General features: G+C 38.3%; 3 protein-coding genes across 10 annotated transcripts in view; 2 read left to right on the top strand and 1 right to left on the bottom strand.

Moving 5' to 3' along the window:
- LOC127969029 (brain-specific angiogenesis inhibitor 1-associated protein 2-like protein 1) overlaps positions 1-4981 on the bottom strand; it is an 18558-nt gene extending 13577 nt beyond the window's left edge. For 2 of the 4 annotated variants that reach the window (XM_052570583.1, XM_052570587.1), the window contains exons 1-3: positions 4710-4979; positions 3771-3846; positions 3493-3579 (exon numbers count right to left, since the gene is read on the bottom strand). In XM_052570583.1, coding sequence (XP_052426543.1) covers positions 3493-3579; positions 3771-3846; positions 4710-4760 — 214 coding nt within the window. In that variant the 5' untranslated portion in view covers positions 4761-4979. Of the gene's footprint in view, positions 1-3492; positions 3580-3770; positions 3847-4709 lie in introns of all 4 variants that reach the window. The other 2 variants (XM_052570585.1, XM_052570584.1) reach the window with 2 other exon arrangements.
- A 15837-nt stretch (positions 4982-20818) lies between these two features.
- LOC127968874 (neuronal pentraxin-2-like) lies at positions 20819-27240 on the top strand. Its single transcript, XM_052570259.1, has 5 exons — positions 20819-21398; positions 22112-22331; positions 23809-24053; positions 24881-25060; positions 25296-27240. The coding sequence occupies exons 1-5, from the start codon at positions 20982-20984 to the stop codon at positions 25521-25523; spliced, it is 1290 nt and encodes a 429-aa protein (XP_052426219.1). The 5' UTR covers positions 20819-20981; the 3' UTR covers positions 25524-27240.
- A 2818-nt stretch (positions 27241-30058) lies between these two features.
- Positions 30059-106444, top strand: LOC127968975 (transformation/transcription domain-associated protein). Of its 5 annotated transcripts, XM_052570482.1 has the most exons (72): positions 30059-30115; positions 31107-31287; positions 31380-31429; positions 31513-31623; positions 31722-31826; positions 32351-32434; positions 32537-32593; positions 32677-32802; positions 34444-34521; positions 35111-35199; positions 35324-35420; positions 35511-35649; positions 36010-36088; positions 38757-38991; positions 39124-39454; positions 39611-39708; positions 39907-40101; positions 40205-40396; positions 41404-41569; positions 41833-42089; positions 42173-42373; positions 44580-44731; positions 46070-46269; positions 47679-47896; positions 48000-48197; positions 48283-48543; positions 49208-49369; positions 49475-49571; positions 51307-51428; positions 51830-52000; positions 52750-52818; positions 54855-54974; positions 55426-55545; positions 55671-55835; positions 55941-56122; positions 57762-57960; positions 60064-60192; positions 60505-60771; positions 61536-61742; positions 61892-62050; positions 62157-62291; positions 62424-62534; positions 62675-62821; positions 67789-68002; positions 68356-68481; positions 69264-69410; positions 71308-71510; positions 72132-72253; positions 72653-72866; positions 74380-74559; positions 75127-75273; positions 76355-76474; positions 77351-77638; positions 77912-78049; positions 78429-78532; positions 78860-78995; positions 81716-81907; positions 84645-84840; positions 84935-85200; positions 86069-86169; positions 88715-88916; positions 90564-90725; positions 92889-92979; positions 93063-93262; positions 94101-94362; positions 98805-99030; positions 99401-99618; positions 100670-100854; positions 101110-101313; positions 104865-105059; positions 105157-105445; positions 105811-106444. In XM_052570482.1, the coding sequence occupies exons 2-71, from the start codon at positions 31188-31190 to the stop codon at positions 105439-105441; spliced, it is 11505 nt and encodes a 3834-aa protein (XP_052426442.1). In that variant the 5' UTR covers positions 30059-30115; positions 31107-31187; the 3' UTR covers positions 105442-105445; positions 105811-106444. The 5 variants fall into 5 exon arrangements, with proteins under 5 accessions (XP_052426442.1, XP_052426446.1, XP_052426441.1 ...); XM_052570486.1 differs by having other exon boundaries at positions 39913-40101; positions 105157-106444; XM_052570481.1 differs by having other exon boundaries at positions 105157-106444.
- Positions 106445-144179: the final 37735 nt, after the last annotated feature.

Raw genomic sequence — 144179 nt, 5'->3', positions numbered from 1 at the left:
ATGAATCAGTATCAGTAAAAACAACTTTTGATTGTATAAAAGCCAAATGCAAATTCTATTTTACATAATGCACATTCATCAGTGCACATATTTCCTTTTTACTCTGCTTAATGAATCTCTTTGATTGGATTCGGAAAGAAAAAAAGGTGGTGGTTTCCCATCCTACAGTTTTTCACCTTGAATATCCTTGAAAATATTTGATGTGAATGATTTTGTTGTTTATTTAAGATGGTTAAAAGTAGTCAGTTGGTTACAACGGATCATTAAAAATTAAAGAGTAGCTAAAAAGGCATAGTTTTGTTGTATGTGTTCTGTTCTGTTTTGTTCTTTATGATGTTTGAAATGAACGAAATATCAATGTGCAAATATACCTGCCAGAAACAGAATCAATAATTATGTGTTTGTGTACCATATTATGTTGTTTATATTATCTTTGCCATAAAATATGAGAGAGTGACATCAGGGAGACTCTGTAATTTGGTAATATCATAAACCGCTGAGATGGTTTTATTTTTGGAAGTTAACATTTTTGCAACCTAAATCAGCACACCAAAACAATACAAACATAATGGCAGTGTATCAGATTAATAATTCCGATCACAAGGAAGAAGGTTTCCTGAACATGACAGGCGATGCTTTCAGTGACAAGATAATATTACACAAGAGACCGGAGACCTGATTTCTGACATTAAATCCATGTTACAACAACAATAACGGAAATGACTGTGTGAATCACACTATTCCCATGATATGTCATTCAAGTACACCTACATTTATTTGGATAATAGAAAAAGTACAGTGCACTCTCAGAGAAATGGGTTTTTAAAGTCAAATTAGAATGCCTCAGGTATAAAAGAAGAGGCTTGGGGATTTGCATGTCACTGTGTTCTGTCTACGCCACACGCATGAGAAATCTTACCTCCAAGGGGGAAAGAAATTGCTGAAATATATACAACCTAAAACAGAGGAAATGCTAGCTAGTCAATGCCAACATGAATTGCTGTTTGCCATCCATTTTACTTTAATAATCTAACACTTCTCTAAGTAAAACGGATATTCAGTGAAAAGTCGTGACATTTGACAAGTATGGTTTCCCATACTCGGAATTGGTGATCTGCATTTAACCCATCCAAGTCCACACACACAGCAGTGAGAAGTGAACACACACCCGGAGTAGTGGGCAGCTATATATCCAGTGCACGGGGAGGAACTTGGGGTTCAATGCCTTGCTCAAGGGCACTTCAGCCATGGGTACTGAGGGTGGAAGAGAGCGCTGTTCATTCACTCCCTCCACCTAAAACTCCTGCCAGCACCGAGACTCAAACCAGCGACCTTCTGGTAACTAGTCCGGCTCTCTAACCATTAGACCACAGCTGGCCCCGAAAATCTTTAAATCAGTGATCTAAAATATACCGTAACATTTAAGAATGGACTGAATACAAATTGGCTAAAACATTGTTCAAATGGCTAATTTGTAATAGTTAACATTACCCCAAAACCTACAAAAGTGACATCAGCAGAAAAGAAAAGTTGTTTCAAACTGGAATAGCAAATAATAACATTTTGCTTTGAGACTACAAGTTCAAGGAAATCATCTGCACTGATAATTGGACCACAATAAGAGCAGTTTTATCCATTAATACAATAAATATGGTCAATTTTGATTTTATGTTGCATTTAAATCCAATACACTCTACAAATAAAGTGTTCCTGTAGCTCAATTGGTAGAGCATTGCTTTATAAAGTGCAAGGTTAGGGGTTCGTTTTAAGTCGCTTTGGATAAAAGCGTCTGCTAAATGCATACATTTAATTTAATTTTAAATTAAATTTAATTTAATTTAAAGTGTAACAAATGTTACATTTCAAAAGCATTACCTGGTAATATTTGGGTCTTGTGCTTTTAACACAAGGAAATCCTATCTATTTTCTAAATTTGTGTTATAGATCTTATTGTGAATGATTCATCCATGATTATGTTTCTCTTCTTATTTTTTTATTTTTATTTTTTTATTGTAATTGGTTCAATTAACAACTGGTAGACTGAACCAAGACCATTAGTATGAAAGAAAAGATCTATCACCACATTCCCAGCAAAGGACATTGTTCACTTCATCAAGCACAAAAACCAAACAGTCTCGGAGAAATTTGCCATGTTCCTACCAACCACCTTTTGGCTGCTGTTATGCTTGATATGTCTTTCAAAAGCAATTCCACCGTAAGATTTCAAACACCTTGACAATAAGGAACTTGTTTCGTTAAAATAACAAAAGTACCCGTACATGTGAATGTTCGTGGTCATAATTTTAGAAGAGCGTGTCAGCTAAGGAAAAAGGGTGGTGACTAAACTTCCTACATTCCAGTCATACATCTCCGATTGAATGTTTAAAGTCCCTAGAGAAATCACTGTAAGAACTAAATAGAGAGTTACAATAGTATTCCTTATGTAGTATCATTTGATAAGACATTTGGCCCAGACGCAGTCTGCTCCTCATATTAATTATTACTAAGTTCAAACTGTGTTAGACAAAATGTATTTGTAACCCTACCAGAACTTTCTTTCAGGTGTGTTGATGTTGAAATAATGCTTAATCAAGACCTTGTGTCAATCAAGTGTCACAAGCAGTCATAAGCTGTGCATTCCTTATATATATACGGAATAAGAGGTCATTGTGAACATTTGCAGCATTAGAAAGCTACAGCATAAGATGGTGATATAATGCATGGTCTTATGACTAAACTAAATGCGAATATCGATGGTAAGCACTTTGATTTTGCATGTTCCACTGGAACATTCGAGCTGTGATGCTTTTCTCAATGGGATCAGAGGTGGAGAGGTTTATAGACAAAGTCTCACAGAGTCACTGTTTACTTTGTCTGTTTGCTGGCGGTTTGTGCAAAACATGTGAGAGAATCCACACTGTCTGGCATCATTTGAGCTGTCTGAAAGGGATTCCGGGAAAAACTAGGAACGATAAAGCAAGTGAAGCTCGGTAAATCACAAAAGAACACTTCACTGGAAAGCAAAAGCTCAATTACAGTAAGCAAAATGTATTTGTACGGAGAATGATGTGTACCATTTTTGGGTAAATTAACAGATTAATGTGAAGACAAAGCCATTAATCTTTGTCATTTGCACAAAAAAGGTTTCATTTTCTTTCACCGGATCTGGGGTGGCGAGTATGAAAAGTTGCCATGAGAGGTAACAGATGGTGTTTTATAAATCATAAGTCATTTTTTCCAGGCGATATGAATCAAACTGATGCTGAGTCACAAAAAGTCAACAAGAACCAAACCTGTCTGGGGCTGTAAGCAAACGCAAATGTGGAACTCTATTTGAGAAAATGAGGAAATAACTGGCACCGCATATTCCAAGACATGTTGAGTACAATGAATCATCTGCTGTGAAATGTTAAGCTGTGCTTTGCACACAGCACATCTATGTCAGCGAAGATTAGGACCGCTGGGCAATGGTTTTTAGAGAGTAATACTCACCCAGCTCCCTTGAAACGGGCGATACGGCAGCATTTTCCCCAATCTTTGAGACTGCATCGAAATATGTCTTTCCAGCAAAGGTCATTGCTATGAGAGAGTGAATAACTCATATTGATTAACAGGAACTGGTAGCCAGACTGCATGTATTCCACATATTTTGAGAGAAATATTGTTCTTTTTTGTCAGCGTTTTAGGATTATTGAGCTTTTATGGGACATTTTATGTAAAAATGTAGGGTTATGTATATTTATTCTTTGTAAATGAACTACTTTGATTACCTGTCACTGCTTTCTCATAGCTCTTCCCCAGGTTGACCAGATTCCGCAGTCCCGGGTTAAACTGTTCCATCACATTCTGGAGGAGCAGGAAACAAAGTTCATAGTTCAAAGTTAAAGGGGCTGCTGAATGAAACTAAAGAAACTTCAGAACTGACTTAGATTAATGCGCCTACCCCAGGGAAGATATTTTGTATAATGCTTTAGTTTTTGTCTATACAATCAAATCAGTGGTATTCAAAGTTGTTTTGGACCCCATCGACTTCCACTGAATCATTTATTTTGATTTTTATGGACATCACTTAAATCATTCTTCAAAATATCCTCCAGCTTTGGAAATATGACGACAAGTAAATGATGGCATCATTTTCATTTTTGAACTGTACCCATTTCTACATTTTAAAAGTGCACATATTTTCCCATTATAGGCAAATCACATTTTATTGTCCATCTGAAAAAATTTACAATACACTTTTCTAAAAATAGATCTAGTGTAGCTAAAAATTCCCTTGCTTAATCATTGACTTTTAATTATATTGCCTATGAGATCAAAGTCCTGTTAAGTATATGGCCCTCTGGTCTCTATTGAAATGCCCTTCTGTAATGTAATTCTGGGCAGGTCCTGGCTAATTCCCAGGAACACACCCTTGGCAAAACAATGAACAGTCAGGTATGCAATAACAGAAACAGTTCAGCACAAACTGGTTTCTTAACTCAACCCAGAAACCCAACTGAAGCACTTTAAAATGCACTCCTGCCTCTATTGCACAATTCACACGCACCCTAGAGTGCCATTAAATAACACTTTATTATTAAACAAACCAACACAACTTTCACGAGTATGTATGTACTGGGCTTTTGTCAATGGCAAATTATATACATACACACGCGGTTGCCTTAGTCAATGACCAAGAAGATGAACGCAGTTTAAACCTACGTTACCTTGTATGTGCTCTCGGTGAGTTTGTTCACGTCCTCCGGGGTTCGAGACATTTTTGCAGGTATTCTCCAAACGTCCTTTGGTGACAATTCAACTTTGTCTGTTTAATCTCGTGAAGCTGTATTTTCGTCCCACCTGTTAACGCGTGTGAAGTGTCAAGAGAACCGAGCGCTCTAGCGCTCTCGAGAAGAACACGATACTGCACTGATGCGCTGGAGGAGGAAACCTTTGCGCGCGACCTCATACCACACGTGGAAAGGTGGGATCCGTGACGTCACAGTTTTCCACGGCCAAACAGAAATTAAGTCATTTTTTCTTTCTCTTCTCTTTTATTGTGTTCCCCCTGCACTGTTATTATTTTTTTTTTTTTGCTTCGCTAAATAATGTTCCGATTATTTTGTAATGATGATTAAAAACTATTTTTGTTATTTTGATAAATATATTTGGGTTGAACCTGGTGTATTTTGCACTGTGAATATATGTTTATTGCCCTTACACACATACAAAATATATATATATATATATATATATATATATATATTATATTATGACAGTAAATAAAATAATGGTCTTGAATTTAAGTTATTTTTATTTTATTTGCTAATTCATTGTCAAAAACAAAAAAATAGAAAAGAAAAAAGAAAGTAGCTAAAGAAAAAATACTGTTATTATGTTAATGAAGTCAAATTGTTTAACGAATATTCAGTTTGTTTTCGGCTTGAAAAAATATTGAAAATACTCTACAAATTTAAATATACATTTCTGTCTGAGTACTTAAAGGTCATTTTGTTCACTTATGTACTGAAACTGGTAGCCTAGCATGATTGATATCAAAATCATGAGTTGTCAGATTATTCAGATTATAAACATTTCAGGCTTTATATTAAAGCGCCACTTTGTGGCCGTTTGTTTTGTTGTTTTGTACGGTGAATTCGGGTAATCTGAGGCGATATTTATTATTTATTTATATATTTATTTTTGCAATTTTGACTTCTGCGATTTATTTCGACATCTATAACACATTAGATCAACACATTAGTCTTTCTTCTATATTAACCAACATAAACTCTTTTTATAAAAGCATTATGAGAAGAAAATGACAAGTATAGAAATCTCAATAAGAAAATGTATATTCCAATATCAGAAATAATAATTTCTATCTCTATACAGGATTAATCTAATGTTTTAATTAATAATACAAAAATAAATCTATTAATTAGGCCTTTGCCCTGAAGTTCTGGACAAGGGTGGAGTGACTCGGTTGTCAGGGTGAGGACATTAAATACTGTTTTAACACATGTCTGCATGAATCCTTCCTGCACTGGGAGATGGAACTTTTCCAAGTACCTATTGCTCCGAAAGGAGGAAAAGGTAATTCACCACCACCCCCAGACTTGCATGGGCTGTTCCATCCCCACCTCCATCTAAGTCCAGGATCCTTCAATGATTCCCATGCTCAAGCGGAGGTCAAGGAGGGTAGCAAAGACTCTGGTGGTCCTGGAGGACCTTACTAATACTCCCAGAAGTTACTGAGCAGCCCACTCTACTTGTCTCACTCTTTTTTTGTCTCAAACTCCTTGCCTTGCTGGCCTCACTTAAGTTTCCTGCTTCATTGTCCCAGGAGCCTGTCAGAGAGCCCGCTCCAGTCCGGGAGCCCACTGCAGAGCCTGCTGCCAGCAAAATCATCCCGGCTCTGCCCAAGCTTCTAGCTCTGCCTTCCCCTCCCTGGCCTCATGCCCTGCCATTCCTGCCCTGGCACCCTTGTCTAGCTCTGTTTCCTGGCCCTCTTCTGCTACACAGGCCTGGCCCGCCATTCCTCCCCCTGATCTGCCTCCCTTTCCACCTCCCTCATGAACTTTTGTGTGTTCTTGTTGAGCATCTGGTATCCGCTCCTTAGAGGGGTGGAGTTGGGTTTGGTATTATGGATTGTAGTGTCAAGTGGTGGTGCCCTAGACTGGCCACTGGATGGCACTCTCCCCTTCCACTGTTTCATGTTATGAACACAGTTTCCCTTAGTTCTTTGATCAGTCTTTTGTTACTGAATATAAGCTGTTTGTCATTAACCCATTAACTCGTCACTATATATACACCATGCTCACTTGGACTTGTTGCTGCATTATTAAACTGGTTACGTTTTGTTTGTTTCATTGTTTTCTTGGAGGTTGCTTTGTGGGTTACCTCATGTTTTTTTGCCCTTGTCTTGTTTTTGGATCTTTGTGATGAGAAATAAATTTGCAATTGGATCTATTTTGTATTTGACATTCTGTAATAAATTTAAAGCAACAGCAAGCAACAATTTGATAAACATTCATTCAGTTATTCAAGTTCTCTCTATTAAAATTGGGGCCACTTGGGGAACAAACAGTCTTTGCAGATTATCGATCATCTATGATTCCATTTCTGTAGCATCTCTTTAGCTAGCTGCTAGCTACTCTGAACTTGTGCTAATGTTATTATCTCCAGTAGTTCACATTAACACCCATTTAGCCCTTGTCATTAGACTTGTAAAGTCCCTAAATGCATATTTCCCCCATTTGATGACTGTCCCAGCTGACCCAAAACATACTGTCCCACATACAAATATTTGATCATGTGGGATGACAAAAAATGTTTAGAAATGGATAAAACATATTTTCAACACTTTAATACACATTTTGTTGCTTGAATAGATCATAAACATATACACAATAATTAGGAACATTGCCTTATTTATACCTATATATGTCCTTAACATTAAACTGGCCAGAGTCCTATATCATTGACCTTGTCACACAATTCCCAGGGGAGCTTCTTGGGCCCTGTCCCAAATGGCACCCTAAACCCTCACGGTTTTTCTATGAGTCCACACTTTCATGAAGTAATGCTACATTTACTGTCTGGTAGAAGTCTGCTGTGGAGCTTGCCCCACTGTCATCATACAAAGGATCATTGGAGTCTATCAGTTCTACCCTTTGAAATCCTTCATTCTGAAGGGTCCTTTGAAGTGGCTAGTTTTGAGCATTTCGGTAACCACCCTTCGATATGGTGCCCATGATTGTTTTCACTCCGAAGTACCCTTCGGAGGGTGATGTATCCCATATGGAACGCACCGGAAGTGTTCCATTTGGGACAGGGCCTTGATTGACAAGTGCCCTGCCCCTTTCTGTGGAGTCACCCCCATGAAGTCATGTGAGTTCAGTCACATGACTTCCATGCTAAAATTATAGTAAAAGTCTTGTTGACAAAATTTTGTTTGCTTAGGTGTCCCAGATTACCTGAATTCACCCTACTATTGTTAGAGTTAGCTGGTAAATTCAAACTGTAGCAAAAAAGTTTGACTAGTCCACACATTTTAAAAGCTTGCAAATTATATGTAGACTTTTGCATCCTCTAAAACCTATCCAGAAATCTATCGAGGAGTGAGCTTGTGAATTTAGTCATGTTTCAAGCTTTTGTCCCATTCATTACTGTTATTTGTACCTTTAGCTGTCTCCACTTTCATCGTTTTTCACCTGTCCATATAAACCAGGCTGTCTCATTCTGTTTCATGGAGTCCTTGTTTTCCGTCACCCGACTTTCTCGTGTTCCCTTGTGTTTTTCTTGTTTCTTGTTTCTTGTTTCTTGTTTGGACTGATTTTGTGGTTATGACCTCTTGCCTGTTTTTTGGATTGCGATTTGGATTACACCATTAAAATACTGCGATTGGATCTCTCGTTTCCTGTGTGCATTTGTTACAGAAGGACTCGATCATGCCCAGATCCAGTGGTGTGGGATTTCGTATCCATTCCCCAGCCACCATAGAGGAGCGGATGGGGAGACTTTCGAACTTAACCACCCTCCATCAAAAGGGGAGTGAGGTGGGTGGTTTGGCACAAATATTCTGGACCCTGGCGGTCGGAATGGGATACAATGATGAGGCACTTAAAGACCCTTTTAACGCTTGTCTGGATAACCCTGTGCCTGAGTGGGAGATGAAGGAGCTGGAGGTCCTGGATTTTTGGGGGTTCACCATGTACCTACAACATCGGTCTCAGTGGGATACCCCAGCCACCCCTATCTCTCCAGGTGTGTTGGCCAACTCTAGACCTGTGTTTCCAGACAGGAAAACCGCCAGCCCAGTGCCACTGCACAAGATGGCCGCCAGCCCAGCGCCACAACACCAGGTGACCGCTAGGCCAGAGCCACTGCCCAAGATGGCCGCTGGCCCAGCGCCACTGCACACTGCACTGCACCGTTGACCCCCCAGAGTCGAGTTGAGTCAGGTCCCCGTTGATCTTCCAGAGTTGAGTCGAGTAAGGTCCCCGTGGTCCCTCCAGAGTCAGGTCAAGTCACCATTAACACTCATGAGTCAAGCAAAACCACAGTTAGACCTCATGAGTCAAGTCAAGTCACCAATGATCTTCATGAGCAAAGGCAAGTCACCGTTGATCTCCCTGAGTCAAGTCAAGCCACCGTTGATCTCCCTGAACGAAGTCAAGCCACCGTTGATCTCCCTGAACGAAGTCAAGCCACCGTTGATCTCCCTGAACGAAGTCAAGCCACCGTTGATCTTCCTGAACCCAGTCAAATCACCACGGATCAACACCTCTTTGTTTTTTTTTGTTTTTTCACTTCCTGTCTCTGTTTCCCTCTGTGGACCTGGACCTCCATCCCTCCCCCTTATCCTCCACCAGTCCACCTCCCTCCTGGTCTATGTGCTCCTTGGTATGTTCTTGTTCGGTGGTGCATCTGGTAGCTGCTCCTTAGAGGGGGGTAATGTCACAGTGTCTGGTCTGTGTTTCCCTGGGTGTCCACCAGTGGTCTCACTTGCCCATAGTCACCCCACTGCAGGCACTACATTTCCTACAAGCCTTTGTCCCATTCATCACTGTTAATTGCCCACCTGGTATTGCACTCAGCTGCCTCCACTTTCATTGTTTTTCACCTGTCCATATAAGCCAGCCTGTTTCATTCTGTTTCAAGGAGTCCTTGTCTTCTGTCACCCGGCTTTCTCGTGTTCCCTTGTGTTTTTCTTGTTTGGACTGATTTTGTGGTTATGACCTCTTGCCTGTTTCTTGGATTTTGTTTTATTAAAATACTGCGATTGGATCTCTCGTTTCCTGTGTGTATTCGTTACATCTGGTAAGCTATCTAGTCCACTTTGGTCTTTTGATTTGGTTGGTTACTTGGTGGTAAAAAAAATGTTTATATCACTATAGGAAATGTCAAAGGAAGGATTATTTTCCATCAAATGAGAGAGAATTCAACACACTTGCAGGATATTGGGAAGTGGCATCTTACATACCCACAGTTGTTTAATTTGAGCACTTTGACCTGAGACAAACCCTGCGCTCTGTCACTTTCACAAACACATGGGACTTGTTATGTGAATATATATATATATATATATATATATATATATATATATATATATATATATATATATATCCATTTCAATTAACTAAATGTATATTTATAAAGCTTTTCTTTACAGTTAACATTGTTTTTTAGGGAAGTGCCTAAAAGCCCAGAGTCTTCCCAGCAGGCACAGGATGTAGACTCCAACGTCAGTTAGACGTTGGATTTTGGTTGAAAATGAAAATCGGGTTGACGTCTAAATCCAACGACTGTTTGACGTCAAGCTCCAACGTTGGGCAGATGCTGAATTTTGGCTGGAATAAACACCCCCACAAAAAAATCATAAAAAACATTGAAATGCATGGCAGTACACATATTACCAGCTTCACTTCTTACTTAACAGTTTGACTTTATTTCTGTCAGACGTCTACAGAAGTTATTTTTGAGAATTAACAGAGATTTAGATGTTGATGTTTTATTTGAAAATGTTTGATCACCATTATTGTGATCAGTGTTTGCTTTAGTTGGGTAGTTTGACTCTTGGCTTAGTAAGTTTGTGGTTCTTGTAATAGTGTTTACCAAAGCACATAACTTGTTATAAAAGGGGCCATGAACAAATATAAGGTGATATAGTTATCATGATGAAAAATGATTGAGGATAATTTTTCTTGTAATTGACCCAATTGTTAACGAACAATATTCAAGAAACAATACTTTCCTCCTTCAGATCAGACATTCTGATTTTTTTTTAAATACATTTTGAGAGAAAAATCTTTTGAGACACATAGACATCAATAATCAGTATATGAATCTCAACAATGGTTACATGCTTCATGCAGCAATGCATGCTGGGAGCCACCATAGTATAAAACTCATGGCTCCCAGCATGCATTGCTGCATGAAGCATGTCACCATTGTTGAGATTCATACGCTGATTGTTGATGTCTGTGTGTGTCAGCGTATGTTAAGTTTTTTGAGCTCATGTTTAAAAGATTTTAACTGATTGTTATAATCCCACTGGATCTCATGTGACAGAAACACAGTGTTTGTAATATGAATGTAAAAACATCAGTGAATCAGGTTATTTTATGATTATAAAACCATTAACAGATAACAGCCATCACCTGATCTCATGTCATATTATCTTTCTTTGATGCTGCAAATGTGCTTGACACACAACTGTCACAGCGAAAACAAAAGATATAATAAGTGTTAAGAGCCCAACTAATGGAAACACTAATCACTGTTATGGTGTTTAACTGTTATATGTTATGGAAATTAAACACATTAGAGTTAAACCTCTGTTAATTTTCAATAAGAGCTTTTGTAGACGTCTGACAGAAATAAAGTCAGTCTGGTTAGTAATAAGTGAAGCTGGTAATGCTGTTTGTGGAGTTGTTTAATCCTCCTCTGCTGATATCTTGAGATATTTAATGTGCTGCCATGCATTTCACCCTTTGTTGCAGTGTGGTGCTTATTCCAACCAAAATTCAACGTCTGTCTGATGTCAGAGTTTGACGTCAAACAAAGTTGGGTTTAGACGTCAACCCAACTTTCATTTTCGACCCAAAATATGACGTCTGACTGACGTTGGATTAGTTGGAGTCCAACGTCTTCCTGACGTCACATTGATGTACTGTGCCTGCTGGGTTATGTGAAATGTCACTACACTTCTTTAGGGAACTAGACATTTACTGAGCATTGAAGCCAATACCCCCAAACATTCCAGACTGACTGGCCTGTACTCTGTAGATTTGTACACCTTGCAAAATTACTTCCAATAATCCAGAAAATTTGTTAAGATAAATGTGCCCCCTAAAAGCACAAGTGTTCCTGCTTATGCACAGTAACAGAAATATTACATCAAATTTTAGGCTGTGATATGATTCTGCAGTGCCATTTCCCACTAATCTTTGTTTGCTCTTTTTCCGTGTTATACATTCACTCTCACATGTATATATGCTTTCCCCCTAGCTGTGACTCATCTTCATTTTGCCCTGTGCTGCAATGATAGATGCTACTCTCATATTCATCTCTGTGTCAGTGTGTCATTTGTGGCAGCAATCCCTCATGTCTAAGGCTCTGGCGAGAGATTCAGATCAGAAAAGAGAACAAGAACATTCAATAATGTGAACATGCTTATTATGTATTTAAGCATTTTGTGAAAATGTTTTTAATTAAGAGGAACATACGGATTTGTCCACTAGAGGTTGACATAGACCAGAAAGTAGGCTAATGCAACAACCTTTGTTAGAGGATTATTTTTGTTAATCTGTATTCTCTAAATCATTCATGCAATGAGTCAGTGTTTCTTTCTTTCTTTTGTGGTTGTGTAGTCATATAATTCTTCTCTCGAACATGCTGATGCAGTTATAAAACCATTTCTGTCCCCTATGAAACCATTTTTTTTAAATAAACCAATCTAGTCTTAAAAGATAGATGAAATAGTTTGTAAAAGTGTTTTTATTACCTTATCCTAATTTGCTGAGAAAAAAAGTGTTAAAATATAAAATTTAACAGAATATCAAGCCAAACTGACTTATTTAAACAAATGCATCATTAAGGTGTTTTCAATTTAAACCATATTTTTTTGGACAAAATGCAATTCCATAATAATGTTTCCATCATTATTCCAAAATCCATCTAAATATTGTGTATAGAATGATTTTGGACCTTTTTCTAATAAATGATGCTTGATCTGCAAATCACAATCTTCAAGATCTCTTCTGATTCAGATGAGAGAACTGAGGAAAGCATTATGAATAGAGGACTTGTTTTTTTTTTTTTTTAAAAAACACATCTTAATGATAGATTTGTTTATTAAAAAACAAACTCCTCTATAATTTTGAATGTCTTGAGGGTGAGTCACAGTTTTCGTTTTGGGGTGAACTTCAAGATTGTGGCTATGTTTGTGCTACTATCCATCCTCCTGGAAAAATCACATTTGCACTTTTCATAAAAACTAATTTTCATAAGAATCATATTTTGTTCTCAGTTTATTCCCATGTACTCGTTTTCCAATAAAGGTTTCTGTTTATGAAGAGAATGAACAATGACAGGTCAGCACATCACATCTCTCTTAAAACAGTGGAGTGACAGTTTGAAGTGTAATGTTAATATTACTGTATCAGATTATATATAATCTGATATAAGAGAATATGTATTTGTGTGTCATTGCCAATTATAATAAATGTCTGTTTTCTCTTTTTGTGTGTCTTCAGATGGCAGATATGAATTATCTCTCCTTCACAGAAATCGAGCTGCATGTCACAGATGCATCCGTCACCTTTTACAGGATAAAACAACTGAAGCCCACCCAGAGACGGCACCCAAACCCTGATTGCCCGGTCTACATTAAAATCAATCCTTCATTGAATCCTTTTGTCACATTGTCTATCTATTAACAACTAAAACTAAGAAATAAGGCAGGTTTTGACTCAACACCCTGTGAATCAACACAATACAAGAGCACTGAAAGCTTTTTGCTCATCTGATTCACTCTTCTCTTTCAGTGTGAATTCACTAATGCTCTCTCTGCTTTTTGTTTGTACTTGAGTGGCTTTCAAGGTTTACTTCACAAAGGTTCCATTTGTTAATGCAAACCTCCTTGAGATCCTAATGGATGTTGACACTGGTGATGAATCTTTAAAAGTATTAAAGTACACGAGGTTAGAGCGATTGCATGCAGTTCAACAAGCGTGCCTTGGAATATTGGCCCAAATGTACAAAACGCACCGCTATGCAGAACGATCATATTTCTTTGCGAGTGATTATGAGCGAGAGCTTCATAGAGCTCTTTCTGCTGGAATGAATGAGTCTGACCTGTATTTTCCTGCTGTGATGATCAATGACATTTGCCATCTGCACTGTGAGGTACCAGGAAGACAAGAATTACAGCTCCACAAGGGACTGCAAAATACCTCTCTGGGTTAAAGGCTACAGATGAGCAATGCATCATACGTCTAGTAATAACTGTGCCCTTCAGCTCAAAAGTAGCTGAGGCATTATTCTTGCCCTTGGAAGTGTAGCAGGAGTCATATGTATGTGGAAGGACTTGAATTTGTTTCTTTACAAAAGTTAAGCAAATCATTTTTTCCATGTTTTTTATTTTTTTTTCACACAAGTAAAACGGTCATCCAATTAGTAAAATGTGTAATAACTTATGCTACCTGTTCAAAAGTTGTGGTTTGTGTTCACCAAAGTTGTATTTATTTGATCAAAATATATTACAGTAAAATTATGTAAAAATATTTCAGTTTAAAGTAAGTTTTTTGTTCATTATTTTAAAATGTAATTTATTCCTGTGATGGCAAATCTGTTTATACACACACACACACACACACAAACTACAAAGTATATATATAGCAGTGTTCAGTATCACATAATCCTTTAGAAATCCTTTTAAATAGGTTGATTTCCTGTTCAAGAATCATTTATTATCATTATTATGATCATCATCATCATCATCATCATCATCATCCTCAATATTTTTAAAGACCAGCATTTATCTAACATAAAAAGCTTTTGTGACGTTATACATCATTCCATTCAAAAGCTTGGAGTCAGTATAACCTTTTTTTTTGTGGGTGGTTGGGGTATGGAAACTAAGACTTTTATTTAGCAAGGATGCATTCAGTTGATCAATAGTGATAATGAAGACATTTACAATGTTACAAAAGATTTTAATTTCAGATGTTGTTCTTAAGAATTTTCAATTCATCAAAGAAGCTGTAGAGTTTTCAGTATTATATATAATAATAATATTATATATATATATATATATATATATATATATATATATATATATATATATATATATATATATATATATATATGTAACAATAATAAAGCTTCATATACATCGGGAAGAAGGAGGCGGGAACCGGCGCACAATCAAAACTCATTTTAATATCCAAAATAAATACAAAACGGCGCACCAGCCCCTCGCGGACGACTGGTGCGCGCAAATAAAAAGCAACCACATAAAATAACGTCCCAGGCCTGGTCCTCTCTCGTCCTTCACTATAGTCGCTCCAGTTTTATATCCTTCCATCTCCTACGTGGGACTCAAAACCGGCGGTGGGGCGCAGGTGTAGCTCATCTCCAATCACTACACCCGGCCTCACTCCTCGTTCCCACGCCTCTCGGCCCCGCCCCACTCGCCACACATTCATACTACATTCATTCCATTTGTACAAACACAGTAGTGGTATCAGATGTAATCCTGGTGGAGCTTCAGCAGCCCAGATGGTGAAAGGTTACATTATCATTTCAACAGGCTCTCTGCTGGGCTGGGAGCGTAAAAGAAGGAACAGGTTCCTGTCTCCCACTGATCATGCAAACTGATAAATGTGATTGTTTGACATGAATTAGAAAAAAAAAAAACTGTAAAGTAATGCAATAAATTAATGCAAATAAACCCCTTTCTCTGGGTTTGATAGAAAAAAGAAATGTGTCAAATTTGTTGTCACTCAACTCAGTTGTATAAGAAACACTCCAGGTGAAGAACACACTAGCATTAACCAGTTTTGCTGTAATTAAATGGCAAAGTATTAAAACACAAAGCACAGTGTTATAATGTGGCATTTAATTTAAAACTAAAATATATATTTAAAAAAAATGTAAAATGTCATCATAGTTTGTGAATAGGGTCCATTTCCATTCTTACACACTGTTTAGAAAAAATGGCACCATAGGACTGATTGTTTTCTACACCAGTATAAATATTAAAGTTATGATAGACAGAAGTAGTGATAGATCTTTATTGACGTACATCTGAGTGAAACAGTTTTTCTTTTTTTTACATTGAGACATTTTAATTAAAAATGATGAGGTCAAAACAAATATTTTAAAGATGAAACATGCATTGATTAATCACTCACTCAGAGATATAACTTGCATTAAAAACAAAAACTCACTTTACAAATGACTATGCATCATTACGGTACTTTACTGATGTAAAGAAATAGATTCAAACTACAATTAAAAATGAAATCTAAAGAATATTCGGCTGTGGGGGCACAGAGATGTTCACTGAACACCTGGTGACTCACATTCTGTTGTAAAGAGGGTCACTGGTTCACAACACAAATGTGTTTCTGCTGTAAACAGAGCTCTCATCTTTTCAGTTTAATGAGCTGAAGGTTTCAGGCTCATAGTGTAATATCTGGATAACATTTTCTCTGCAGTGTGCATCAGCTCATTTAGATATTTTTTGTGTTGAGGCTTTGTTTATTCACTGGCTTTCACATTTCTCATAAACACGCTTCTGTAAGACGTTATTAGTCATGCAAGTGAACTATTCATCTGCAGGGACTAATGTGCCACTTCTTTGAAATTTGTATCTTCAGTTGTATTTTTGTACAGTGATATCAGGCTACTTTTGAATAAATCATCTAGAGCATTGGTCCTGTGGACAGCTCTCAGCACTGCATATTTTGGAAGTGTATCTTATTTGATAAGTCCAGTTCAGGTCTGTGCACTCTAATGACCTGATGAGTTGAAATGTATACGACTTTCCAAAGATTTCCAAACCTTTTCACTGATGAATCACCTAGTGAGGTATAAACAATCTTGGGACCCACCAAAAACTTGAAATATGAAAAAAGAAAAGTTATAAAATAACATTAAACAAAAACATGACTGAGAATAGGCCTCACATAAGCCAATTGTTATGTACACATAAAGACAAAATATATTGTATTCTTGGTGGCACAGTTTGCAGCCATGGATATGTTAAAGAAATGATGATAATGGAACAAGAAATGATGATAATGGAAGTTATTGATTGATTTAGTATCTGCTCTGATGCATTCTGAGTTCATTCAGTGAATAACCTATGAAGCTTTTTCAGGGATGTGCTGTTTTTCTTGCAGCTCACGTGTAGCAACGCACAGTGCTGTCTAACACTGCTTTAATCTGTGCCACAGTTGTCGTGCATCATGTCAGAAAAGTCATACCCTAGCTGCAATCAACATATCTTCAGTTTAAAATCAATTGCACTAAAGCCCAAAGAAGGACATATTTATTTTCTATGCATTATGGTATGTGCAGCATCCAGGACCAGTATTTTATGTTGAAAGTCTAACAAAATGTAAGTGTAAGAGGTAAAATAAGGATATTTTATAAATCTCAGCGTAGTATATGTTGTATCAGTTCATAAATTCCTGGAAATAGAACTTGGCATTGCTAGTGTCATGCTTTATACTGTTTGATTAACGTTTGACTAACCATCCCTATAATATGCCACTTAAGAAGGTCTACAATCATAATTGTAAAAGAAATCCATTAATGGGTTAAAAATAAATAAAATACTGTACAGGTTTTGGAATTCAAAAAGCACAAGTAATTTACAGTAAAAAGTAACATAAAATCGAGTATTCTTTGTGACATTTCATATTTAATGGTCTTTCACTGAAATAAATTAGTTTCTTCATAGGCTTTTATTATCAGTTACATTCATATTTTATTTTACATTGGTAACACTTTACAATAAAGTGCCATTGGTTAATGGTATTTAATGCATTAACTAATATAAAAGGGATACTCCACCGTAAAATTAAAATTTTGTCATTAATCACTTACCCCCATGTTATTCCAAACCCGTAAAAGCTTTGCTGTTCTTCGGAACACAATTTAAGATATTTTGGAAGAAAACCTGGAGTCTTGAGAATGTCCCATAGACTGCCAAGTAAGTAACAGTGTCAAGGTCCATAAAGGTAAAAAGGTAAAAAAAAAAAGTTATCGTCAGAATACTCCATCTGCCATCAGAGATGCAATCTGGTTATGCACTGTTTTCTTTCAAATCAAAGCTAAATACACATAGCAACAGTGCATCCTTGTGGCATGGAGGACACATGCAGCACAGTGATGGAGTGACACAGAGGAGATCGTTGACAAAGGAATTATTCAATAAAGTCGTTATTTTTGTTTTATATATATATATATAACCCATATTGTACGTCTGATGGCAGATGGAATATTCTGACAATGACTTTTATGGACCTTCTGCCATGGAATATTCTGACAACATACCTTTTATGGACTTTGACACTGTTATTTACTTGGCAGTCTATGGACATTCTCAAGCCCTCCAGGTTTTCATCCAAAATATGATGCAACTGGTTCTTGAGAACTCGAGAACAAGTTAATGTTTCGTTCGTTATCTGGCTCGGCTCGGTGTTCATCTTCAGTTCTCTCTTCACAGCAGTTCAGTCAGTGTACTGTTTGAGTACATGAATTACTCCAGGATATTGGTTTATCTTAACTCAGAGGGAGTGTCAACCATGTTAAGAAAGTTAACAGTTTAAGTAATTTGTGGATAAATGCTTATTGGAGACGCAAACCGTTTCAAACGATTCAGTTCAATTTGGTGAACTGGTTCACGAATGATTCATTCGCAAACCAGACATCACTACACTGCAGTGCTGTGAACGTGCTCACAACAGACCCGAAAAAGAAGACAATGCCGAATAAAGTAGTTGTTTTTGTTATTTTTGGACCAAAATGTTTTTTCGATTCTTCAATAAACTCTAACTGACCCTCTGATGTCACTACTTTGATGATGTTTTTATTATCATTCGGACATGGACAGTATACCGTACATACATTTTCAGTGGAGGGACATAAATCTCTCTGACTAAATCTAAAATATCTTAAACTGTGTTCCGAAGATGGACGGAGGTCTTACGGGGATTGGAACGACATGTGGGTGAGTCATTAAAGACATAATTTTCATTTTTGGGTGAACTAACCCTTTAAATTGTGTTCCGAAGACGAACAGAAATTTTACGGGTTTGTTTGTTAAAATGTTTAGTTATTATTATTTAATAAAAACACAAATATTAACTGCTAGTTTGTGTCAGCTCAGGTCCATTAATATTAGCAGACACAACTTTTGATTTTAATAATGCATCAGTAATTTTTTGGTGGTTGTCAGTGTATTACAAATGTTGAAAACAGATTTTGGTATTAACAGTATGTCTTTTCTAGTCATATTTAGTAATTTTAATACTTTAGTAGGTTGCTATCAGTTACATGAAATATATTTTACAGTACATTTCTCGCATAACTGACAAATTTCTCTTCTTTTTTTATTTAAGTGTGTTTGTCAAGTAATGAACATTTAGTATCCAGACACATTCTAGTATTAATTGTGCGTTATTCCTTTGACAGTATGTTCTTACCAGCAGCAGGGAGGTGTCAAAGTTCTGCCAGGCTCAGCAATACGCTTATGCTGCTCCCGGCGTCAGTTTTCTCTGCAGTGGCTCTGGTGAATAGCCACATTCTGGTCACGATCCTGTTAAACCTCTGCTCCTCCTTTAAAAAATTGAAGCTATAGAGCATTTTGAATTAAAAGTTAAAAATGGACATGACCACTGACTTTAACCTTGCTTGAAATATCAAAAAAAATATTTTTGACTGCTCACAATAGTGTGAATCTTACTGAGACAAAAATGCGACACAGGCTGTTTTGATAACCATTTTACTGCAGATGACACGTGACCTCTCACAGTGACCTGTAAAACTAATCTCAATCTCATTTAACTTCATCTTGTCAACATACGTAGTTACAGAACAGACGTAAGCTATAGAGTACACCGGTCGCTGTGATTTTGCCAAGTGAAGCATGTTCCAGGATCAACATCATTAGTTGATCCTGGATCAACATTACTGTCCAAAAATATTGACGTAACCCAATCCCTACCCCTAAATATAACCCTAGCCATAATTTATTCCTAAAACCAGAGAGAAATGATTGGTGAATAACAAGGGAGTAGAAGCACCTAGCCCTGATTGTAAGCCTAAAACTGACATTTCTTGAAAACGTATCCCTTGATTCTGATTGGTTGATTAGAGTGTTGTTCCAGGATCAACAAGGATGTTGATCCAGGAACATGTTGTACTTGGTGAAATCACACACCAGAGTACACAAGAGAGTGTTGAGTTTATAATCATTTTAACCATTTAGAACTGAGCAGGCGTGCAATCATAAACCCTCCTGAACAGACACAGTTGTATCTAAAAAAAAAATTATGTATACATATTTACAGTCAAAAAGCTAATTCTGAAGTAAAAATGTCACATTTTATTTGTAATTTGCAACATATATTTTATATAATATCCACAAAAACATTTAATCTAAATATTTAGGCATTTGTGGAGGGTTTGTAACACTACTTTCCTATGTACTTCTACTGTTGAGACTATATTTCTAATGTACTTCACATGTGAAAATGATTAAAAACACACTCAAACTGTCTGTTATGTAGTATAGAGCCTATGTTATATGTATTGCTTTTAGTTTCCAGTGGGGCTGGAAGCTATTTGAGGATGGTAATCATTATGCTAACAATTGTATTACTGCAGTTAATTCACACACACAATTTTTGAATGTCAATTATTATTAGTTTTACCATATGGACTATGTAATTGAAGAACAATTACTTCCTTTTTTTTGTCATTGAAAAAAAAAAATACAGTTTAAGAATAAGTCTTAAAATGTATCTAATTTAGCTAAAGCACATTTATATGAGGATGTTATCTCAATGAATACAGCCAAAGAAACAAAATGTCTGATATAAATAATATCCCATAATCACAGACTCAAAGCAGTAGGTTGAAATACGTGTTGGATTAAGGCTACTTGTTTTTTTGTTTTTTTTTACTTTATTTTATAGTTACTCTCAGGGCCAGTGACGTTAATACTACATCCAATCAGATTCAACCAATCACTGAAGTTCATTTGTTGACTGTGACGCTCATCTTGTAAGCACCACTACTAGCGCGAGAAGCGCAGCGTCAGGTGTTCAAGAGCTGGGTATCATAACTAACATCCACGGATGAAAATGTTTTACTCGGTATGTGTAGTTTAGGATTACTTTTGCCATTCAACACAGTATTACTTTGTCATACATATTATTGAACCTCTCCGTGCGCCTTTATTACATCGCTCCAACATGCTTCATCTGCTCGCCGCACTCATATGCATCTATGCACTGACTTGTGTAAAAGTTGTCTATGGACAGAATGACAAAGGTGAGCGCTTTCTATGTACCGCAGTCCCCATTGACAAGGATACAAGTTGCCCCGTGAAGTCTCTGCCTGTTCAAAGCGCATCGGTCCAGGAGGAGGAACTGAGAAACACCGTCATGCAACTTCGCGAGACCATCTTACAACAGAAGGAGACAATTGTCATTCAGTTGGGAACGATTAAAGAGTTGACGTCTAAATTGTCACGATGTGAGTCTGACTCTGAAGCATTTAGGAAAATGAATAAGGACACAATGGATGATGTGCCTAAAGATCCAAATGACACCATTGACGTTCTTGGAAAAACCATGCAGACTCTGAAAGATCGACTGGAAAATCTAGAGGTAAGATGTTTTATTTGAGCTGCATAGGTTTTGTCATGTTCTACATGAATAAATAGGCAGATTAAACGACTAAGATGACATTCGTGCCGGAAGTTTCTCTGCCACGACTATTTTGGTAATTATGTGGAGGCGTTGAAGATTTAGAGGGATTATCTCATTAGTCAGTACGTCTCTATCCCTTAACCACAAATGCCAAAGTTACTTACGATGCCCCAAGCGACGAAATGTCTGGAATGTGTCAGTCGACTTAAATGTCAGGTGTTAATCTGAATGTGTGAAATGATGGAGCAAACGCTAACTCTAATAAATTATTTATTTATTTTACATGAAGTGGGCTACTTTTTTGGAAACCATGGCTTTTTCTGACCGTATTTATTTATTTAGTTTGTTTCCATTTATTGTTATTCCATTTCTATTAATTATCAACAATTGAATTTCTTAAAAATATTTACTATACCTGTATCATTCAAAAAACATTTAACCTAGAGACCTAGCAATTTATTTTGTCCCTAACATAAATTTATTTATGTATTTCTCAGAATAGAATAAGTCCTATTAGGCAAAAAAACAAATATATATATATATATATATATATATATATATATATATATATATATATATATATATATATATATATATATATACAATTCTGTCAGGAATATATAGGAGTCTTTAAAAAGTAACCTTTTTTCTTGTTGTCTAACCTTTCAAAGCAACAGCAAATGCGAGCCAATATCTCCGGTGCCTCCTTTCCTAACGAACTGAGAAATTTACTTCAGCGTAGACTGGAGGACTTGGAAAATCAACTGCTCAAGAAGGTCAATGAGCTTGAGGAAGAGAAGTCCCAGTTATATAATGAGAGCGTCGCTCATCGCCAGCGCACTGACAGTACTCTCAACTCTCTCATGAACAGGATCTCTGAACTGGAGAAAGGTCGGGACAAAACACTGTTGTTCTCTAGTCATTCTTCTTTGCCAAGTACAGGAGACTACACTCTAAAAAACTCTGGGTTAAAAACAACCCAATTTGGGCTGGGTAAATATAGGACAGAACCCATCTTGGACCCAGCAAATTGGGTAGTTAATTTAACCCAGCATAATGGGATGGTTTAACCCAGCTATGGTTTATTCATTTTTACTATATTGGCCTATAGCTTATTTTTTTTACTTCATACATTAAATAATGTTTACAGATTAATTTAAATCCTCTAAACTTTTCTAAAATAATCCACACAACCACTGGTTTGCATGATAACTTCCTTTATTCTCCTTTATTTATCATTTACAGCATTGTTTATATCGTTTTAATAGGCTATACATATTGCCCATATGTAACCTCGTTAAACAAAAATTTAAAGTAAAAACTAACGTTAAACATAAGTAATTTACATGTTATTAACCAGTCTCTGTTATTATGTTTCCACCTAAACTGTGCTGCATCGAGCTGGTTCTCGACCGCCCTCCTGCGTTTCAGTCATAGCCGAAATATACTGCGACTGCCTTTATAACCTGCCCAAAAACAAACAGGAAACTGCTCTGAGGAAATATTTTAACATCCAAAGTATTTGTATTCTGTATCTTTATGAATAAAATCGTTTATTTTATGCAAAGCATCAGGCTTTTCCATCACGCAAAAAGACCGTGACACTCGTTAAGGTAATTCATACCATGCTCCATGTTGCTCTGCATAAAACTGAACGATTTACAACACAGTAGTGATTTTATAGATAAAATAAAATGTATACAAACCTGTATTTTACCGACAAATACATCAATTATAACTGCTCTCTCCAGAAGAGAAGCAAAATCCCCACGATAAATAACTAAACCGCTGGGTTACGTCTGACCCAAGATCTGAGTAATACAAAAACTACCCAAACATTGGGTTGTTACATTGACCCAGGAGCTGCAGAACAACCCAAACATTGGGTTGTTACATTGACCCAGGAGCTGCAGAACAACCCAAACATTGGGTTGTTACATTGACCAAGGAGCTGCAGAACAACCCAAACACTGGGTTGTTACGTTTGACCCAGGAGCTGGGTAACAGAAAAACTACCCAAAAACTGTAAAAATAACCCCAAAAAAATGACCTAAAAGGCTCATCCCAGCATCTGGGTTAAAAAAATAACCCAGGATTTTTTTTGAGTGTAGGAGGTGTTGTAATACATTTGATTTCCATGTTTGTAACTATTTAGCACTATGTACTTCATGATAGTGTTAGAGTTCACCTCTTGGTTCCCCTACTCTTGATTATAGCTGTCCACATTATTTTTCTTAATGTTTGATTTAACTTCATTACCCTCCAGTGCCGACTGCCGAGGGGTAATCAGGTTGTTTTGTGGTCGGCCAGCATATTTCTGCATTCTTCCAGCGATGGCACAATAATAAATCACCCTTTTTGACTTTAGGAGGAGCTGGATTTAAATCACCAGAGAATTTCAAGATCTCTCTTCCACTTCGCACAAATTACCTTTTCGGACAAGTAAAGAAAAGCCTGCCAGAAATGTACGCCTTCACTATCTGCATGTGGCTCAAGTCAGGTTCGAGCCCCGGCATTGGAACCCCATTTTCCTATGGAGTGCCTGGCCAGGCAAATGAGATTGTACTGATCGAATGGGGCCATAACCCTATAGAACTGCTCATCAATGACAAGGTAACAAACCTGCGTATTACAAAATGCTAATTTTGGCATTCAGTTTTATGAGGACACTGATGATGATTATTATGACTATTATTGCAGATTATCATCATTTAGCTTATACCTTCTACATTGACAAAGATAATATTAAAATGAATGTATAAGAAAACCATTGTTTATTAACAAAGAAATGACTTTCATATTATTTTTTTTGCAATTATATTTGTAAATATAGTACAAAAATATAATGTATAGTGATTCATACTGATAAACTCAAAAAAGAAAAGAAAAAGCAGCATAAAAGTATCAGAGTTGTTAATACCTTCTAGAAACATCATGAAATGATTGATGTCATTGACGCCTTACACCACTGGGTTCATGTGACCTGGAAATGTAACATGGAAAGTTGAAAAAACATGACATCAAATGAGATATGAGAGTGTAAATGAAACTAATCATTGTACAGTGAGTTAAAAGGATACTTCACCCCCAAAAAAATCTTATTCTGTCATCATTCCATCCCTGTATGACTTTCTTATTATTGTTGTTTTTTCCACAAAATAGAAGCCAGTGTTACCATCATTCTTCAAAATTTCTTCTTTTGTGTTTCTGAAGAGATGAAAGTTTTACAGGTTTGGAATGACATGAGGACCGATAAATGATAAGAAAATGAATATTTTTTGGCTGAACTATACTTTATATAGAACAGAGATATTACATATTGGCAGTATAATTCCTGGTAGGAAAAAAACTTAAGATCTCACTTTATGCTTCAAGAAATAAAGAAAATACAAAAATATATATATATTTTAAATATTATAATACCTACTGTTGTCAAATAGGTGGCACAACTACCTCTATCATTGAGCGATGGGAGGTGGCACCATATCTGCATCACTTGGACAACCAGGGATGGGCTTTGGGAAGCCTACCAGGATGGCCAAAGATTGGGATCAGGAGAAAATCTGGCCCCCTGGCATCCTATCAAGCAGGGAGGAGTCCTCATCCTGGGCCAAGAGCAGGTGAGAACATAAGCAGAGCTGATACAGCCGTTTTTGCTGCACAGTCACCCTGTATCTGTAATTTTATGCCATCCCTGCACAATATTGTTACTGACTCATGAACATTACACTTTAAATAAAACATGACCTCAGGCAGTAAACAATGTCGTAGAGTTAGTTTGCACATCCTCTAAGAGAAAATAAAAGGGGTTATTGTTGTTGTCTTAACGAGGCCTGTCGTTTATGGCCTCAACAGGATGTAGTAGGGGGGCGCTTTGATGCAACCCAGGCATTTGTGGGGGAACTGAGCCACTTCAACATCTGGGATCGGGTCCTGCGCTCCACGGATATCATTGCCATGTCAAACTGCTCATCCTACACACCTGGGAATGTGGTGGCTTGGACTGACAGTAACATTGAGGTGTTTGGTGGAGCCTCAAAGTGGCCACTGGAGCTATGTGAAGATCGGCTATTTGACAATTAAAGATGTTTGCAGATATTATTGAATGATATTAAAGGGATAGTTCACCCAAAAATTAAAATTACCCAATGATTTAGTCCCTCTCAAGCCATCATAGGTGTATATGAAGTTCTTCTTTCAGAATACAATCAGAGTTTTTGTCCGAAAGAAGAAGGTTATATACAACTTGGATGATTGAGGATGAGTAAATTACATTTTTGGGTGAACTGTCCCTTTAAATCCTTTTTATCCTCAAAAAAGATTCACCACTTAAAAGAAAAGTAGCAAATAGTTTAGAAAAATCAACATAAATCAACTATATCAGTGAAATATTTAAATATTCTAGGATAGATTACAAAAAGCAGGTAAAAGTAACATTTCAGTTGATATGTTCACTTGACATTTGTGGCTAAAGGAAATTTGCGATTACAAAACACTGTATAAGATGGTACTACCATGGTACTCTGATAAATACCATATTACTGAGTGATTATCAATTATTTACAGTGTATATACACATTATACTCCATGGTGCATTGTCATGTCACCTTTTTGGTCTACACAAAATCACACATGTGTATGATTATCTTGTTAGCTGTGTCCACGCCATGTTGGAATTACCAGAATTATGAGGTTTATAAAAAGCAGTCATGTCCTCATAGAGCTCATAATTGCAACTTGTAAACTTTTTTTTTTAACTCTTCATGTGGAAACACTAAAAATGGCAGCAGCTTGAGAAATAAAAAGTAGTTGAACAGTTATTTCATAATATTTCATCTTAATAATTCTGGGAAAAAAATTAATAATGCAAGAATAATTGGTAAATAAAACTTATTTTAATGTTGCTAGCATCTTTCTACTACCCCACTGAATAAACTATACAATTATTAATAAGGCATTTTCATTATCTTTTTTTTTTATTGTGGATTCATCTATTGATTCCTCAGATTACACAGATGAATTCTGGTGTTAAGTGTTGCTAGAGAAACTCATAATTCCAAATCCGAGGACATGAACAGCTCTAAGTAGGACATCCTGTGTTCTCAACTAAAAATGTTTAGAAATCATTCACAACATCGCGTGAACGCAGCAAAAGTTTTTAGATAAAAAAAGAGTGTACTCATGGCTTTCTGTGTCCTCTTTGTTGCCCTGCGGTCTAATGTAACATGCTAATATTTCATTACAAACGGTTTATATTTAAGAACAAGATCATACATTATATAAGACGAACACCTTTGTATCTTTTGTTGTTAGACAGTCTAAATAAATGTAGACTTTGGTGAGGGAAATCACATTAATGAGTTCATAATATGGTTAAAGCACCATACATTTTTCTTTTTAAAATCTGTAATAGATTCATATAAACAGATATTAATTAAAAAAATATTAAAAATCATCTTTCTTCAGAATCTTAAGCCCATCTCCGTTTACACTGACTGAATTACCCATTGAAGATTATGAATGTTTTAACACTGTCAAATATTTTGCAGACAATTAATGAACTGTGAATTATGTTGCAAGGTCTGTTTCTTGAAATATATTATCATATTTTTATACCCTGTTTTTAAAAATGAAGCATTTTTCAGATGTGTAATCTAGTGTTGTTTTGTTTGCTATGGAATGTCAGGATACCCATGTGTTGTTTAAAAGCCTTTTTTTGTTTACCGTGCCAATTATTCAGGGACTGCTCGACACTGCTAACCTGTGTTTGCCAATGAAAAATAAAGTTTGCTTAGAAGTCTTTTTTGTTTCTACGGCTATATTTTCCTTTGTGGTTTAGTGTGTTTTCTTCACACAAATAAATAAATATATGAATATAAATAAATATATACATAAATGTATAGATAAATGTGGTTGAGGTCAAAAAAATGGAAGGAGAGCATGCAATCACACTGCTCTGACGGACAGGTGGCTCTGAGGGCATTAGCCTGTCTTAAGGGGATGAGATCAGTCCCAAGCCAAAGCTCGTGTCAAAGAGGGACATTTCCCAAGACTGGACAAGCAAACTATTTTTAAAAAGAAAACGACCTTCAGAGAGGTGGAAATGATGATAAAAAGCTCATAGTTGGTGGCACATACAGTATTTAGTTTGGAAACTTGGGAAGGTCTTTACGGTTCTAGAAAGAAAACAGCTGCATCCCTGTGACCTGGACCTTCAGGGGGAGAAAATCTCCAGCTTCCTCACAGCTCACATCCTTGAGATGATTAACACTTTAAAGAATTGTGTTTACTCGTGCTCTGCCAAATACATTTCAGTCACACATCACCATTATGAGCTTTGGAGTGAATTACTGAATGATGTGTGAAGTCCAGAAAGCAGAGTTAATCTGAACAAGGAAGATTATGCTTATTACTAAATCTTAAATGATTATTAATAGTTAGTAAGATATTCAAGTATTGGGATAGAATTAAGGAGTCAGAATCAGAATAATGGATTAATATTAATATGCTTTGTTAGTACTAATAATCAGTCAATGTCCTATTAATATGCATAATAATAAGCAACTAGTGAGAATTGGTCCCTAAACTGTAAGCTAAAAGTGTGATCTCAAAGGAGTGTAATAAAATAATAAAGTATAAACAACAAAAATATATAAAGTACAGTTCAACTGTTTGGGGTCAGTGAGGGTTTAAAAAAAAGTAAAAAAAATTTGAACAGTAAGATTTTTTAGGTTTTTTAAGGCAAGACAAGACAAGGCAAGGCAAGGCAAGTTTATTTATATAGTTTTCGTACACAATGGTAATTCAAAGTGCTTTACATAAAAGAAAGTAAAATAATAATGAAGAAAAATAATAACAAGAATAGAACAAGCAATTTTAAAACTTTGTAAATTATTAAAAAATGTACTTATTTAAAATGAATTTAAACATTAAGAAAATGATAGTACATAAAATAAAATAAATAACAGTGAAAATATAGTGCAATCTGTTCTGACATAGCACAGTGCTCAATCAATAAATGCACAGCTAAACAGATGAGTTTTAAGTCTAGATTTAAATGTGACTAGTGTTTTAGCACATCTGATCTCTTCTGGAAGCTGATTCCAACTGTGGGTGGCATAGTAACTAAAGGAGGACTCCCCTTGTTTTGTGTGAACCCTTGGTATTTCTAACTGACTCGATCCTAATGATCTGAGTGCTCTGTTAGGCTTATATTCAGTTATATTCTAATTAATTCTCTTTTTCTAATTAATGCATTTTTTTTTTATCCAAAATACCTGCTTTCTATATATATTTTAAAATGTAGTTTATTCCTGTTTTAAAGATTAATTATTAAAATCATTACTTCATCCATGCGATCCTTTAGAATCCATTCTAATATTCTGATTTGCTGTAAAATATATTGTGGCGAGTGGGGCGGGGCCGAGAGGCGTGGGAACGAGGAGTGAGGCCGGGTGTAGTGATTGGAGATGAGCTACACCTGCGCCCCACTCCTCGTTCCCACGCCTCTCGGCCCCGCCCCACTCGCCACAGAATGGAAGATGACGTGAAACTTTAAAAAATAAGAATTATAATGTTTTACATTAATCATCTCAAATAATAAATCTGAACAGTCAATGTGATTACATGAGAAAATGGTAAACCAAGTGGCATTTATCAAAATGAGAGCATGATAGCACACTTTTCATACAAAATATTGTTCATTAATATAAAAACAAAACTATTCTGGTTGTCGAATATTACTGGAACATAGTTAATGTGATACATTACACCTGTATAGGACATTTGTGTGAATTTGATTTCATAAATCCACTAAAAGATTTTTAAGAACGGTTGTCAAAATCAAAACTATCACAAACATGGTAAATTAAGATAGAAAAAAATTAAGACAGCTCTGAAATGTAGCATCCATCATGTGCTTGTAGATGCCAAATTGGTTTGATATTTCGTTCTTTCCTCCACGAAATTCTTATGTTTTCATGTGCTGTCCGTTTAGGATTAATACGCCTTGTTTTGTTTTTCTATCACCTACTTCTTACTAAAACTCCCCCAAGTGGTGAGATATGTACGTACATGTTATTTGTAATTTAGACATATTTATTCAGCATCCTTATTATTATTATTATTATATTATTATCACAATGATTAGTGCATCAAATAAAAAGCGCACATTACTGCAGCTGATGAAGCATTTTAAAGCCGTTTTATGCAGTAGTGTACCATATAAACCTGCTTCAACACAAACGTCTCGATAATACATTTTTATAAACAAATTTAGTATTTATGAATAGAGCTGAATTGATTATTAAAATAATATTTTGTATACTGGGGCGTGCTAAAGTTACATTAAACGCGTTATATACTAATTTAAATGAAAACTGGAAAGACCATCGTTTTCGATGGTCTTCGCACGCCTGGGTTCTCTTGGTATCCTTCCGCGTGGAAACTATATTGGTGTCTAAATTAGTAAACCACTTCTTAGGACACAGCTTGGGCACTCAATTCCACTTGAGAAAGAGTAGTACAGATGCATAACATTCCCACGTTACAGTTTACACTGTATGACAATTCAAACAATTATCCACAAAACAACGGCGGATTAATTTCAAGGCTTACACCAAATTTCATACTGTGTAGCGGAAGTTATCTTACAACTCGTTCCGGTCTCCTTGCTGGTAAGTTGTTGCTGTTTTGGGGAGTGAATTTGTAATTTATATGCAGAATGAGTGGAGAAGTTCCTTATTAACTTTGTTTGAAAGACAACTGCCTTAAATATTTGCACAAATTGAGGTAAAAGGCGCTAAACCTGAGTTCTGCATGTGAATAATGACACGGTGTGGGTTAGCAGCCGGCTAACGTTAGTCAGTACCACAATGTTCTCTTTCTTCTGTGATTGGCCTGGTGTGCTGTTATCTTATGCAATATTATTATGAACACACGTAAATCATTTCCAAGAAGCGAAAGTCTCTGTGTTAATGTCAGCTTTGTGTTCGAGGGGTTGATTTAGGTTTTAACATTAGCACTTTAGCTCGTGCGCATCATGTCATGTCAGTGAGCGTGACTGCAGTAGGCGTGTTGTTGCAGTTTGGCGCGCCAACCTCTTCCCTAAACTAGAGGTCAGCTTATAAACTAGTCTGCATAAAACAATTTGTAAGTAATTGTGATGGATGCGATTTTGATTCATTTGCCATTGTTTTTGTTGTGAGCAATTTATATAAATGCAATGGCAAGTACGCAAAACAGATCGCTTTAAAACCAGTCTTACGGTAATGAACAGGGAAACGTCTTTGTTGCAAAATTCTTCAATAATAAACAAATTCAGGTCTATTTCCAAGTTCAGTTATAAAGCAGACAGTATAGTGTCATTATTATTAACCTTAAATTTCTCTGTGTATGTTTATAGTTTTCAGTCAGTTGTGATGTAGACAAGATGTTTACTTGCAAAGTCAAATGGAAATAATGTATCATTGTGTATGTTAAGATGGTACTACTATGGATTTTGACCTTTTAATATCACGTAAATACCATGTTATGTGAACATGGTAATGATTCAGTACCGCTGCATCTGTCAAAATAATATATTAGTATCATCTGATAAGATACTGTAGCTGTTTGTGCAAGGCTGACACTAATATTGACATCGCCCCTATGGTTATTCTCCTACAGATGACATGAATTTCTACTGAGACGAGTGCAGACATTAGTCTGCCCATATTCAGCGTAATCCTGTCTGTCCCGGCCGCCACCATGTCTTTCGTGCCCACCCCGAGCCCCACTGTGGTGGATCAGACCACTCTTATGAAGAAATACCTACAGTTTGTGGCGGCACTCACTGACAACAACACACGTGAGTGTACTCCGTTCAACTAAAAAGTTGCAATGTTAGTTGAAATCATTTTCTCTGCTTACCACGGTGTTTCTCTTTCATTTAAACATCAGCGGATGAGACCAAACTGAAAATGATGCAGGAAGTCAGTGAGAATTTTGAGGTGAGCCCTTGTTATTTTGTTTATAAAAAGCTTGAAATAAAAGACACTTCCTTATTTTAATTCCTATTGCTCATCGTCCACAGAATGTCACGTCCTCACCACAGTATTCTACTTTCTTGGAGCACATCATCCCTCGTTTCCTAACGTTTCTGCAGGATGGAGAAGTGCAGTTCCTTCAAGAGAAACCAACGCAGGTGTGCTTTTTAGTGGAAATCATATCGCATAAAGTCTTTATTGAGGCCTCATTCCTGACCTTTAAGTAAACATGAGGTTTCTTTGACTCTTGTTTTAGCAATTAAGGAAACTTGTCCTGGAGATCATCCACCGAATCCCAACTAATGAACATCTGCGGACTCATGCCAAGAACATCCTTTCTGTCATGTTCCGCTTCCTTGAGGTCAGCTTTCTTTACCTGAATGCCAAGCTTATTCTAATTTAAAGAGCCTATAAAATTAAAGCTGTCGAGCATTTTTGGACAAATATTTGTAGATGTAGCTGCATGCAAGAGGGACAGCAGAAACACAATGATGAGAGCGATGTACTTTAGTCCAGGGAATGGTACTCTGTGTGTGTGTGTGTATGAGAACTGTAAATTACCAATGGACCTGGGTGCTGAAAGCTCAAAACTGATAATATCTCAGTGTCCAAATGCTGATCTGTATGAATTCTGACTTGATTGTTTTGTCTTAAGGCAAATTATATATATTGGGAATAAATCACAACATTTTAAACTACGTGAAAAAAATCCCAGTTCTCTTAAAAAGGAATATTAAATATAATTTATTTTACAAATGTAATGCATCACCTTGTGTATGTGTGCTCGTGCATAAGTGTGTGTGTGTGTGTGTGTGTGCTCGTGTGTGTATGTTTTATATAAAAAATGGCTCTGATAAATTCTTGCCTCTGTGTTTCATCATTTAGATTGAAAGTGAGGAGAATGTGCTCATTTGTTTACGCATCATCATTGAATTGCACAAACAGTTTCGCCCGCCGGTCTCTCAAGAGGTAAGATACAGCCTTCTGGCACTCTGTGATGTTAACGAGCATTTGCATTTCCTGCGTTTCAGTAACGGTTATTAAATAACATCTTCCTGCCAACTCTTACAGATTCATCATTTCTTGGACTTTGTGAAGCAAATTTACAAAGAACTGCCAAAAGTAGTGGTAAGGTCTTTTAACCAAAAAGGTTTTAAGTGTGTTGAGGTTTTTAAGTATGTGTTTTCTGAACTTGTGTATCTGTCTGTCAGACGAGGTACTTTGAGAATCCTCAGGTTATTGCAGAAAACACAGTGCCTTCTCCAGAAATGGTGGGCATGATCACTTCAGTATTAGTGAAGACCGCACCGGAGCGTGAGGACAGCGAGACCCGAACGGTCAGTACAAACTCCAGCAGACCTGTACAAAATCCTCATTAGCTGAATAGTTTTGACAGACATGATCAGCAGAACACAATGATGAGAGCGATGTGCTTTAGTCCAGAGAATGGTACTGTGTGTAAGATTGTGTGTCTGCATGTGTGTTTGTGTGTGAGTGAACTGTAACGTACCAATAAGCCTGGACGCTGAAAGTAAAACTGATAAGATCTGAGTGTTCAAATGCTGATCTGTTTTCGTCTTTATGAACAAAGTCTGGCAGTATTCTAGTAGTAGTAACCTAATGTTATTATGGTGTAATTGTTTTGATCATGTTAACACATCTGTGCAGTAACGCCTGTATTGCGTGATCTGATCTTGGATGCATCAAGATGGTTAGTTAAAGGGATAGTTCACCCAAAAATTAAAAAATGTGATGTTTATATGGTTACCCCCAGGGCATCCAAGATGTAGATGTCTTTGTTTCTTCAGTAGAACACAAACAAAGATTTTTAACACAAACTGTTGCAGTCTCTCAGTCATATAATTGAAGTGGATGGAAATCACGGCTTTGAGAGTCAAAAAAACATACACGAAAAAAAAACTCTGCGGCTCGTGACGATACATTGATGTGTAAAGGCACAAAACGATCAGTCTGTGCAAGAAACTGAACAGTATTTATATTGTTTTTTTACCTCTGATTTTTCACCGCGTTCTCAACAGCCTCCGTGTGACGTGTCTTTTTCTTGCTTTAAGGTGGATTGGAGACTTATATAAGTGCATTACCTCCACCTATCTCTCAAGTGGACCATTGACACTCATATTTGAGATTGTAGATAGGGTGTCAATAGTCCATTTGAGAGATAGGTGGCGCTAATGCGATTAAGTCTGCGATCCATCATAAAGCAAGAAGACGCCTCAGGGCCGGCTGTTGCGAATGCGCTCAGGACAATTCGTACATTGCGGTGAAAGTCCCAATCTAAATACTGTACAGTTCCTTGCACAGACCGATCAGTTTGTGTCTTTACACATCAATGTATCATCATGAGTCGCAGGGTTTAATTTGGTTTTGTTTGTGCATGTTTTTTGACTCTCAAAGCTGTGATACCCATCCACTTCCATTATACGACTGACAGACTGCAACGGTTTGAGTTAAAAATCTTGGTTTGTGTTCTACTGAAGAAACAGTCACTTACATCTTGAATGATCTGGGGGTAAGCAGATAAACATCAAATTTTCGTTTTGGGTGAACTATCCTTTTAATACTACAAAAACAATTCTATCTCATGCATTTGTGATCTCCACAATATGTGCAATCAGTCACAAAATGTTTTGAATCCTGATTACACATGTATATTGTGCTTACCGCTTGGCATCAGATCAGCGACACATGTGTAAACAGGGTCTTTGTGGACTGTTTAGTTTGTGCAGAGTATTCCAACGCAAATAATATTTACTATATGTAGACACTAGAGGGCACCGGATTCCTGCTTATGATTTTTCTGCTTAAGAGGTGCTGGAATGCAGTTTCTTTTTTTCTTTCTTTTTTTTTAATTCTCTTTATACAAAAAGCAAATCAGTATTAGTACTAAAAAATAAGTTTTATGGTGACAACTGGTTCAGTCTCTCAGTGGCCTCATCCATCTCCTCTTTGTCCTCCAGCATACCATAATCCCCCGGGGATCGCTGTCACTCAAAGTGTTGGCAGAGCTGCCCATCATCGTAGTCCTCATGTATCAGGTGAGAGCCCATAAAAACACTCATTCAGTATTGACTTTATGCCAGCCACCCTCTTTTTAAAAAGACATGTCTCTCATTAAGACACTTGGCTTGTTTATAAAAGGTGCTGCCAATCATCTGAAATCCATACTTCATAGCTAAATCCATTGTTTTCTCCAACCTGCCACTCTTATCAAAATGACTGCTGTGATTAGATGTTTTTACCTCTGTTGTTACGAGCTTTAAATGTAAAGGAAATAGGTTTTGATGTTTTGAGACAGAAAATGACAGTCCACAGCTGTTAGGAGGCTACGATCAATCAAAGCATGGGTTTTATTTCCCCTTCTCTGCATGTTATCATTATACATTTGGCCAGCAGGTGTACTTCTGTTTTCTGCTTAAAATGCAGTACCCACAAAAATCACAGATACTGCTTTCAGAAATATAAAAATTTTTAAATGCTTTGATGCCGACTCGAAATTTCTATTTTGAATGTATGAATCTTATAAATGGTGTAACATTTTATGCAACAAGCTCGAGTCTGCTTTCTGTCTTATCGGCCTGCTGTTATTTAATGCAGTAATTGCATTTTCCGTGTGCTTTTTCCTAGCTGTACAAACTGAACATTCACAACGTTGTGTCGGAGTTTGTGCCTCTTATCATGAACACCATCATGCTGCAGGTGTCTCCGCAGGCTCGGTCAGTGACCTCTTGCGTCTTGAGCGTGTGGTGTTACATCACCACTAATGCACAGAAAAGGATTTCATAGGTGCAGTTTAACACGTAGTGACGTTGAAGTTTTCCTGGTTTCTGTCCGTGACAGGCAACACAAGCTGTTCAACAAGGAGCTTTATGCAGATTTTATTGCCGCACAGATCAAGACCCTGTCATTCCTGGCTTACATTATCCGGATCTACCAGGTAGAAACGTAGCCAACCACCTGTTTATTCAACTTTTCTAAACTTGTCTTAATACTCAAGCAGTGACGATGTGAAACGTTTGTGTGGCAGGACTTGGTTGGGAAGTACTCCCAGCAGATGGTGAAGGGGATGTTGCAGCTGCTGACTAACTGCCCCCCTGAGACGGCTCACCTGCGGAAAGAGCTGCTGATCGCTGCCAAGCACATCCTCACCACAGATCTACGCAGCCGTGAGTCATCCACCGCCAAACACTTTGCAGATTGTTGGCAGATATTCCCAAATAAGATATGCAAACCCTCGCTATTGTAGGAGCGCTCGCATCTGGTGTTAATTACACCGCTGAGCTTCATGGGGTCCCGCTTTGATATGTAACGGCTGCGTTCTCTGAGCTTCACCTCTCAATCAATAGCATTTGAGAGAGGAATCTGATACACTCTTCTAAATCATTAATCCTGTAGAGAAGGTTAAATGAATCGATGAGAAACTCTGAGTGTTGAGATCTGGCATTGATGTGTTCATGGGCCCCTGAGCTGTTTCGGTGGGCTTCAGAGCCTGCGATGGCATCTGATGAAGTCTGTTTGTGTTGCAGAATTCATTCCATGCATGGACAAGCTTTTCGATGAGTCAATACTCATTGGCTCAGGATACACTGCGAGAGAGACGCTAAGGTAAGAATGCAGATTAACCCCCTCTAAACCAGTATTATTTTTCATGTATAAGCAGTTACACACATTTAACTTCCAAAGCCTAGTTAGGCAGCGCTGCAAAAGGCATCGCAGATCCACTCAAAGGCCCCAATATACTTTGAACGAAATCGAAGTATGAACTGATATGACGTAATAAAGTTCGTTTAGGAATTTTGAAACCGCTCACCAAAGCAAAGTTTCTGGTTGAGTTCGTTTTGGTTCCTGAACATCTTTGAGCTACCTTTGGTCCGTGGCGATAATGCAGTTGTTGAATGTGTTCTGGAACTCTACCCTCTTTGATATGCACATTTATTTTTATTTGTGTATTTATTTTTCCCAGTTCGTTTCTCATTCAGCGGCGGTCAGGCAGGAGAAAAACATCACTAACATAAATACACTGTGTTGAATAGCTGAGCTGCCACACGTATATCCGCACCTGTACGATTGCTTGCAGAGAGACTTTAAAGATTCAGAGAAAGCATTTAATTCCTAGAAAGTAATTGCAAGGAAGCTTGGTGTCGATGACCTGGAGTTATGCAAAAAGCGACGTAGAGAAACATCAGATGCAATGTTTTCTAAAGCCATTAAAATAATGAAAGGAAAGAGTAAAGATATAAGGTAGCTAGTACCAAATACATGTGCTTCAAATAAATGTAACACCATACTGCTGCTGTTGTTGTTGTAAGTTTATTAGAAATGTTTGCAAAAGAAAGATTAGATGACATCTAAATGTAACAACAGAGAGTATGAGCATACACAAATCCAATTTCCATTATCGTCCAATATAACTAAAAATAAACCAATAACACTTGGTAATCAATGGTGATACGGACACATCTTGCATTAGTTCGGATGATTTTACTGACTCTGTTTTAATATCCAAGTTAATATCCAAATTCCTCAACACATTTACATACATTGATCAAATGTTGAATAAGTCAAAATTATAACGTAGCAAGACCAAATTCTATGTAACAGAAATGATTTATTTCAGTGCTTAGCTGGGTCTGCAGGCTACGCAGTCTGTTAGTTCCCCTCACCTGCTGAGCCAGAGTCGTTTGTTCTTATGTCTTATGTCTCATCCCCATAGGTTAATGCTATGTAGTCTGTACAGGAAACAGAATTAATTAGTTTGAGTCTTTTGTTCACGATGTGACGTCACGTGAAACAGCAATGAAGCCTCGGGAGATAAGCTAATAATTTCTGTTTCCTGTATTTAACCTATACGATGTTGCGCATTCACAGTCAACATAGAATGAATAAATCACTCTGAGTTATATTAAAGATTTATTCAAAAGAAATGAACCATGTCTATCTATGTAAACAGCAAGGTAAATGACTAGATTTTGGATTGGAGCCATAATAATAATAAATGTTCATTTTATTGTCATTTCTTGAGTGTGGCTAGAGGCCACAATCCTTTTCCTCCCAAGTTTCTTTGGGGAAAGAAAAGTTATATTTCATTAAGTGCAGCATATCAGAATTGATTGTTAATGGCGCGTGACTGAGCTGAGTTGCCCCACTGGGCAGAACAGATCCAGGTGCCCATCTTCATGTGCCAGGCTGTCCTGGCATTGCTCACTGTCTGTCTCCCTGCCCCAGATGTCATATGCCTGCCAACGCCACCCCTCTTTCATCCACGGCTTCCATCAGCCTTCAGCAGGCAAATTTGGCAGGACTCAAAATCTGTCAAAGCCATTAGTGTCGTTTATTCTGAAACCTTGCCTGAAATCCCCCAAGTATCGACCCAAGATAGTATTAGCCAAGTTAAGAGCTATTTGTTCTTTGAGGGTTGATTTTTGATCAATTTCAGGCTGGAGGTTCCACGCCACAGGAGTAGACGTATCTGTAACAAGTCAATAGAATTATCAAATTAAAATAAAATGTAGCTACACTGCTGTTTAAAAGTTTGGGGTCAGTAAGATTTTTATTTTTTTAAACTAATACTTTTATTAAGCAAGGATGCATTAAATTGATAAAGTGTTAGTAAAGACATTTGTTATAGAAGGTTTCTATTTCAAATAAATGTTCTTTTGAACTTTGTTGGTTACACTTTATTTTATTTAACATTGTCTTTGTTACAGTTTAATTATATTTAAAAGCTAAATAATATTAATTAACTACATGTACTTAACTATATGATTAGGATTAGGTTCTGACTTTGGGTTACTTGCATGTAATTATGCATAATAGTTATTATAATAGTAAGTACATGTAATGTGTAACAAGGACACCTTAAAATGTTACCACTTTGTTCATAAAAATTATTCTGAAAGAATTTTCAGCTGTGATGATATGAAATTATCTTTTCTGGAGTAATGGCTGCTGAAAATGCAGATTTGCCATCACAGGAATAAATTACTTTTTTTAATTATTTTAAAATATTATTGTTTTTACTGTATTATTGGTCATATAGATGCAGCCTTAGAGACCATCAGAGACTTAAAATCTTGTGGATGACATTTGTACATGAGCAAATGCAGTTAAATATGGTAAAGGGTTAAATACAGTCACTTGTGTCTCATGGAAACACACTGGGCAATAGTCAACATTGCCATGTTATCGAAATTGCTACTGAGAAGTTGTAGTTTTGCCACAACCCTAACAGAAATCCTCTATAAAGCTCAGATTCTGTATCTTGATGTTTCAGGCCCTTGGCATACAGCACGCTAGCAGACCTGGTGCACCATGTTAGACAGAACCTCCCATTGACGGACCTCTCTCTGGCTGTGCAACTGTTTGCTAAGAATATTGACGACGAGTCCTTACCCAGCAGCATCCAAACCATGTCCTGTAAGCTGTTGCTTAACCTCGTAGACTGTATCCGATCAAAGAGCGAACAGGAGAATGGAAATGGAAGAGACATTCTCATGAGAATGCTGGAGGTGAGAGAGACTGGCACATTAGCCTGTGTAAACTACACTGTGATTGTGATTACAATAGGATACAAGACTGGCCACATGTAAATGCATTTATAAATGCCCCAAAAATACGGATATGACTTCTTCTATTCTCAGGTTTTTGTGTTGAAGTTCCACACCATTGCACGGTACCAGCTGGTATCTATCTTTAAGAAGTGCAAGCCCCAATCAGAGATGGGTGTGGTGGACACAGGGGTGTTACCAGGAGTCCCAGCCACCCCTACTGTAACTACACCCGCCTTACCTCCACCTGCACCCCCAACACCCGTCACCCCAGCACCACCTCCAGCCACATCTTTTGATCGACCTGGGGACAAGGAGGACAAACAGACCTTCCAGGTGTCCGACTGTCGCAGTCTGGTGAAGACTCTTGTATGTGGAGTGAAAACTATCACATGGGGCATCACTTCTTGTAAAGCTCCTGGAGGTGAGACAGATTAACTTTTACATGGCTTTAGATTGTGCAAAGTCATTAAATATCGGTTCTGTTTAACATTTTCTTTGTCTGGACTATTGAAGTTTGTGGAGTTTCTCAAAGTCATTGGAGGGCTAATATTCTCCCCTTGGTATTGATGTATTACAGAGGCACAGTTCATTCCCAACAAGCAACTCCAGCCCAAAGAAACACAGATCTACATCAAGCTGGTCAAATATGCCATGCAGGCTTTGGACATCTACCAGGTACGACCGTCCACTGATTAATGCACAACCAAAATCATTACACAAAATAGCTTAAAACCTTCTGGTAGAATAGCTGAGGTGTTTAAATCTGAATGTCACATTATGTTGAGAACATAATAAAGTTGGTTTATTCGAGCACACTTGGAACCAAGAGCTGAAGTTGACATCTTATGACAAAGCCAACCCCCTTTTGGCTAGGTACAGATTGCCGGCAATGGGCAGACGTACATTCGTGTGGCCAACTGTCAGACGGTGCGGATGAAGGAGGAGAAGGAGGTTCTAGAGCACTTCGCTGGAGTCTTCACTATGATGAACCCTCTCACCTTTAAAGAGATCTTCCAGACCACTGTCCCATACATGGTGGAACGCATATCCAAAAACTATGCCCTACAGGTACTGGCAGTTTTAGTTCATACAAGAAATGGCTTGACACTTATAAATTTTTTTACAAAATGATTGACTGTTGATATAACATGGCTGTTCAATCCTTTAACAGATTGTTGCAAATTCCTTCCTGGCCAACCTGAGCACCTCTGCACTGTTTGCCACCATTTTGGTGGAGTATCTGTTGGAGCGTCTGCCTGAAATGGGCTCCAATGTAGAGTTGTCAAACCTCTATCTCAAACTCTTCAAACTGGTCTTTGGTTCAGTGTCTCTCTTCGCTGCTGAAAACGAGCAGATGCTCAAGGTGAGTGTTGTGTCTTATGCACATGCAGGTTTATGAAGCTTTTTTTGTCTTTTAGTTGGCTAAGGTGATTATTTAGAGAGTTGAGTAGGTAATTTGCAATTTTTTCAGAGTGATTGGATGGAGGGATTGCTCACACCCTCAAAGCTCTGATGACACTGTGCTGTCTAACGCCTCAGTGCCAGTAACTGTGCTGCATTAATTTTAATGCATTCTGTCAGCTCCTCTGATGAGAAATGACACTTGTGCCTCAGATTGACAGGAAAGACCAAACTGAAGGTCACTGTTGAAATAGTGGAGAGGAAGAGGTTTCTGTATCTCACTTCCCATCGATCCTGTTGCCCGCTGAAATAATCCTCTTATATTCAGTGTCAACTTTTTGAAATAATCTTTTTTTTTTTTTTGTTAATGGTTGCAGTTTACTTCTAGTTTCACACACACATAAACTATAATTCAGAAGTTTAAAATTGATACTTTTTGCTTAAACTTATTTAGCAAGGATGCATTAAATTGATCAAAAGTGACAAAGACTTTAAATTTTTTTTTATAAAGGATTTATATTGTAAATAAATGCTGTTCTTTTGAACAATTTATTCATCAAAGATTCCTGAATTTTTTTTATTTATTATGGTATCCACAAAAAATATTGGTTGAACGCTAAATCAGCACATTAAAATGGTTTCTGAAGGATCTCATCACACTGGATTCAGATTTTTTTTATTTTTTATTTTTTTGATCAAATAAATGTAGCCTTGATTAACATAAGAGACTTATTTCAAAAACGAAAAAAAAAAAAATTGCAATGACTCCGAACTTTTGAACGGTAGTGTAAGTGTTCGTCATATCAATGTATACTAATAAATATATTGTCTGAATATATGCCAATCAAGCAGCATGGCTTATATATTAGTATTTAGCTTTTGCTCAATTATTCAGTTGTTGTTACTTTACAGTGAAGAATTAAAGTTTGTATTTTTCTTCTCAAGGATGTATTGAATCTCTTTTTTTAGCCTCACCTTCATAAAATAGTGAACAGTTCCATGGAGCTGGCTCAGTCTGCTAAGGAGCCCTATAACTACTTCCTGTTGCTGAGAGCCCTGTTCCGCTCAATAGGGGGAGGCAGCCATGACCTCTTGTACCAGGAGTTTCTGCCTTTGCTGCCTAATTTGCTGCAAGGTGAGTGAGATCATTAAAGAGTTAGTTTAGTGAACAAACTCTTTAACTTTAGCAGTTCCTCAGAACAGAACACAAAGGGGCTTTTAGGTAAATTCTAAAAGCGTCATAGCGTAGGTAAATATAATCACAAATAGGGATCAAAAAACCATTTGATCCATTGTGGGGGTAGCAAAATAAATGAGTATCAACTCTACTCATATTTTCTGTTGTTAATGCCATGTCTGTCACCTCCTTGAGTTTTGACCCTTTGTGTCATCTCTTAGGTTTGAACATGCTGCAGAGCGGCCTCCATAAGCAGCACATGAAGGATCTGTTTGTGGAGCTGTGTCTCACTGTCCCTGTGCGGCTGAGCTCTCTCTTGCCCTACCTGCCCATGCTCATGGACCCACTGGTGTCTGCACTCAACGGTTCCCAGACTCTGGTCAGCCAGGGCCTGCGCACACTGGAGCTCTGTGTGGACAACCTACAGCCTGACTTCCTCTATGACCACATCCAGCCAGTCCGAGCTGAACTGATGCAGGTAAAAGCTTGGACCTCTAATCTTAGACCTGACTGAGGCCTGGTGGATGATTCAAATGTTTTCTGAAATGCATTTATAAACAGGCGTTGTGGCGAACACTTCGTAACCCTGCGGAGACCATCTCCCACGTCGCTTACCGGGTACTGGGCAAGTTTGGAGGAAGTAACCGGAAAATGTTGAAGGAGTCGCAGAAGCTGCAGTATGTGGTGACCGAGGTTCAAGGCCCCAGCATCAAGGCAGAGTTCACAGACTGCAAAGCCTCCGTTCAGCTTCCCATGGAAAAGGTAATGCTTAGATCATCCTCATACAAGCAGCATCTTATTGTGTTGTCAGTGCATGATACCTTTTAGGACTGCACAACATATTGGAATAAAACCAATGCTGCAGTATAATCAAACATATTCTCTGCAGGTTTCAGAATGAATAATAGTGGCACTGTTCATTTATGTGTGTAAATTACATTACATTTGCAGCGTATAAGTGAACACAGTGCCATCCTTCACTCTGAGACCAGGGTTTATTTGATTAAAAAAATGGAATGGGTCGAAGATGTTTGTCACATAAAAAATTATTTTAGTTTTCTCTGCAGATGCACAATCACCTCAACCTGTATATTTTTCATATTGCTGTATACCTTGTCAGCTTTAAAGGAGTAGTTGTCATATACTCATTTTCATGTTCCAATGTAGAGTTGCTAACTCTATTTATATTTAATACTGTTTTTCTCAGTGCTGTTAGAGGTTGATTTGAGATGAATCTTGCGTTTGTTGTCTTTTAAGGACTCTCGGAGAGCCATCAGAGTTTGTGTCATGCTTTTAAAAACACTACGGAAACACCGCTTACTAGATTGCATGAGAGCAATCTCAATAAACCGTAATGACTTCCTTCAGTATGTCAATTTGCCCTCTATATGTGTGTGTGAAGGGGGAGGGGAGGTTGAGGGGTTAGAAGAGGGGTTCTCGTCATGTAATGAATCCTTGTCAAAGTGTAGAGTGTGCAGAAAGACATCGTCTTCCCCAGGTAATTAAATAGATGATCAGGCTGTAAGCTGTGCTCATCTCTTCCCTCCTTCTCCACCCCCCCTCCTCTAATCAATCTCTCCCTGCTGTGCAGACGGGATTATTTACTCCAGCTAATGGCCCTTCCTGCTGCTCATCGCTGCTTGGGAAAACGCAAACTGTCATTTCTGTAATTGTGTTCACTCCACAAAGATGGATGCTACCGCCATTGCCCCATCACTGCTTAATTTCATTTGCATGCGCCCCGTGGTTGCCGCAGGCGGCAGCTGCTGTTTGCAGGCGCCCGGAGCCCAGTGATGTGTTTGGTTTGAGACAGACAACCACTCATTCTGTCCCCCATAGGACCGGCCTTCACTCTCAAAGCATGCACACTTGTTTCAATATGTGTCGAGATTTCCAAGCACGGTTTGATTTGGACACCAGCCGAACTGAACTGTCTTCTCATTTAATATGAAGCCTGTCTTCGTTCCTTCTCTCCAGGAACCCAGACGGTTGTAAATGAGAGCTAATGCAGCGTAGTTCAAGAAAGTTCTCTGTCAGAGCTGATGGTCTCTCTTGCTTGATTAATGTGGCCCATATTTGTCAGATTTACAAGCATCATGGTATTAAACGAAGTTGAAACATTCAGACGGTGTCAGATTCCTAGATTCATTTTCAATATGAATCAATTTAACATGAGAGAAGAGCTCCCAAGGAGTTTTAAAGAAAAACTCAGGCTTTTATATTGGAAGAGACACATTTTTAGGGGCCAGGCCTCCATTGTAAAGGCCTTGAGCTTTTGAAAAATGACATAGTTTGTGTGGAGGGACCTCTTGGGAATAGAACATGTGTACAAGGTTATGTGACATTTATAATAATGTCTCAACAAGGCAGGAACAGCTCAGGACCCTGAGGAATTGTAAAACAGTGCTGTACTGCCAGGTACGACCCTCTTTTTCTCAGCCCGTGTGCCATTTATTTCACCTTTTCCAAGAGCACATAAGTATTAAGAGCCAGTTTTGGGTTCTCTCTCTTGAAATGACCTGCGTGGCTGTCAGTGGTCACGCTGTCTTCGGCGATAATTCATTCAGACAGCCCTTTCTGTGGCGAGCTGCCTTCTCTATCCTTGAATATTGCTAATTAGCTCATCTTCTCCCTCGACGTGTCTTGCCACTTTAGCTTGTCTCTTTATAATTTAAGGTTTAAGAGGCATCTAATCACTGCAGAATGTTTTAATGTATGACGGGTCTTTAAGTGTCATCACCGAAAATTTCAGTCAAGCGGGGGGAGATTAGTGTCGTGTAAATGTGCAACATAACTTGAATAAAAATTATGTTTGAGGCATGCAATCATATGCAGTTTTGTGATGAGGTTTTTATCCCGTTAACCAATTTTTGGGTTGTTAATGTGAGGCATTAAGCAGTTTAAATTTATTTTTTTGTGTGTTCATCTGGTCAAGTAATGTTTAACGTTGTCTTTGTTATGTATCTAGGCTATTGAGACTGCACTGGATTGCCTGAAGAGTGCCAATACTGAGCCTTATTACAGACGACAGGCCTGGGAGGTGATCAAATGCTTCTTGGTTGCCATGACCAGCCTGGAGGACAACAAGCACGCCCTTTACCAGCTCCTCGCCCATCCGAAGTAAGACATCCACTTCATGTGTCATGCACTGGGACTTAAATGTAAATAGCTCAATATGAAACCGTATTTGTCCACCAATAAACCAATTGTTTACATTCAGTGTGAAAGGCATGGATGGCACTGACAGCTCAAGTTCTTGAGTAGGGTGCAAAATGCAAAATCTTTAATAATCTGAAAAAAAAATCAACAAATCTGATTTTAGATCAGTGGCAATTCATGCACATTGTACACAGAAAAGTCTGAAATATAGCAGAGGACAGTCTGAGCTGCAGTGGGAAAAGTTTTTGAAAGCGATCTAAAACAGGAGAATGTTAAAAACTACGTAGTTTTCCTGTTTTGTGATTTTATTTGCATGCACACATAGCTTACATAGATGCATCCACAGTGTATTATAAAAGACACTAAGACTTAATTTATACGTATTAAGAATAAAAACATTTGGATTTTTAAAAATCATATTAATAGGGGAAGTAATTCACAGTTTATTTGTTTATCAAAATAGCTATTAGTTGCAGCCCTGTTCCTGTGCGTTGTGAGGCTGTAACCTGCCTCTGCATTTTCACTGTTTTTGCTATATCCTCTGGGCCTCATCCAGCCTGGCCGCCACTGTCTGCAGTGTTCAGAGGGCTAATTACTCGGAGCCGTTTCTACTGGCTAGGGTCACATAACAGAGTCATTGATCTCCACGCTGAGGCTAATTGACTGTACTTTATCTGTTTACCCCAAAAGCCAGTCATACGGGCCCCTTCTGAAATAACTGAGTGTCGGTTATATGGGAGGAGAGCTGCTGCCACTGTCAGATGTCTTGATTCATGACATCCTCTCTCCCTCTGTCAGTGTGGCACACTGCGCTGGTCATCATGAAAGGGGCCTTTTTCAGAAGGCGGAATGCCCTCTTAATATCACAAATGCCAGGCCGGATAATTGAGTTCCATTCAAGTGGCAGCGTTATGAATTTGAATTGATCTGACCGCTCTCTTCGGCTCAGTCCTCTCCCTAAGCCAAGCCTTTTAAATAGCGATAATGAAATGGAGCGATCCATCACCACTGCTACCGGCTTTGGCATTATAGAACACAGGCTTGAGGAAGGATAAAACACTCACTCCATCACTGTGCTGCTATCAGCTGGGATAAATAACCAAACATGAGACAAAATGTCAGCCAGACACAAAGCCAGACTCCCATGGGGCTCAGCTGTCCAAACACAAAAAGCCTTTTATACATGGTAATCAAATCAAATCGCCTGATTGGGTTATTCAACCTCAGGCGCATGTAATGGAGCGAGTTTATGGATGCGATGCGAATTATGAGCTAAATCCCTTTGCTGGTTTTCAACAGCTTTACAGAGAAGTGGATCCCTAACGTGATCATCTCCCACCGGTACAAAGCCCAGGACACCCCGGCACGCAGGACGTTCGAGCAGGCCCTGACGGGGGCGTTCATGTCCGCGGTCATCAAGGATCTCAGGCCCAGCGCTCTGCCTTTTGTTGCAAGCTTGATCCGCCATTACACTATGGTGGCAGTGGCTCAGCAGTGTGGTGAGGAATCGTTCTGCCTTTTGGCAAATGTCATCTATATTGAAGTTCAGTCTTAACATAACTTAGTGTTTACAGATGCAGTGTTTGGAGACTGATTTGGGTTAAAGGGATAGTTCACCCAAAAGTGAAAATTCTGTCATTAATTGCTCACCCTCATGTCGTTCCAAATCTGTAAAACCATTGTTCATCTTCAAAAAAAAAAACAAATTAAGTTATTTTTGATGAAATGCAATAGCTTTTTGACCCTGCATAGACAGCAATGGATCTACCAAATGCAAAGCCCAGAAAGGTAGTGGGGACATCAATAAAATAGTCCATGTGACATCAGTGGTTCAACTGCAATTATGAATCTACGAAAACACTATTTGTGTTTCAACCACAAGAGTACCACAACATGGGTGAACTAACCCTTTAATTGTGCTAAGATTGGTAGCCATTTAATATTAGTAAGGTATCTAGAAGCACTTCATTACTGATATTTTTTCACTCATTTTCTTAAATTAATATAATGAATATAATTGATGACCTTGTGGAAAGAAATGTTTGGCGTCTGGATCGTGGAAAATGGTTATTAATATTCCTCCTAGACTAAGAACTCGGTGTCCAACCTTGTCCCTGTATGAAATCAAGATCTGATTTCTGAGTTGGACAGAAATGAATGGATGTGAGGATTGATTTTACCTATGACTCAAGAAAATCTTTCTTCTACATTTGAGCCTGCATAAGGATGCAAAATTCATAAAAAAAATAAATAAAAAGGGATATTTTTTTGTACCATAAAACAAAGTATTATTATTTTAGCTAGTGAAATATACCTAAGTGTCCCAACATCTCTAAAGGGTTAGTTCACCCAAATATTAAAATTATTTAATTTAATGGCTCACCCTCATGTCGTTCCAAACCCGTAAGATTTAGTCTGAGAGCTTTCTGCCCCTCCATTGAAAATATATGTACGGTATACTGTCCATGTACAGAAAGGTAATAAAAACATCATCAAAGTATGTGACGTCAGAGGATCAGTTAGAATTTGTTGAAGCATTAAAAATACATTTTGGTCCAAAAATGATGACTTTATTCAGCATTGTCTTCTCTTCCGGGTCTGTTTTGAGTGCATTTACGATGTTGCTGACGTACAACGCTGCTGACGTGTTTTCTGGTGCGCCCAATAACACAGATAACACGTCAGCAGCGTCACTGCAGTGTTGTGAACGTGCTCACAACAGACCCGGAAGAGAAGACAATTAATGATAACTTTCTATTGGTAGCAGAGACATTGCTTAGCTTTTAGCACATCCTATTTTCAAATAACTTCATTATTTCACAACAATGTAAGCTTTTATTTTCTATCTGTGTATGAGAAACATCCGAAGAGACCTCAAATCATCACATAACTCAATTTTCTGCCCTAGGTCCTTTCTTGCTGCCATGCTACCAGTCAGGCAGCCAGCCCAGCACGGCTATGTTTCACAGTGAAGAGAACGGCTCCAAAGGCATGGACCCCCTCGTGCTGATCGACGCCATCGCCATCTGCATGGCCTATGAGGAGAAGGAGCTGTGTAAGATTGGGGAAGTGGCACTTGCTGTCATCTTTGATGTCGCCAGCATTATCCTGGGCTCCAAGGAAAGGGTGAGGACTTCTCTTGAAATGTATCTTCCTATAAAGCTTTTTCTTTTAATGGATAGATTCCACGAGAAAGGTCTTCTGAAACTCAATCTGGTTCTTTGTTCAGGCGTGCCAGCTGCCATTGTTCTCATACATTGTGGAGCGGTTATGTGCATGCTGCTATGAGCAGGCCTGGTATGCTAAACTGGGTGGAGTGGTGTCCATTAAGTTCCTGATGGAGAGGCTTCCTCTGATCTGGGTGTTGCAAAACCAGCTGACTTTCCTCAAAGCTCTGCTCTTCGTCATGATGGACCTCACAGGAGAGGTACAAACATTTTGCAATGTCCTTAGAAATCATTGATGTTTGGGTTCCCTGCATGAACTTCTGTATCCCATGATGGCTCTCACAGGTGTCTAATGGCGCAGTTGCAATGGCAAAGACCACGCTGGAACAGTTGTTGATACGCTGTGCCACTCCTCTTAAGGATGAGGAGAAGACTGAGGAGCTTCTGTCTGCCCAGGATAAATCTTTCCATCTGGTGACTCATGACCTGGTACGGGAGGTCACCTCGCCCAATTCCACTGTCCGCAAACAGGCCATGCACTCCTTGCAGGTGCTGGCCCAAGTCACAGGCAAGAGCGTCACCATCATCATGGAGCCTCATAAAGAAGTGAGTGTGGTGTTTTTGATGTGTTAATAAAGACTGTGGCAGGACTTCTTTGCTGACCCCTTTCTTTTACCCTGCAAAAAATTTTCCTGGCCGCACTATTTAAAATTATACTTTTATATTTTAAAAAACATGTTATTGCTAGAAAAATGTGATAAGTGTACTTTTTTTGTAAATATATTTCATTTGTGTTTTATTTTCTAATGAAGAAAGCATTTACAACTAAAATTAATATTACATTTATTTAAGTTTTCTTTGCTCTTAACTGATTTTAAGGTATTTAAAGGGTTAGGTAGGTTATGTATGTTTTACATTTTACAGTTTTTCATTTTTAAATAACTAGTTTTTGCAAGAATAAATATACCACTTCAATTTGACAAGCATTTTTTTTTGCCAATTATAATCTGTCAATTTAATATTATGTTGATTTAAATCAGCACAATTCCAGGCCACAATATTTCACAGAAAACAATTGTTTACAACACACTTGTATTTTGTAAGTTTAGGTAATGCTACACTGGCCAAGTGACCGTTCCATCAACTCTGTCAACACGAGCCCAGGGCTATCACACAATTCTTTTTGTTAACTCTTTTAAGGAAGGAACTAAGCCAGTCAGCTTCCTTCCTCTAGTCAGGGAAAGTTTAAAACTCTCCTTTTTTCACCCAGGTGCTGCAGGACATGGTTCCTCCAAAGAAACACCTTCTGCGACACCAGCCCGCCAATGCTCAGATCGGCCTTATGGAGGGCAACACCTTCTGCACCACCCTACAGCCCCGCCTCTTCACCATGGACCTCAACGTGGTGGAGCACAAAGTCTTTTACACAGAGGTCAGTCTGAAACTCTCTGCCTTTAAGTGGGTAATATGAAATCACAAATGTGTTGATGCTCTGTGTGCTTCCTCTCTGAGCTCCAGTATCTCTGATTTGACACAGTTGCTGAACCTGTGTGAAGCTGAGGATGCTGCTTTGATGAAGCTGCCCTGTTATAAAAGCCTTCCTTCACTGGTGCCGCTGCGCATTGCTGCTCTCAGTATGTGCTACTTTTTTATTCATACATATACAAGAAACTATATATAGGCTCTCTTCTAAAACCTAGTGAGCTGCCTGGCTGATTTTTGCCTACACAGGCAGGCACCTTTCTTCTAAGGCAGCACGCCAACTGAAATGGATCCTGAGAAGCGATTGATTTGGACGAATTTACATAGGCAGCAGCTCTGTATGTATACAAATAAACCTCCACACAAAGTTTGTTGTTAGCATGGTACTAAGGTAAAGTAGTCCTTGTTTAATTAGATTTAACTTCACCAAGGCTGCATTCGTTTGACTCAAAAGATGCAGTAAAAACAGCAATCTTGAGAAATATTATATAAAATTTCTTATATACCATTTCTTATTTTAATACATTTAAAAAAATTGTACCTGTGATGGCAAAGCTGAATTTACAGCACTTAACTCCATATTATCTTTCCGAAATTATACCAATATGCTGATTCGGTGCTCAAGAAACATTCTTACTGATGGAAAAAGTTCATATTGTAATGGACATTGCATTTTCTGCAGAGGATATATTCAGTGCTGCCTTCAAGGTTTGATATTTTAGAATGCAAAAATATCATACTTTTCTTTTTGTAATGTGCCTGAGATGCCTTAACATGCTGACTACATAGGCAGCTCCCTAAGTTTTAGAACAGTGACCTGTTGTTTGACACTTTCACATACTGATAAATGATAAATGTCAATTTTTGGGGGGTCTGCCACATACCTGGTAGAAAATTGAAAATGTCTCCATCTTTATAATTTCAGTCCCTCCAGAAATATGCGAAAATCGCCTGATTTAATGCATAATCAGCCAAAGGCTGCATATTTATGCGGGGTCGCATTTTTCCAAATACGCTGCTCTTTTGCCGCATAAATTGCTTATTTCAGGAAGCAAAATATGCGGGGCTAGCATGATTTCATTTTTTTTTTTGCTGTTTTTCAGCAAAAAACACATATATTAGCAGAAAGTTTAAAAATGTTTCGTTTACTTCACACAAGTAAAGCGCCATTTCCCCCTTTTGCCATGGGAATGACGTAAACATCATCTGCAAACCCCGCGGTGAAACCAGGGTGAAACTTGAAGCGCGCAAATCATTCTTATTTGCCAACAAAAATAAGCACAAAAGAGCGCTCGAAGCAGTTTCCCAATTTGTTACATGACAGTAGAGCCAAATTATATTGTGAGAAAATGCGAAAACTGCAGTTTGATGAAATAGAGAAAAAAAGGTGATTCCCCCAACACCCCCTTCTCACTAGGCTACTAAAACTGTTGTAGTTTCATTCAGAAGTTGATGCAACTTTACAGTTGTAAGATTGCACTTTTTTGTTACAGAACAGTACCAAAAACTTACAGTTGTAATTATATAAGTAGTATGTAAAATAATTTACGTTGAGAGATTGCAGCTTAAATATTCTGTGATGTATTATGCTCGCTTATCATAGGAAGTAATAAGAAATTACTCTTTACATTAAGGTAGTAGCCTAGTGAGAAAAAGGTGTTGGGGGAATCACCTTTTTTTTCTCTTTTTCATCAAACCACAGTTTTTGCAAGTTCACGCATTTTCATCGCATAAAATTGCAAAAATATCCCGCATATTCCATCGCATTTTTTAAGAAAATGTGCCGCAAAATCAAGGATTTTTGCCCGCGACAATCACAAAAAAAATCTGCGTTTTTCTGGAGGGACTGTAATTTTTTTTGTTTAACCCTTCCGTGTGTCTGTTCAGACGCCCTGGCGGCCTGTAACTACCTTCCCCAATCCCGAGAGAAGATCATCGCTGCCCTCTTCAAGGCCCTCAACTCCACTAACAGTGAGCTGCAGGAGGCCGGAGAGGCCTGCATGAGAAAGGTTAGCCCTCTTCCTCCACAAGCCTCATTTCCTTTCTCCTATCTCTCAGTCTTTTCCGCACACTCTTCCTCTGCCCTTGCTGCCTCTAATGAGTCCTGCCTGAAAAGATCAATACAGGATGGAGTGAAACAAGCTGAGAGGAAAATGAATTTGGCCGTGATGCATCGTCTCATTGCGGAAGGCTGGAGTTGCCTTTCTTTTTGCACTGGGTTTAGAGTTTTTCTGCTCCTGTGAATTGACAGGACCGTAGCGAAAAACAGGGTTTTAAGATGCTATTATCTTGTCCTCTTCCTTGTAGGCCATGTAAAAGCGGCTGTCTCTATTAAGCTCTCATGGACTGTTTAATGGCTGTATATACGGTTTGAAGTCTGATTGTGTATTCATGTTCAAATGTTTCTCAGTTCTTAGAGGGGGCTACTATCGAGGTGGATCAGATCCATACACACATGCGGCCCCTGCTGATGATGCTCGGAGACTATCGCAGTCTGACTCTCAATGTGGTCAACAGACTGACATCGGTCACTCGTCTCTTCCCCAACTCCTTCAATGACAAATTCTGTGACCAAATGATGGTACGCACAAGTCAACATTGATAATATATATATATTTTTTTTAAACCAAATCAGATTATTAGAATGATTCATGAAGAATCATGCAAACACAGAAGACTGGATTAATGGCTGCTATGTATTTAAGTTACAGAATATTAAATATAAAAAAAAAAATAATAATAATTTTTTATGTATACACTACCAGTCAAATGTTTTTGAACAGTACACTTTAATTTTTTTTTTTTTTTTTAAAGAAATCTCTTCTGCTCCCCAAGTCGTCATTTATTTGATCCTAAGTGCAGCAAAAATATGTACAAATTTTGAAATATTTTTTACTATTCAAAATAACTTTTCTATTTGATTTAGGTTTTAAAATGTAATTTATTCCTGTGATTACAAAGCTGAATTTTTATTATCATTACTCCAGTCACATTTTACTTCAGAAATCATTCTAATATTTTGATTTGCCGCTCAAAAACATTTTTTTTTTATTATTATGTTGTATACAGCGGAGTAGAATTTTCAGGTTTTTTGATGAATAGAAAGTTCAGAAGAACAGCATCTGTCTGAAATGGAAATCTTTTGTAACATTGTAAATATCTTTATCACCACTTTTGATTAAATTAAAGCATCCTTGCTAAATAGAAGTATTCATTTCTTTGACCCCCCCTCCACACTTTAAAAAAAAAATATATATATATATAATATATACCCAGGCATAAATTCTGTGACCAAGAGCACAGACTCAATGTTTCTTCTGCTCTTTGCAGCAACATCTGCGTAAATGGATGGAGGTGGTGGTGATCACGCATAAAGGAGGCCAGCGTAGTGATGGGAGTGTGAGTATAAGCTTGTTTTAATATCTCTGTTGAATTATTTGTTGTACTTCTTCACAAGGGCCGCAGCCTCGTTATATATCAATGTGCAGAAGGGTTCTCTTGATACAGAGAGCTGAGATGAGCTCTCTGGACTGGACTCCCTCCTCCAGCCCAGATCGCCCAGTCACTCAGACTGTGAGTGGCCAAATTACAATCAATGATTAATTAGGCGCCATCCACCCCCAGGCCGCCTAAGTAAGGAGCCTCCGAGTTCTGGATCCTCGTTATCTTGTTGGACAGATAACCTTGTAGAGTAATAAAAGGTGATAAGTGGAGAAAGCCTTTCTGTTTCCATGCTTCAAAACGAGCTGCCATTCTTTCTGTCTTGTTCACACCCTGCCTTTCTCTAAAATGTATTATAATTACATGCAAATTGGCCCTCTGTTCCTGCAGTTCTTAATATTCTTACAACAATGGCAGAATGACCGGCCATACATGACAATGAGGCCGGGTCAGTAGGGTTCAGGGTTGGAAGGGTGGGGGGCATTCAGAATGCTAGTTCCAGAAGATTAGTTTAGTCATACAGAGGAAAAAGAAGGTCAGTTCAGGGAGAGCGTACAGCTTTATCCTTCATGAGAGCATATACTCAGATAAGCCTATGCTGGCATGCTGCTTCTGTACTGGGTTTGTTCTTCAGTGCTTGAATTTCAATGTTTTCTCAGTATAAAAATATCTTGAAAGTGTCCCAAATATAGTGCGAAAGATGCAGTCAGCGATTATGAAGACCGTGCCTTGTTTTCTGTGCCGTTCTGTACAAAGGGATTATACAAAAAAAGTATATTTATCACAAAAATGAGTCATGTTCATGTTTTACCCTCGGAAAAACACATCTTACAAATATATGCTTTTAGGACTAGTAAAATGTTGGATTTGATGTAATGTTAACTTAATTATTAAAATTAATGCAAGTTTTGATGTAGTAAGGGATGCACCGTTATTGATACTGGCATCGTTTTTGGGCCCAATATTGTACTCATTCTCATTAAAATGCTCTGATAAAAACAAAAACAAGTCAAATCGGCTGAATTGTTCTGAAAATCTCAATGCAAAACATTTGATTCTAATAGTATATTAGGCTTTCTTTATGCAAAATATTTTTATACAATACAAAGCATGTGCATATGTATGTTATATGTAAAATATTAATATTAAATATAAAAAAAGATTAAAATATTATTGCAAGTATTTAGGATACCTTTGAACATTATTCAGTTGTGTGCATTACTTGTTTGTCAAGATAGTTATTAAAATATTGCATTTAAAAGTTTAGTAACGATCATCGGTTTTGCAGTTATACATCATTTAGCGCTATGGACCTAACACCCATACTTTTGTATGCCTTTCATGCTAATTAATCAGTACTGTGTATTACCACACACGATTTCTCTCACCTTCAGTTTGCATGCTGAAAATCAATGGATCTTTGGATAGAGTCCAGCTGAAATACTGCCCATTTCAATTCAAACATTTTTTTTTTTTTTGTGGACTTTGCAGCAAGTGCGCAACCTAGAAGGATTGCTTTGCACAGAATCACACACGCACACACACCACCTTTCACATGAGCCCATCTCCTCAATCCATACAGCACCCATTACCCACACTGCTTTGCTGATTGTTTGTTGTCTCCTGTTCTGGCGCAGCCTGCCATGGAGGGTGTAGAGGTGAGATGGCGGCTTGCTGTGGGGTCTTCACTGGCTCCGCTCTCATTGTGCTCGTGGTTACTTTGTGCTAGTTGAGTCTTTGTAACCGTATCTCTGTATCTGTGGTGTTGTGTTTGACCTCTACATTACACATTTCTGAGGTGGTCCCTCTCAATCCTGCAACCGAGTGATGTCCCGCGGATCTATGATGTTTTCAGGAACCAACCTCCCACTTTGACTTTCCCACAGATGTTCCTCAAATTGTCACTGTTGATTATGTATTACAGGAGGTACACTTTTCCAATGCTGGTTATCACTAACAGTTCCTGTGATCCATTCCTTCATGCCCTTTTGCAGGAAATGACGATCTGTTCAGCCATTATAAACCTCTTCCACCTGATACCAGCTGCTCCACAGACACTGGTGAAACCTCTGCTGGAAGTGGTCATGAAAACAGAGAGGGCGATGCTCATTGAGGTACAAGATTGGCATGCAAAACTACATAGAGGTGTATAATGAAATGGAATATAAATACCTATTAGTATTTATTTCAGCCGCATTGAAATCAAGATAATTAGTTAAAAAGTTTGGGATCAGTATGTATGAAATTCATACTTTTGTTCAGCAAGGTTGCATTAAATGATCAAAAAGACAAATTTTCACCAAAACAAAAATCACCATTTTCCATAGAAATATTCCGTTTTTTCAACATTGTCGATAACACAAATTGTTTCTTGAGAACTAAATAAGCCAATTAGAATGATTTCTGAAGGAGCATGTGAAAATGAAGACTTGAGTAATGGCTGGTAAAAATTTGACTGCACGGGAATCAGTTACATTTAAAAAATGTATTAAAAGCATTACATATGAAATAGTTTTTACAATACAAATATTGTGGTTTTAAACAATTTGCATGTTTACTCCACAGGCCGGCAGTCCCTTTAGAGAGCCACTGATCAAGTTCCTGACGCGTCATCCATCTCAAACAGTGGAGCTTTTCATGATGGAGGCCACTCTTAATGACCCACAGTGGAGCCGCATGTTCATGGTTTGTTAGTTTTTTTTCTTGTCCATACCTCACACTGTATCGTGTGTCTTTTAAAAATTCCTTACCATTTTATTTTATGAATGTTGCTTTTTTCTTCAACCTTTTATCGTTTTTCTCATTTGCAGAGTTTCCTTAAGCACAAAGATGCCAAGCCACTTCGAGATGTCTTGGCTTCTAACCCAAATCGATTTGTCCCTCTGCTGGTTCCAGCTGGGTCTGCACCAACTGTGAGACCTGGGTCTCCTTCCACCAGCACTGCCCGCCTTGACCTGCAGTTCCAGTCCATCAAGGTGGGCCAAACACTCCCTGAACTGAACCATTTACTCTTAGATTTTTTTTGTAATGTGCTTGTTTGTAGAGCCTGAATATTAATGAGCATTAATAAACTCCCTCAGATCATAAGCATCATTGTGAAAAATGATGAAAGCTGGTTGGCGGGTCAGCACTCTTTAGTGAGTCAGCTCAGGCGCGTGTGGGTCAGCGAGGCTTTCCAGGAACGCCATCGCAAAGACAACATGGCTGCAACCAACTGGAAAGAGCCTAAACTACTAGCATACTGTCTGCTTAGCTACTGCAAGTAAGTGTTTTCTGTTTGGTGGTGCAGACATTACACGATTCAAGTTTAAAGTGCCCCTATTATGGGTAATGAAAGGTTCATACAGGGTTCCCAGGAGTCCTTGAAATCCTTGAATCAATGTTCAAAATCTTGAATTTTTTTTTGAAAGTTTTTGAAAATAAACATAAATTGATGCAGGTCCTTGAAAGTGCTCGAATTTATTTTGTGCAAGAAGTTTTCTGGAAAAAAAATTACCATATTTTCCTGACTATAAGTCACACTTTTTTTTACATATTTTGGCTGATCCTGCGACTTATAGTCAGGTGCGACTTATTTATCAAAATTAATTTGACATAAACTGAGAGAAATGAACCAAGAGAAAGCATTACCGTCTACAGTCGAGAGAGGGCGCTCTATGCTTCTCAGGGCTCCTGTAGTCTACCACTGAGCACCATATAGCGCCCTCTCACGGCTGTAGACGGTAATGTTTTCTCTTGGTTCTTGGTTCTAAATAAATGCAACTTATAGTCCAGTGCGACTTATATATGTTTTTTTCCTCGTCATGACGTATTTTTGGACTGATGCAACTTATACTTAGGTGCGACTTATAGTCCGAAAAATACGGTAATATTATTCCCTTTGGTCCACTAATGTGTTATTTCACCAACAATTGTGGTCTGTGTATAGAAGCTAGCTTGATTTACATTAGTTACGCGCATTTACGCGTTATGTTAAGTGTTTCAGGCGTGAGGTACTTTGTGTTATACTTTGCCATGATGTTAGAGTGACCATATTTCCTCTTTTTCCCAGACATGTCCTCTTTTTGGACATAAAAAAATGTGTCTGGCCGGGATTTCTGAATCGCACAAAATGTCGGGAATTCAGATTTTACTTTCTACAAGTGCCAGTGCTTTTTTTGTATTAGAGCACTGCGAGGGACTGTTTTCTTAATCCCGCTCCCACTGAATTTCTGACCATAATTGCCCGCTCCCGTGCTATCAACACGCAGAGTGTTTAAATCTCTTTTGAACCAGCCATCTCTCTCTCCAATATTGGGGAAAGTCACTTTTAAAAGTAATGCATTACAAAATTGCATTACTTCCTAAAAAAGTAACTAATTATGTTACTTTTTATTAAAAGTAATGTATTGTTACTTTTGTGTTACTTTTTAAATCTCAGCTGGGCTTGCTTGTTTGCTTTTAATATAAAACGTTCTATTTTTGTCAAAGGTAAAAGCCCTTTCACACCTAAAGCCTCAGGCTGAAGGAAATGTAAATTCACATCTGTACAATAGAAGAAAGTTCAGCACTCTTCAGCAATTAATAAATTTTGTGTATTTTTTGCTTATTAGTATGATTGAATTGGATCTTCGAAGCTCAGCAGCAAATTGATTAATAAAATGGGATTAAATACATAATTTCAATCATTCAGAGTCAGCTCTTTCTTTTGAGAGACAATAGCTTTATATATGGTACACTTTCAGATTTAATACTTAGCAGGATGTTTTTATTCACTTAGAGCTGTGTTACACACTGCATGAAAGGGTAATTTTCAAAAATCCATAATAGGGGCACTTTAAATGTTGTAAATAGCTTGGAAAATGGAAATGCAATGTTTTTAGCTTGATTCTTTTTCACAAAAGTTGCACATTTTCTTTCAGACGCAACTACTCTGAGATTGAGCTACTCTTTCAGCTTCTGAGAGCCTTCACTGGTCGCTTCCTGTGCAACATGACCTTCCTGAAGGAATACATGGAGGAGGAGATCCCAAAGAACTACAGCATCACACACAAGCGAGCGCTCTTCTTCCGCTTCGTGGAGTTCAATGACCCACACTTCAATGATGAGCTCAAGGCAAAGGTGAGGTTATACATGTTAAGAAGAAACTCCCATGTAGTATGCCTTTGTCGTGACCGCTCATTTTTGATTAAGAGCTACCTCGAGTGTAACAGAAGCCATGACATCGGCCTCCATGGTCAGTATTATAAATTCCACCTTTGCGGTACATTTCTGTTGAGAGTGGCACAGCGTCATGCTCTCTTAACGCTGACCATCTAATGTGGCTAACAGCCACCCGCTGCTGAATATGTATGCTCAGGAGGAGAGGGCGACAGGGACTGGTCGTGCAAGACACACTCGGTTCTCAAAGGCACGTCTTCACAGTCAACCGAAGTCTTTGAAGAACGCTAATGAATATTTATCTGCAGATTACTCTAATAGCCATTGCTCATACGCTGAGGGTTTGCCTTTAATCATGCTTGGAGAAGATGGGTAACTTAGATGATGGAGCAGGGCTCAACACAAAGAATGTTTTCTGCTAGCTCGGATGCGTCAGTAGTTTAGCACTACCTGGGGTACATGGACCCAACGGTAAACAGGTCAGTCGGATATTCAAGGCTGTGTTTCTTATTCCCGCCTAGGGTTGCAAAGGGGTGGAAAATTTATGGTAAATTTCCATAAACTTTCCAAAAATCCCTGGAATATATATATAAAAAAAAAATCTGGAGTAATTCGGAAATTTACTGGAAATGTTCCACCTTTTCGCAAACCCTATTCCTGCTTCATTTGCATTCATGTGAAATAATTCCATCAAGTTTGAATAAAAGATCAAATGCCAGTTTATTAAAATGAACTGGAGGTACTCCTCAAATTGCCACCCTCTACGAAGACTTTGAGAAACGTTAGCCATGTATCGGCAGGTAGTCTTCACAGCTTTGATGGCTGAGGCTGCTCTTGCTCTGCTAAATCACTCTTCACAGCCAAACAGACGTTGCATCCCAAACATTCCCTAGGAGAGCTCAGCAGCTGCGCACTCTTAACAGAATACATGTTTAAGGTGATGTTTTCAGGCAGCTGGAGCCGCAGCGGTTTGGGCTGTGATGGATCGTGTAGAAAAGGATTTGTTGTGATCCATCACTCATGTGAACGGTAGAGGGGCTCATTAGGACGAGGGATAATGAAGGAACACCTGCAGCCCCATGGCCCCCATGTTTGAATAAATCCACATGCTGATGCACACTTCAGCTAGCAAACAACACAACCATGTCTGACTAGACAAAGTATTGTCTTGTGCAAAGCTAGTATTATCCCATATCTTAAATTACCAATTGGTTCGTGGTTGACATGCTTGTTAATCTCTGATATTTCTTTCAAATTAATAATGTCGAGCAGAAACAAAGCCATTAGTGTTCAAAGATTCGAATTATGTAACACATAAGCGTTAACATATGGGAAGTCAGGGCTTGAAGGAATTAGGGGTTTTGAGCATCTAAAAACATGGCCACAATTTATCAGTGACAGTAATATAATGATGTTCAGGGTGATTAATATCAGTTAACTTACAAATGAACCAAATCTGAGGCTCTACGTCGTGTTTTTCGCTCTCTTCTGTCATCATCACACTTTTTAATGGCTTTATCTATGCCAGTGCTGCCGAAGCAGCCACGCTTTTGATCGTTTAAGCAAATTCAATCAATTCAGTAAATTACATCATGCTTAAAAACTATAAAGATTTACTCACCATGAACCTTTTTCATTAATGTTAACACAAAGCATTAAGTAGAATAGTTGGCATATGATTAAATACACGCTCATATGAAGACTCCAGTGGCCCTTAGTTCTTGTTATACATGAAGCAGGTTACCCATCATAGGGGGCAGCTATTTTAAGATGTCTTTCTATTATTATAATAATAAATGATGATGATGATGATAAACAATACAATTTTAGTTTTTTATATTTATACAATTTATTTATGTAGGCTATAACAGCATCATATATCTATGCCATTGGGTCAGTTTGGAGTCCAAGACCTATGGGATGAATAACAGGCAACAAAATTAATTTTCTAAAACAATCGTAATGCTGCTCATTTGATTAACAGTTCCCAGCTTCCCAGTTCTTTTATATCCTCAATGTAAATACATAAATGTAACTTACATGTTATCTGTGTCCACTTTCCAGGTGTTGCAGCACATCCTGAACCCAGCCTTCCTATACAGCTTTGAGAAAGGAGAGGGCGAGCAACTTTTGGGGCCGCCCAATCCAGAGGGTGACAACCCTGAGAGCATCACTAGTGTCTTCATTACCAAGGTAACCCTCTCCATTTCACTCTGTCTTTTATCAAATCACCAGTTCGTCTAGGATGACCTCCGGCTGTTATTTCTTCTGCAGAAATGTCAAGGCCATAAATAAAGGTCATAGTGTTTGTTTCCAAGCAATGAAGGTTAATAGCATTCATTTATTTCACGCTTAAATTGATTGTCTCTCCCCTGCTGGTAATCATAGCAAAGAGCAAACCAAAAAGCCTGTTTGTTCCTCAGGTTTGTTTTGAACACCTCCAGCAGGAAAGGAAGCCGTTCAAGTTAAAACAGACTTTTAAGACATTTTTTTCCGTTATTGTAGGTTCTTGATCCTGAGAAGCAGGCAGATCTGGCCGACTCATTGAGGATCTACTTGCTTCAGTTCTCAACCCTGCTGGTAGAGCATGCTCCTCATCACATCCATGACAACAACAAGAGCAGGAACAGCAAGCTGAGGCGTCTCATGACCTTCGCTTGGCCTTGCCTGCTCCCCAAAACCTGCGTGGATCCGGCCTGCAAGTACAGCGGCCACCTCTTGCTGGCGCACATTATTGCCAAGTTCGCCATTCACAAAAAAATAGTGTTACAGGTAGGCATGCAACAAAATTTCCGCTGCCAAAAAATACTATGAAATTATTATTTCTTTTTGATTTAGTTTGGACTGATTTTGTTTTTGTTCCTGTAATGGCAACATTTTCAGCAGCCATTACTTCAGTCTTCAGTGCCACATGATCACAAAGCAATCATTGTAATGCTGATTTATTTCTCAGTTATTGATAATTATAATTGGTGTTCAATTAATAATGGTTCTTATTATTACTAATGTTGAAAAAAGTTTGCCTGCATAATATTTTTGTGGGAATCTTTATACTTGTTTTCAGTATTCTTTGAATAGCAAGTTTAAAAGAACAGCATTTATTTGTAATAGAACACTTTATATATTTCTTTAATCTAGAAATTATATGTCTCTACAGATATCAGTTTGATAAATTTAACACAGCCTGGCTGAATAAAAGTATTAATTTCTTTACTAAATATTTTGTATTACACTGGTGAAGTAATAATTATTTTTCTATATTTTCTAATTTTATCTAAGCCATTTAAAAATCATTAGAGCCTATACTGTGATTAAAAAAAGACTACAATTAGGGGATTCATTTTCTGCTTTTTTTTTTCTAGAATGTTTTTGGTTTGGGCCATGATGGAATTAAAATGTATTAAACAGACCAAATCTTTAGTGGCCATTTCTTTTTAATTAATTAAGGAAATAACATGACACATTTATTATAAATATGATATCAGCCTTTTGGCAGATACAGTGGTGTTAAAAGTCTCTTTATCGATTCTCTGCAGGTCTTCCACAGTCTGCTAAAGGCTCATACTATGGAAGCACGTGCCATTGTTCGGCAAGCCATGGCAATTCTCACACCTGCAGTTCCTGCTCGGATGGAGGACGGTCATCAGATGCTCACACACTGGACCCGCAAGATTATTGTGGAGGAGGGCCACACAGTTCCTCAGCTCGTCCACATACTTCACCTCATTGTACAGCACTTCAGAGTATGTCAATTCACCTAACTCTCACTAGTTATCCTGCAGATACTTTTATAATCCAGTATTCACAGCCTTAGGTATCAGTTTGTTTGGTAGGTCATATAACATTTAGTTTTTTGTAGAGTTAGCTTGAGTGTATGTTTCTCTGCCTACAGGTGTATTATCCAGTGAGACATCACCTGGTTCAGCACATGATCAGTGCTATGCAGCGATTGGGCTTCACCCCTAGTGTGACTATCGAGCAGAGGAAGCTGGCAGTGGACTTAGCAGAGGTGGTCATCAAATGGGAGCTCCAGAGAATCAAAGACCAACAGGTTTGTCAGAAGGAGATAACATAGCAAAATCAGATTTTTAAGTTTTCGTACATTCCCTACAGTTAATTGTGTACGATTTTTTTTTTTTTTTTTTTACTGTACTCAGCCTGAATCGGAAGCTGATCCAGGAAGTGTGGGCGAGGGTACGAGTGGAGCCTCTGGTGCTATGAAGAGAGGAATGTCCATCGACTCGGCACAAGATGTAAAGAGATTTCGCACTGCAGCTGGTGCTGTCGGCACGGTGAGGAAACCTTAAACCGCTCGCCGCAGCCTGAGTGTGACCACTGTAATCAGTCTCTCACGCTCTGTACCCTGATGGACAGTGCCATGTTTGAGTACATTGGCTGTATTGTGTTTGTGTTTTTATGTGCAGGTCTTTGGCCGCAGTCAGTCGATGCCAGGCACAGAGGCTCTACTTACCAAACCTGTGGAGAAACAGCACATAGATACTGTGGTCAACTTCCTTATCCGCATTGCCTGCCAGGTAGTTATCCATGCAAGCCACAGAAGCTGGCATGGTGTTAAACACAAACAAACAAGCAAACATTCTCATACCTGCTTAGTCATTCTTACTGGAGTGTCCACTAATACGAACACAAGCCAAATCCCGCTCTGTGCCTGCAGGTTAATGATAGCACTAATGTGGCAGGCTCCCCTGGTGAACTGTTGTCCCGTCGCTGTGTGAACCTCATGAAGACTGCCCTTAGACCCGACATGTGGCCCCGTGCCGAACTTAAACTGCAGTGGTTTGACAAACTCCTCATGACTGTGGTAAGTCTGAACACTTGTGGGTTTTGGTCTGTTTTCTTTTATTCATTTACATTTGCATTTTATTATTTGGCAGACGTTTTTATCCTAAAATAAATTGTATCAATTTGTGGCTGGATGGGAGATTTGTGAGTACTTGGCCCTATTGTCAAAAAGGAAATGAAGAAATATCTAGACTAATGTGTAAAAACAACAACAACAACAACAACAAAAATTGCTTATGGGATGCATGAAAATACAAATTCACTCTCTGACAGTAGCAGGCATTTTTATAAAAGCAGAAATATACCCTGGATACTCTGACACAAAGTGTGCCTTAAATTTCTGTTTTTGACACCCATTTGTCCCAGAGAACAAAGGAAATCTTCACAGAGAAGAAAGGAAGACGAACAGTGTTTGCATGTTTTCAAACAGCTGTTTAGATTTTTTTGTTCATTATGGTGTTAATCTAATAACACCAAATAAAAGTGTGCAGAAATGAGCCAGTTCTGGGATTCTTCCTCTGCTATTCACTCACTCTAAATAAAGTACTTTGTGAGTGCTACCAAGTTGTTATTTTATGTAACTGTAGTGGCTCTGGCCATGTGATGAACAGCAAGAAATGGTAAGCCAGTTTTTTTTCACAGTTCAGTCAATGGAAAAAAATATCTACATGTAAATGTTTGTGTGAGTCTGAACAGACACATTAACAACCGTTCATTCAGTTTAATATTCAGACTTTTTTTCTTTTTTTTGTCTTTGTGTGAACAGGAGATCTTGAAGATCTTCATATCCTGTTCATCTCACTTCCCTCTTCATTATTTCCAGTGCCTTTCCGAGTAGTTTTTTCCCCAGCCAAATCGATATCCTGACTCTTATGAATGATTTTTCTTTCTTTGGAGTTCAGTGGTGTGACTAACTCAGCTGTCATCTTAGAGAACGGCTCTCAGTTAGTGAGCATCCACCACCTGCACTATAATCACTGCAACCTCCCATCCCTCTCTCACTTCCTCTCTCATTCCACCTGTTATCAGGCAGTGGGCTTCCTGTCGTTCGGACACACCACTCTATCGATTCTTTTCAGGGCCTGACAGTTATGCAGCTCCCTCTGCTCATGTAGCCCTGTGATTGAAATGCTCTGATATGGCAGAGAGGAGGCTGTCTGTACCTTGGAGACTTTTAGACAAAGGACTTGGAGACAAAGGACTTTTAATTTGTCCTTTGCTCATCCAAAGGTTCCTCCTAGGAAGTATTCAGAAAAATTTATGCTTTGGGAAAATAGATTTTCTGTGCATATGATGAGTCCCACATGATACATGCAGTCTCTCTTGTGTCCTCTTTTCAAACAGCCAGAAAAGCTGACGATTACCACTCTACCATATCTTACGTCTTTATTTTCAGTGTGGGTTTGACAAACAGGTCACTCATCGTCTGTTGAGGAAGTATGGTGCTCTTTTCTGCTCTCTTATACAAACTAATGGCCAATGCTGCAAATCCAAGAGGCTTTTATCATCTTGTTGTGTCTGCTTGTCAGTGATTAAAGGACAAGCTGCAGGGACGAGCTTAGCTTTGTGCAAATCTGTCCTCAGGGTCAGACCTTAGTTGTCAATATTCAGTGGCCCCTGAAATCTAATCAGCACTGGTTTTTACTCATTGTGCCAAGCCTGTGCGTTACTTGACCTAAATGAGAGAAAGAAGGGACTTTTTTCAATTATATGAGCATTTTGTGTGGCATGAGAAGTTTCAGTAGTCCAGTAAAATGTCATGATTATCGATACCACAGCATAAACATGCCAGTATGCTATGGGACATGCTGCTTTATTTAAAAGTGTTTAATGAAATTATGTAAGCATTGCTTCAGGTAATCAATCAAGTAAACAGTTGGTTAATCAAAAACAATAAATCAACCATACAAATTAAGTAAACTGTGCTTGAGGTACTCAAATTTAATGGCAAAAGAAACTAAAAAAGCACTTTATCTGGCCTTCCAAAAGTAGATGCATTTATGAATCTTTAGGATCATTTACAACAGAACAGCAACGCATTTTATGGATCACTGTTTCGTGAACCTATGAGAGGAGATAATTCTGACTTGGTGCTTCTGAATCAGCTTCTGTAAGTATGTTTTTTAATTAGTTTAAGTATTTGCTATTGGGTATTGACTGTTAAATTCTGAGTTTTGTGCATCGTGTGTGTGTGAGAGAGCGAGAGAGAGAGCGAGAAACAGAGTGACCTCAAAGTCAGCTGTTTTAACCATCTGTGGCCTGTGTACTGCAAACACATACAAGCTTCATCACTGTGTCTGTCACGTGACTGTTCCCCTTTCGATCTTGAACTGATTGTAAAACTATTGACATTATTAACTATCTTTACATTTACTTTGAAAGTGGAAGCTTGCGATTATGGAAAGGGGTGTTGCATTTCCGATGAGTGCTTGTGGTGTTTGGCCAATCAGAATAAACTGAGTGAGTGGGCCAATTAGAGAAGACTGCACTTGTCGGAAGGAGGGAATTTTTAGAAAACTACACGTTTAAGAGAGGTGGGTCATAGAGGACCTACAATAAAGATTTTTGAATATTAAAGCATGTCAACATTTGTCCCTTTAAATGCAAATGTGCTGATGCTCCCTGCCCCCTTTTCAGAAAATGGTGGCGCTTTAGGAGCTCATGATCTGTCATACCAGCAACAACAAACACTCTGCAAACAAATCTCACACACTGAAAATATCAGAAAATCTCAAGTGGTTGACTTGATGACAAAGATCCCACCCCCTCCCTATATATACAGCTGTGATTCCCAAAACAGCATTCTTGTTCTCTTGCCAGTGAAGACTTTTTTTTTTCAGCACCAAGGCTGTGCTGCTTTCAGTCCATAGACATACCGTTAAGGTTGACGTTGACGTTTGCTGTTATGAGTATTTCCTATCCTATCTAATGCGTTAAGGTGAGCGAAGTTTAGGGGAAATTTGACTCACCATGTCAATGTCAATGGTCACCGTAGAGAAAGGGAAGGACGCCCGTTCATGCTTATGTCCGGCAGCATGTGGATTCATTATCTCAGGTAAGGATTCGCATCCGATGTGTATAGCATGCATGGGTGTCAAGCATTCCCAGGCTGCGCTGGCAATTGCCGAAAGTTGCTTGTACTGTCATCTAATGCCTTCCAGGATTCGAGAGCAAAGGCTAAGTGACGTCATCTTCCAAAGACAATCCAGTTCTCACCGCTGTCCCTCCTTTGGCAAAGGGGCCCTAACCATCTCCCGCGAATGATCTTTCTTTGTGGGAAGATATTATGGAATCAGGTGCCCATGAGTTTACACCACTTTTGACCTGCAGTCGAGGGAGATGAGGAGATGATAGCTTGCCTCCTCCGATATAAGCCAGATGATGAGGAGGATGATGCTATCCTGTCTGCAGCCCAAGCATCCAGGCCGGTGATCTTTCAGAGTGGCGATGTGGTGTTGACGGTGGTGGATTGCAACCTAGTCAAGGCCTGTAAATGCACTGCAGCTAAGCTTGGCATCGCTTGGCCTGTTACACCCGGGCATCTGGTAGTTAAACGGGATATCTATTATGGGAAAAGTCACCCTTCCCACCTTCCCCCGGCGAAACAACAGCTTTCTGCTGTGCCTGTGTGTATAGCAGAGATAAAGCAGTCATGAGATAAACCCTTTTTTCATCGTGTTACCGTCAAGGGTTACTCGTGTAGTCAGTTAGTGGCAACTCGAACCTTCAGTTCCCTTCACAGTTTTTCTGTGGGATTAAAGTCTGGAGACTGGCTAGGCCACTACAGGACCTTAATGTCCTTCTTCTTTAGCCACTACTTTGTTGCCTTGGCCGTGTGTTTTGGTTCATTGTCATGCTGGAAAACCCATACACGATCTATTTTCAGTGCCCTGGCTGAGGGAAGGAAGTTCTCACCCAAGATTGGATGGTACATGGCCACATCCATCGACTCTTTGATACAATGCAGTTTTCCTGTCCCCTTAGCAGAAAACACCCCCAAAGCATGTTTTCACCTACATGTTTGATGGTGTTCTTGGGGTCATAGGCAGCAATTCTTCCTCCTCCTAAAACGGTGAGTTCAGTTGATGCCAAAGAGCTCGAATTTGGTCTCATTTGACCACAACTCTTTCACTTAGTTCTTCTCCGAATTATTCAGATATTCATTTGCAAACTTCAGATAGGCCTGTACATGTGCTTTCTTGAAAAGCCATTCATGGCGTAGTGTGTTACCAATTGTTTTCTTGGTGACTGGTCCCAGCTGCAATGAGATCATTGGCAAGATCCTCACTTGTAGTTCTGGTCTGATTCCTCACCTTTCTCATGATCATTGAAACTACAAAATGTGAGATCTTGCATGGAGCCTGAGACCAAGGGAGATTGACCGTTATTTTGTGTTTCTTCTATTTACGGATACTCAAGCCAACTGTTGTCACCTTCTCAACAAGCTGCTTGGCGATGGTCTTGTAACCCATTCCAGATTTGTGGAAGTCTACAATCTTGTCCTTGACATGCTTGGACAGCTCTTTGGTCTTGGCCATGCAGGAGAGCTTGGAATGATTGATTGATTTATTACTTCTGTGAACAGGTAAAAAGATCAGATTAGGATCTTAAAAGAGTGCTCCTAATCTCACTTTTTTACCTGTATAAAAGACTCTTGGGAGCCAGAAATCTTGCTGATTGATACAGGATCAAATACGTATTTAAATCATTAAAATGCAAATCAATTTTTTTCTTTTTTTTAAATTAATTTTTCTGGATTTTTTTTTTTTTTTTTTGTTATTCTGTCTCTCACTGTTAAAATAAACAGACCATAAAATGTTTATACTGATAATTTCTTTGCCAATGGGCAATTTTACAAAATCAAATTCAGCAGGGGATCAAAACATTTTTATTTCCTTTATTGTACATCTTACCAACCTCAAAGTTTTGAATTAGTTTGTGCTCCTCTGTACCTCATCCTTCAGCATATCCTTCTCTGTTTTTCAGGAGCAGCCAAACCAGGCAAACTTCTCCAACATCTGCACAGGGCTGGAGATTCTTTGCTTCCTTCTCTCAGTACTGCAGCCTCCAGGCATCCTTGCACATTTCAAGCCTCTGCAGCGTGGCATTGCAGCTTGCATGACCTGTGGAAACACCAAAGTGTTGAGGGCAGTCCACTCCCTCCTATCCAGACTCACGAGCACCTTCCCCACAGAACCTAGTGAGTAGATGAAGCTGTGATTGATGATATCTTCACCTAGAGACCTCATTTGGGCAATGCTACAGATATATATGGCGAACAATAATTGCATCATTTGATTTTCTTCAGTGAAAGATGCAGTCTAAAGGCCAGTATTATGGTCAGCAGCTGTTAACAAACACATAAATTTTTTGAATCTCCACAGAGGTTGCGAAATAATAACTTTATACACCAGCGATTATATGTTAAAGCAATATTTCTGTTATCTGTAACCTCTTTATAAGATTGTCCAGGTTGTGCTAGTTTTTCAATTAAACTGTGATATTTATTTACGTTAAAACTTTTTTTCACTAATATTTTGTTTTTTTCTTTAGGCACATCCTCAGTGGCTTCCAAGTATGAGGAGCTGGAGTGTTTGTATGCTGCCGTAGGGAAGGTCATTTATGAAGGCCTCACAAACTATGAGAAAGCCAGCAGCGCTAACCCAACTCAATTGTTCGGTGAGAAAATGTAATAGCTCTACGACATGACCAATGGGAGTTTCTCTGGAAAATCTTTCCCAAGACAAAATAGATGTTATGGTTTTCAAAAGGGTCTTTTACTTCAGTTATATGCAGCAAGCATGCATTACATTTCACAAGATGAATTTTTTTTTTTTTTACTGTATTTTTGATCAAATAAACGCAGTCTTGTTGAGCATTTTTCTAAAACGTGTTCAAAAAAATATCTTGGGTAGTGTGGATCCATTTAAAAAAATACAATTTTATATATATATATATATATATATATATATATATATATATATATATATATATATATATATATATATAATGAAATATCTTTAATTATATTTCATTATTCAAAACAAAAAGTGATAAAACTCTATTGGATAACATTCTAAAGTTACCAGTGTTTCATTTCAGCCCAAAATGGCACCATTGGTCAATAAATGCCTCCTGATTCCGCTCTGGCAGTGCTCTAGAGTTACATTTACCACTGATGTACTCTATGTGTCTCCATCGAGGGTGACTTTTTACATTTATCTTTCCTCCCCAGAGCTGTGATCTAAGAAATGCATTACTCATTTTTTTTTTTTTTTTTTGTCTCCATCCTTACCCGTTAACTCGGTTAGATTTCTTCAGAAACGTCCTTGTAATACAACAACAGGGACAAAGGAGCTGAACCCAAAGTCATTAGCAGGCGCATGTCGCTTGCTGTCCCTGACAGTGTTGTGAGGGCAGCGGGGCGTCATGTTACCAGCTTTTCTCCTCTTTGCTTCCAGGAACGCTGATGATCCTAAAGTCGGCCTGCAGCAACAACTCCAGCTACATCGACCGCCTCATTTCCGTCTTTATGCGCTCCCTGCAGAAGATGGTGAGAGAGCACCTGAACCCACAACCCAACCCTGGAGCTGCTGAAACCAGCACAGGTGACCATACTTTAGACTCTTGGGCCAAGAACGTTTTTCCACCAAAGATACATTAAAAATTGATTTCTCAAGTAGTTGGAATAGTAAAATTTTTTTTTATTATTATAAGGGGCAAAGCACTGTTAGTCTTATTTTTCTTTCTCTGCTCTTGTGTCTAAGGCAGCCCATAGAACTGCTTGCAGGAAAGGCACACAGATAAAGAATAGTCTGAGCAGTAATAACATAACAAATTTGAATTCTCTACTCTGACATCATTTTCTGTCATGAAAATCTTGCCTTTATTATTTTTTTGTAAAAATTTACTTTCAAACCTTTGCTCAGATTAAAAAATAAATTAAAATTATTTGATCATCTTCAGATCATGGCAACAAAAATTTAGGAAATTCAGGTTGATAAATTTAACTGTCAAATTTGTTAGCGCATTATTTGAGAACAATCACACCAAAATGAATGTGAGGCTTTATCTCTACAATGCGTTGTTTTTTTTGTTTTTTTTTTGTGGCAACTGTGAACTGAGGCTTTTTTTTTTGCCTATAAATTCTGAGAAGTTTGGCCATAATCGGCCAAACATCCTGTCCCTCATTTTAGATTAGACTTTTTTTCACCTAACTTAACTCTTTTTCTTCAGACCATGTTGCCAATAGGCAAAACCATTTTCATTTTCCACATCAGCGAATTTGATGGCATGATGCCAGACTGCATCTGAGGCTGTATCTCTGCAAAGCTTTGACACATTGATTCCAAAGTTTGTGGCATTGTCACCCAATACTGACCACACCACATTTGTGGTGAGACCAAATCTGGTGTCAGCGCCAACTATTGATCTAAAGTAATAAGCAAATATCACATTGCAAGTGATGGAATTCAGAGGTTTTCAACCACTTTGCTTCAAGTTGTCTCTAAATGTCTTAAATCATTTTTGTAGTTAGAATGATGGGTCCTCTTCCTCTTGGCCCCGAACTTACAGTCGTTCTTAAATTAAGGCTCTTGACAGTATGATGGAAAAATATGCACTCTTACTGGGACAGCTTTAATCCTGTTGTCTGCAGTCATCTGGAGGAGTTTAAAAAGTGGGCAGAAAGACAAAAAGACACGTTGTCAACTTGGAGCAGAGTGTGAGAGAGAACCGTTTGACTTCAGCATGTGCTGTCCATATTTGACCACTGGGTGCTGCAGGAGGGCCAATCAAATGTTCGGAGACCGGCCCACAAATCCATCCATACTGAGAAACATCTTTTCTGTGATTGAAGTCAAAAAGCTCCCACTGTGTCCACCGGAATATAAAATCCAGACAATCCCATCTGCTCAGTGGCTGCTAGATGCTATTATGGTTTTTAAATGGTAAATGGAGATGGGACTGATCAGACACACACACACACACATATTCGCACACTTTCGGTCCTGTCTGTCCTGTGCTGTCTGAAGGCCTCATGCTGCAATGTCACCCTGACAGCATCGCCCAAGACCCCCTCACAGCGTGAGTCAGCGGCGAACTAGAAATCAGCCTCTAACATATTCTCCCTCAAGGGTTTGACTCATCAGAACAATCACATTTTACCTTGAGCAAATCAAGCAGAAAATACATTCAGAGGCCTGACTAAACTCATAACCCGTCTCCTTTCTGCTACAGCTCTCCATGCTAAAACTCAATCACGTTTCCCCCGTTTTCAGCAGGCAGAATTTTGTATTTTATGGTTCATATCCTCAGCTGTCTTTTACAATTTGTGATGTATGTACGATGGTAGCCTTTGAGATTTATGTAACATATTGCTGTGTGTGTGTGAGCCTGTGTAGTTTTTTCTCTTTTAAGTTTGGAAAATCACAGAAGGCCTGTGAACGAAAGAAATGGAAATAGTATTGCTGCCATGTAATCATGTTCTTCTATGTTTGACTGTAGTGACGAGTGAGTTGGTCATGCTTAGTTTGGATCTGGTAAAGGAGAGGCTGTCGGTCATGAACATGGAAATGAGGAAGAACTTCATCCAGGTCATCCTCACCTCCCTCATCGAGAAATCTCCTGACCCAAAGATTCTTCGAGCTGTGGTGAAGATTGTGGAGGAATGGGTCAAGAACTCAGGCAACACCATGGCTACCAACCAGGTAAAATCTCACAGGCTGCTGCCTCACAAGGAAAATTCTGTTAACACCTGGTGACATATGATGAGGAATTTTCTTTAGGTCTTAACATACTTAAGTGTTCCAAAATGTATGCAGAGATGACATTTACATGTCAACAATTCATGGCTGATTAAAAAAGCAATAAATTATCATAAAAACAAACTAACTCAAGTGCAAGTTCAGTTTAATGTTGTACATGTTTTTTTGTTGAAATTTTAGTTACGATTATTAAGATAGTAACTAAATTTAAATAACTAAGACTTGTTGGGCTACCCCAGAATTGTGCTTCTCCTCCTCCTTGTGCCTGATCCTCTGGCTGAATACTCTGAATACAGCAGTGTTAAACATTTGAGCTCAAAGCCTATCCTGCTGTAAATGAGGCATTGTGTATTCAGTGCGCCGTGGCCCGGACAGCTGAACCCAGGTGTCTGTTCTGTTAGCCTGAGGCGAGAGAGCAGACAGGGAGAAAAAGGAGCCGAGCAAAGGTGCTGCACAGCTCTCCTGATAGATGAAAGATAAATGGACTGTATCAATCCCTTACCCCCTTCTCCTCCTCCTTTTCTATAGTCTTAGGCTCTGTTTGTCTTCGTTTCTCTTCCCTAGGTGCCTAATCCAAGAGAGAAGTCCATTCTGCTGGTGAAAATGATGACCTATATTGAGAAGCGCTTTCCTGACGACCTTGAATTGAATGCCCAGTTCCTGGACCTCGTTAATTACGTCTACAGGTAATTACGCCGATTAATCACAGGGTCCGCTGTCCGCGCTGGCCTTCCATCTATTGCCATTAGCAACAAGACTATGGCCGGTGGGAGGTAGGCCCCATTTTGATTGCTAAAGTTGGGGCTGGTGGTGTTTGAGGGACAGGAGTCATTAGGGGTTACAGTCACCCTGGGCAAGAGAGCATTTCTCCAGCGTCAGGAGTAATTCATCCTGGTGAGAACCCATAGGCTTAAATCAACAGCTCTACTCTGGAACACATGCAGTCCGTAATAGCTGTTGTTTGCTAAAGACCTGCCATGTTGTTTATTGGCACACTGCATTTCACACTGTATCAGAAGGTAAACACAAGCACAATCTCGCAGCTTTTGTCTAAAGCACTTTGGTACTTGTTTTTTTTTTTCCAGAGATGAGAGCCTCTCAGGGAGTGACATCACATCCAAGCTAGAGCCAGCGTTCTTGTCAGGGCTCCGCTGCACCCAGCCGCTGATCAGAGCAAAGTTTTTTGATGTGTTTGATTTATCAATGAAGCGGCGAGTCTACGAGAGGCTTCTGTATATTTGCTGCTCGCAGAATTGGGAGGCCATGGGCAGCCACTTCTGGATCAAGCAGTGCATTGAGGTACAGACACACATTTTATTGAAAAAATAAGAGGAAAACCACACAAAAAATTGACATGAATTCAGTTAAGTCATAGTTAGAGATGCACAAATAGAGGCATTTCTGGAGAAGCGCAATTTATGTTTAGACTTAAAAAAAAGAAAATGTAATATTCAATAAAATAAAGAAAACATTAAATGTTGATTGATTTAAGTAAGCAAATAAATGTATAATATTTAAATGGGAATATAATTGCATTTAAAGCAGTGGTTTGATTTATAATTTCTATTAGGGCTGCACGATTAATCGAATGCGATTTTCATGCACATTTTGTTAGTAAAGCCGGTTCCTTAATCAGCAGTAAATCATCATGACGTGCTTTCAGATGGAGCAGCATTTACCACACAGAAACGTAGTTCACTGACAAGTTATGCAAAAAAATCGCAGACGATTTTATTGCGCGATTATGATATCGTTTGCGTTAATCAGGGGGGTTTGCATAGCTTCTCAGTGAACCGCAGCTCTTTGTAGTAAATGCTGCTCCATCTGCAAGCATGTGAAAATACCACATTTAATAACAAATTTTTACTTCAAACTGGCTTTATAACGTCAGTGGAGTGTTTGAAATAAATCCTTCTGTGAGATGATGTGACTTTTTACAGAGAATAAGGCACGCAACATATTTCATAATATTCTAAGTAGTGTTAAATGCATTCATTGCATTATAAATATATTTAATTTTAATAATCATGACTCCGATAAACTATATATTGTCATCCTCGTGTGTTTATTAGTCACGGTGAATCAATAAAAACAGTTAAATCTAAGAGATTTCAATTTAATTTTGATTTATCGTACAGCCCTAATTACTATAATATAACATTGCATGTCACACAGCAGGATATGTGTACAGATTTTTTTTTAATAAAAATAAATAAATGCCAATGTATTATTCATCTTCAGTCATGTTGTAAACTTTGTGCAGAGTGGATAATACTTCATAATTATGCACATGCTTAAATTACATAGAAGCTAATTGCACCTTGCATAGCAGTTGTTTTCCTCTTGATGATTTTATCAAAACTTCAGCTGGAATTTTAGAGAATTCTTCTTCTGTTGTTAATACATTCACCATGATGTTACAGCTCTGGTATTTGGCCGCTCGGGTCACAATCCATCCATCTCAGCCACAATCAATGCTACTCCGGCTCTTGAATTATTAACGCTGTCCTACACATGGCGCAGCTGTGCCCGCGAATCAACCTGCCGTGATAGACTAGAAGAATGTTCACTGTTGGAGCTCTGTAGACAGTGTCAAGCATTAATATATATATATTTATTTATTTATTAATATGTTCGAAAGTTAAAAATGGCAGTTGTTAAACAATGCTGGCTCATGCAGGTGTCATTTATGTGTGAATGTTAGCTGCTTTCTTCTGAGTGTTGTGATGTTCACAGAAGGAGCAGCTGTTTGCGTGCGTGTTTTAGGAATCAAGGCAGTTCAGAGTTTGATTCTGTCGTCTCTGCTCTACAGCTGCTGCTGGCGGTCTGTGAGAGGAACACCACCATTGGCACCAGCTGCCAGGGCTCCATGCTCCCCTCCATCACCAACGTCATCAACCTGGCTGACAGCCATGACCGTGCAGCCTTCGCCATGGCAACGCATATCAAACAGGAACCTCGTGAGAGAGAAAACAGCGAGACCAAGGAGGAGGTCAGCTGTGCCATTCAGTGTATACAAACATCTGTGCAAAAAGCTTGTTTGTGCCATTTATTGCCTAATTTAGCTGACTCTATTATCACTTTCGGATATATAGAGAAAGTTCTGATTACATTATGACAAAATTTATGTATATGTGTTTAACAAATATCTTAAAATATATATATTACATATTAGACTTAAAATGTGTTATTTTTTTCCTTATTTTTAAGTAAAATAGTAAAATGTATACTGCATATTAAATATATACTTAATAATCATCTGAAATACTGAATACCTAGAAATGCATATTGATGTCTTCTAATGTTTCTAAAAAATAATCATGTTTGTCAACATGTTTATAATCTCATGTCAACATGTCATTAAGTCTTAGTCATAGTATTTCTGTTCAAAATCTACTTCCTTAAATTCAAATATCCTGTATCCTATATCTGACCTCAATTCAAAATCAGGAAATCAAAGGTATTTTCAAATGTGTTCATAGAAGCCTGTTGTAAATGTTGCAAGTTAACATTTTTTCCCCTCCATATTTTGCGTTTTTGTGACCTTTTCCATCTGTAGGATGTGGAGATAGACATTGAACTGGCACCTGGAGACCAGACCAGCCTCCCTAAGACCAAGGAGCAGGCAGAGCGAGACGCAGGCAACCAGCTGCACATGCTCACCAACCGCCATGACAAGTTCCTGGACTCCCTGAGAGAGGTCAAGGTGAGCCATCACCTCAACATATGCCACCCTCATGAGTTCAACCTCAAGCATTAAAAAAAAAACTGTTACATAAAGGACATATGTAGGAATGAGTCACATGCAGAAGTCATACAGTCTTTTGAACTGTGTAGTTTAATATGCGCTTTTGGTTCTGGCTTCTTTCATCTCTAACCTGCTCTTCTTCGTTTGACTGCTCCCTCATAAGCGTCTCCGTTAAAGAGAGTTTGATCAGGCCAACATGGGATTCTGTCTCCAAGCACTTTGAGGTCACAGCGTCATTGATTTCTATTTAATCCTAGACACGGTGCTGCTTTATATGCACCTCTCAAGCTGGCTTTAGATAAATGATGAAGTGAGGAGTTCAAAGCCCTGACCTGGCTGCGTTGCCCACCGGAGCTGCTGTCAGGAACCACAGCACACATTCGAGTTCTGGCTTATGCTAACATCTCCATTCCTCTTGTGGTCAGAGGTCCAAACCTTAACTGCAGTTGTGCCCTAAGAATTATTCAGTGGCAAGAGGTGATGACCAGTCATGCATATGAACATACAGTGATCCTTTATGAAAAGGAATTTTTGAAAAGGGATAGATGGACTCTTTTGTCCTTGAACATCTGGTGTCATGAGTGAAGATGAAATCTTTTTTTTTTTTTTTTTTTTGCTGCAAACGAGACATGATACATATAGGAAACAAGTATAAAGAATAGAGTGTGTTAAGCAGGGTTTTATAGATAAACCAAAACCGTAACATTTTGTTACTTGAAATAAATGTTATATTATATATGCAAAGCATATTTTATTTTCTATTTCATTTTCATTTCGGTTAGCTTTATTTAGTAAAATAACAAACTAAAACAAATGCAAAAACAAAGTATGTATACACAGTTAAGAATAAAAACTAATAGACGTTCATTAACGGATGTTTCCTGGTAGACTTTGGAACTGAGACAAGGCGCACTTCTGTAAATCGCCTGAGCTGGCACGGTTATCAGCCAATGCGATAATCTCAAGTGGCTAAATGTCGGTTGATTAATGGACGATATATTGCTTATCTTTTAAATGAGTCTCTTGTGTGTGTAATCAGACGGGAGCACTGCTGAATGCACTGGTTCAGTTGTGCCACATCTCCACCCCATTGGCTGAGAAGACCTGGGTCCAGCTCTTCCCCCGGCTGTGGAAGATTCTGTCGGACCGCCAGCAGCATGTGAGTCCTTCACTTCTCCAAACAGTTGGACATTTTCCATGTAGATGCAGATTATGACTGCTGCTCATTTTAACTTGACCTTTGTTGTTGTTTAAGTGTAGACTGCCTGTTTTACTACTAATAATGCATATCACTGCAGAATCAGCATGCAAAATGTGTGTTAATGGTGTCAGAGGTTGTGCCTATCCGCTCATCTTGGAGACCTTTGCATGGGTGGGGGGTCTGGCGGGCTGTCTTTCTGCCCCTGCCGATGAACTTAAACAGGCAGCATTTGCTAATGAGCAGAAATTAAACCTTTTATGCAAATATCTGAGTTTAATGGACCAGATGTCTTAAGTATAAGAATTCTCATTAAAGGGGTTTAATTTAGAATGACTGAGGCTATAGACTATTACAGCAATTTGTTTGTAGTAGGTATAAAATACTAGAACGCATTTACTGCATCATTACTACAGTCTTTTTCTGTAATAATAATCAGACTGTTTTTATTATCATTAATTATTTATTTATTTCGATGTATATATTTAGGCTGATTACATTAAACTATTTTGTCTGTCTGTCAATCAGTCCGTCAATAAATAAATCATTTTTAAAAATAAAGTAATTAACTTAAATAGATTTGCTGATTATTTTTACTTTTACAAATTTATAGTATGAGTATTCATTTTGAAATTTGCTGAAGATTACATGTGATGGCATTTTTGCTTTTTTATGTGATTAGGTGTTGGCAAAGGTAAACCAAATATAAAAATAATGGAAATCAACATTAATTATTAAAAATCCGATACTGAAAGTTTTCTCACATCAGCCAATGACTAATATTGTACCAATTTTTCATGCATCTCTAATTCTGCTCTTATGTATCCCTTTTTGCAGGCACTCTCGGGTGAGATGGGTCCGTTCCTGTGTAGCGGTAGTCATCAAGCTCAGAGAGATTGCCAGCCCAGTGCTCTAAACTGCTTTGTGGAGGCCATGTCCCAGTGCGTGCCACCCATACCCATCAGGCCCTGCGTGCTGAAGTACTTAGGAAAGACCCATAATCTATGGTTACGCTCCACCCTGATGCTGGAGCAGCAAGCTTTTGAGAAAGGCCTTAGCTTGCACATCAAACCCAAACAGAGCACAGAGTTCTACGAGCAGGAAAGCATCACTCCTCCACAGCAGGTACAGTGATGCATGAGCCCTTCTTTTGTCTTTTTTGCCATTGATATTCTTGGCAGAGGAAGTTTTGTGTTCTGAAGGCTCCCCAGTGTCACTCAAAATGACCTTGTGTGCTGAATTTCCAATTGGCTTTGTTTTGACCTGTCACTGAGTTCAGTTTGAAGTATCCCAGCATTCAAGCTGCTTATGCTAAGCAGTCGTCTCATTGGGACACCTCTGAATATGGATGTGTTTGTCCCCTATATTCTTTGAAGATGTGTTCTTGTGTTCCCTCAGGAGATCCTCGACTCGCTGGCGGAGCTCTATTCCCTACTGCAGGAAGAGGACATGTGGGCGGGGCTTTGGCAGAAGAGATGCAAGTTCCCTGAGACGAGCACAGCCATTGCGTACGAGCAGCATGGCTTCTTTGAACAGGTGAGAGACTGAAAATGTTGTGTCGCCCTGCATGTATTTGGAAAAATTTGAATGAATAAATCAAAAAGAAGGGCTTCTCACTTATTTAAATCATGATATGGACTAGGGTCTGTAAATATTAAACTGCAAAAAGGCGGTTCAAATTTCATGTGATTGCACTTTTTACATTTTTTTTCATATTTTTAATTTATATTTTAATTACATTATTAAATTCTTCATTAGACATTATACCTCAGTAAAATGTAATCAAACCTTTAAAAAAGCAACAAAAACAAAAAACAAAAAAAAACATTAATTTGGGAAGCACAGAATTTGGGAAGCCATCAAAAATTTCTCAGGGCCCTGTGTATAATAATAATACTACGTCCATCATCATTAGGCTCAAGAAACCTACGAGAAGGCAATGGAGAAAGCTCGCAAAGAGCACAATGTCTCACCAGCCATCTTTCCAGAGTACCAGCTGTGGGAGGATCACTGGATACGGTACGTTGAATGTCCACAGCTCTGATTCAACACTTGAGACTTACACTGATAAGTGAGTTTGCCAAGCAGTACTACTAAGAATATACTGCACCAGGGCAACAAAATCACTGCCAATAAAACACCAATATTTTTAAGATACAGCTGTGTGGATTAACCAAGAACCAAATTGACTAATAGAGGTTGACCAAAATTACACTCTCAAAGTTTTGTTTTGCATTGCTAAGTACAAAAATGGTAGTGTAAGTTAAATGTGTCACACATGGAAGTGGTCGGCTGCTCCCATCACCACCCCACACACATTTAATGAAATATTATGTTGACTTCCAGTTGTTCTAAAGAGCTGAACCAGTGGGAGCCTTTGACAGAATATGGGCAATCTAAAGGCCATAACAACCCGTATCTGGTGCTGGAGTGTGCCTGGAGAGTGTCCAACTGGGCTGCAATGAAAGAGGCTCTAGTGCAGGTAAACTCCGTACCACACTCCATTCAGCAAAGGCTCATAAGTAATTGGACATGTTTTATTTGAGGAACTGTGTGCTTGATCTGAATACTCTCAACCAGTCTATAGATATATGCACTACCATTAAATGTTTGGAGGCAGTAATTATTTTAATGTTTAAAGAAATCTTCAATGCTTACCAAGGCAATTAATTGATCAGAAATACAGTAAAAGTTGAAACATTTAATATTGTGAAGCTTTAGAAGCAATTTAAAAAACTGTTTTCTAGTTATACATTTTAAATGTATTTTATGTGATGCAAAGCTGAATTTTCAGCAGCCATTTCTCTTCAGTGTCACATGATCATTCAAAAATCATTCTAATATGCTTATTTGCTCAAACTTTTCTTATCAATTTAAACAAAAAAATTGCAGTCTGCTCTGTTGCTCCACTTAGGTGCGCTGCATCCTGATTGGTTCAGATAATATAATGCGGGGAAAATCTTGCTATAAAGCGATTTAGAAATCGTGCACACTCAAATCGCGATTTTATTTAGATTCTGATTAATTGCACAGCCCTTATATATATATATATATATATATATATATATATATATATATATATATATATATATATATATATATATATATATATATATATAATTATTAAAAATGTGTATGGATACTGGATTTTATTGGAGTAATTTGCACATATTTCCAGCCCAGTCAGATAACCTAAAACTATAGTTATGAGTTTACTGTAGCACCTCAAATGATTATTGGAGTTTCACCATATTGCAGAATGTGAACGCGAACCACTTTCATTATGCAGAAAGTCACACTCTAACTGTGCTTGCCGAATTGTTTATGACTGTTCAGAATTGTAGCCTTGTCGTCGCTGGGTAATTTATGGGCTTCACTTCTAAAACAAAGTAGAAAATGTGTGTGATAGGGGCTGGACACATTATAAATACTCTTGGCTCTTGTTCAAGGAGACTTGGAACGAATCCATTCAGGTTTCTGTCCTAAGGTGACACCTAATTAAATTGTCCAGCCCAGCACCCCTCCCACTCCTCTTCCCCCTCTTCCCTCTCCGTTCGCTTTGCATCTAATATTTACGGATACGTGCTTGAATAATTGCTCAAACATCTGCTGGGAAGTGATTTGTTTTCTCCGTTCCAGGGCAGGCTGCTTGGCAGCAGCAGTTGCTCTCAGGAAGTTTAAATGTCCCCTCTTTCAATTAAAGGCGGGTGGATAAGGCCAGCCCTGACGCAGGGTTATTTATCAAATGACGGTCGTGATAAGTGTGCACTGACCAAAGAGAGTAAATCCCTTCACATCATCATACTGTACAATGCCTGCAACCTATAACGACATATTATTCTCCCTACGACCACCTATTTAGCTTGAATTGCAGTGTGCAGCACTCACTATGAAATAAGATGACCAGATGACCATGAGCAAAAACTGAGGCACACATGCTGTTCAAATCATAGAGATTTTAGTTTAAAATAAATATTTATAGCAATTAAACCAGAGCTAAGATTAGTTTCCCAGTACAGTTCAAGTGTTGGGGTCAGCGTCTGTATATACAGTATTTATTTCAAATAAATTCTGTTCTTTTGAGCTACCTGTTAACCAAGGAATCCTGAAAAAGTGTTAAGGTTTCCACTAGGGATGGGCGATATGACCAGAATCTTATGTCGTGATATGAGTAATTTTATTTCAGGGTGATGGTATGTCACAATTACTTTTGCTTAAAATAAGGTCTTTGATTTCAAAATTTTTGATACCATAGAAATATCGTAATTCTTGTCACCACTGTCAGCATATCACACACACGCACGCACGTTTGTTTTTGTGAAAAGTGGGGAGATCCCATAGGCATAATGGTTTTTATAATGCAGAAACTGCATATTCTATCGCCCTTCATCAACCCTACCCCTAACCCTCACAGGAAACTTTGTGCATTTTTACTTTCTCAAAAAAAATACTCATTCTGTATGATTTATAAGCGTTTTGAAAAATGGGGACATGGGTTATGTCCTCATAAGTCACCCTCTCCTCGTAATACCTGTGTCATACCCATGTCATTATACAAAGTTGTGTCCTGATATGTCACAAAAACATGCCCACACACACACACACACACAAAAGAATACTAGCCTAAACTAAAAAGACTCAAGCTCACTGAAGTCAAGTAAACCATCAGTGATTAAATAAGAATAAGAAACGAATTACAAGTAATGGAACAAAAAAACTACAGTAGAAAAACTAAGAAATTATATATACATTAAACAAATCAGATGAATAAAAACACTACATATTCTTTACTGAGTAAATTAAATATTCTGTATATTTCTGCTTATTAAAGTTACAAAAGTGATTAACATGAATGACAGAAAGCAGGAATTTTAGACTGCTATCACTTTAAGAGCTGTCCGGATTCAATATACTGTTACATGTGTTTTCCTTCTCAATTAATTTCGTAATGATCATGTGACACTAAAGACTAAAGTAATGGTTGTTTAAACTTCTGCTTTGCCATCACAGAACTAAATTAGATTTTTAAATATAGTAAAATAGCAAACGGTTGTTATAAATTATACAATTATTTCTCAGTATTTCTGTTTTTGATTAAATAAATGCAACCTTGGTGAGCTTAAAATACTTATTTTTAAAAACAAGAACGTAACCAAGTGAGTGTAGTGTATGCTGATGTAGCTGTGTTTATGTGTGCATTAGGTGGAGCTGAGCTGTCCAAAGGAGATGGCCTGGAAGGTGAATATGCATCGTGGTTACCTGGCCATCTGTCACCCCGAGGAGCAGCAGCTGAACTTCATTGAGCGGCTAGTGGAGATGGCCAGCAGTCTGGCCATCAGAGAATGGAGGAGACTGCCACACATCGTCTCTCACGTGCACACACCTCTGCTGCAGGTGAGGACCGTCAGCATGTGAGCTGACAAACAGCCTTTAACTGGACATTCCCCATCTGTAATTCAACATTCTTGAGGGTGTTTTTCACTTTTTCAAGCAGGGCAACTCAATCAGAGCACCACTAGCGACCCAATCTAAATTGATTGTCAGTTTTAAGTAATGATATCTCAAAAGCAGATCCTCCGTTTAGATACCTAGGCTGACAAGCATAAGACTCGGGCAACCTCATTTCATTTGCGAGTGTGTGACTTCATACAAACCCTTCTTGCAGAGAGAACGAGTGGTTAAAGCTGACACTTTGCTTATAATTGCCTTTTTCGCTATGCATTTCTGCACAATATCACTTCTTTCTTTATCAGACCAGGTCCCTTCTTCCCCTCTCCCTCTTTTTAGCCCTTTAGCCCTTTCTAAAATGGCTGAGATAGTGTTGACTGCACCATTGTGGTGCTCAATAGGCAGCTTGTATTAATATTCAGCGGAAAGAACAGCCTCCTGACTGCCACACGCATAATCAGGCAGAGCACACAATGGGAAGGAGCGGAGGTGATGTGTGCCTGTAGATTAGGGTAATGTGTGAGAGCTGTCCACGCACCACATCCTCTGGGGACTGTTAGAGACTCTTGAGCTCGGCTTTGGTGCGATGGCAAATATGACCGCCAAACTGAGGAAATGAGACGTTGTAGTTGGAGATTGTGATTACACCACGCAGTATGTTATGGGGAATGGCTGATGGTTCTGTGGCCACAAACTAGGTCTGCACAATAAATCGAGTTTCTAATTGCGATTACAATTACGGATGCCACAATTTCGTAATCGTTCAAAGCAGCAATTAATCGTTCAAAGTCCACTTGTGTTATTCTGCATGTTTAAGATTTTTTTCTTTCTACATGTTATCTTAAGGGTTTTTCAATTGTTTTAATTTAGTTTTAGTACAACATTATTATACAATCATATGAACCAAGAAACCAATCCAATGAATAGTTGACATTTGAGGCTTATTACTATAGCTTTGAGTTACCGTTTTCAGCTTGTTTATTTTCATATGAAAATACGGCATGCAGTTGCATCCAACAATGGTATGAACTTAATTTGATGTAAATTGTGATAATCATAATTAATAATCGCAATTACAATTACAAGGGAATAATCAACAATTATGATTACTGTCATAAACATGTAGACCATCCACAAACACAAAAAAGTGTTAAAATATAAGCTCCAAAGGAGAAGTGTGCAAGCGGTTTACTACAAATATCCAGAAATCAAACTTGAATGTGTGCTGAAAGATGATCTTACATTATATCCAGCAGTTTTACATTAAAATGAAATAAAAAATACTTATAAATTAATTATCTACATTTCAATGTAAAAACATACAAAAGATGTAAGAAGATATGCTCACACTCACTATTTTTTTTCTCTGCTTGTGATATGGTAAATATGATTCAAAATAAAATACTATAGAATACTAATCACAATTCAGTATCCAAATGTAATGTCGTCACTGAAAGTTATGTTTGGTCTTTCAAAATTGTAGAGTTTATTAAGTTATATATAACAACAAAGTGAATTAAATTGATTCATTTAACCAGTCAGAGAAGTTAAATAGTGTAGGTAAAGAACCAGCTCCTCTTAAAATTCATTTTTGGCCAGACTTTGTCGGCTGTTTTAGCCGTGCCTTCAGAAATTCAGTCATTGCCCCAAAGCCATTGACTTCATAATTTAATTTGCTGATAATTGAATCTGTTTACACCTGCACTCCTTAATGCAACAATACCGGAAAACCAAGTCCAATAAGAGTGATTGGAAGGGACGTGAGAGGCAGACAGGAGCAGTGAGACAGAGAGTGAGAACGCCACCAAGTTTAAAACAGCTAGTAATTACTTTTCCCCATCAGATAGTGTTTGATTAAATACCTGCAAGAAAATTAAATTTACATGATGAATGGGCACTCAGACTGAAGGTTATAATGTGCCATCAGCTGATATTACCAGATAATTGTGAAAAATATTGTATTACTTAATTTATTTTGTTTTGGGGGGGATTTGATTTGGCAAGTCCATAGACTGATTTGAGGCATTTATCTTGTAAAGCAGGCATTACTATTGAACGGATTGTTTTTGGATGCGTGTATGGCATAATTCATTATCACAGCTCAAGCTTCTCATGGTAAACCCTCATGAATCACCTTGTAAGTGCCAGACTCCCTCCCTCACGTCTTTCTTTTCCAATTCGCACAGGAGATTAAAGATTCATGTGGCATTTTGGTTGGAGTTTGGTGTGTGTTTACTGGCTGATATGTTATGTTCATGCATCGGTAGTTTGTGAGGAATGGGTAGTGTTTTTTGGGTCACTGTGGCTGGGGTCCTCTCCTGGTTTGGTCTAAGTGTCGTATAAGAGCTTGATTAGGCATAGGGAATAGACACTTCACTTGTGCACTTCCCTCTCTCTGCCCGTTCTCTGAGTGAATGGCTTTTAAGATACTTTGATCCATCCATTCGTTCAGCCACCTCGAGACTTCGTTTCTCTATTTCTTTTTCTTTCTCAATAGGAATCATAAGCCTCTAATACAGTCTCAGTAATGGATTTCGGAGAGCTCGGTGTGTGTGATATATGGATTCTTGGAAAACTGTAGCCCTTAGAATTAAACTGAGCAGGCGCTTTAAAGAGAGCTTGTGGATGTTTACTAACTACATTCAGATTCTCATCTGTTTATTCCCTGGTTATTGTTATTCAGGCAGCACAACAGATTATTGAGCTACAAGAAGCCGCTCAGATTAATGCAGGCCTTCAGCCCGCCAACCTGGGCCGCAACACCAGCCTCCACGACATGAAGACCGTGGTGAAAACCTGGAGAAACAGGCTCCCGATTGTCTCCGATGACCTCTCCCATTGGAGCAGCATCTTTATGTGGCGGCAGCACCACTATCAGGGTATGCCAGGATATGGAAATAAATTCCAGTGACAAAATAATGATTATATTAGCACTTTTGATCCAATTTAATTTTTTTTTTCCTTTTCTTGCAGCCATTGTGACCGCTTATGAAACCAACACGCAACATGATCCAAACACTAACAACGCCATGCTTGGAGTGCATGCCTCCGCATCCGCCATTATTCAGTATGGGAAGATCGCCCGGAAGCAAGGTCTGGTCAACGTTGCTTTGGACATCCTGAGTCGCATCCACACCATCCCCACCGTGCCTATTGTAGACTGCTTCCAGAAGATCCGTCAGCAGGTTAAATGCTACTTGCAGTTGGCAGGAGTAATGGGCAAGAATGAATGCATGCAGGTGAGTGAACTATAGCATGACTGCATCGTTTCAGAATCAATTAGTCATTAGTTTTCTTGAATGACTAGTCATCTAATCTTTCTTAAGGATAACCTGTGTAATTACTGTGGCTTTGGGGTCAGACACAGATCTGAAGCATCTCTTAGAGCATTCTGTATTCTAATGAAGCTGGATAGGGGGATTTCATGGGTAAAATTCATTGTCATAAAAGGACAGGACTAGATTTGTAACTACATCATTTTTGCGTTCGATTGCTACATGTGTGCAGTCTGTGCACATGTCATCAGAGAAGAGATGATCCTGTGAGGGGGAGGGAAGTTCAATACCAAATCTAGTTTGCTTTGCCGACACACCTGCTGATTTTGCTGTTAGCCGGACTCTCTTAATCCAAATAACGCTGCTCTCATTACGGAGAGAATGACTGCGGTGCTGTCACAGTAAGGAATGCATTCCAAACAGTGTAAGGAATGGGCTGCTAGCTGCAGCATTCGCTTAAGCCTGATTAATGGAGCTGCCTCAACTGAGCTCAAGTCATTAAAGTACCATTGGATTTAATAAGTCTCTCTCTCTCTCTCAGCTATCACTTGGACCTGTTCTGTTCCCTTTATAATTTCTCTGGCACACTCTAAGCCACTGGCTCTCACCTGGGAGTCTTAGATTGAGCTACAGAGATGTCTACAACAGATATACTCTGTTGTCAGTGGTGTTGACTTTTGATGTATAGGAATTCTAGTTCAGAAAACTACTCATTGGCTGAGTCTGGCCCATCCATTTTGAAGGATGTAGTATCATTCTTTATGAGAAAATGGAAAAATATGAAATGTACTTTGAGGGATTTTAAATGTAATCATTGTTATTGTGTTAACAGGGTCTGGAGGTGATTGAGTCCACTAACCTGAAGTACTTCACCAAGGAGATGACCGCTGAGTTCTACGCTCTCAAGGGCATGTTCTTAGCCCAGATCAATAAGTAAGAGTTGATCCCTGGCTTTGTTCATCTTTTCTTCTTTTCTACCTGTCACTTTGAGTCTTCTCCTTATCGCCCTCATTCGCTCTCTCTTTGTCTTTAATTGACGCCACCTTCGTTATCTTTTATTTTGTGCACAAGTCTTTTCACTGACACGAACAATCGGAAACAGAGACCATTAAGAGCTCACTTTTTAAAATGAACAATTTCATTTTCATGGCAAAGAGTCATTATGGAGAGGAAAGGTAAACATCTGTGTGTGCCTGTGTGTTTGTGCCTCTAATCATCAGTTCTAAAACTTTAGGCCAATAATGAGGTCAGAACAGTCGTTAACAGTCAATATGAGAGTATGATGAGTAATTAACCTTATATAGCATGAGTGCAGCAGAGGATAATGACACTGAACTCATGATGAGTGATTATCTCCTGTCATACTTCTATTGACTGGCATTTTCACGAGTCAATCAGCGTTTCCTGGTGAGAATCTGTCATGTAATTGGTATACATCTCAGAATACTGTAGATTAATTTGTAGTGCAATCGGGTCAGGTGTTTTAACCGCCTACAAGAAATAACAAACAGATAAGGGTCATTGAATATAAAGAGCTGCCAAGATAATGCACAGGTGAAATCTAGTTTAAAATGCATTCACTTAGTTCGAAAAAAATGTATTTTTTTTTACAGTTATTATTGGGAAATTATATGACAAAACTGCTCGTTTTGAAATTGGATAGAATTGGATATCAAAGTGAATTTTAATTTGCAAATTGAAAGGCTAAAGGATAGGAGGCGAATTCGAGTGATTGTTGTCAGTATGAATTGCATTTTATTAAAGATGCAAAATTTACTTTTGTTGTTGTTTGAAGATAAATGCATGTTGAAATTGTGTGAAAACATCCATTCTATAATGATAAAAATCCACCCAGTGTTTTTTTTTTTTAAATCCTGTTTTATAATCCCCTTCTCAAATCAGGCTGTTCTGAGATTCCTGTCAGAATGACGTAGTTCTGCACAGGCCCCTCCCAAAATAATTGATTGACAATGCAGTCTTAACTTAGACCTGCCCTTTGTGAGCTGTGAGTTGTCTGCCATTGTGTCGAAGACGTAGAGGATTAACATTACTTTTGTTTAGAAGGGAATGTAAAATGCCTAAACGTGATTTAACTTCATCTACAGAAGTGAGCATAAGGCTTTTTTATGAATCTTTGCAAATCACCTTTCCTAATTTGTGCTAGTAAGCAAGTTTCACGGCTAAAGTAAACCGTACTGTTTGTCACCCAATTGAAGAGAGGGGTTGGGTCAGTAAAGCTCATTAGCATTTAAAGCAACATGGTCTAGAATGACTTGCTAAAAACAGAGTTCATTTTGATGGTAAAAAAATTTTTTTTTACACTACCATGGAGAAAATTTTATCAAAGTATGTTATATACTTATCATTAAGACCCTAAAGAATCATATCTACTTATATCAAATGGGCATCCGATGATGACCCCTTTAAAATATTAACATATCCAGAACAAAACAGAGAATCATGTCTTTCAAAAATAAACAGATAACTACCTCCTTTTGCAACACCATAGCTCTATATAGGCCTTCCTCTTTTTCTCATCTTGGTTGAATTGATGGCGAACCCAGAACCCAGTGCTGGATTGCAATAGCTTATTAAATACACATGCTGAATAATTAACTCAATGGCAATTTGTGAAATCTCTGTGATCAGCAGAAGTTTCCCCCAGCCTCAGCAGGGCCTAATGTAATCATTACATTTCCACTCTCTATGAATATTAATGTAGGGATTTGATAAAGCAGTAGAGCTGTCGGAGGAAGATGTTTGACACTCGACTGGGCGTGGGGATTTTGCCCGACGCTCAGCAAAGGCCACGAGCAGAAACATTATACATGTCCATGACTGACTTGACGCTTCAGTGGATTTGGGCTCCCCAGACTCCCATTGCAATCAAGTGTAATTTTGTTGCTTGCCACATACTCATTAAAAGTTTCCATTATATGTGAATGTGATTGGTTAAGTAGGTGTGTCATAGTAGCATTTAGAGATGGTGATGGTAAGGGCAGGGGTTTCAGTCTTAGATTATGAGTCCCATCCAGTGCTTTCAGTCCCTTATAAAGCCCTTTATGAGCCTTTCTCAACTTCTATTCTTAAACTGCTTCTTCTATAAAGGGCCCTAGAAAAAAAACTCTCAGGGGACAAATTCTCAAAGCTCTAAAACGGCTGATGAAACAAAATATTGGACCCGGTCAGCTAATTTCTGTTAGGTGCTGAAATACTGGATAGCTTTTAGAATAGTGTTTGCCATCAAGTTTTTTTTTTCTTTTTGTTCTGTCAGATGCTTCTCAGATTTATAGTGAAATGTCAGTAAGAAGCAGATATATAATTATGATCTTATTTACCAGTGCACCACTGGCAGAAATTTTACTGACTCATGCTCAATCCACCAAATTGCTCATATTCTTAGCATTTTTGAGATTTCAAGATTGTAACGGTCAGAAGTGACAAATTCCCTTCTCATTTGAATTGTCTCTTCTTCCAGGTCAGAGGAGGCAAATAAGGCATTCTCTGCTGCAGTGCAGATGCATGATGTTCTGGTGAAAGCCTGGGCTATGTGGGGCGACTACTTGGAGAACATCTTTGTCAAAGACCGCCAGCCCCACCTTGGTGTCTCCGCCATTACCTGTTACCTACACGCCTGCCGCCATCAGAACGAGAGCAAGTCACGGAAATACCTTGCCAAGGTACGACCTCTTCTCTCTTCTCTCTCCAGCTGACCTCACTGAGTGAATGAGCCAAATGGTCGAATTTAGAAATGTGCCTAAAAATGGCCAGTCTAGTGTTGAGCCATTTTTTATATTGAATGTTTTATGCATTTATGATGTAAAAATATAAGCCTCCAAATTAATATAATTTACAATATTGTTCATTTTCTACACTTATGTTCTGTTATTTACTTACTTTGTTGTCTTATGCCATTAAGTTAATGGTTTATTTCAGATAATTAAAAGTAAAAGATCATTTTACTTTGTTAATGATGATAACACTAATGGCCTGACCTTTGTAACACTGAGACTGCCATGGCTTGTGATTAGTGAAAGTATGGATGCAAGAACCGCTGATCAGTTGTACTGTGTAATCTAGAGGGCAGAATGTAGGCCTTATTAGTGTTTTTCTCTGTCAATAACAGGAAAAATGGTTGGCAGAGATGCACAGAGCATGTCATAATGGGATAGCATCTTTTTTGACAGCCCTGTAATTAGTTATACCATTAAACCCATTTACCATAACACACAAGCAAACTCGGTTCTCATTTGTGGTCCAGTAAACCCATTCTGCTCTGATGGCTTTGTTAAATGGGGGCATATCTGTCACCGTGTGCCATTTCTGAATTAATGCAGCTGCGGCAGGGGGGACGCACTGCATTCAGACTGATGAACCTCCAATGATGGATGTAATTATATTATTAGACCTGATGATGGGTTTTGTATGGATACTATATAAATGGCAGTCTGCTCTCTGTTGAGTACTGTACACTAGATCAAACAGCTCCATTTGGCTTTTTTCTTTTTTTTCCCAGCATGGGATTGACTGTGAGGAGCACTTTAGATTGTATCTGGACTGCTGCTGGCCACTGAAGCTTTAGAGACGGTGGCGTAGTTTACACGTGATTAATGAGAGTAGCTGCTCACTGATTATCAGTAATTATCCGTAAGCCGTGTAGCCCAGGCTGTCCAGAGCTTAATGTCTCCATCAGGCCCCAGCAGAGATGAAGGTTCCTCTTTTACCAGCCCACCATAGCAGAGCCCCACCAACAATAGCAAAAGACGACAGCAGCTGACTGGTGGGAGTGAGGTGGCCGAGAGGATTTTACAAGCCATTAAGCCCTGGAGTAGCTATTTCATGGAGCTGATGGCCTCATCTTCAATCGCTGACATATAGGTTTAGTTTCAAATGAAAACGATACCTGGTCATTCACATAGGTTGAGGAACATTACATCCAAGCTGGTTATTTATGAATGTTGACTTGATGAAAACTTGACTTTCCAAATTAAGAGATTTGTAAACAACTGTATGTGCATGAAGAGATATGCACAATAACACAAGGGAAAAGGGAGATCAATTCAGCATTTGCAGCTAGTAGGCCATTTTTTTAAATATATAAATTATCACTTTGTAGGGACTTGGCTGTGTAATAAATAATTTAAAATGTCAAATTTTTTTGCATTAAACATAAAATGATTTTAGCTCTAAATAAAACGCCAATGTCATATTTCTTCTTCCATTGTTCTGGCTATTTCAAAGAAAATTTGTAGATGAAATTTTGTCCTGCAGCTGGGTTTATAAAATCTGAACTGTTGTCACAAAAGGCTGTCTCTGTTGTTCTTCAGGTGCTGTGGCTGTTGAGTTTTGATGATAAGAACACATTGGCAGACGCTGTGGACAAATACTGCATTGGAGTGCCGCCCATCCAATGGCTGGCCTGGATCCCTCAGCTTCTCACGTGTCTGGTTGGCTCAGAGGGGAAACCTCTCCTCAACCTCATCAGCCAGGTTGGATTGCTCACAACATTACCTTTTTATAGCAGCGCGTTCATGCTTCCATCTAATCAAGATTAATTTCATCTGCGAGAGACAGTCTGCAGTCAAGACCCTCTTTGTCAAATTCATCGTTTTTCCGGTTCCCTTTTTATTTATTTATGCAAAGCATTGCTATTGGGTTCATATCAAACACTCTCCAACTGTGGGAACAGAACCGCTAATTAAACGAGAGACTAATTTGCCCTCCTTGATGGAGTATTATTTCCAAGCCATTTAAAAAGCTCCTGAACTTCAAAGAAAAAAGCAACTGCTCCAGGGGCCCAAAGAGAGAGGGAGAAAAGAGGAGACAGAGAGAGAGTTCTGTGTACTTAACCCACGTTAAAAGACGGCAAAATCCCCCTCTTATTCACCGACTTGTTCCAAAGGGGTTTTGCATGCAGCTCGACCACCTCTTTTCTCACGTATGCTTGCCAGACCAGCGACTTCTAATCTCCCCATTTCAGCACCGACGCACCCGTGCGGTGGAAATGCTTCACTTCGAGATTAAGTACACTTGAGTCCCTGATAAGCACCCAATGAAATAGATATGTTTGCACACCGTAATCTCAATTAATGGAGTTGTCAAGGCTGTTTTAGGGATGACGGGTCTCCTTGTTGAAGGATCTTTTGGGTGTGATGTAAGGCAGCGATGACGAGTGAAAGGTAGTCGTTTTGTAAACCTCTTGATTTTTAAGTGAAATCTCCAGCGGGTGGAGCACCTTTATCCCAGGCTCTGAATTATTTAGCTGTGCTCCAGTTGGCGGCATGTTTTAAAAACGTTTTGTGAAATATTGATGAAGGTGAGCTGCGGGGTGCCTTGAGATGAAACCGAGGCGAGAAAAACTCAACACCTTTATACACACAGACACCCATCACATGCACGCGCACACACTCGCACACACCCTAAAATATGATGAGACTTCTAGCCAATTTTAGGGATGATCTGTCCCCAGTTGCCTCGTTCATTATTTATGCGATACTTAACAAGCTCTTAACAGAAGGTCTTGGCCATTGCTGCTTTTCATGTAAAAGCCCATCTGGACTCCGAGGTGTCTCTTTACACCTAAAGCCCATCCTGCTTTCTGCCGTCTGTTTGACGAAGATCGTGTTTCCACTCTAATGGACTGCTCGAGCCGGGTGCTGTGAGACCTGAGAGGGGCTGCGGGCGGTTTGAGAAGGAGCGCTGTCTGCCGCCTCCATATTTGTCTTCATCCCCTCTCCACACACTGATGCGGACAACATTCACACCCCTCACGGATATCGCAGTGCCAGGGGAGAAAGAGGAGAGGAACAAGTTTTGATGAGCATGTTTTTGGGACTATTACATAACAATAAGAGGATTCAGAGATTGGGTTATGAGTCAGAATTTGCTGTCTGTTAGATTTAAACTATAAAGACTGGGGGCATTTTTCTTCAAAAGATGTGAAATAGACCTCACAAATTGGTTCTTTGACTGCAGCTTAAATAAGAGGTGTGCGATATCTGCTGCATTAAATTGAATCGCAAAAATAAGTGCTGTTTTTAAACGGTTTATCTGCTAGTATAAATCTAGTGAAATGGTGTAATTATCTGCCATGAAAATAAAGCAGCCGTTTCATACCGTTATGCAGACATGTGACCATGGTAATACCATTACATCCCTAAATTTTAATATGTGAATATTGAATGACATGGTTATGTAATACAAAAAATGGGTTTTGTATTCTGGCAAAAATGTGTCAAATATCAATATGCTGTTACTTGTAATCATACAACCTTACCCTACTGTTAATTAAAAAAGACATTTGTCTATAGTGCCAGTGCATAAATGCCGTTTTGATAAATACGCTAGTTTATAAATCATTAAACAGCCTGAACCTTCTCTTTGTGAGGTTGTTCAAGGACACAGCAGATCTCTGAACGGGAGAAAGTGTACACTAGGGCTTGACAAGCTTTTAGCGGGTGTCATATTGAGCCATGGTTTTAATCTGCCCTTGATGTTTGTCCATCTCATTGCTTTTCCCCCTACGGTTTCATTTTCAAAAGCCTGCACTATCACAGAGAAGTTTCAAAACATGTCAGCGCTACGTTTCTCTCTCGCTCTGACCCAAACCCACAGGGACGATCTGAAATGTAATCTGCGACTGTTTCTCTTAGGTGGGACGTGTCTACCCTCAAGCGGTGTACTTTCCGATCCGAACCCTGTACCTGACGCTGAAAATTGAGCAGAGGGAGCGCTACAAGAGCGGTATGACTGGAGTTTTTTTTTCACACAAAGCCCTACGAAAGTCAACTGTTTCCTTCATGTGCTGTGATTTCTGTTTCCCCCAGATTCGGGCCAGCAGCAGCCCAGTTCAGCGGCGGCCCAGACCCACTCTGCGTCCGACCCGGGTCCCATCCGTGCCACTGCTCCCATGTGGCGCTGCAGCCGGATCATGCACATGCAGCGTGAGCTCCACCCCACCCTGCTCTCCTCTCTGGAGGGAATCGTGGACCAGATGGTCTGGTTCAGAGAGAACTGGCACGAGGAGGTGAGCGGTTTTATGTGTTAAAGCCAGTGTTTTTGTATTCCAGAAGCGAGTGGCTACCTCTTAAAGCACATCAGCCTTTAGCGCAAGTTAAACATGACATGAATGCGTTTTCTGTCCGGTTTGCTTACATTCTTTAGTCTAACGCCACATGCTCTCGTACACGTAGCTGTTTTCAGAGGGCCGGCTGAGCAGATGAAAGCTGACAGAGGGGAACGATTGGGGCTCAGTGAGGCTGAAAAGTGGTTTTGCAGTGCAGGTGGACATTGGTGCTCCAGTGCTAATCGGGCTTTGGCGAGGGGCTCTCCGTGATTGATGGATGGGGGGAGTGTAGACTGAACGTAGGGAGATTGGATTGCCATGACAGGGTTGATGCGGTGATGCGTCGAGTCTGGACAGGGAAGGCAGAACCCCATTCCTGTGGGACACTCGGTGAGAAACCGCAGAAGATGAGGACGGGAAAGGGCGAGGAAAGAAAGTTTAGCAACGAGAACTGGAGGATGAAAGAAACTGGCGTTGAGAGAGCTCAGTGAAGTAAAACTTGGGTTTAATTTTCCAGACACTGATGAAGTGTAGTCCCAGTCTAAATTAGTCTGATAATGGCAATCTTCTTCTCCTGAAGTCTAAGCTTAATCTCTGTGGCAGAGACCGGTAGAGGCGGGCTTTTACAGATCTCTCTGGTGAAAATCTTCGCCTCTGAAGGATTTTTATTATCATCAAAATGGCAAATTGGATTGAATATGTGGGAATGGTGTTATCCTTCATGGTAAATTGATAAAGACTCATTAACCATTCATCCTTGTCTCTTGGTTTCTCATTTTTCCCTCATTTCCTTCCACAGGTTCTGCGGCAGCTCCAGCAAGGGCTGGCAAAATGCTACTCTGTGGCATTCGAAAAGAGCGGAGCTGTGTCTGATGCTAAAATCACTCCACATACGCTCAACTTTGTAAAAAAGCTGGTCAGCACATTCGGCGTGGGCCTGGAGAATGTGTCCAATGTGTCTACTATGTTCTCAAGCGCTGCCTCCGAGTCCCTGGCCCGGCGAGCTCAAGCCACCGCTCAAGACCCTGTGTTCCAGAAGATGAAGGGCCAGTTCACCACAGGTCAGAACAATCCCAATTCCTGTGCACATTGTTATACGTTTTAAAATGTCTTTCAGTTAAATGATATTTTTTGCACCTGTAATTTATTGAAATGCAGCTTTCTCCACATATGAAGCTAACATATTAAGATGAAATTATCTTCACACAAAACCTAGAATTATCAGGGAAATTTTTTTTTATATAAAAAGTGGAGATTTCTATAGGAAATAATTAAAATATTACAATAGAATAAATTTTTTAATTAGTGTTTAAGCATTTTCATTTTATTTTAACTTGTGCTTTTAATTTTAATATTTGTATATAGCTTTTATTATTTCTTTTTTTTTTTCAAAATGTTTTTTTTAGCAGAATATAAAAGAAAACTATTTTTTTAATTACTTTTTTGTTTTTTAGTTGTATAACATTAGTCTATATGTTTCTTTCGTCATTCTGGTCTCTGAAATTATATTTAAAAAAAATTATCTTATGAAAAATCATGGAAATAATAGGTTAAATTATGGGAATTGTCATCATAGCTGGATTTTCATGGTCCAATGAAATCTTAAAATCAAACTCTACACTTCTTGTTTTACTCTGAAATGTCACATTATAAAAGTTTAGTTAATTTTGAATGCTTTCCTGTTGTCTTCAAATGTAGTTGAAATGTATTTAACACAAAAGCACAGCTAAAATAATTCAAGTGAACTGAGAATGAGCTGTCACACGTGGACTTCTCTCAGAAGTGTCAACAGAAGTCTAACTTGCAGGCAGCACACTTAAAGGTTCACATCCCCGTCCACAATTACACATGCTCTCTCGCTCGTCTCTGTTCTGCATAACCACTTCTGCTCAGAGTTAACCACAGGCCTCTCCACCAGACCGACTCAGAGAATAATTGGCTCGGTGAACCATGTGATTAGATTTAATGGGAAGATGACTATGGGCAGAACCATGTGTGCGTGTATCAAGGTGCTGTTGACTGTAAAGAAATTGCACAGTTTTAGGTAAACATGTTTACCAAAAACACTACATATATGTGTAGATTGGTTTAAAAAAAAAAAACAAAGTTTTGTATTTAATTTATTATTATTAGTTTAATCAGGTAAAGTGGGAAGTGTATAATTTCATTTACTTCTGGTGCCAGACGAAATTGAAGACGAAACATATTTGTGCCCAAATGCTCCACCTGTCTTCCTGTATTCCAAACTATTTTTCCACTGTTGTTTTTTTTGTTGTTTTCTGTTGTTTACATTTTTATGTATTTGCCTTTAAATCATAGTCATTCGTTTTTTTTAAAGAAGGGAACCGTATGCTGTTTTTTATTATTTCTGTGACTTTTCCTTTAAATCCCAAATGTCCTTCACCACTAGATGTTTGTTTAAATCCCTCTGAGTCGGGGAGAACTTGGCACGGATGTTTCCTGAGGCCAGTTTTGTACACATTGCCCGACAATAACCTTCCAGTACCCCCGGTGTAGACCTGGCTCTCAGAAAGCGGAGCATGTGTGAGTCGAGGCGTATGTTAAAACAAACTCCCCCTTAGCTGTCCTCTGCCCAGGAGAGCAGAATATGTTTATACTTCACTTCCCTGTGCACCTACAGTCTCCACACCTCAGTAAACTTTGAATCCTGGAGCTAGTGCTCTCGTTTGCTTCATATGAAGCTCTATCCCGAGGCCTGTGTGTGTGTGTTCATGGCCTTAGAGAACTGTTAAGGTTGTAAGGGTGTAAAACAGATGTTGTGGTGCCAGCTGTCTCTGGGCAGTGACTCATGGCCAATGCGCCCTGAGCCTTCTCTGCCCGTCTGACATAGTGTGCTACTGGGAATGAGTTTTGGAGGGGAACCAGCAGAGCACAAGCCCGATTCGTTCCCGGTATCATTCTTTCCCCTTCCTTAGGGGTTTCTTTTCCAAAGCTCTCCATTCCAACGCACATGTCCAAACAAACACATTGGCACCATTGGTCAAGAATCCTTTAATCCAATCACAATCAAGCCATGAGCAAATGTTATTGTTTAAATAAAGGTTATTTGACCACTTTAAGATTCATTTAAAGGCACAATATGTAAGTTTTGGTCGCTAGAGGTTGTTCAAAACAGTAACAAAGGTGAAGCTTGATGATGCTATGAAGGAGGTATGATCATGGATGAGGTCATTATTATTATTTTTTACCTGTACTTTCCACAGTTATTCAAACGGTGAATAAATTCTACAAAGAAAGCAAGCAAAAAAACATTTACTTTGTCAAAGAACATTATTTCTGACTTAGCAGTAAGAGTCAGTCTAGCACGAGTTTAAGCACTCTCAAAAAACTCTCCTTGTTATCAGTAAAGCTGTCTATACACCGTTTGATGAATGAATCTCTTGCATCATACATACATCTGCACTTTGTTGTTTATGAGGAGAGTATTCGCGTGAGAGCTGAATTCAGTTAGCAAGTGTGTAGTAAACAAAAAAAAAACTCATCTGAATGTCTCTGATTGGCCGTTGCATTCATAAGCTCAACAGACTCGTGTGTGATTGCTTGTAATGCTCAACACTGTAAAAACACACATAAAAAAAAAATATATATATATATATATATTTAAAATTGGAATTTCTCTGGAATTACAAATCCTTGGGAACTTTTGGGATAATAAAAGTACACAACTGCATGAAATATATTACACTGTGAAAGTAATCCCTTCCACGAGTTGGGATTCGAACTCTGGATGCCCACAGCGCAAAAGCGCTACATGTCAGTGTGCTGTCCACAGGGCTATCAGTGCCGGCATCAGACATCAACAATTTTCGATTCAAAACACTGATCCCATTTAGATTGATTTTTTTTTTTTTTTTCTTAAGTATGTTATGAAAACAAAAGGGATACATTTGCTCATTGTCTACGTTTTTTGTTTATGTGGAATATAGTACTGGGAAATAATACTAGTAATAGTATTGTGAGATAGTACTAGTGGTGTTAATATTTCTGAAACGTGTGTTTTAGCATCGCATGGTTATGCTATTCTCGAGCATTGCTGTCTGCATTGATCTAAAGCGGCTGTTTCAGGGCTCCTGTTGTGCTGTACAATGTGTTCACTCAGGCATTTCAGTGATGGAATTTAAAGTAGAGAATTCACCGGAGACTGCTACACAGCGAGCGGCGCAGGCAGACGGCCGATGGGGGGATGTATTTTTAGCGCTTGGCCACCTCCACCGCCCAAGCATTATTAGGTGCAGAAAACTTCTGCCGTCGGTGTATCTCATTCACAGGTCAGAGAGCAGAGACTTTGTTTTCCACAGCAGCGGGGAGCTCAAATCTCTCTAGAGTTGAGCTGATCCTGGGTCAGTGAGACAGCTGAAACGGAGCGCACCGTACCAACCATACATATTCAAACCGACAAAGGTGTTACATTTATCAGAGATACAACAACCATGTTGCCCTGGAGGCACCGTTATCTGAAAAACCCCTCGCTTCAGGGCACCGCTGCTACAGGGGATCGTCGGTTCATTTTTTTTTTTTCTAAATTGATTACACCAAGTCGACCGCTGTGCATAGCCATGCTTTTCAAGTGAAATCACTTTTTTTAATACTCACTGGTCATTAAACACCTAAACAGTCTTAAAGTCTTTCAGAGAGAGTCGGATTGGTTGAGATTACAGAGCGTGTCTGATTTTAGAAGACATCGTCTAATTCAGGGCAAGGAAATGGGTGGGAGCTGCGTCGCTCAGGGCAGTTCACTGCTAATCAAAACGTCATACGGGACATTGATGATATTGTAAGTGTCATGCATGCAGCGAGACTTCCTTAAATGGCCTTTCATTATGTGTGGCGGCCACATCTTACTGGCTTTGGCATGAGTGGCAGCTCATTGCAAGATGCTTTTGAATTAAAGCCTCTTCTGCCAAAGCCTTAATTATACAAAGCGAGTTTTTTTCTTGAGGGTGGTTTTCCTCTTAAATGTATAAAATTAAATGCCAAGCCATTTCCGTATCTGCGGCATGTGGTATTATTAATGTAGCACAACAGAAGAATGAAAGTGGAGCAGCTTTTACCCTATTTGATAAAGACGTTCTGGCCCGGAGGTTGTCTCTAAAATTGGGAACGTGGCTTGCATTCCGACCATACCTTTTGTGTCTGCTCTCTAACTTAATGCACAATGTCATTTAGAAGTTGCATTGAGCAGTTAATCCCTTTTTTTTTTTCCTCCTTATGAACCTTGATGTTATCAGCACCTCCATGTCGCAAGGGAGACCTGGGAGGAAGTGCAGCACTTCTGTTTCCCTGATTCAAAGATAACGTCTCCTCTCTCAGTCTCTTTCACACTATCTCTGTCTGTTTAACGCCACGTCTACCTCTTTCTCACATCCGGAGTCTTTTCCACTTGTTCTTTTGCAGTGTTGTTTTTTTTTTTGTTTTTTTTTTTGTCTCAGCTGCCTATGTGTTCCTCTGGTTTACCTTTCCCTGTCACTCTTTCCGTTCGCAGATTTTGACTTCAGCGTTCCCGGCTCCATGAAGCTGCACAATCTCATTTCAAAGCTGAAGAAGTGGATTAAGATTCTGGAAGCGAAGACGAAGCAAATGCCAAAGTTCTTCCTGATCGAGGAGAAATGCCGTTTTCTTAGCAACTTCTCGGCCCAGACTGCGGAAGTTGAGATCCCGGGGGAATTCCTCATGCCTAAGCCCACACACTATTACATCAAGATTGCCAGGTAACAATCAATACACACTAGGGATGAGTTGCTCTGGTCGACAGATCATCTAGTGATCTAGTAAACGACTAGTCAGTCGGTCTCACAGAAGGAATGAATAATTAATTTTGGTTAAACTTGACACATTTGCGGCTAAAATCGAATAAAAATATTTGTTATTCTTTTGGTTCAAAACCAAAACAAATTGTATTAATGAGGATTTCCTTTAAACTGTGAACACAAAGGTCGTTTATAATTGAACTTTTTTTTCTTTTTTATTCTCCCCTTGGAGTTCTAAGCTAGACTGCAGCTGAGACCTTAATTCTCAGTGATTACTTCATCACTTACCCATCATTCTCTCTCTCACCCCCCTCTTACTCTACCTCCTAAGGTTCATGCCCAGGGTGGAGATTGTTCAAAAGCACAACACAGCTGCTCGACGCCTCTACATCCGCGGGCACAATGGCAAGATATATCCGTATTTGGTGATGAATGACGCATGTCTAACAGAGTCCCGCAGAGAGGAGCGAGTGTTGCAGCTCTTGCGGCTACTCAACCCCTGCTTGGAGAAGAGGAAAGAGACCACCAAGAGACACCTCTTTTTCACAGGTAGTGCAGCAACCCCTGATCACACAGAACATTTCACATCTCCCTGTAATAGCACTGGCTACCTCTATTTATGTCAGTCTGTTGGACAAGACCTTCCATTTTCATGACCAATATATTTTTAAGTCTTGTTTCTAAAAAAAGTTCAATCATTAAAATACATCATATTATAAAGTCTTACCATTCTCTAGTTAAGTCTATTTTTAATTGTGGCATGCTGCGTTCCGAGCTGCCCCGTTTGAATGCTGTCCATTTGCTCTGAGTGCTGGATTCGATGGCCTAGTTGCTCTCAGACAGATTGGGGGAGATGGAGAATTGAGGAGAAGAAAAAGAGGCAAGATTGAGGTGAAAAGTACCAGAAAAGCTGTGTAGTGGTAACAGAAGAAGAAAGAGAGGGGACTGGAGCAGAATGAATAAAAATGAGGTTGCTCTTCTCCCTGTGGAGACTGAGGGAGGAAGATCTAAATTGTCTTTCTTGTGATAGATGCATTAAAGATGAAACCCTATCAGTTCAGAGGTCAAGGGTGCCACATTTTAGCTTTTGCTAAAACGTTTTGTCTGTTCTCTTTTTGATTTTTTTTTTTACTGCAAAGAAAAGAGGCTGATTTTATGCTGCAGTGCAATTAATAATCATTAAGTAGCATTAGCGATGTTTGTGTGCGTATTCTATTTTTATCATTCATTAATGCCTTCCACTGAAGTTATTTATTAGATGTGTATGAAAGGCTCCCAGTGGTCGTGTGACATGCTTTTCTTTTTACTCCCTCACTGGTGTTTTAGGCCCTCTCTCAGCTGTAATGTGTCTTGTTTAAAAATGACTTTGTAAATCAAATGATTGTATAAACAGGGATAAAATGTTTAGAAGAATTTTAGGTGATGATGAGGTTGTATTTCAGGTTAACAGTCCTTTATCCAAATCCATCTTAAGCCAAATAGAATATATAAGATGCTTTTCAAAAATGATTTTTAGAATTGCAGTTGAAATAGCCAGTGGGATTTGAATTGCTTTATATGCCAGTAGAGTACAAACTCTCTAAATCTGTTCTCTTCTCAGTCCCAAGGGTGGTGGCGGTGTCTCCTCAAATGCGGTTAGTGGAGGACAATCCGTCGTCTCTGTCTCTGGTGGAAATCTACAAGCAGCGTTGTGCTAAGAAGGGCATTGAGCATGACAACCCTATTTCCCGCTATTATGACCGACTTGCAACTGTTCAGGCTAGAGGAACCCAAGCCAGCCATCAGGTATGCTGGAAATAATATGAGAAAGCAAATCAAGAAACAATTATTTTACAAAAATTGAATCTCATGAAATAATCAAGGTGACATTTTTATAAGTATAAATACACTTGTTATAATTTTTTTTTTGCCGTGTTTAAATTTATATATTATTTTTGCTTTTAATTTTGGCATTTACCCTAATATTCAGTACAGTAAATTAACCAATAAAATAGCTTTTCTTTCATTTAAACTATAATATATTTTTGTCCATGCTTTAAGGTCCTGCGAGACATTCTGAAGGAAGTTCAGGGCAACATGGTTCCTCGTAGCATGTTGAAAGAGTGGGCACTGCACACCTTCCCCAACGCCACAGACTACTGGACCTTCCGCAAAATGTTCACCATCCAGCTTGCTCTGATCGGCCTGGCTGAGTTCATGCTACACCTGAACCGTCTCAACCCGGAGATGCTGCAGATCGCACAGGTACCTGAATGACTTGACGTCATGGAATTAATGTCATTCCCCCTCTTTCGTCAAATATACATGTATCCAAGTCCAAAGCAGTTTGTTTGGTTATCACACGTTTCAGTTTTTGATGGCCACTTTCCAGCTGTCTTTGATTTTTTGTCCTCTAATACAGTACTGGATGAGTGCAGGTCCATAGAGTCTTTTATTAGAGATGATTTTTCAAACGAGATTCTCGTCCTGTTATTCTAATCAGCAGTTTTCTGACAGGCAGAGGAATGGGCAGCTAAGTGGGTATAGTAAGCCTCCTTGCTGCCGGTTCCACTCTACAGATCTCATTAGGCACTAGGAGATTACTACGGCAGGCAGAGCGGACGAGCAGATATGTGCTGTCTTTGTCTCTCTCTCTCTCTCTCTCTCTCTCTCTCTCTCTCTCTCTCTCTCAATAACGCAGTCAGTCTCAAACCATCATGCATTTCCCTGGTTTATCACTTCCAGAACGTTTGACTTCAGATATCGAGTTTGGTCCTGTGCAGGCTCTAAATATTGAGAAATATTGAGCTTGAATCACGTTTTAACACTTTTATATTGTGCTTGGAGGTGCTTAACAATATTGGAGTGACATTTCATCATTATTAAACTAATAAAAACCCTGTAGATAACTACAGAATCCCTGATCTCATCCAAAACTATAGAAATTAGGGTTGTAACAGTTACACACATGAGTACTAGGGCTGTGTGATATGGACAAAAAAAACCTATCACGGTTTTTTGATCAATTTTGGGATTTCGATTTTAATCACGATTTTGACACACACAGGCATGCTTTACAGTCATAAATGCCTTCAGTATAAATTAAATAAATAAAAAAAAAACTATGAGAGCTTTATCAAAAAGTTGTAACAAGTCTCTAGAACAGACTTGAGTCAAAATAATCACTAATTAAAGATGTCAAACAAAATCTAGACATATGGCCAAAAATAATAATTAAAAATAAAATCCGTGTTCAGGGATGGTGTATTTTTTATTTTTTTGCCATGCATCGGTCATAAAGCTCACTGTAGTGGTGCCTCAGATGTTATATGTTTTGCCCGATATATTTATTGCCCAAGGTTCACACGTACTCCGTCTGCAGTGCGTATAGAGTTAGTTACGTGTACGCAGTTCAGAAGCAGCAATGAGAGCACATTATTGTAACGCGAAAGCACTTTAAAATAATGCATGAGCGCGAATCTATCTGCTCGCACGCAGATTTCCTTTGCTTTGTTAACAAAACCAGATGGGCATGCTCAGATCACTGACTGTATAAGGCTCAGAAACACGCTGCCTTACAACGTGTCTCCTCTCGCTCAACCTGTGTCTTGTGCACTCACAACTCTCTCTGTGCTCATGCGCAAGATATTAAATCTTTTTGCACCTTTCTATTTATAACCTTTTCTGTTCTCATCTTTTACTGTGTGCAGTGTGAACAATCTGTTCCGTTAACATGGGCTCAAAAAAAAAGAGGCTACACATCACATACAGATTGTGTGAACCTGGAGTTAGGCAAATGCCCAGTCTGCTCTGTTCTCGCGCTCCACTTAAACACGCTGCATCCTGATTGGTTCAGATAACATACAGCGGGAGGTCGGGGCTGCAGAAAATCGTGGTATAAAGTGATTTAGAAATTGCGCACACTCAAATCGAGATTTATATTTCGATTTCGATTAATCGCACAGCCCTAATTCATACCAAAGATTTGCAGCACGGGTTTGGTACGTATGTAACAAGTACAATATACAGTAGCATTGTTTCAACCACTGTATGAGTGAAATTTCTTGGAAACTTCCAGTTTTATATATTGTTACTTTTGATAATGATCTTTACAATTATTTTTCAAACAAAGACTACGTCTACACTTATCCGGATAAATTTGAAAACAGCGTTTTCGGTCCCACTTTATATTAAGTGGCCTTAACTACTATGTACTTACATCAAAAAATAAATACAATGTACTTATTGTGTTCATATTGTATTGCAACTTTTTTTTCTTGCTGCTATTGAGGTGGGAAACAGGTAGGGTTAGGGACAGATTTGGTGGTATGGGTAAGTTTAAGGGTGTGTTAAGGTGTAAGGGATGGGTCAACGTGTAATTATACATGTAATTACAGAAATTAATTCCAGATGTAATTATGTGCAGATATTTTTCAAATATAAGTACAATGTAAAAACATGTATGTACACAATAAGTGCATTGTGCCAAATTAATAATTAAAATTTAACTACATAGTAGTTAAGGCCACTTAATATAAAGTGCGTCCGCGTTTTCATTTTTCATTCTAAAAATGCTCCAGGTCTACACTATCGTTTTCCAAAAGTTCCCAAAAGGCTTTCATCCCTGTACTGCTTTGACCTGCATCATTTCCATCTTGTTTCCAGTTATTTACTTTCTGGCTCTTTGAAACTTCGAGGAAAAGCACCAAGTTTTTTAAATGGGCCGACAGTGAGGTGGTGTTTTTGCGGCGAGTAACACAGGAATATAAAAGTTGCAAAAGTGAGCGAGAATTTAGACTAGAAGTGCCAAAAAAATTTTTTTGGACTGCTTCAAAGGACAGTAACAGAGAGCATCCAAAACAACTGCTTAACCGAGAGCTATACAATGTCGTCCACCATTTTAGATTAATTGGTTACATGACTAAAAATGCACAATTGTTTTCGAAAGCCTCCACTTTGACAGTCCACACTGCGATGCGAAAAAGCAGTTTTCAAATGTATCCACTTTTGTTTTCAAAAAGATTCTTTTGTTGCCTAAAAACACCGTCTCCGTGTGGATGGAAGACAAAAACAGAGAGAAAAATTAGCATTTTTTAAACAAAAAACATTAGTGTGGACATGCAGTTTCAACCACGGAAAGACTTCAAAACAAAATGTCATGTAGCATTTCATTTACCTCAGGCCATCAGTGTCTGCAGCTTGTAACTTCGCTAGAGAAAAGTAGTCTAGAGAAGAACATTTGGCGAAATATTAGGCTATATACACACATTTTACTTAACCTGTTAGTGATGTCTTAGTCATTTCATTAATGTTTAAAAAAAAAAAAAACATTATGAAATCATGTTTGAGCACCGTTACACCCCTACTGGAAATGGCGATCTTGAAAAAAATTATTGTTATTTGAAATACTTCATAGGTTAAAAAAAAAACGACGCTCTACATCAAGGGCATCAGAAGGCAAATGGAAGATTATATGTGTTCAAATGCTTAAATGCTGACACAGACCACAGTGAGTGTACGATCAATACATCCTCACATTTTTGTGGTCTGATGTCTACAATGCGATCCAGTTTTCCCAGAGTGCTATAGATTAGCTGTTGTCTGATGTTGGTCCCACTTGTGTGCCACATGAGCAAACAGGCTCCTTTCCCAAATTTGAATTTGCTTCGTTTCTCTGAATGGAAACTAACAACTTGGCGCCACATGATACTCTCAGAGTTTGATACGTCTGCATACTGTAGTTTCTGGATGACAAGGTCAGATTTTTATAAAGTTGAATTAGTTAACACCATCCTGATGTGTTGTTCTCCCAACAGGACACTGGAAAACTCAATGTGTCTTACTTCCGCTTTGATATTAATGATGCCACTGGTGATTTGGATGCCAACCGGCCCGTCCCGTTCAGGCTGACTCCCAACATCTCAGAGTTCCTTACCACAATCGGCGTATCTGGACCCCTCACGGCTTCTATGATAGCGGTAGCACGCTGCTTTGCTCAGCCTAACTTCAAGGTATGCTTTATGAGGAATGAGAATGACAAACCAGACTCTGCACTTTCAGTCTACAGGGCTCTTGACCCACTCTCAAACTGTGTGTCCTCTCAATCAGGTCGATGGCATCTTGAAAGCTGTTCTTAGGGATGAGATCATCGCATGGCATAAGAAGACCCAGGAGGACACGTCCATGCCTCTGTCCCCAGCTGGACAACCTGAGAACATGGACAGCCAACAGCTGGTGTCTCTGGTCCAGAAAGCTGTGACCGCCATCATGACCCGCCTCCACAACTTGGCCCAGTTCGAGGGTGGCGAGAGTAAAGTAAACACACTAGTGGCAGCTGCCAACAGCTTGGACAACCTGTGCCGCATGGACCCGGCCTGGCACCCTTGGTTGTAGACAGGCATGTATAGAAACGAAATCTGGCAGATCGCTGAGAAATGCAATACTGTGAAAGTGAATGTCAGAGTTGATGAATTCGTCCCATGAGTTTAAGAAAACATAATGTGTCGAGTTAACAATTGGAGGGGCTTATTCGATAATGCACAAAATGTAATTTAAAAAAGAACAGGATAATACTTAAGCTCTTTAGTATCCACTGTTATTCATTGGTAAGAGATACATGCAGCAATTAAAAGCAGCTTTGTTTGGTTGGAAAGGGACTATTGTTAAACTGATGAGCTTAGTTAAGTGCTATTGTCGAGACTGTCGTGTTTGCTAAAGTGTGAATGGTACAAGACAGAATTTAAGAAAATACTGTTTCCGCAGCCTTTGTTTGGCTCCACACTGGAAGAGGGCGCCGCAGCTATTCCAGCAGATTTTATGCAACTCCCATCAAGCTCTCCTTTTTCGCCTCCGCCATTCTCTCTGACTGACGGCAGCCTTTTAAATTTAATAATCGAATTTACATGAATCAACCCTCGGCAATGTTCAGCATGTTGTTACGTGTCAGTATGTCATTATTTAAAGTTATATGTGGGCATATTTTTTTTTCCCTCTTGTACATCATGTAAAAATGACATTGCATCTCTTAATTGCTGTGTACTACAGGTTTGTGCAATTGAAATGTTACTGTCAACCACAGATTTTTTTTTGTTTTTTGTTTTGTTTTTTTAAATACTCTGGAAAGGCAAAGACATGTGAGCCTTAAGACAGGGGTAGCTCTATATTAAGCTCATTTTTAGTTAATCATAGCACATACAGTTGTTAAGGTCAGTTTTTCAAATTTGCCTTTTTAGGAGTGTCCCAAAGCATTTGTATCTCACTGATACACCTAAAAGCATTTTTGTATACATTCCCCTCTTTTGTAAAGGTACATAATATTTTGCCAACCTATGAATAGTTACCTCTGCAATGTCAATATGCATTTTGTTTTAATAAAATGCTCTTTTTCAAGAAAAAATTGTGTTGTTTTCATTGGAATGGTAGCCATTGCATGGTTAAATGTGATGCGTCTCCTTGTGGGTGTTTGATTGGAGATCTCTTTCAGAAAGAATAACATTGTCTCTTGCTGATTGTCTGAAGTACAATAGAGGACCTAAGTGAGAGGATGTCGTGGAGCCGTTTGGGCAGGTCAGATCTCAGTCTGCTTTTCTTTCTTTATTACACCCCGTCAGTATATCTCACCGAGCTCCGTCTTCTCTGAGTTATACATGCTGTCAGCACTGGCTTCAATCCCATAAACCATCGCTTCACCCTGTATGCTTGCACAGCACAGGTGCTTAGCCTCCTTTCTCTGATCTCTCTCCAGCCCCTTTCTACCATCAGTCAGGGACCGTACGCTACCACCTTTGTCCTTCTTTTGAGGTCCTTTGCCACCAAACAGTCCTGGGGGCTGATGTACAACTGCACTGTCTGAACATGAAAGAGCTGCGATATTTAACTCTGAATGTGAGAGATGTGTCAGCTTCTTGCTGTTGCTCGGAAGCCCCCGCCCCCTGCCGCATTGCCCGTTGATGTCTAGACTGATAGCAGGAGGATGTGGGCAAACTGATTGATGGAAACCCTCAGGGAGCGCTGTGATTGGCAGACACATGGAGGACAAACAAACCACCGTTTCTCCTGCCAGCACATTGATGGGAGTGAAGAAAGTCTTCTTTGATGACCTCATCTATCTGCTAAAATTATGAGTGATGTTCATCAAGAGTCAAATGAATGAGTTATATTATTAACCTTAAAGCTACAGTATTTAGATGTTGTTTTTGTTCAATTTGCAGTTACTATAAGTAACTCTTTCTGAAGATGATTTTAATGTAACTGGTGGCGTTTTTAAACTTTAAGCTGTTTTAGTGGCTTGACATTGGCAGCTTTTAAAAAGTGTATATTCTTGAAGATAGAATTGGCAACAAATCTTTTCTTCTGTATTGTGACGTACATTCGAAAGAAACCGTTTATCGAAAAAAATGCAGTGCAGAGACTTTCATTCCATCGGCTGTTCATTAGATTGAGACAGGATGTGGTTTAAACATACTAAGTAATTGGACAAGTTCAGCATACTTCACCAGAGAGAAGTTTGTTTTAGTGAAAAAATGTAGTTGTAATTTTCATAAGAAAATAAATTGTGTAAAAAAAAATAAAGTTTAATTCCAACTTTATAATATAATTCCAGCAAAAACCAGTTGGAGTTGATTTTACCCAAGGTTACTTGGCAAGTCCAATTATTTTTTAATTCAACCAGACAGTTACAGATCCCTTTCAGTCATTGGTGTGAAATCACGATATCCAAATAAATGAATTTTGAAGGGTCTTAGAGATAGTGACCTTGCCTTTCTATTATACACTGACAGCTGCAGGCTTACGATAAAATATATGAGTACTAAACACTAAGCTGACATGAGCAAATGTGTCCGGAGGATGTGTCACCTATAAACCACAAACATTACCTCTTTTTTTTCACACCCTAGACAAATTACAGCGTCCTGTGAGAGTCTTATCCTCGATCTAAACGAGTGTGCCTTGAACCGAAGAAAATGTCATTTAACGCCTCTACACGGGATTTGAATTGGGATTGTTTTTGCTGAATAGCAGAATTCTCATACAGTTGAGCAACCGCTATATTCTGCGGTTGCAAATTAATGGCAAAAGTTTTCAAGGTGATGCTCTGTGGTGCATTACCAGGTAAAAGTCATTTGAAGGAGCGCCACGTGCTAATACCGGGAACAGTTCAGCTTATCGAGAATGGGATACAGTCCTGCGATGCCCTTGGGCACCAACCCATCTGGAGGACCCTTCTTGAAAGAAAAATAAGACAAAGAGTTGTAAATACAAGGGGATCTGTCAGGTTAATTTCTTGTGTATTATATATTTTACATCTTAATTAGCTTGTTTCCAGATATCGGAGGACCTGGGCATTTTGCCCCGTTAGTATGGTCCATAGTCTGTCCTGAGAGCTTATGTAGAGTTAAGATGTTAGTATTTGAGATTCAAGAATATTGCAGTAACATTCATTCTTTTTGAACCAAGAACCACAATTTGGTTTCGCTGACCAGTTGCTTGGAGAGGTACATAAGCACTGCAAAGCTCTAAAATGAACCTCTGCTGAAGTATTAGCTTCATTACCTGAACTTTCCCAGAGCTCCTCCTGAGATCATTCTCTGCAGTTCCTCTGTCTTTGGGTGCTTGTCAGAAACACTTCACGTCCTAAACCAATTAACCAAGCTCTTCTCCGAGTGCCCTGATCTCCTGGCAGGCTGGGAGGAGAGACTGTTGTGCGTCTGACAGGATCTCCCCCCGCTTCTCCTCCCAGTTCACTGATTTAATTTGTTTGGTAATATGAGGATTGGCGTGTTCAGCCCAGATTCACTGCAAAGTGAAATTGGACGAGGGCATTGGAGCTTTAACATGTAAAACTGTCTCACCTTGACAGCTGGCTGAGTGGACCGGGGATTGCCTGCAGAGATATCTGAAAGGACCACACACCAGTCATTCCGCCTTCATTGTAAGGATTCATGAGACAACATCATGAAGTAGTAAACCTATGTAGAGGGGAATATAAAGACACTTTGTAAATCTCTAGATCAATTTGGTGGTTGAGCAGTGAACTTTGCCTAAATTGTCCAATGCATACCTTCTTCTTGTCCATCTGTCCATTGGTAATTTAGTGTTTACTTATTTATCTCACTTTCTGCTCCATAAATATGTTTAGATGGAGGAATGCTGACACTACAGCTCAAGAAGATAATCAACTTACTCTGTCCAAATTTTTGTGAACATTACTTGAGTTGATTCAAGCCCGTCAGGTCCTCTAAGCTTCATCATAGATCATGCAACTTTGACTGATGTTAATGGATTCTTGTGGGAATTTTCATAATGGTGAGTATTTAGAGTTAATGTGTTTATGCTTAAAATGTAGTCATAATAATAACCATAAATGATCCATTGGAAGTTTTATTTCCCCAGAAAGTGTAAACTGGTGCTGATTGTTTGAGCATCCTGGCCAGCAGCAACCAGATAGATTGACCAATAGCAAAAGAGAGTATTCAGCTACTTTTTGAAAATAATAATTCTCTTAAATGTTGTATGGAGTTACTAAAAGCACAAATGATACACAGTTTCTTTTTTTGTGTGTTTTTCCTATTTTTTAAAAAAGCTAATAGGCTTAAGTTACATCACAGCTATGAAACATGATTTTCTACTTGCTAGCCATGGTATTAGGAAAGTGACATTCTCATTCTAGAGAGCATTTGATTGGATGAAAATATGTGTAGTGCAAGATGAGTCATCAGTATTCATGGTTCATTTTCATGGAGACTAAATATTTAGGACTAGCATATAAAGCATACTGTATATAACACAAGGACAAAGCAACACAGTAAACCGATAGGGTAACAAGAATTAGTTTTTTTTTTTTTTAATATATATATACTATTGTCATATTCCATGCAAATGAAACTGTGAAATGACTGAATAAAATGATAAAATCCAGCTGGTGGCCTAATTAGTTAAAGTACATTAAACCGTGCACTAGCATGTTTTTTTGTGCAGCAGTACTGCAGACATTATTCCCAGACTCTCAGCCTAGTTGTCCTGAGAGACCGACACCAGGAGCATCTTAAGTCCGGCTCATTTCCACCTCCAGTGAAGGGAGACGGCTCCTTAAGGTGTGTGTATGAGGTGTAGCCCTCAGGGAAGATAGCTGATCTCAGCCAATCACAGCGCTCTGCAGACAGACATGATCCTTTTAGAGACTTGCTGTATTTTTGAAATGGTTTTCAGACAATGCAGCTAATGGTTGTTCAGTATCTGGCTTTCTTTATTACCTTTATTCAGTCTTTTCCATTATATTTCACATTCTTTTATTCATAATAAAATCATAATATAGCTATTTTGTGACCACTCTGTATTAATTTCTATAATTGGAATGCATGTTATTACTGTCAATTTATATTGTAGAGTAAATTTGATTTTAGCTACTAAGTAGTGTAGTTTTCTCTAGCCATCTTGGCCTGCTTTATATTTTTGCTATATGAATTTAGTTTGATGCTCATCTTCAGTTCTTCTATTGTTCAGAATGGCCGATCTTTTGTATGTTGTTTCCAAACAAGTGATTTAATTTGGTTAAGATATGATGAAATCCTGGTGTATTTTCTCTTAATGTTTTATGCTAAACACTGGAGCAGCTCTGGATGGGGCCAAATGGCTCTTTTCTGACATCCTGCTGTATCAGCAGCACAGCAGCGTGTCTTCACCCGACCGACTGACGCTTCTGTATCCTGGGATTACAGTCTTAATGAAACATTCCCTGCACCATTTCTCTTTATGGCCTATAATGATTATTAAACAGGGCTGTGGCACTATCAGGAAAGCACAATAAAAGCTAATGATGTAGCCAATGCTTTAGCCAAGCTTCATCAAAATACCTGATATTTCCGCATTGGGAATCCCTGATTAAATATTTAATTACAGATTTCATACTTCAATGCACCGAGGACCATTCATCTAGATTTGTTTTTCTTTGGGTGTTTGTACAAATGCTCTGGTGAGGTTATTTATAGTATTCCAGATTTGCATTGGGTCAGTGTGGAATGAATGGCTACCTTCAGTGTTCAGATCGGGTATAGATTTTTCTATGTACAGTATTGTTCAAAATAATAGCAGTACAATGTGACTAACCAGAATAATCAAGGTTTTTCGTATATTTTTTTATTGCTACGTGGCAAACAAGTTACCAGTAGGTTCAGTAGATTCTCAGAAAACAAATGAGACCCAGCATTCATGATATGCACGCTCTTAAGGCTGTGCAATTGGGCAATTAGTTGAATTAGTTGAAAGGGGTGTGTTCAAAAAAATAGCAGTGTGGCATTCAATCACTGAGGTCATCAATTTTGTGAAGAAACAGGTGTGAATCAGGTGGCCCCTATTTAAGGATGAAGCCAACACTTGTTGAACATGCATTTGAAAGCTGAGGAAAATGGGTCGTTCAAGACATTGTTCAGAAGAACAGCGTACTTTGATTAAAAAGTTGATTAGAGAGGGGAAAACCTATAAAGAGGTGCAAAAAATGATAGGCTGTTCAGCTAAAATGATCTCCAATGCCTTAAAATGGAGAGCAAAACCAGAGAGACGTGGAAGAAAACGGAAGACAACCATCAAAATGGATAGAAGAATAACCAGAATGGCAAAGGCTCAGCCAATGATCACCTCCAGGATGATCAAAGACAGTCTGGAGTTACCTGTAAGTACTGTGACAGTTAGAAGACGTCTGTGTGAAGCTAATCTATTTTCAAGAATCCCCCGCAAAGTCCCTCTGTTAAAAAAAAGGCATGTGCAGAAGAGGTTACAATTTGCCAAAGAACACATCAACTGGCCTAAAGAGAAATGGAGGAACATTTTGTGGACTGATGAGAGTAAAATTGTTCTTTTTGGGTCCAAGGGCCACAGGCAGTTTGTGAGACGACCCCCAAACTCTGAATTCAAGCCACAGTACACAGTGAAGACAGTGAAGCATGGAGGTGCAAGCATCATGATATGGGCATGTTTTTCCTACTATGGTGTTGGGCCTATTTATCGCATACCAGGGATCATGGATCAGTTTGCATATGTTAAAATACTTGAAGAGGTCATGTTGCCCTATGCTGAAGAGGACATGCCCTTGAAATGGTTGTTTCAACAAGACAATGACCCAAAACACACTAGTAAACGGGCAAAGTCTTGGTTCCAAACCAACAAAATTAATGTTATGGAGTGGCCAGCCCAATCTCCAGACCTTAATCCAATTGAGAACTTGTGGGGTGATATCAAAAATGCTGTTTCTGAAGCAAAACCAAGAAATGTGAATGAATTGTGGAATGTTGTTAAAGAATCATGGAGTGGAATAACAGCTGAGAGGTGCCACAAGTTGGTTGACTCCATGCCACACAGATGTCAAGCAGTTTTAAAAAACTGTGGTCATACAACTAAATATTAGTTTAGTGATTCACAGGATTGCTAAATCCCAGAAAAAAAAATGTTTGTACAAAATAGTTTTGAGTTTGTACAGTCAAAGGTAGACACTGCTATTTTTTTGAACACACCCCTTTCAACTAATTGCCCAATTGCACAGCCTTAAGAGCGTGCATATCATGAATGCTGGGTCTTGTTTGTTTTCTGACAATCTACTGAACCTACTGGTAACTTGTTTGCCACGTAGCAATAAAAAATATACTAAAAACCTTGATTATTCTGGTTAGTCACATTGTACTGCTATTATTTTGAACAATACTGTATATAATTAAGTAAACTATTTCAAAGGCCTCCCTAGTTTTATCTGGATATACAATTTTGTCATGCAGAGAAACGATTCAAATGATACAACAATGCACAGCTGTATTGTGTACTCTTGAATGTTGGTGTCTATGCATGAAGACTTGGATTTATCTTACTATTTGATTTCCATAAAACAAACATCACACTATATCACAGCAGCACTTGCTGATTTCTCCATATGCATAAACCATCAGCTTCCATTACAAGCAAAGTATTCAAGCTAATGAGCAAAGCATCTCTCCCCAGAGAGAAAAACAAACAACAGGAAAATCAACTAAATCTAGTTTACAAAGCAAATCCTCCTCTTCACATAGACTGGCTGCTTTTTACAAACTAGCAGACGCGTCTCTAGATTACCAACGTTTGTATGCAATGGGATCATGCGTTCAGCAGTCTCAGATATGTTTTAGAGGCTGTTACATCTAAAAAATATATAGTTTAACCTAAAGCTTACTGTACTATATTTGATACATGCATTTCTAAGGCCACCATGGTGTGTATGTTTTATATTATTCTGTGTACAATAAGTATTGGGTAGTACATGTTATTAGATAATCAGATTCCTTAAATTACATAGTTGTAATTAGATTATATTACATTTAAAAATACATTTCAGAATACAGTTACTTTTTTTTTTTTTTTTACCGATTATTCATAATTTATTCATTCTCCCTAATTCTTCTTTTTCATGTTTTAAATTTTCCTTTTTCATCTAGTATTTTTACTTGAAGTCTCCCTGTGTCTTTGAGGTGATAAATTAATATTAAGTAATACATTTGCATATTCACATTTCTCTGACGTTAATCAAGGACCACATGATTATGCAGGTAAACAAAGAATCTTTTTTAGTAAGTTCTTTAATTTGATTGTTGTTATTTTAAAATGATTGATTTTAGTTGTATATTTTAATGATTTAATTAAATATCCCCCCGCAGTTCTTTCACGAAACCCCAGTTTGAAATGCACTTGTTTTTATGCACTTTATGTTGTTAATAACAATGAACTGAATACCTTTTCTTTGTTTTGTATTTTTATTTCACTTTGGTACAAGATTATCCTATTTAAATCAATGTGATAAATAAGTTAGATGAAAAATTATATAAAAGTAGTCAGATTATATTTCCTTCAGTGTGTAATGTAATGGATTACATTACTGATTACAATTTTGTCATGTATCTTGGAATACGTTACAGACTAAAAAATTTTCTACAAGTATTCTACCCACCACTGCCCAAAAAAAAAAAAAAAAAAAAAAAAAACTACAGAGCTTTGACCCTAAAACTAATTTACAGCATGTAAATATCTTCTTACTAAGACATATTATTGGCAGATATACAGTAGAGTGAAAACTGTTCTTAACTTTGTTACAGAATAATTATTTTTGCTTTTTGAATTGAAGTGTGCTGAGAACAGTTAAAATTGTAAGCCTTGTCATGTCCTCCTGTCACTGCTTTTCTTTCTTTTATTCTGAAGTAAACGAGTTTTCTACATGACCTTCATCTAAGCATCTCAATTCCTCTAACTTTCACAAAAAAATTTGGTGCCGAAACCTGGGACAGTGTCACGGAATAGTCGCAAAATAAGAATCTGGGAGTTAGATGGAAAGTGAATTGAATGAAGATGGCGGAACAGTTAGAGAGGAGACTGGTAAAAAATCACCACACTGTGATAAATTGCGTAAGTTGCTTTTAATGTTATTGACGAAGGAGGACAGTTTAGTGGATCTTGATCGATACATCGGGAGATTTGGAGAGGGAAATAGCTAGTACGCTGGATTACCAGGTCTGCATTATTATGTGGAAATCCCATGCAATGAGACTGATAGAGAGACCAAGATCAAGAGAGTGAACGGGTAAGAAATGTCAATGCAAAACACGAAAGATTGCCAGAAACCCAGTCTGTCAAGTTTCCCAGATTAGTTATTGAGAAGTTTTCTGGAGAAATAAGCAAATGTCAAATTTAGGGCAAGGCACGTCTCTGAAAACCATATTTACACCCTGCTTGCATTTCTTTTTCTTGTTTTAATGGTGACTGGTTGACGCCTGGCATTTTTCATTTGCATAAAGTTGAGGAATGCCCAAAATTTTTAACGCTCTTGGCCACTTTCAACGCTTTCTCAGCGCTGCTTTCTATCCCATTATGGGATAGAAACACCGTCATAGTAGTAGGAAGTCATTCACTTTAAATATAAGCCGGCAACTCAGGCGAGCAGATACGCAGCGCATCTTGGACAGTGTGGGTGTTGAGGAAAGTTGAAGTCAAGGGGTGGTCACACTGCACTTTTCATTCCATTGACTTCCATTCATACGCATGCGAATGCATCAGACTGGAAACGCAAGCTTTTTGCTGCGTTCCAAAGTTCATGTTTGGTGAAGTCTGACCTGCCAAATTCGCATTACGTGAAGATGTGGACCAGTAGAAGATTGATACTTCACGACGTGACCTCTCTGTACAGGAATTAAAAAATGGAGGAAGCGCTAATTTTAAACGTAGCGCATTTCGTTAGCAAACATGTAACTATAATTCTTAAGTTCTTTCTTTCCATCAATATTTTAATAACATTTAAAATATTTCATGAGGTTAACTTATATGTTACTTGTGGTAAGTCTGCACAAGTTCAACATGCTTGTTTCCTTTGCGGCTCCTTTAAATACAAGACCAAGCGTTTGATCGTCAGATTGCCCACAAATTTTTCTACATCGTTGTTGGCAGGGTGGCCAGAGCGACACTAATGACGATGCAGCCATTGAGCTGTTACATAATAGATTTGCAAGGAAGGAAATTGTCATCAGTGCACACGTCAGAATTGCTTAACTTGACTCCTGTAAAGAGATTGTTAGACATAAAGGCCCTGAGAAGTTTATATGATGAATGTGAAATTTAAATTCGGAGTATGGATCTCTGGGTGTTCCATGTGACACTTATGGTGCTTTTCCACTGCATGGTATGGCACGGTACGGTTAACTTTTGGGGGGTTTTCCACTGCATGGTACGGTACCTGGTACCATTTTTAGTACCACTTCGGTTAAGGTACCATTACCAAAACGTGACATGTAAACTCTGCTGATCATGGATTGGCCAGAGAGAATCGTCACTACCTGCGTCACTGAACTTGCAACACAAACAAAAAAGAACCACTAGATTTAAATCACCACAGCCAGCGAAGGAGCGAACGCAACTGTTTTTAACGAGCACACCTTTCTTAACAACCCAAAAATGGCTGTTTCATTTTCTGTTGAGGAAGTACAGACGTTCCTCTTGTTGATGGAAGAGGAGCGGATCCAGTGAAAGCTTGATGGGGCAAAGTTTTTCAGTCACGGCAGTAGAGGCGACACAACAATAATGACATGTGAATAATCCTTCCCACTTTAAAGCGGTACTTAACTGCAGTGGTAACTAGTGTTATTCCAATTAATGCCAGAGGACATTGCTTAAACCTATAGTCACCAGTTGGACTCTAATGGTGAATGGAAAGTGCCTGAGCTTATTTAATTTCTACAATAGGAAGTGCAAAGCAGAGAGAGAGCACTGCAACTTTCTAAATCAGAAAGCTCAAAAAAGGACAGGCCATTAACCAATAGATCCTTCACCAATTCTGATATGACTCATGAACCAAGGCTCAAATAAATGGACAATGTCTTCTGCAGCTGCCCTGCACACAACTAGTCATGTTCCCAAAGGTTGTGTAAAATGTGAGAATCTGAATCATAAGCCTGAAAACTGCTCTGAATACTCGGTGTCAGCTCAAAGTGACAAGCTTACAAAATTGGGAAAATGTTTTGCTTGTTTAGGACCCAAACACATAGCAAAATTCTGTAGGGTAAAGGGAATTTCCTGCACTAAATGTGGACATTTGAATAATGTGTCCATCTGTGAGCAAAATGACAAGCAGTCTGATGTCTACCAGTGAATTACAAGTGCTACATAGAGAGAAAGCTGAATCTTCACACTTTCAGAGCAGAATGTCCTGTAATTGCAGAACGTAACATTGTGAAGTTGATGCTTGAAAGTGTATGGAATACAAATCAAAGAAGAGCAATCACAGCAACTAGAACTCCCCAAGTCCCGTGCTGTCATGAAAGTTCCCGGAGAACATGTACAAAAGAAGCTTGATCCTAAGGGTCTGCAACTTGCAGATTTTTTCTTCCTCAGACACTAATGATTCTGAGCTTTCAGTGTTAATAGGAGCAGGTTATTACTGGCAAGTAGCAAGTAGTGTCAGGAAAAGATGAGAGAGATTAACCGAATCTCATGTAGACCTGGAAAGTATTTTTGGATGGGCATTTAAAAGGACCAATTCCCATGTCTAGTGTAACAGACACAACATGCATGATTTGTTTATAAGAAGATTCTGTTCCAAAACAGTTGCATGCCTTTTGGGAAGTAGATTATTTGGGCATACTGAACAAGTCAACTGAAAGTCCAGAAGAAATGGAAGCTGTACAACATTTTAACCAGACAGTAACCTTTAAGGATGGATGTTATAAAGTTGAGTAACCCTGGAAACCAGATAAACCAGAACTACCAAACATCTGGGTGGCTAAGAAAAGGTTTGAAAAGTTGCAGAAAAGACTAAAGACAAACGTAACTTTTCATGAATACAGAGATGTAATACAAGACTATTTACAGCAAGGCATTTGTGATGTTCCAGTAACTGACTTGAAAAAAACAGATACTCTTGAATACTATTTGCCACACCATGCTGTGCTTATACAAGACAAAACAACAACTAAATTAAAGGGTAGTATTTTTATGCATCCTCACACAAGGAGGGTTGGCCATCACTAAACGACTGTTTGTTCGCTGGACCTGAGAACTGAGAGCAAGATGGGCAGGAAGTGAAATGGAGCAAAACCTTGTATTGGATAGCAGTGGAAATGTGCTAAACGTATTATGTTTAGAATGGAGACCAGCGAGTGATGACTTTGTGTTTGATTTCAAGCAACTGTTGAGTGTTTTGGAGGGGAAGGGCAACACAAAGAAAAATGTGTTGCAGACATCATCCGACATTTTTGATCCTATTAGATTCTTGACCAACATTTAAACATACAAATTGCATGTGTTTTGTGTTGCTAATGAAAGGCGTACAGTGCAGTTCCATACTTGCTGGGAAAAATGAAAGTGGAGAATCATGGTCACATTGTAACAGAAAAAAAAAACAATCCAGCTGCTGTGGAAAGAGTGCATATTTAACAGAGGCCAGCGGGTAGTGCTATGTAGGTAAACCTCACTCTCCGATGTCAAGAGATGCACTAGCGACAGGCCGTTTAGCCGCCTTGTTAGTGCGTCCGCCTCCCATGCCCAGAGCGAGTGCGAGGAGTGGGAGAGAGGACTCGGGAGAGAGGGGTTCTATTGGTGCCGTGACCCGGATGGGAGTAAGGTTTAGGGGGGAGATTGTAACGGAAGCACATCGGGTAGTGCTGTACAGGTAAACCTCTCTCCCCGATCTCAATAGATGCACTAGCAACAGACTCTAGTGGCTGTAGACATTTAGCCTCCTTGTTAGTGTGTCCGCCTCCAATGCCGGAGACCCGGGTTCGAGCCCCCTCGGAGCGAGTGCGAGGAGCGTCAGAGAGGACCCAGGAGAGAGGGGTTACACAGAGGACTCTGGTGGCATGGCTCAGCATCGTTTGTTCCTGGTCCTTTGGAAGAGCCTGAAGAAAGTTGCGTTGCTGAAATGAACACTGAGATAAGATCCAAACTTCGGGTCATCTGTGCAGTTATGCAGCATTGCACTAACAGAACTTCTTTTGGATTTAATGAAATATAGTAGACTGAACACAGTGCAGTGAATAACAGCATGGATAAAGAGGTTCATAATCAATGCTCAATCCAGAAGCACAATCGAAGGTGAATTCACAACAGAAGAGCTACTTGCAGCTGAAAAATTCTGGATAAGGATAACTCAGGTGCAGAGTTTCAGCAAGGAAATAAATTTGCTCAGACTAGGTCAGTCCGAGTTCAATTTCTGTTTGCTAGTTAAAAGTTGTCATGAAACAGTGATGCATTCAGGGGTAAGATACACACTGATTCAGGTGGGAGAGAAATATTGGATTTTACGTGGTTGACAGATTGTGAAACAAATTGTAGGACACTGTCATGTTTGTAAAAGATTAACCGTAAAGCCAGCTCAACAAACTATTGCGCTTCTGCCAAGGGATAGAGTTACTGAAGCACCACCCTTTGAAATTACTGGCGTGGATCTTGCTGGCCCCTTATATGTCAAATCAAACGAGACATCAAAAAAGGCATACATTGCACTTTTTACATGTGCTGTTACTCGGGCGGTGCATTTAGAATTAGTGTCAGATCAGACCACAAAGAAATTCCTCCTCGCTCTGAAAAGATTTATAGCAAGAAGAGGTCTGTGCAGAGTAATATACTCGGACAACGCAAAAACATTCAAAAGCGCAGACCAAGATTTGACAGAACTGTGGAAGTCCTTTAAAATCTTACAGATTTCTTTTCTTTAAGGTTTATTACTTGGAAATTTATTGTGGAGCGTGCTGCTTGGTGGAGGTTTTTGGGAGAGACTTGTTAGATCAGTAAATAATGGTCTGAAAAAGGTCCTAGGAAAAGCCTCACTAAATTTTGAAGAGATGTCTGCTATACTGACAGAAGTGGAAGCAGTTTTGAATTCTAGACCACTTTCATACATACACAGTGATGCATCTCAGCCACCCAAAACTGTGGTCTCAGATTCTACTTCCTCAAATCTAAGCAAAGACCATGCTGTTCTCTGATGGAAGTATAGACAGAGACTCCTGAATACCTTTCGGAACTGTTGGCGTAGGGACTATTGCTGGATTTAAAGTCAGCACATAAAGGTGATTTCATAAAATAAGGAAGGAGATCTTGTCCTAATTGGAATATTTGAAATTTGAAAATTTTCTGTGCATTTTATGTAAGTAGTCTGCTAAACTGTAATAAAAATTTTATTTACTGTATTTGCATATACGATTTACCAGATTTTAATCTTAGTCAATACAAATAACAAAATTTGCACCAAACTGCATATTTTGATCAGTTTGGGCCTCTGAATAAAGCACAAATTTGAGCTCTAGATTGTCAATTTATCATATAATAAGCCTGATGTATCAAATATGATAAATGCCATAAAACAGATTTAGTTTCTTCTAGTATATTTTGCATAAGTGTTCAATAAACTGTACCATTAAAAAAAAGGGGGTAACAATTTAGGCATCTTAAAATAATGTTTATACATTCTTAAACTGAAATTGATAATGAAAAAGTCCTCTGTTGTTACAGAACACAGTCATATCAAATTCTGTATTATTTTTGTAACCATTTGCCTTGTAATTGATTAGCGCATATGATTATTACGTTCAGTAGTGCAGAGGGGACAATAGAGTATTCATGAATGCATAAAAAATTTGGCGAATCTCGTTCCTGTGCTCTGTTTGAATGGGAAAGTACGTCTGCTTCTATTTTCATCAGCAGGCTAATGTAATGTCATGACTAATATTATCCCCATTGACATGACAGACACAATTTATTTCTTAATACTCTCAGAGGGAAGCTAGCTCAGCGGTGCTTTTCCATCTCACTGATAGCCATCAAACTGCGGCCCTCATTTCAAACAGGGCTCAGCCGTCGCACTGCTATGAGAAAAGGAGGCCTTTCATTCACACTATTTCTCCCTTCTGTCTGTCCACCCAATCGCCTGGAGAAAAGTCAAACAACGCAATTTAACTTTGTTGTCCATTACAGCAGCATGACATCTATTAACAAGAAGGTGGATGCATCCCAATGACAAATTCCAAATGTAATAGGATTCTGACTGATCACAATCTTGAATTATCTCTTTGGCCAAGTGATTACGGCAAATGTTCCAACACCTTGAGCCATACAGCTCATACAGCAATGAGATTTTTGAGATTCACATTGATTCCAGTGAGAAGAAAAGGGAAAAAATAAAAGACTTTAGTTTGGGAAATATTAACATCAACTTTTGGTTCAATAAACGCATAATTTGCTAGTTATTAGTTAGGAAGCTAGTTGTTAAAGGGGGGGGTGAAATGCTATTTCATGCATACTGAGTTTTTTTACACTGTTAAAGAGTTGGATTCCTATGCTAAACATGGACAAAGTTTCAAAAATTAAGTTGTACGTTTGAAGGAGTATTTTTGTTCTTTTTTTGAGGCTGAGCACAGACATTTTACTGATCAGAGCGATTCATTGATCAGAGCGAGAGCGTCGCGAAAAGTCACAAAAGAAGTGTGTTTTTGGTTGCCAGGGCAAGACAACCCTGCACAGATTACAAAAAAAAAAAAAAAAAAACAGCATTAAAGGACCAGTGGATGGAGTTTATTTTTACAGAGCATCAACGGAGTTGTGCAAGTGTTTTTGTTTGTTCCCTGCATTTCGAAGATGCTTGTTTTATTTCTTAAGGATGATGCAATCCCAACGAAAAAGGGTCACGATCGTGTGTTGGAACCGCAGGCGGTGAGTAAAACTGCTTAAAATATCTCTGCCTCCTTGTTAGTGCGTCCCCTCCCATGCCGGAGACCCGGGTTCGAGCCCCGCTCGGAGCGAGTCGTTGCTGCTGCTGCAACGTTTAGTTTCTGTTCAGTTTCAGCCTCGGCATCTGATTCTGGATCATAAATAAACGGCTGAATCTGACTGTAAGCCATGGTTTGTTTTGGATGATGGTTTTTCCCTCACGGTAATGTCACAGTTTCCACATGCTCTTAACGCAAAAGCCTACTGGCGCTCATGATTCTTTAGCTCCGCCCACACGTCACGCCTTCAGCCGGTCGTGTTTTTCCGGGAAAAATCGGTACAGACTATCTTTCTCTTATGAATATAATAAAACTAAAGACTTTTTGGAGTTATGAAGGATGCAGTACTACTCTATAGGTACTCAAGATTAACAGGATATTGAGTGAAAACGAGCATTTCACCCCCCCCCCCCCCCCCCCCTTTAAGTTTAGTTATGAGGTAGGATCAGGGATGGGCACTATTTCAAATACATGTATTTTAAATACAAAAAAAAAACTTTTTTTTTTTTTTAAATACCTTTGAAAAACATATCTAATGCATTTGGGATTTAAACATTTTATCTGATTATTTTTTTAATTTTCAAAATAAGGTATCAACATCCTTATTCCTGCAGGAAAAAGCAGTATGTAAAATATATGTATTTGAAATACTATTTTGTATTTAAATACCTTTGGAAAAATCAAATGTATTTTGTATTTAAATACATTTAATCTTAGTATTTTTTTGTTTGTTTTTAGCATTTTTGTGTGCTTGTTGATACAGGAAATCAGCAGTCTAACAAAGAGGTTGATTGGCAAAAATATGGAATATTTATATATGGAAAATTTAATATGCAACTAATGAATGGTGAGAATTGGTCCCTAGTATAGTAGAGTAGTATGGAGCCAAATAAAATAATACAATGGTGGAAGATATCGTTTTATTTTATATCATTTCCCTTTCTTATCCAATCATTTCCATGGAGGAATTTACATCATACAGGTTTGGAATGACCTTAGAGTGAATAAATGATGACAAATTTCATTTTTGCTGAACGATCCCTTTAACATCAACAATAAAAGCAAACTCAGTCCCACACTGCTTTTCAATGCTGAGGTAGACACTTTGAAGAATGGTAGAACTAAATGCTTAAGAGATAAAGAAGCCCCATCAAGAATGCTGTGTTCTTACACAGGCGTTTTTCTGAAACTTCATTCCTTTAAGTTTGCTCTTCTAAAACTTTTCAATCAGCTGTGATTACCATAATCTGAGTTGTGTTCTGATTGATTTGTCTCAGTCTGACCAGACAAAAGATTATGCCTGAAATTTGCCATTCAGTTTTCATCAACATCCAAGTAATTCAAGTCTGTTCTCTATTATTTTTTCATAGGAATGAAAATAAAAACCTGTCAGTTGTTACCAGGAACAGAAAGTAATTCTCGTCTAAGGATACTTGTCAATGCTTCCTTCAGTCTGGAGTTTTTTCATAGATGGCCAACAGCATGTAAATATCTGCAGCGTCATGATTAATGGACTAAATGGCCCTTACTGGATCCTTCACTGTGGCTACTGTACCCTCACCAGTCCTGTTCCCTGTGGAGACAACATCCTATAATTTACACACTGATTGGAAAGCACATGGTGCCGGACCGTACAGCACAGGAAAATCAGATGCAAAGTGATGAATAATGCTAAATCCCAATTGTACATTTAAACAAAAATGCATGTGAAGAATCTGAAGCCTATTTGAGCATAATCCATTAATATTCATTACGTTCCAGATATGCACTTTCTCAGCAAATACCACAATTTGTTCATATAAAATGTACATTTGTACATAAAATAAGAGGTGTAATGGAATCCACAAACTATTATATAAGTTAAACTGAAAGCTAACCTAGTTACACTATCTTAGTACATCTACACTACAATTTTTCTCCAAATGAGATCTATTAAAAATGTATAATCATTACGTAGTATACTAAAATATATAGTAATATAGTAAGCGGTACTTATTAAAAAGAAAATCTCCAAAAGATATAAACAAAATGGGACAGTAAAAAAAGAACAGGCCTTAAAGCTGCGGTAGGTAACTTTTGACGCTCTAGCGGTTAATAAACAGAACTGCTTGCATCTTGCGGAAGAACATCGTAGCTGGAACTACTTCTCTCTGTTTATGTCTATGAAGAATCACAAAGGTACTGGGTTACTCTGCCGCGGTATCCCTGAAGCAATCTAAAATAGTCCGAATAAAAACACTTATTATAGGTGCACCCTAGTGATTCAGGACAAGCTAAAAACACGGTTTGGAAAATGCATTTTTCTACATTTTGAACACAAACAAAGTTACGGACTGCAGCTCTGATTGGTTGTTTCTTACCGGGAGCGGATGAATTTCTGAAAATGGCAATAGGACCACTGGGAGGAGCCAGAGGAGCTTGATTTTTTCACAGATTATCTGTCTCATATTCTACTGTCAGGACATAATGACAGGTTTAACAAATATGTAAAAAATATATATTTACAAAAGTTACCTACTGCATCTTTAATGGCTGTGTAAATCCATTAGGCAAGAGGCAAGATACAAAATAATTGGCAAAACACATTCATCAAGAAAGATATCAAAGCACATTTGTCTAATATTCTAGATGTTTTATGTCAAACTGTGATCATACCTGCCCATATATCCTCCAGGATGTGCTCTTCACATACTTCACAAAGGTCGGGCGCTCCGTTTGTCTTATTGCGACAAGGAGTGAAGATTAAGAGAAGAAAAGAGATTGAAGCTCTTAATATGTACAGTATGCTCTTGCCTCAAAGGGTCAGAGCCATATAATCATCCGCAATAACATTCTTATCTACCCAGAACTGTAGTTACACTAGACACTAGGAACAATTGTCAAATTAATCAAGGTGTCAGGTTATGGTAGAACAAATAACCTCATTCTCTGTGTCTGTGATTGGTAGATGGTACCTGGACTCTCTACTGTAGCTATAATTAAAAGCAGTAATACAGTTGTCAATGTCAGTAAATCAATTCTCCTTCTCTGCGGGATACGAGAGGAATGGCCTTGTCCTTGACTTTTAGTAGTAAACATATCTTTCCATCCAGTCCTCATAGAAGATCTGCCCTTAGCTGAAATAGCTGGAAAAACCTTACTAATTGCTAAATATGCAGTTTGTTTTCGGTCATGCCAGCACATGTTTTGGCTGACCTTAGTTTAGCCTTGATGTTTGTGGCTAAAAACTCTCTCGCACGGTTGCTTTTTATGCTCGATTTACTATACCGCAAAAGTTTAGCGTACATAGAGGCTGGTCTGTTTGCTGTATAATCTCATTTAGAGCAAAAACAGAGATATTATCCAAAACTCTTCTCTTAGCATCATTTTTGGATGCCTGAAACTGTCGAGGTAAGCCATAAATTTTCCATCTGCTTCTGCTGTTGCAGCGTCTCACCTAAATGAACATACTTGACACACCCAGGCAATTGAGACAAATGAACAGCACAACTGTTGAAAGTATGCAAGTGTGTTTGTGAAATGCAAGTACTGCGAAGTACAGACAGAGAGAGTTTCAGTACTGCTCTGCCCAGGTCCTCCGCGAGTGGGTGGTAAATCGACAGCCAGTAGTAATTACTGATCATGGCAGTGATAGCCCTGTAGATTAAATCCCAGATTGTCTTCAATCAGCTATTTGCAAATACGCCTTGTCTCATCAGATCTGGAAGGATGCCAGATAATTGGAAGTAGAGCTTCGGAGGTGTGCTGCGCCATTAAATGGCAGAATCAATCATTGGGATTGGGACACTCGACTCCCACTTCAATTGTTCACATGAGTCATGTTTCATGGATTATAAATGAGAGAGGCTTTCATAACATCGTAGGGCAAGAAAAAATATGCGCGATTGTCTGCTGTGCGTGGAAATGACTTCTTTACAGTGTTTTATATTGTCTGCTCGTTATCTCTTTATTACACGGCTTGCTCATTATCTTTATCCTATTTTATCACACAGCTTCATTACAGTCAGAAACCTCAGCTGGAAAGGTGCTGAGCAGAGGCACTCTGTTTGCTCGTGCTGTCTTGGCCCCAGACATAAAGTTATATCAGGTTAGTGTTAAACAGGAAGAGTGATGAGGTTTTGCTGAGAGACAGCATCTCTATCACGCCAAGAAAGTGTCATGGGCTCCCAGTCTAGATCAGTGTCAGCGAGAAAAGGAGCACACTGTCAGGGAAACGGGATGCCTGACGGATGAGCCCTGCTACACCTAGCTCACATTAATGGGTCTGTACTGTTAATTGATGTGAAGAAATCATTTTAATGTGTTAATGGTATTCAGTGTGCATACATTATGAAGGGGAAGAAACTCAAGAAGAGGTTTTATTTATTTTGCATAAATTTGCATAAATTACAACCACTCTGATCAAATTAATAGGAAACGATGCAAACCTTTAAGATTTGATTTATTTCTTTGTCCGTTTGTTTGTCATTCATTCATCCATTCCCTAGTGAAAAATAAATATACTAAAATATTTTTCAAATACATTTCTTTCATGCTAAATATATTACAAATACATTGAGATATTTACTTAATAACTTAATAAAAATATTTAATGCACTTTTTTTGTACTAAAGTAGTGCTGAAGTCCAACTAAAGATATACCGAAGCATATTTGATATTGCTAAAGTGGAACTATTACAAGTATACTTCAGGTACACTTTAAATATATATATATTTTTTTTAAAGACTATTATTATTTAAAGATCATACTGTCCTCATTAATGTAAAAATAAAACATTTTAGGCCTAATATTTGGAGATGTGCAAAGGGTTGTAAATTTCGTCTAACAGTTGAGGGGGAACATAAACATAAAATTCCTCAAGAGCGATTTTTTTAAGGAGACACAAATAATACAGTTAAAATTGTACTTGTAAGGATATGTATACACAGAGGAAAGCCTTACTGCTATTAGTGCAGCAGGGAATTAGAGAACTTCAAGCTGTTGTGGTCGCGCCAAGACAGCGCATCACAGTTTTCCTGTGGAATTGGGCTACTTTATCAGAATCAGCTTTATTGCCAGGTATGTTTACACATACGAGGAGTTTGTTTTAGTGACAGAAGCTCCACAGTTCAACAGAAGGACATTGACAAGACAGGACCCAGATGATAAAAATAACAATATAAAAATATACAAAATAGACAATGTACAAAATAGCAAAAACACAATATATATTAAAGCTGCAAGCAGCGATGAACGGGCCCTCGCACCCGGGCTCACCGCCATCGTGTGGTTTTAGTAAAAAGGTGAACGTTGAGAAATATGCATTTAATGTCCTAAATATCAGTTGAATATATCAATGTATATCCCATATATGTGCTAATCTTACCATTGCCAGCAGGTGGCGCTATCATTATAATGGAATATTGGCCTTCAGATGTGTTCAGGCCAGGACTCTTATCAAACATGTGAAGTTTGGGGAAAATTGAACATTTTATGCTTGAGTTACAACAACTTCTCTTGCTGTGGCAAGACATCAAATTTTGTCATGGCGCCATGGAAACACACTTTAACAAAAACTCAAGATCTCCAAAAGTTAACATTGCACAGGCCTTTAGATTAGACTGACCACAAAATATATGTCAATCTCAAAAAAATTATAGGAGTAGTTTGTCGCAGCGTAAAACATGTCACTTCCTGTTGCCAATAGGTGGCGCTATGACTATAACTGAATGTGGGCATGTAGATCTGTTAAGGGCAGAAGTTTTATCTAACATGTGAAGTTTGGGGCAGATTGGACATTGTATGTCTGAGTTACAGCAACTTCCTTTTTCATGGCGAAACATCGAAATTTGTCAGGCCGCCATGGACACGCCCTTTAACAAAATCTAAAGATCTTCGCAATTTAACATCGCAAAGGGCTTAAGATTACACTGACCAGGTTTGGTGTTGATCTGAATAAATCTCTAGGAGGAGTTTGTTAAAGTACAACCCCTGAAAATGGCAAAAACAACGCCAATTTTGCAGAGAAAATTCTAAATAACCGACTTCCTGTTGGGATTCGGATTTCGTACCAAGAGACTTTTTTGTAGGTATTGGTGTGTTACATGTGTGTACCAATTTTTGTACATGTACGTGAAACATAGCTCGAGGCGCATTCCATTGAATGTGTATAGGTGGCGCTATCGAGCCATTTTGCCACACCCGATGGAATATTGGCCTACAGATGTGTTCAGGCCAGGATTCTTATCACACATATGAAGTTTGGGGAAGATCGGACATTTTATGCCTGAGTTACAAATTTTATTCCCATGGCGAGACATCAAACTTTGTCACATCGCCAAGGACACGCCCTTCATCGAAAACTCAAGATATTCACAATTCACTATCGCAAAGGCCTTTAGATTAAACTGACCATAACACAATTTTGATTTTATTAGTTTTCTAGGAGTACTTCATTGCAGCGTAAAGCATTCACTTCCTGTTGCCAGCAGGTGGCGCTATGACTATAACTAAATTTGGGAATGTTGATCTGTTCAGGTCAGGAGTCTTATCAAACATGTGAAGTTTGTTGCAGATTGGACATTTTATGTCTGAGTTATAGCAACTTCATTTTTCATGGCGAATCATCGAAATTCGCCAGGCCGCCACGGGCACGCCCTTAAACGAAAACTCTAGATCTTCGCAATTTAACATCGCAAAGGCCTTTAGATTACACTGACAAACTTTGGTGTTGATCTGAATAAATCTCTAGGAGGAGTTCGTTAAAGTACAACCCCCGAAAATGGCAAAAACGACAAAATTTTTGATGAGAAAAAAAATACTAACTGACTTCCTGTTGGGATTTGGATTTCATACCAATAGACTTTTTTGTAGATATTGATGTGTTACATGTGTGTACCGATTTTCGTACAAGTACGTGAAACGTAGCTCAAGATGCACTTCGTTGAAAATTTATAGGTGGCGCTGTCGAGCCATTTTGCCACACCCACCTTAGCAAACCATTGCATACCTAATCTTTTGCCATTTCTGACGTGTGTGCGAAGTTTCATGACTTTTCGAGAAAGTTTCAGAAAAAAAATAATAATAATAAATATAGCTGCAAGCAGCGATGGCGGGCTCAAGCCACCAATGCCATGGCCACCCCGGTGGCATCAGGTAAACTGTGCCCAGCGGGCACATGCATTCACAATATCCCTCTGGCAGTGAGGTTTTAAAGGATACGGCAGTTAAAGGGTTAATCCGAATCATCTAGACTTTAAAATCACATTCACAGAACAATATATATATTAGTAACACTGTACAATAAGATTTCATTTATAAACATTATGTTAACATGAACAATATTTATATAGCATTCATTCATGTCAGTTAATATTCCAAACTTAAACATGAAAACATTGTTTTATTGTGATTTTTTTCCAAGCACATTTTACCAATTCCAAACCATATAAATCTTAATAACTACCATTATTTTTTATTTAATCATTTATGAGTGCTATACAATAGTCCAGGAAAGCTGGAAGAGAAAAACTCCTTATATTCATGTGTGCAGAATTATTGGGCATGTTTTCTTTTACAGATGAAATGCGCTAAAATAGACTTTTAACTCAAACTGTAAGGTCGAAAATTATGAAATACCCATGAGAAATATCAAACACAAATGCAATACAGAAATGGATAAGTTAAGACTTGACCATTGTACAAAAAATACTGACTGGGTCATGAGGTCAGAAAAGAAGAAGAAAAAAGCAGGTCAAGAAGAACTGACAAAAAGAATTGCAAAATAATTAGTAATTAATGTGAAGATTAATTTTTAGTCAATTCTGCAAGACAGACTTTTCAGGAAAGGAGGTGGAATAAAAATGAGCTCCTAAATCTTAATCCTGGATTCTGGAAGATATATTCCTCAAACCATCGGACAAGAGGAGGTGGTGCTGGTCCTTCACGAGTCACTCTAATCTGTGCATAAAGCCTATATATAAAGTCTTAATATATAGTATTTCACAATACTTCATGGTATTCTAATTAAATCATTTTTTGGAATCTTAAGTCTCTCAGAGTCCGACACCGAGTAATTCTGGAGACTCCAGGAAAGTGGCAGTTCTGTAAAATGTTGGCGCTGGAGACTAAATGCACCCTGATAGTTTCACACCTAATTCACTTAACACACACACACACACACACACATTACCCACAGTGACAGTGGGACTGAGTGACATCAGATGTATGATAGTTTTTTTTAATTTTCTATCATCCATACAGTGTTGTATAGTCATGAAACTATGGTCATGAGACCAGTCATTCTGAGGAAATATGCCTCAGAATGACTGGTCTTCTATGTGTACATTTTTTTTTTTTTAAAGTGTTTAGAAGCTGCACTTTAAAAAAATAAAAAGACATTTACTGGTTCCTTTTTTACTATTATTTCAAAAAACATCACGGCAAAACCATTCAAGCTATCCAAAATTCATTCGCACCTGTTCTGTAAGATAAATTCTTTAAACAGTGGTAAAAGAGGATGTGGTGCTGATCCTTCAAGAGTCACTCAAAACGTATCTGTCCATAAAGCCTATAAAGAATTATTCTTAATATACAGTTCAAAATACTTCAGCTTGTTATTCTAATTAAGTGAGGGTCATTTTATCAGTAAAATATATACAATTCATTTTTTTTTTAAAGATTTCTATAAATGATTTAAATCATTCTTCTTTTTTACAATAATTATTTAAAAGTAATCCTATAGCTCCCTCTGGTGGCCATTATAGGTACTAAGAATTGCAAGCTTGATTTATAAGTTATGATAGTTTTAATTTTATGCTGGCTCTTGAAAGTGATAAAGCTATGAAACTTACTGTGCTTCCTTCAAATGAGGACTTCTACTTATATAAAAAATTATGAAGATTTAGAATGAAAAATTGTAAAGATATAGTAAAATAACTATTGTATTTTTTTATGTTACTTTAATAAATCTCTATGGCAACACCATTTAAGCTATCCTAAACCCATTCACAATTTAACATCTCAGTATATTGGCATCATGTTGAAAAAGGAGTATGGAGTAGTATGAGGAGGAGTATGAATTCATTTACAGGCTTTATCATAAATCCACAATAAAATTTCTGAGTTCTGTATCAATCTGTGTTGTTGTTTGTTTATTTTTATCTTTTATTTTTCATAGGAAGATAACTTACTCTCATTTTTAATAAATGTGCTTATAAACCAAGGACAAGCTATTTATAGCTGTATTTATAAACTGCTTACTACTGACTATTAATATTGGGACAAGGCTTTATAAAGCATGAACTTAATAATGAGTGCAGTTATTATAAAGTGTTATCAATGAATTTGCTAATGTTAACAAATTAGACATTATTTTACAGTGTTATCAAATCCTTAAATGACTCATAAGCATTTGTGAAAGTTCTGCTTGTATTACAGCTTAGTATTCATCTGTGAGCTGAACAGATTTACTGTTACATCCATGAGATTATGTAAATTAAAATAAATATAATGTCACAGGATGTCATAGGTCAGTATCAAATGAGTTTGAAATTATTATTTGCAGCACAAATAAGGTTTTTTTAGGATTTTTAAAAATCCCTAAAACTGTCAGAAAAAGGTTAAGGCCTAAGCTATTTCTATGTGAGTGGCTAATTTTATTTTTGTTTTTATAATTGTAATACACAAACTATGAAATTATACAAAATGTATAAAAAGATAAATAAATAAATACGCACACATTAAAAAAGCAGCCAAGTCGAATGAGTTTCCTTTTTTATATAGATTAAAATTGAAGACAGAAGCAAGTGGTAAATGTGGTCACTTTAATATTCAAATCCAGTAGATCCAGTTTATGTTCACGTGGCTGTTTTCGTTTATAGTCGCCAAGCTATTATCTATTTTGAAATAATCTTGTCCGTGATGTGTTCGTTCGTACGACGAAAGACAGAAACCTGCAGCTCGAGAGATACATGTTATTCTGCCAGTCGCGCTTTCAAATAGTCTTGCACACTTAAACAGGTCACAAACACCTGCATTTAGCTCTTGTAGTGTTACAATGGGTTTATTGTGTGCATTTGTGGTAATATTTGATTTAAAAAAGCTCTTAAACAAGAATAAATTCGTTTGTTTTGAGCTGGACACTGTACGCGCTGATCGGAGGCGGTGATTTCAGATAGGCAGCTGCAAATATTTCATTTTCACACAAACAGTTCAAAAACATCTTAATTTAACTCTTGGTGTGTTCTAATTGGTTGATTGTGTGATATCGCTGTAATAATTTATTTTTTAAAAGCTTTAAAACAGGAATAAATTCGTTTTCTCTGAGCTCTTTACTCCAGACGCTCGTGATCACAGCGGTGATTCATCTCTCCTATTTCTCACGTATCTCTGGCCAGAAATAATTTATCCATGAGCCCTGAACCGGTAATAATCAGATATGTTGGTTTAGCTTGTCAGTGTGAATTAAATCTAAGTATTTGTTTGTATTTTTAACCGATTTAAAAGTGAAAGTAAAAGTCCGGGAATTGAACCTGTAGGGGCGCTATATCTCTCAGACAATGGAAGTCTGAAGCACATATACTCAAACAGAGGGACAGAGTGAGATGAGATGTCTGACAGTTTTTTAATTTTCTGTTATCCATACAGTGTTGTAAAGTCGTGAAACTATGCATATTTCCTCAGAATGACTTTTTCATCTGTATGAAAAAATTCTTTGACGTGTTTGGAAGCTGCAATTTAAAAATACAATAATGATTCCCTTTGTAAGGTCATTTAAAAAAATCACCACGGCAAAACCATTCAAGCTATCCAAAATCCATTCACAATTTAAGTTCCTATCAGAAATACTGATGTGTGTTCAGAGTTTTGTGAAATTCTAAGTATGTTATTTGCCTCAAAATCACCTGAGAAGTATTCCAGTTTGACATGTTGCCACGGCAACAATTTTTTAGATATCAATATCCCCCTTGCAGATTTATATCAGCTGTGTTTTAACATTATTCTGATGAAGTTTGAAGCAAATCGAGTAATAATAAGATGCTGAATTCAAAGCATTTTGAAAATGACACACTTCCTTCTGCCAGTTGGTGGCGCTATAACTTTGACTCCTAATAGTCACATATATGCAATCGACATCATACAACGAATAATCTGATGAAGTTTGATTAAAATCAGGAAATGTATGTGGATGGTATTAGACACTTCCTGTTTCTAATTTCTCGCCATAATTTCAACGCCTCGCCACGAGCAAACCGTTCGAGATATCAAAAATCCCCTGGCAATTTTTCATCCCCAGTGTCTTGAGATCATGTTGACCGAGTTTGGCGGCAATCGAGAAAAAAACCTATGACAAGTATTTCAAATTCCAGAGCATGCGCTTTTTACATAACTCTAAATAGCTGACTTCCTGTTGGGCGGAGCCTATGACATGCAATACGAAAGTTGTTTGGAACGATGAGATCTATATGTGTACTGAGTTTCATATGAATATGTGCAAGTATGTGTGAGCTATACATCAAAATTTTTGACTGTGTTCCAGGGGGCGCCGTAGAGCCCCTGTGCCACGCCCGGGTCCCAGCCTCTGCAGGCTCCTAAAGGCCACAGATTCCAAAGTGTGCGCAAATTTTCAAGAGTTTTTGAGTATGTTAAGGACCCCAAAAGCCCCCACAACTTTGACGAAAAATTTGAATACTAAACCCTAAATAGCCAACTTCCTGTTGGGCGGAGCCTATGATATGCAATACAAAAGTTGTTTGGATTGATGAGATTTATATGTGTACCGAGTTTCATACGTCTACGAGCAAGAATGTATGATATATGGCCCTCCATATTCCAGGGGGCGCTGTAGAGCCCCTGTGCCACGCCCGTGTATCAGTCTCTGCCCGGCCCTAATGGCCGCAGGTTCCAATCTGTGTGCCAATTTTCAAGACTTTTTAAGCACGTTAAGGGCCCCAAAAGCCCCCGAGACGTTGGAAAAAAATAATAATAATAATAATAATAATAATAATAATAATAATAATAATAATAAAAAATAATCCTAAGGAAAACAATAGGCCTCTCGCCCTTTGGGCTTGAGCCCTAATAATAAATATAGCTGCAAGCAGCGATGGCGGGCTCAAGCCACCAATGCCATCGCCACCCCGGTGGCATCAGGTAAACTGTGTCCAGCGGGCACATGCATTCACAATATCCCTCTGGCAGTGAGGTTTTAAAGGATATGGCAGTTAAAGGGTTAATCCGAATCATCAAGACTTTAAAATCACATTCACAGAACAATATATATAATTTTAGTGACACTTTACAATAATATTTCATTTCTAAACATTATGTTAACATGAACAATATTTATATAGCATTCATTCATGTCAGTTAATATTCCAAACTTAAACATTAAAACATTGTTTTATTGTGATTTTTTTCCAAGCACATTTTACCAATTCCAAACCATATCAATCTTAATAACTACCATTATTTTTTATTTAATCATTTATGAGTGCTATACAATAGTCCAGGAAAGCTGGAAGAGAAAAACTCCTTATTTTCATGTGTGCAGAATTATTGGGCATGTTTTCTTTTACAGATGAAATGCGCTAAAAAAAGAGTTTTAACTCTGTAAAGCCTGTGAGAAATATCAAACACAAATGCAATACAGAAATTGATAAGTTAAGACTTGGCCATTGTACAAAAAATGCTGACTGGGTCATGAGGTCAGAAAAGAAGAAGAAAAAAACAGGTCAAGAAGAACTGACAAAAAGAATTGCAAAATAATTAGGAATTAATGTGAAGATTAATTTTTAGTCAATTCTGCAAGACAGGAGGTGGAATAAAAAAGAGCTCCTAAATCTTAATCCCGGATTCTGGAAGATATATTCCTCAAACCATCGGACAAGAGGAGGTGGTGCTGGTCCTTCACGAGTCACTCTAATCTGTTCATAAAGCCTATATATAAAGTCTTAATATATAGTATTTCACAATACTTCATGGTATTCTAATTAAATCATTTTTTGGAATCTTAGATCTCTCAGAACCTGACACAGAGTAATTCTGAGACTCCAGGAAAGTGTCAGTTCTGTAAAATGTTGGCACTGGAGACTAAATGCTCCCTGATAGTTTCACACCTAATTCACTTAACACACACACACACACACACAAACACACACACACACACATTACCCACAGTGACAGAGGGACAGAGTTACATCAGATGTTTGATAGTTTTTTAATTTTCTATCATCCATATAGTGTTGTATAGTCATGAAACTATGCATATTTCCTCAGAATGACTTGTCTTCTATGTGTACATTTTTTTGAAGTGTTTAGAAGCTGCACTTTAAAAAAATAAAAATACATTTACTGGTTACTTTTTTACTGTTATTTCAATAAATCACCAAGACAAAACCATTCAAGCTATCCAAAATTCATTCGCACCTGTTCTGTAAGATAAATTCTTTAAACAGTGGTAAAAGAGGATGTGGGGCTGAACCTTCAAGAGTCACTCAAAACTTATCTGTCCATAAAGCCTATAAAGAATTATTTCTTAATATACAGTTCACAATACTTCAGCTTGTTATTCTAATTAAGTGAGGGTCATTTTATCAGTAAATACATAAAATTCATATTATTTTTCTTTGAAAGATTTCTATAAATGATTTAAATTATACTCGTTTCTACAATAATTATTTAAAAGTAATCCTATAGCACCATCTGGTGGCCATTATTGGTACTAAGAATTGCAAGCTTGATTTATAAGTTATGATAGTTTTAATTTTATGCTGTCTCTTGAAAATGATAAAGCTATGAAACTTACTGTGCTTCCTTCAAATGATGACTTCTACATATATAAAAAATTATGAAGAGTTTAAATTAAAAATTTTAAAGATATCGTAAAATAACTATTGTATTTTTTTATGTTACTTTAATAAATCGCTATGGCCACACCATTTAAGCTATCCTAAACCCATTCGCAATTTAACATCTTCAGTATATTAGCATCATGTTGAAAAAGTTTGGTGTGAACTACTTATGTCTTCTCGGAGGAGTATGAATTCATTTTTACATGCTGATTTTATCATAAATCCACAATAAAATTTCTGAGTTCTGTATCAATCTGTGTTGTTGTTTGTTTATTTTTATTTTTTTTATTTTTCATAGGAAGATAACTGAAAAGATTACTCTCCTTTTTAATAAATGTGCTTATAAACCAAGAACAAGCTATTTATAGCTGTATTTATAAACTGCTTACTACTGACTATTAATATTGGGACAAGGCTTTATAAAGCATAAACTGACTATTTACTAATGAGTGCAGTTATTATAAAGTGTTACCAATGCATTTACTAATGTTAACAAATTAGACATTATTTTACAGTGTTATTAAATCCTTTAATGACTTATAAGCATTTGTGAAAGAAGCTTAGTCTTGATCTGTGAACTGAACAGTTTTACTGTTACATCCATGAGATTTTAAAAATGTAGATACATGTCATGTCACAGGATGGAATAGGTCAGTATCAAATGAGTTGAAATTATTATTTGCAGCACAAATAAGTATTTTTAGAATTTTGTTTTTAATTCCTGAAACTGTCAGAAAAGGATAAGGCCTAAGAGATTTCTTAAGCTGTAATGAAAACAGCAATGTTAGCAACAGCAACAAAAAATAACAATTTAAAATACATTTTTTTTCTGGTGATTAAAGAGATGATTAAGTCTCTCTCTCTCTCTCTCATTGTGTCTGCCACTCAGCTCATGCCCATCCCCCACTCACACACACACACTCACACACACACACATGCACTCAGTCAGCACACATACATTGCTCAAACAGAGGGACAGAGTGAGTTGAGATGTCTGACAGGTTTTTTTTTATTTTCTTTTAATCATACAGTGTTGTAAGGTCATGAAACTATGCATATTTCCTCAGAATGATTTGATCTTTGTATGAATTTTTTTTTAAGTGTTTGGAAGCTGCAATTTAAAAATACAAGACAATTAATGATTCCCTTTTTACTGTCATTTCAAAAAATCACCACGACAAAACGGTTCAAGCTAACCAAAATCCGTTCGCAATTTAAGTTCCTCAATGTTTTTTCAACATGTAGACAAAGTTTGGTGAGTATAGTGAACATTTCCTCTGAGGAGAATGCATTAAATCAGAGCTCAATTTAAATATTCAAATCAAAATAGCCGACTTCCTGTTGGTCGTAGCTGATGACTGTGAATTAGAAAGTTGTCCGTCTTGATAAGAACAATTTATGTACCAAGTTTGGTGTCTGTAGCTAAAACTAAACCCCCCACTTTTGACAAAAGGTGGCGCTATAGCATGCCTCCTTCACGCCCTTTTAAAAGCTTTTCCCATTGTCTAGCTATCACTAATACTGATATGTGTTTTTAGTTTCATGTAAATCTGAGGTTGGTGTCTGCCTCAAACTCATCATAACAGAACATTCAAGTTTGACACGTTGCCATGGCAACGCCATATCAGATATCGATATCCCCACAACAGATTTACATCGGCCGTGTTTTGTCATTATTCTGATGAAGTTTTAAGTAAATCGAGTAAAAATAAGATGCTGAATTCAAAACATTTTGAAAATGACTCACTTCCTGCTGCCAGTTGGTGGCGCTATAACGTTGACTCTTAATAGTCACATATATACGATTGGTATCATACAACGAACAAACCAATGAAGTTTGATAAAATTCAGGAAATGTATGTGGATGTTATTAGACATTTCCTGTTTCTCATTTCTCGCCATAATTTTCACGCCTCGCTACGGGCAAACCGTTCAAGATATCAAAAATCCCCTCGCAATTTTTCGTCCCCAATGTCTTGAGATCATGTTCACCGAGTTTCGTGGCGAACGGGTTGAAAACCTCAGAGGAGTATTTCAAATTCCAGAGCATGCTTTTTTTAAACAGCCCTGAATAGCTGACTTCCTGTTGGGCGGAGCCTAAGACATAAAGTGTGAAAGTTGTTCGGCTCAATGAGATCTATAAGTGTACCAAGTTTCATATAAATACATGCAAGTCTGTGTGAGCTATGGTTCAAGATTTCTGAAGGTGTTCCAGGGGGCGCTGTAGAGTCCCTGTGCCACGCCCGGGTCCCAGCCTCTGCGGCGTCCTGATGGCCGCAGATTCCAATGTGTGTGCCAATTTTCAAGAGTTTTTGAGCATGTTAAGGCCCCTAAAAACCCCCGGAAGGTTAAATAAAAAATAAAAAAAATAATAAGAATAATCCTTAGAAGAACAATAGGGCTCTTCGCCCCTTCGGGCTTGAGCCCTAATTAAAGCTGCAAGCAGCGATGAACGGGCCCTCGCACCCGGGCTCACCGCCATCGTGTGGCTTTAGTAAAAAGGTGAACGTTGAGAAATATGCTTTTAAACTCATAAATATAAGTGCAATATATCAAAGTTTATTCCATATGTGTGCCAATCTTCCTGTTGCCAGCAGGTGGCGCTATCGTTATAATGGAATATTGGCCTTCACATGTGTTCAAGCCAGGACCCTTATCACAGATGTGAAGTTTGGGCAAGATCGGACATTTTATGCCTGAGTTATAACATCTTTCATTCCCATGGCGAGACATCGAACTTCGTCATGGCGACATGGACATGCCTTTTAACAAAAACTCAAGATCTTCACAACTAAACATCACACAGGTCTTTAGATTAGACTGACCACAAAAAAGACATTGATGTCATAAAATTTCTAGGAGTAGTTTGTCACAGTGTAAAATATGTCACTTCCAGTTGCCAATAGGTGGCGCTATGACTATAACTGAATATTGGCATGTAGATCTGTTCAGGTGAAGAGTCTTATCAAAAATGTGAAGTTTGGGGCGGATTGGACATTGTATGTGTGAGTTATAGCACCATCATTTTTCATGGCGAATCATCGAAATTTGTCAGGCCGCCATGGACACGCCCTTTAACGAAGCCTCAATTCCTTCGCAATTTAACATGGCAAAGGGCTTTAGATTACACTGACCAAGTTTGGTGTTGATCTGAATAAATCTCTAGGAGGAGTTCGTTAAAATACAACCCCTGAAAATGACAAAAACAACACCAATTTTGCAGGGAAAATTAAAAATAACCGACTTCCTGTTGGGATTCGGATTTCGTACCAAGAGACTTTTTTGTAGCTATTGGTGTGTTACATATGTTTACCGATTTTCGTACATGTATATGACATGTAGCTCGAGGCGCACTCAATTGAAAATGTATAGGTGGCGCTATCGAGCCATTTTGCCACACCCAATGGAATATTAGCCTCCAGATGTGTTCAGGTCAGTACTCTTATCAAACATTTGAAGTTTGGGCAAGATCTGATATTTTATGACTGAGTTACAACAACAACTACTCCCATGGCGAGACATCGAATTTTGACATGGCGCCATGGACACGCCCTTTAACGAAAACTCAAGATCTTCTCAATTTAACATCGTACAGGCCTTTAGATTAGACTGACGACAAAAAAGACATTGATGTCAAAAATTTCTAGGAGTAGTTTGTCGCAGCGTAAAATATGTCACTTCCTGTTGCCAATAGGTGGCGCTATGACTATATCTGAATATGGTCGTGTCAAACTATTCAGGACAGGAGACTCAGCAAACATGTGAAGTTTGGGGCAGATTGGTCATTGTATGTCTGAGTTATAGCAACTTCCTGTTTCATGGCGAATCATCGAAATTCGCCAGGCCGCCACACACAGGCCCTTCAACGAAAACTCAAAAGCTTCGCAATTTAACATCGCAATGGCCTTTAGATTAGGCATACCACATTTGGTGTTGATCTGAATTAATCTCTAGGAGGAGTTCGTTAAAATACAATGCATGGAAATGACAAAAATGACACAAAATTTGCTCATAATATTAGAAATAACCGACTTCCTGTTGGGTTTCGGATTTTGCTCCAAGAGACTTTTTTGTAGGTATTGGAGAGTTACATGTGTATACCGATTTTCATACATGTACATGAAACGTAGCTCGAGGCGCACACCGTTGAACGTGTATAGGTGGCGCTGTTGAGCCATTTTGCCACACCCACTTCTGAAACCCATATCAGACGTAAATTTTCGCCAGTTCTGAGGTGTGTGCAAAGTTTCATGACTTTTCGAGCATGTTTAGGCCCTCAAAAATGCGATTCATCCTAGAGAAGAAGAATAATAATAATAAATATAGCTGCAAGCAGCGATGGCGGGCTCAAGCCACCAATGCCATCACCACCCCGGTGGCATCAGGTAAACTGTGCCCAGCGGGCACATGCATTCACAATATCCCTCTGGCAGTGAGGTTTTAAAGGATAGAGGGGAGCGTAGAGGGGAGCGTGCATTTGCAGTGGCTGGGCCACGACTCTGGAATACCCTGCCTTTAGAGTTCAGACTGGCCCCTTCCTTGTCTATTTTTAAATCTTTGCTAAAAACTTTTTTATTTTCCTTAGTGTACTGACTACTGTGTTATGCTACATTTTGAAATGGGTGGTTTTAAATTTTTTGTCTGGTCTATTTTTATGTATGTGTAATATTCTTGCTCTTATGTTAAAGCACTTTGGTCAGCCAGGAGGCTGTTGTAAATGCGCTATACAAATAAATTGAACTTGAACTTGAACTTGAACTTGATATGGCAGTTAAAGGGTTAATCCGAATCATCTAGACTTTAAAATCACATTCACAGAACAATATATATATATATATATATATATATATATATATATATATATATAACTTTAGTAACACTTTACAATAAGATTTCATTTATAAACATTATGTTAACATGAACAATATTTATATAGCATTCATTCATGTCAGTTAATATTCCAAACTTAAACATTAAAACATTGTTTTATTGTGATTTTTTTCCAAGCACATTTTACCAATTCCAAACCATATCAATCTTAATAACTACCATTTTTTTTTATTTAATCATTTATGAGTGCTATACAATAGTCCAGGAAAGCTGGAAGAGAAAAACAGGTCAAGAAGAACTGACAAAAGAATTGCAAAAGAATTAGGAATTAATGTGAAGATTAATTTTTAGTCAATTCTGCAAGACAGACTTTCAGGAAAGGAGGTGGAATAAAAATGAGCTCCTAAATCTTAATCCCGGATTCTGGAAGATATATTCCTCAAACCATCAAACAAGAGGAGGTGGTGCTGTTCCTTCACGAGTCAGTCTAATCTGTTCATTAAGCCTATATATAAAGTCTTAATATATAGTATTTCACAATACTTCATGGTATTCTAATTAAATATTTTTTTGGAATCTTAGATCTCTCAGAACCTGACACATTGTAATTCTGAGACTCCAGGAAAGTGGCAGTTCTGTAAAATGTTGGCGCTGGAGACTAAATGCTCACTGATAGTTTCACACCTAATTCACTTAAAACACACACAAACACACACACACAGTGACAGAGGGACAGAGTGACATCAGATGTATGTTTTTTAATTTTCTGTCATCCATATAATGTTGTATAGTCATGAAACTATGCATATTTCCTCAGAATGACTTGTCTTCTATGTGTACATTTTTTTGAAGTGTTTAGAAGCTGCACTTTTTTTTACTGGTTCCTTTTTTACTATTATTTCAAAAAATCACCACGACAAAACCATTCAAGCTATCCAAAATTCATTCACACCTGTTCTGTAAGATTAATTCTTTAAACAGTGGTAAAAGAGGATGTGGTGCTGAACCTTCAAGAGTCACTTAAAACGTATCTGTCCATAAAGCCTATTAAGAATTATTCTTAATATACAGTTCACAATACTTCAGCTTGTTATTCTAATTAAGTGAGGGTCATTTTATCAGTAAAATTCCTAAAATACATATTATTTTATTTGAAAGATTTCTATAAATTATTTAAATCATACTCGTTTCTCCAATAATTATTTAAAAGTAATCCTATAGCTCCCTCTGGTGGCCATTATTGGTACTAAGAATTGCAAGCTTGATTTATAAGTTATGATAGTTTTAATTTTATGCTGGCTCTTGAAAATGATAAAGCTATGAAACTTACTGTGCTTCCTTCAAATGAGGACTTCTACTTATATAAAAAACTATGAAGAGTTAGAATGAAAAATTTTAAAGATATAGTAAAATAACTATTGTATTTTTTATGTTACTTTAATAAATCTCTATGGCAACACCATTTAAGCTATCCTAAACCCATTCACAATTTAATATCTCAGTATATTGGCATCATGTTGAAAAAGGAGTATGGAGTAGTATGAGGAGGAGTATGAATTCATTTACAGGCTGATTTTATCATAAATCCACAATAAAATTTCTGAGTTCTGTATCAATCTGTGTTGTTGTTTGTTTATTTTTATCTTTTATTTTTCATAGGAAGATAACTGACCCTTTACTCTCCTTTTTAATAAATGTGCTTATAAACCAAGGACAAGCTATTTATAGCTGTATTTATAAACTGCTTACTACTGACTATTAATATTGGGACAAGGCTTTATAAAGCATGAACTGACTATTTACTAATGAGTACAGTTATTATAAAGTGTTATCAATGCATTTGCTAATGTTAACAAATTAGACATTATTTTACAGTGTTATCAAATCCTTAAATGACTCATAAGCATTTGTGAAAGTTCTGCTTGCATTACAGCTTAGTATTGATCTGTGAGCTGAACAGATTTACTGTTACATCTATGAGATTATGTAAATTCGAATAAATATAATGTCACAGGATGTCATAGGTCAGTATCAAATGAGTTTGAAATTATTATTTGCAGCACAAATAAGTTTTTTTTTAGGATTTTTAAAAATCCCTAAAACTGTCAGAAAAAGGTTAAGGCCTAAGCTATTTCTATGTGAGTGGCTAAATTTATTTTTGTTTTTATAATTGTAATACACAAACTATGAAATTATACAAAATGTATAAAAAGGTAAATAAATAAATACGCACACATTAAAAAAGCAGCCAAGTCGAATGAGTTTCCTTTTTAATATAGATTAAAATTGAAGACAGAAGCAAGTGGTAAATGTGGTCACTTTAATATTCAAATCCAGTAGATCCAGTTTATGTTCACGTGGCTGTTTTCGTTTATATTCGCCAAGCTATTATGTATTTTGAAATAATCTTGTCCGTTATGTGTTCGTTCGTACGACGAAAGGCAGAATCCTGCAGCTCGAGAGATATATGTTATTCTGCCAGTCACGCTTTCAAATAGTCTTGCACACTTAAACAGGTCACAAACACCTGCATTTAGCTCTTGTAGTGTTACAATGGGTTTATTGTGTGCATTTGTGGTAATGTTTTATTTAAAAAAGCTCTTAAACAAGAATAAATTCGTTTGTTTTGAGCTGGACACTGTACGCGCTGATCGGAGGCGTGATTTCAGATAGGCAGCCACAAATATTTCATTTTCACACAAACAGTTCAAAAACATCTGAATTTAGCTCTTGGTGTGTTCTAATTGGTTGATTGTGTGATATCGCTGTAATAATTTATTTTTAAAAGCTTTAAAACAGGAATAAATTCGTTTTCTCTGAGCTCTTTACTCCAGACGCTCGTGATCACAGCGGTGATTCATCTCTCCTATTTCTCACATATCTCTGGCCAGAAATAATTTATCCATGAGCCCTGAACCGGTAAAAATCAGATATGTTGGTTTAGCTTGTCAGTGTGAATTAAATCTAAGTATTTATTTGTATTTTTAACCGATTTAAAAGTGAAAGTAAAAGTTCGGGAATTGAACCTGTAGGGGCGCTATTTCTCTCAGACAATGGAAGTCTGAAGCACATATACTCAAACAGAGGGACAGAGTGAGATGAGATGTCTGACAGTTTTTTAATTTTCTGTTATCCATACAGTGTTGTAAAGTCGTTAAACTATGCATATTTCCTCAGAATGACTTTTTCATCTGTATGAAAAAATTATTTGACGTGTTTGGAAGCTGCAATTTAAAAATACAATAATGATTCCCTTTGTAAGGTCATTTAAAAAAATCACCACGGCAAAACCATTCAAGCTATCCAAAATCCATTCACAATTTAAGTTCCTATCAGAAATACTGATGTGTGTTCAGAGTTTTGTGAAATTCTAAGTATGTTATTTGCCTCAAAATCACCTGAGAAGAATTCCAGTTTGACATGTTGCCACGCCAACAATTTTTTAGATATCAATATCCCCCTTGCAGATTTATATCGGCTGTGTTTTAACATTATTCTGATGAAGTTTGAAGCAAATCGAGTAATAATAAGATGCTGAATTCAAATCATTTTGAAAATGACACACTTCCTTCTGCCAGTTGGTGGCGCTATAACTTTGACTCCTAATAGTCACATATATGCGATCGACATCATACAACGAATAATCTGATGAAGTTTGATTAAAATCAGGAAATGTATGTGGACGGTATTAGACACTTCCTGTTTCTCATTTCTCGCCATAATTTCAACGCCTCGCCACGAGCAAACCGTTCGAGATATCAAAAATCCCCTGGCAATTTTTCATCCCCAGTGTCTTGAGATCACGTTGACCGAGTTTGGCGGCAATCGAGAAAAAAACCTATGACAAGTATTTCAAATTCCAGAGCATGCGCTTTTTACATAACTCTAAATAGCTGACTTCCTGATGGGCGGAGCCTATGACATGCAATACGAAAGTTGTTCGGCACGATGAGATCTATATGTGTACTGAGTTTCATATGAATATGTGCAAGTATGTGTGAGCTATACATCAACATTTCTGACTGTGTTCCAGGGGGCGCCGTAGAGCCCCTGTGCCACGCCCGGGTCCCAGCCTCTGCAGGCTCCTAAAGGCCACAGATTCCAAAGTGTGCGCAAATTTTCAAGAGTTTTTGAGTATGTTAAGGACCCCAAAAGCCCCCACAACTTTGACGAAAAATTTGAATACTAAACCCTAAATAGCCAACTTCC

The sequence above is a fragment of the Carassius gibelio genome, chromosome B12 (genome assembly GCF_023724105.1).
Source record: "Carassius gibelio isolate Cgi1373 ecotype wild population from Czech Republic chromosome B12, carGib1.2-hapl.c, whole genome shotgun sequence".
Taxonomy (NCBI): domain Eukaryota; kingdom Metazoa; phylum Chordata; class Actinopteri; order Cypriniformes; family Cyprinidae; genus Carassius; species Carassius gibelio.
The sequence above is the reverse complement of the archived record's forward strand: the minus strand, read 5'-3'. Positions and strand labels throughout refer to the sequence as shown.

Bases quoted from the DNA above. Each gene is read 5' to 3' on its own strand.
- LOC127968874 (XM_052570259.1), top strand. From the start codon at position 20,982: ATGCTTCATCTGCTCGCCGCACTCATATGCATCTATGCACTGACTTGT. The intron at 21,399-22,111 runs GTAAGATGTTTT...AACCTTTCAAAG, and splicing joins ATCGACTGGAAAATCTAGAG to CAACAGCAAATGCGAGCCAA. The intron at 24,054-24,880 runs GTAACAAACCTG...GTTGTCAAATAG, and splicing joins AACTGCTCATCAATGACAAG to GTGGCACAACTACCTCTATC.
- LOC127968975 (XM_052570482.1), top strand. From the start codon at position 31,188: ATGTCTTTCGTGCCCACCCCGAGCCCCACTGTGGTGGATCAGACCACT. The intron at 49,370-49,474 runs GTCAGTCTGAAA...GATTTGACACAG, and splicing joins ACAAAGTCTTTTACACAGAG to TTGCTGAACCTGTGTGAAGC. The intron at 49,572-51,306 runs GTATGTGCTACT...GTGTCTGTTCAG, and splicing joins GCTGCGCATTGCTGCTCTCA to ACGCCCTGGCGGCCTGTAAC.